The following is a 121,896-nucleotide window of genomic DNA, read 5'->3' on the forward strand; positions in this document are numbered from 1 at the left end:
TTTTTATCTTTGAGCCTTCAGCAAATTAATTTTATTTGGCCCTTCATTCACCTTTTTAGGCCTTCAGCCATTTTGTGGAGGACTTATTGTAACGTAATAATAATATTTAAATACTCTTAAATAATATTTAAATGTTTGTAAGATGAAGTAGTTTTCAATCCTAATAGCAAAATTAATAATATTGAAAATATTAAAAACATTACTAAAAGATTTTTAAATTGAAAACTTATTGGTACACTTTCCTGGTGACACCTCCAAGGCTTCTACAATTTGCAAGCACATGGATGCTGCAGTGAAGACAAAGGCAAGGAATTCTACACTATGCAATTCACATCCCCCGTCTTATTTATAGGTACGGTATCCCCCGTACATTTTTATTTTATAGTCGTATTACTCCGTAGAGGAACCAGCTGCATTTTCCGTTGGAACTTTATTAAGCATTTTCCGTTGGAACTTTACCAAGCTGCAGACGGGGATCTGAATTGCATAGTGTAGAATTCCTTCCCTTTGTCTTCACTGCAACATCCATGTGCTTGCAAATTGTAGAAGCCGTGGAGGTGTCACCAGGAAAGTGTACCAATAAGTTTTCAATTTAAAAATATTTTAGTAATGTTTTTAATATTTTCAATAATATTAATTTTGCTATTAGGATTGAAAACTACTTCATCTTTCAATTGCCAGATGACGCTAGTCACCTAATACCTTCACTTCGGTTGCAATGGGTGGGAAAAACTCTCGGTGCTGGTCATTTAGGATATGGAGAACAGTGCCTACGTTCTCTCTGATGAGACTCCAATAAGAGCCGAAAATCGCGATTCAAAGGACTGGACTGCGCTCCGTATTCTAATTGAAAAGTAAGATTGTTTTGCCTTCGCATTGCAACTGAATAAAAATGGTATACATTTTTAATCATTTTGGACCTTTCTATCTGGGTTCCAGTAACGTGAAACAAACACTACTTACTTTAAAAGTACTCGTGAACCCGCGAATAAGGGTTAATCGTGCACGAATCCCTGGTTAGTCAAAACGTGGGTGAACTCAAACACCTGTTTAACCAAAATGGTCCACGTGTGTAAAAAACGCAAGCAGTGGAAAATTAAAGAAGGAGTCTTGGTAAGAGTGTTATAAACTTATTTATAATATTGTCTCATATAAACTCTTATAATATTGCATTTAAACCAGTAAACATAACCCTAAAACATACAGTCCGCAAAATTCTGAAATCATAAATAATTTCAGATATGTACCGAGTGTCCCAATAAGAATGGCTCTCGGCCATATTTTAGGAACCGTTTATAGTACAGCTTTGAGAAAAAAATATTTATAACAAAAGTTGCCTCGGGAAAAGCCTTGAAATTATTTTCATAATTCTAGGTCCACCGCTAGAGGTCGTACCTAATTGAATATCAAAAAGTATAAAATCAAAATTTTACAAAATTTACCTAATGAAAGGGCACTGGAAATCCAAGCATCGTATTCTTCATAAAATTCTGCGCATATTTGATTTCACAAGGTTTTGATATATTTGATTTCACCTTTGCAAATAAGCGATGGGGGTGAATGGGAACCTTCTTATGAAAAAATGGCTGTAAGTCTGGTTCTGCTAAATCGAATTTTGCATACTTGGTCTTGTTTAAAACAGCTCTTCTTCGTCAATGTAATAGTCTTATTTTCAAAATAGCCTAAAAAGTAATATGCTAGCTAGTATGCGTTATTTAATTATTTTTGGAAATCTAGTTTTCTTTGAAGAATATTAAATACAAGTATGCATTTTGAATCCTGTATTTCAAAATAAAATTATACGAAATTCGCAACAGAATACCGAAAACCGCATGTCGATATCTTCTTTCTATCTAGAGATATCTTAAGAAACGTGTAAATTTTAAACAACTGTTAATGTCACCGGTAAACGAAGTTAAGGAAAAGTAGTGTGCTATGGAAAAAACAAAGAAACATTTTTCAGATGTAAACGTATATAAGTAATTAAAACAACAATAAGACAAACAACACTATAAAATATAACAAAGAAATAAAAGCAACTAATTACTTAGTGACGACCTAAATGTTCAAATTGTTGCCCATCATTTTCGATGCAAGCATTTACTCTTTCAAAAGTAGATTGAACAGTAGTCTCAATTTCTGCTTTCGCGATGCTTTGAATGGCATTTCGTATTCTCTAGATTCTAGATTATGTTTTCTCGAGTAGTGGGCCTAGCGTCAAATACAAGGTCTTTAATCCGTCCCCATAAATAAAAGTCTAAAACAGTTAAATCTGTTGCTATTCAATCTAGTCTTAAATGCTTGCATCGAAAATAATGGGCAACAATTTGAACATTTAAGTAGTCACTAAGTATTAAGTAAGTAGTTGCTTTTATTTCTTTGTTATATTTTATAGTGTTGTTTGTCTTACTGTTGTTTTAATTAATTGTATACGTTTACATCTGGAAAATGTTTATTTGTTTTTTCCATAGCACACTGCTTTTCCTTAACCTTGTTTACCAGTGACAGTAACATTTCTTTAATATATACACATGTCTTAAGATATCTCGAGATAGAAAAAAGGTATCGACATGCGGTTTACGACATTATATTGCTAATTTGGTCTAATTTTGTAATACAGGATTAAAAATGCATACTTGTATTTAATATTTTCCAAAGAAAACTAGATTTCTAAAAATAATTAAATAACACCTCCTAGCTTGCATATTACTTATTAGGCTATTTCGAAAATAAGATACTTAAATTGACGAAAAAGAGCTGTTTTCAACAAGACCAAGTATGCAAAATCCGATTTAGCAGAACCGGACTTACAGCCATTTTTTTATAAGAATGTTCCCACTCACCCCCACCTCTTATTTGCAAAGGTAGACTTAAACTTGTGAAATCAAATAATATGCGCAGAATTTTATGAAGAATGCGATAATCGGATTTCTAGTGCCCTTTAATTAGACAAAATTAGTAGAACTTTGATTTTTAATTTTTGATATTCAATTAGGCCCTCTAGCGGTGGACCTGCAATTATGAAAATAATTTCCAGGCTTTTCCTGAGGCAACTTTTGTTAAAAATATTTTTTTCTCAAAGCTGTACTATAAACGGTTCCTGAGATATGGCCGAGGGCCATTCTTATTGGGACACCTAGTACATGCTTATTCGTACAACCGATAAACACAACATCTACGATTGCAACTTGAAAGAAAGTGCGGATCGTCCAAATAAGACATTAGTAATAGTCTGGAAAATATAAAATATATAAAAGAAACTCCATCAATTTAAAGTTCTGCATCTTATAGTAACTTCTCTAATACAAAAGTTTTGAACTTCAATACATTTTAAAAACGATAAAACTCTTACAAAACGATTGATATAATTTGAATACAATGCATGAGGATGACCCAATTCCCTACATTATTGATGATTTTCTTGCTTCGATATCGCCATTCAAATTAATTTTCCAGGAAATTTGATAACTAGATAGGTTTAAAAGCTTTTCAATGTCACAAGACCCTTCGGTAATTAAATTTGGATATTAGGAAATCTCACCTACTTCCTCGCACATATTGAAGCATAAAACCGCGGGATATTAAGTTTGGATGTTACGATATTTAGGTTTGCGTACTTAAATACAGACGCATTTGGAATTAATCCGATGGAATAATTGTTATTATACTTCCTAATAATAGTACAGTGAATGAACGGGAACAAAAATTATCAAAACAAAGACTGGAGGCTAAGTTAGACTTCTATCAGCCTAGCTAGAGAACAAGCTGGATTTAGATCCGGATATAGCACTAACGACCACTTACTGGTAATAAAAACCCTGATAGAGAAGTCTGCAGAATACAGCACACCAGTGGCACTGATATTCGTGGATTACGAGAAAGCATTTGATATCATAAGCCAGCAGAAAATGTTGAAAGCATTGACAGAATGCCAAATAGACCATCGCTACACTAACATGATCAAATATATCTACCAAAAGGCAACGGCTAGCGTAAGACTATCTGAACAACAAACAAATAAATTCTGTATACAGCGAGGAGTACGGCAAAGAGAAACCATCTCACCAAAGCTATTCACAACCCTTTTAGAATACACTTTTAAGTAGGCAAATCTGAACGAATGTGGTATCAACATAAATGGAGAGAAGCTCAGTTATTTGAGATTCGCAGATGACATCGTCCTTATAGCCGATCTTATGGATGATGCAATAATAATGTTGAACAAATTATATCACGCTTCCTTGGATGTCTTACTAAAGATAAACATCAACAAGACGCAAATAATGACTAATCTGGTGCTAAATCCTAATATTGTTGTTGATGGAATGGATATTGAGCAGACTGCATCTTATAAGTACTTGGGACATGAAAGTCGGTTGGGAAAAGATAGCCAGAAGTGATAGCTCCCACGTCGCATAGGATTAACCTGGTCAGCGTTTGGTAAACTGAACTATGTATTTAAATCGGACTTACCCATATGCCTGAAAAGGAAAATCTTTGACCAGTGTGTTGCCAGTAATCACTTATGGAGCGGAAACATTAACACTCACAAAAAAGGTAGTGAACAAGATTCGCGTAACTCAGAGGGCTATGAAGTGCCACATGTTGGGTGTCTCCCTCAGAGACCGAATCCCAAACGAAGGAATACGTCGTAGAACAAAAACAACAGACACTGTCGAAAAAATCGAGTCGCTAAAGTGGAATTGTGCACAACACGTCGGCAGAGTGTCAGACAACTGATGGACAAAACATATTGTCGAGTGGAGGCCACGAAAAGAAGCACTACGGAGCAGATGATGCCCTCCAACCAGGTGGACCGACTATCTGAAGCATGTTATCGGTTACTGGATGCAAGCCGCACAAAACAGAGACAGATGAAAATAACTGAGGGAGACCTATGTCCAGCAGTGGATGCGTACGGATTGATGATAATAAATGAACGTGAAAGGCGGCGAATCCGTGTATATTTCCGTGTCACTACCGAATTGCATGAGAATTTGGATTCAGGTTTCTCTTACCCTCCCCTTCACTTTTGGACTTATGCCGTTATTTATAGAAACTGTATAATATCTCGAGAAATACATTTCCAAATAAGAAACCAAAAAATTCGCGTTTAAGATTTTTCAAGAACCTATCGAATAACATCAAACACGACTCTCCACTCCACCCCCTGGAGGTGGGGTGGGGCAACTTTAAAATCTTAAATAGGAGCCCCCATTTTTTATTGGAGATTTGGATTCCTTACGTAAAAATAGGTAATTTTTATTTCGAGACATTTTTTCGAATTATGGATAGATGGCGCTATATTCAGAAAAACACTATTTACTAGCGCCATCTATCAACAATTCTAAAAAAATTTCGAATAAATGTTACTTAGTTTTTCATGAGGAATCCAAATCTGCAATAAAACATGGGGATCCCTTTTTGATTTTATAGTTATTCCCCACCCACCTCCAGGGGGTGGAGGGTCGTGTTTAATGTTATTCGATAGGTTCTTGAAAAATATTAAACGCGTATTTTTTGGTTTTTTATTTGGAAATGTATTTCTCGAGATATTAGACCGTTTCTATAATTTACATATGGTACCACGATAAATGGTTTTTTCCGATTATAGCGCCATCTATCCACAAAAATTGGAAAAAATGTCTCGAATAAAAGTTGCTTATTTTTACGTAGGCAATTCAAATGGGGGTTTCCATTTAAGATTTTAAAGTCCCCCCCCCCCCCCAAATCCAGGGGATGGAGTAGAGGGTCGTGTTTAGTGTCATTCGATAGATTTTTAAAACATATTGACGACGTATTTTTCAGTTTTTCGATCCAATCTTGATTTCGCGCATTATTCGATCGTCCCGCGAATTATTCGATCTTCTTAGGGGACGAGTTCCACCCTGGACACCAGGTACATCGTAGACCATCGCAGTCATGAAATTCGTGTTTAGCGACTTTCAAAACCCCCCGAGTATAAAAATTCACTCTAAGAAAAAAACTCTTTAAGATGCACTTTGAAAATGCATTTTCTCATGCACAAAAATTTTTGCCGAAGATCAATTTGTCATTTATTATGACACCAGCCACATTCCAACTGATTGGCTTTGTTCAACCGTTATAATGATCCCTAAATCACAAAGAGCGACAAGGTGCAAGGGCCACAGACTGATTAGTTTTCTGAGTCATTTGCTTAAAGTACTTTTTTGCAAACTCCACACAAGAATGTTCAGAAAGCTAAAAGATCTAAGCGGCGAAACACAATAATTTGGTTTCAAGAACGGACTCGGGACACGCGAAGCAGGATACTGCTTAAATACGCTTGTACAAAACTGAGACCAACGAAAGGATATATCTATCACATTCCTCGATTATGAAAAAGCCTTTGGTACCATAAAACACGATGCAATGATAAAAATATTGCACAATGCTAATATTGATGAGAAAGATATAAGAGTTATCCAGCTCTATTGGAATCAAAAAGTACGAATGTGGCTGAACATATCAACGAACACAGAGGAATTTTAAATTTCAAGAGGGGTGCGACAGGGGTGTATTTTATTTCCTGTGCACAGATAACGTACATTATGTGCATTTGATGCTAAATAAAATAAATACCGCAGGAAAAACATATAGCTTAAAAATAAATGCTGGAAAAACTAAATGCATGGCAATAAGAAAGGGCGCACTTTTAAGATTACCTACAACTGCAAGCAGATAATGCTCCAATGGAGCAAGTGAAAGTATTCAAATATACAGGGTGTCCCGAAAAGATAGGTCATAATTTATACCACAGATTCTGGGGTCAAAAATAGGTTGATTGAATCTCATTTACATTATATACAATAGTGCACACAAAAAAAGTTACAGCCCTTTGAAGTTACAAAATGAAAATAGATTTTTTTTCATATATCGAAAACTCTTAGAGATTTTTTATTGAAAATGGACATGAGGCATTCTTATGGCAGCAACATCTTAAAAAAAATTAAAGTGAAATTTGTGCTCCCCATAAAAATTTTATGGGGGTTTTGTTCCCTTAAACCCCCCAAACTTTTGTGTACGTTCCAATTAAATTATTATTGTGGCACCATTAGTTAAACGCAATGTTTTTAAAACTTTTTTGCCTCTCAGTACTTTTTCGATAAGCCAGTGTTTATCGAGATATTTTGAATATTTGTCGAATCCACCACATATTTTTATATGGTTAAGTACGTTTATAGACCTGTTAATAATCTGAAAATTTATTTATAATTTACATTTTTAGGTATATTTAAGAAAGCGTTATTTAAGAAAGGTGATAGGGCAGACCCCAGTAACTATAGAGGGATAAATTTACTGAGCACTATACTGAAACTCACAACAAAAATACTTATGGAGAAAATAATGGCGTGCATAAATATATCGGATGAACAACAAGGATTTAGAAGTGGAAGATCATGTAACGATGCAGTTTTTGTGATAAGGCAAATAGCGGAGAAATCATTAGAATATAACAAACCAGCCTTTTTCTGTTTCATAGACCTAGAGAAAGCGTTTGATAGAATCCAATTAAAAGATGTGATACACCTTCTATATGAGAAAAATTTACCACTGGATATCATAAAACTGATAGAAAACATATATGTAAGAAATAAAATAGAGATGAAAGTCAATGGAATAATAACAGAACCCATAGAAACAAACACAGGAATCCGGCAAGGAGATTCACTAAGCCCTCTACTGTTTAACATAATATTGGATGCAATAATAAAACAAGTAAAGAAAAAAAGAGGGTACAAAATGGGCAATAGAGAGATAAAAATACTCTGTTACGCTGATGACACCGTGTTAGTAGCAGAGTGCGAAGACGACCTACAAAGATTATTGCACGAGTTCAACATTAACGCAAAAGAAATGAATATGAAAATATCAGTCCAAAAAACAAAAAGCTTAGTAATTGCCAAAGAACCAATAAGATGCAAATTGGAGTTAGACAATCAAATTATACAACAAGTAATGACTTTCAAATATCTGGGAATTAATCTATCAGCCGACAACAATATCGAAGAAGAGGTAAAAGACCAAATAATTAAAGCCAGTAGAACGGCCGGATGCCTAAACGACACAATTTGGAAAAACAAACACCTAAGATTGGAAACAAAGGCCCGAATATATAAGTCAGTTATTAGGCCAGTTATGACTTACACGGCCGAAACAAGACCAGATACAAGCAAAACACGAAGACACCTGGAAACCAACGAAATGAAGATCTTAAGAAGGATTGCTGGAAAAGGACTACAGGATAGGGTAAGAAGTGAGGAAATCAGACGCATATGTGGAGTAGACAATATAAATACCTGGGTAAAGAACAGAAAAGAAGAGTGGAATGAGCACATAAGCAGGATGTCTGAATCAAGGATAGTAAGAATAGCCAGGGACAAGTCACTGTTAGGCAGGAGAAGTATAGGACGCCCAAGGAAAAGATGGAATGACAACTTAGGGGCAGAATGAAAGGCACCGTTGAAGAAAAACAGGCAGTACTGCCTATATAAAAGAAGAAGAAGGTATATTTTGAAAAAGAAACCACATCTCGATAAAAGGTGACTTATCAAAAAAAGACTAAGAGGCAAAAAAGTTTTAAAAATACTGTGTTTAACTAATGGTATCACAATAATGGTTTAATTGGAACGTACACAAACATTTGGGGGGTTTAAAGGAACAAAACCCCATACAATTTTTATGTAAATATATTAAAAAAGAAGCCGCATCTCGATAAAAACTGGCTTACCGAAAAAATACTAAGAGGCAAAAAAATTTTAAAAACGTTGTGTTTAACTAATGGTACCACAATAACAAATTAATTGGAACGTACACAAAAGTTTGGGGGGGTTTAAGGGAACAAAACCCCCATAAAATTTCTATGGGGTGGACAAATTTACCTATAATTTTGTTTTAAGATGTTCCTGCAATGAGAATGATACGTATCCATTTTTAATAAAAAAATCTCTAATAGTTTTCGATATATTGAAAAAAATCCATTTTCATTTTGTAACTTCAAAGGGTTGTAAGTTTATTTATGAGCACATTTGTACTAAGGTAAGTTAGGTTCAATCGAACTATTTTTGACCCCAAAATGTGTGGTATAATTTATGACCAATCTTTTCGGGACACCCTGTATACAGAATACAGAACAAGCAAGACAATCTTTTATTAAATTTAAACCGCTACTTTGTAACCGCAATATTTCCTTCAATTTCCGTTACAGAGTGGTTAAGTGATATGTATGATCCATATTGTTATACGGAGACATAAACGTTGAAAATTTGAAAACGTTGAAAGTTTGCTTCGTTTTTATAGATCGGGGCAGTTAGCACTAAAAACACCCGAATAAATCAATTTTTAAATACAGCACCTATAGACTTACAACGTTTTGCATTGTGTTCAGAATGATGTCAGGAAAAAAGTATACTATAAAAAATTGGTGGAAATGCATAGTTGCATTTTAAAGTGCATAAAATGCATACAAAAGTGCATAAACATGTCAAAATAAACATATTAAGCGGCAGATTTTGTTACTCAGGGGTTTATGGGTTCACTGAACACGACTATAATATCAGAACCGACCTCCGGATCACCTGGTACCCAGGGTCAATGCTAAGGCACGTCATCTGGAGGTTCGAGGATCGTCAGCACTAAATTGATGCAAACAGACTACTTGGAGGTTTTTGGAGTGGCTGAACACACTTACGCCATCAGAACCGACTCCTGGAGCACCTGGTGCTCAGTGTCACTGCTAAGGCACGTCATCTTCTGGAGTTTCGAGGGTTTTGGCATAAAATTGATGCAAATAGATGACTCAGACAGTTTTTGCGGTTGCTAAAAACGAATACGCCATCAGAACAGACACTCGGAGCACCTGGTGTCTAGAGTTACGTCATCTTCTGGAGTTTCGAGGGATTTCATCACTAAATTGATACAAACAGATTGCACGAGGGGTTTTTAGGGTTACTGAACATAAATACCCTATCACCCATGTGCCTCAAGCGAACGATTTGTAACTAATGTGTTTTGCCTGTATGTACAAACTTATGGACCATAGATTTTAACACTGATGCAAAAATCCTCGAATAAAATCAGAATTGCTGAACGTGAGCCTTCGAGACCACATAACAAACCAATAAATCAGGCAAAGATCAAAGAGTTCAAGACGTCATCTAACGAGCTACGACGCTAAGTGGAACTGGGCAGAGCTAGAACACAAGATGGACGGTTAACACGACAAATCATGAAATGGAGGCCCAGAAACTATAAAATAAGCCGATGACGACCACCGACTAGATGAACCGACGACACAAAAGAGTAGCGGCAAACTGGCTATAAGCGACCCAGTGTAGAGAACAGTAGCGGCCGGTCAGGGTCGGCAGGGTCGGCAGTGCCGACCCACACATTTATGGACAAATTGTAGATTTTCTAAATATTTAATTTAATCTGAGTTGATGATATTTGTTTCTGTAAAATAAAAAAAGATCTGTGAGATAATACAGACTAAATTTTATTCATTGTTTTTAAAAGAATTCGATCAATCCGATATGTTAAAAGTGATCCCTACGCGTAAGAAACTTTTCAAATTAATAATCCCAGCCATGCATCCAATTGCGATTGTGTGAATTCTTTTTTAGGAACGGCGAGCCGTCCCTAGATTTACGATTTACTTGTAAGAAGCGCTGTGGAATATTAGCCGATAGGCAACCAATTATACATTTCACCACAATTTCACCCGTATTTGAATGGCAGAGTCCGGCAGATTCCGGCAGAAATCAATCTGCCGATCGGTGATGGGCAGACACCAGCAAGGCATGTACCAAGATACGTACCCTGCTAATAGTGCGCTCGGGATGAAATTAATTATAAAATAACGTAGCTTTTGGAATTTTAAATCTCGGTTAGTTTTTACTGTAGCAGATTTTCGTAAACAGCTTTTGGAAGTTTTCAATTTTATTAATAAAGGCAAGTGATGATATCTCGATCCGTGAAGCAATCAGTTTGAAAACTTTACTAAATGATTATTCTTTTAATATTTTTTTACATATTTCTAAGAAAGTGTTTACCCAAACTGATGTGAAATTCAATGTTGTTCAAAATCAGTCAACTGACATTATTTATTCCAAAAATAGAATAACAAAGCTGGTAAAAAATCTCAGAGGTAGTAATTTTCAATATATACGCAGTGACGTTTTGGATTCGCTTGATATTTCCGAACACCCCCACAAAAGACAAAATTATGACACAGATCTCGAAAAACAAGTATATTTTGAAATTTTTGATACTACATATTATTACTTGTGCAATTAGATAGATACTTATTTTTTCAAATTTTGAAGATTTGCAAAAATTTAAAAGTTACGCCAAAGAATTTTCAAGATATCTATTAGACAAGTGTATTAAAACTATCCATAATTCTTTAATCAAATAAACTAAGGAAATTAATTAAAAGTTTTATATGCTGATCCAAATATTTTCGGAAGATGGGATAAGTTACAAAATATGTATAATTTTATATACTGCAATTCATTGCAACAAACTGTTCCCGAAATTAATAAATTATTATCATGAATTCTCTCATTGCTATCAACTTTTGCCTTAAATGGACGGGATTTCTCTTGTCTCAAAAGTGTCAAAACGTATTGTCGAAACACCATGAAACAAAAGAGAATGTCAAGCTTTTCTCAAATGTCAATAGAAATAAAAAAATATGAAAAAAAATTTTTTTTAAGAAACGCTTTTCTTTAGTTTCGAGTGACTAAAATTAAAAATATGAAAGAATCAAGTAAAAAGCAAAAAATTAAAAAAATCTAACCTAACACATTCGTCAAAGAAAAGCGTGGCGCGTCTTCATCGAATAAACAGTTTTCGCCCCACGCTTTTCTTTAACGAATGTGTTAGATTTTTTTTAAATTTTTTTTATTTTTTGCTTTTTACTTGATTCTTTTATATTTTTGATTTTAGTCACTCGTAACTAAAGAAAAGCGTTTCTTAAAAAAATATGTTTTTTTTCATATTTTTTTATTTTTTACTTTTTAGTCTTAAACTTTTCAAACATTAAAATATATCGTCATGTTTATTAAAATATGTGTAGATAAAACATATTATGATGTACTAACATACAAAGTAGTCAGAATCGGCAAAAAATTTGAAACTTCATTGTTTATTTATGAAGCATAACGTAAACAATCAACGTAAAAAGTGAAATTATGTATAGTTCATATCATAAGCTATAATTTTGTAAAAGTTTCTTCATTTGAATTGGAGAAAAGGCAGTCAAATTAACGTCTAAAGATTTGACGCAAACTATTGAACTAAATAAAAGCGTTTAAAAAACTATTAAAATCTCTCCAACACATTAATAAATTTTACGATGATGTTATTACCCATTTTGCTTCGTGCAAACAACATAGACTAAAGTTAATTTATAAACATGTTTAGGTTCTAAATCTATGTGAAAAACAAAAATAAAATAAAACAAAAAACAAAAACCAAAAATCTTCTATGATGATTGAAGCCTTTTAATTAGATGGTATACCTATCTGAGGAGACAGAAACCTTGCCGACCCTGTCCCTAAAGCCACGAGCCGCCACTGGTAGAGAACACTGGAAAGAACTGAGGGAGCCATATGTCCAGCAGTGGATGCGATTGGCTGATTGATGATGATAATACTATATCGCAAAATTAGTTAATAAATTACAGACCTACTTACTAAAATAAAAAGAAAAAACCGTCAACATTTCATATTATTAGCAAAATTTGTTTCGTTTATAATACAGCGACTCATAAATATTAGCTCTACCTAAATAATCATCAGATATAGTCGGTTCGCTAAACTCATAAACAACTGGCTGGTAATTTTCGTAGGTAATTTTTTGTTTTTGGCCAATTTTGCAAAATTGGCAAAATTACTAACTATTTAGTAATTATTAACTATTTAGTAATTATTTTTTTCTACGAGCGTGCAAAAATGTCTACTTTCGCGCACGCATTTTAGTTTAGAAAGTTTCACTTTTCCGCACGCGTGTTACTTTTCCGCACGCGTGTTACTTTTCCGCACGCGGTTTTTACTTTTCCGCACGCGTGTTAATTTAGATATGTTAATATGGCCTTAAAGTAATTATAATACATGCAATAAACTAATATTTAGATATTATTTACTAATTTATTTAAACTATATCTTATTGTGTTCCTGTTTTAATGAAATTAACGCGACAATTCGATGAAATAAAATTATTTTGACATAATATTCGAAAGTCAAATCGGTAGACAATAACAGTCGTTTTGAATCATCGTAATGGAAACCAAGATCGTCGTCATGCTAACTAATTATATTGAAAGTTTGGTTTTTACAACCTTGTCAAAGAATTAATTTGTGTATGTATTTTTATATTAATTAAATTAATTGATTAAGATTTGGTAATTTTTTAAAGACTCTTAGAAAAAATATTGTTCCTAACTCTTGCAGAAAGTCTCTTTTCCGCACTCGACTGCATTTATAAAATACTGAAATTAAAACCCAAGTATAGCCTCAGGTTTTCTTAATATTTTATTTTTTGATTCATTCGTTTGTTAGATAATAAAAAAGTTAGGTACTTTAACAACTAGACATGTTCTTCATCAATCCACGATGTTTTTAAATAAGTGCGACAAACTTTAAGGGGTAATTCTGAATGAAAAAATAATGACAGTTGGCTTTATAAACGTATGTCCGCAAATGTTTCGTTTCTGAGATACGGAATGTTGATTTTTTTTTACAAACTGACGATTTATTTTATTGCTTTAAAACCAGTTGAGTTATGCCAATGAAATTTGCCAATTAAGATTTAATATTTACCATTAGCGCGCATATATGTAATATGACCGATCATATTACCCGTATGCACGCTAGTAAAGAATATGAAATTCTTAATTTTATGTCAAAAAATCCGCAATAACTATCTCTTAAAACTTACCAAATTTTATTTGTATATCGCAACTGGTTTTAAAGCAATAAATAAATCAAAAATGAATAACCATTTTCAATTTCGTGGCAAAACGAAAATACAGCCGCATCGTATTCTAGTCTAATCAGAGAGTGCAGCAAGCACCTCTACTGGTTTCGAAACTTATTAGTCTCTCATCAGGAGGCACATATGCTGCTTTCTCTGATCCAACCAAAACAAACCCCGTTGTACAGTCACGGATTGCAACGAACGAAATGGCATAGATGCCCTAGCGGCAACTGCTAGCAAAAGACTAAGTTTTCAATCTAATGGCATGTAAAACAACATAATGTTACTCTACATCCCACCAGACTGAAAACAATGGTAACCTTCTCTGGTTACACCTCCGAGGCTTCTACAATTTGCAAGCCATAACGGATGCTGAGACTAAGGAAGATGAAGGAATTTTACAATTTATAATTCACCTCCCATCTGCTTAGCGCGGTAAAGTTCCAACGAGAATGGTTCTCTTCGTACTCCAATCAGAGTAAACATGTAAATCAAACATGAATAACCATTTTCAATTTCGTTGTAAAACGAAAATACACACGCATCGTATTCTAGTCCAATCAGAGAGTGCAGCAATCACCTCTACCGGTTTCGAAACTTATTAGTCTCTCATCAGGAGGCACATATGCTGCTCTCTCTGATCCAACCGAAACAAACCCTGGCGTGCAGTCACGGATTGCAACGAACGAAACGGCATAGATGCCCTAGCGGCAACTGCTAGCAAAAGACTAAGTTTTCAATCTAATGGCATGTAAAACAACATAACGTTACTCTACATAATGTTGAATTATAAATTGTAAAATTCCCTCATCTTCCTTAGTCTCAGCATCCGTTATGGCTTGCAAATTGTAGAAGCCTCGGAGGTGTAACCAGAGAAGGTTCCCATTGTTTTCAGTCTGGTGAGATGTAGAGTAGCATTATGTTGTTTTACATGCCATTAGATTGAAAACTTAGTCCAATAAATAAATCGTCAGTTTGTAGGAAAATATACAATATCCCGTATCTCGGAAACGAAACTTTTGCGAACATACTTTTATAAAGCCAACTGTCATTATTTTTTCATGCAGAATTACCCCTTAAAGTTTGTCGCACTTATTTAGAAACACCGTGTATTGATGAAGAACATGTCTAGTTGTTAAAGTACCTTACCAACATACACGAATGAATCAAAAAACAAAATATTTAGAAAACCTGAGGCTATAGTTGGGTTTTAATTTCAGTATTTTATAAATGCTAGAATATTCCACAGGGTGATGCGAACTTTGAGAAAAAAACACAGTTTGATTGGTACACCCGGTATACAATGAAAATTTACCTGTTTAGCAACAATATTATTACAGTGATATTGTTAAAGAATCAGGCTATAACATGTTTAAAAAATTACTTAAATCGGTCAACAGGTTTAGGAAATATGAGACATCAAAAATGACCAAATTTTTAAGTGGACCAATTTCTATGCACGTAAGTTTATATAAGAAATGCATTTACCTGGTTAAAATTAAAGTATCCAAGAAAAAAACACTACTAAACGTACACAAAAATTCTTAAACTTTCATAAATTACATTTGGCATCAATTTTTGACATGTAATATTCAAACTTGTTCGATAGTGTACCACCTACTTGATCAGGCATGAGTTTTTTAGCGAAATTAGTAATCCCATTACGCGACTGCGCATCATCGAACAGATTGTTCAGACAAGGAAATTTTAAATATTTTGATTTTGAATGGATGGAAATCATTATTAAATAATAAATATACTATATTATAGTAAAATAAGTTAGTAAGTCACAGAGCTACTTACATACTTATTAAAATAAAATAAAAAACGGTCAACATTTCATATTATTAGAAAGATTTGCTTCGTTTATATAATAAAGCGTCTCATAAAAAATATTAGCTCTATCTAAGTATAAAAGCTATGATGATTATAAATAATCATCAGATACTACATCAATATAAGCTTGAAAATATTGAAAATAGTAATTTTCTAATTAATCTACCTTATCATGTTTGATACAAAATATCAGAATACTCTTTAAATTCTTGTATTAATGTTTAAAGTATTTGACTACCGGGAACGGGAAAAGATATAGAAATACATAAAACAATATAACAAAATGCTTTTACCTCATTTAAATTAAAATATCCAAGAAAAAACTATACTAAACGTCCATAAAACTTCCTACACTTTCACAAAAGTCACATTTAGCATAAATTTTTGACACGTAATTCAAACATAGTGCACTTGATAAAAGTACCTACTACTGAGTTTTTTTGGAGAAATTAGTAATACCTCTGAGCGACTGCGCATCGTCTAACAGGTTGCTTTGAGGTTTTTTTTGACATGGAAGGCGATTTTAAATATTTTTATTTTGAATAGATAGAAATAATCATCAATATAATATGGTTGGAAATATTTAATATGGTTGAAATGTTATAAATATTTTCTTTGTATGTTTTATTATTCATATATTGACATATTTATTAAGTACATAGGTATAAACACACCTGTAACTCGATATAATTTACAAAAAAATATGTATTGTAGGATTATTACGGAAGGTTCGTGATATTTGAACTCGAAGGGACACAAAAACTAATCCATATAGTTGTTTTTAAAAATTTGATGTGATTTAATAATGATCTGTAGGGGAAAGCGGGGATCTTTCGGCACATTTGATTTTGGCGATCAAAATCTAAAATACCTATATCTACCTAATGATGATTGGTTCCACTTTTCAGTGTTCTTTTTCTTCTTTCTCTTTATGAGCAAATCTGCTTGTTCATTCGCGGATTAATATCTCAATGGAAGGTTGTCACTCAATCTTTTGATTGATTGATTTATTGATTGATTGATTGATACCGCGCGCGGTAGTCCCATACTTCTACCGATTTTTTGATTTATCTTCTCGCTATTTTTGTTCACCCATTTTGCTTATGTGGTTATTCCATTCTTTTATTTAGTGTCCATTCATTTTATACACTGCAAATAACTTTTTCCTCTAATGTCTTCACTCCTCTTTCGATCTCTCTGTGTATTTCCTGTAATTCTTCTCAGTACTCTCATCTCGGCCGTTTCTATTGCAGTAGTATTTGTGTTGTGGCTGTATCGGGTCTTCTTTCTGATGCATATATATTATTGGTCCTATACTGGCTTTGTAAATTCTTGACTTCATCTCAATGTTAATATGTCGGTTTCGCCATAAATATAGTGTTGTTAAGACAGTCTATATTTGCTTTTTGTACTTGTTTTCTTACTTTTTGTTCAGGTCTCCGTAGCGTAGCTGGACAGTGTCATTTTAACGTATTTTATTTCCATTACTTGTTCAATACTGATGGGAATCAATTTTTATTTTGCATCTGATTGGTTTTTAGCTGATTGCTATTATTTTAGTATTCTGAGATGAGATTGTCATATTGAATTCTTTTACTTCTTCTTCTTCCTTCTTGTATGTAGGCTTTAAAGCCTGTTTCTTCTTCAATATTGGCCTCCTAAATTATTTAAGTTATCGCACCATCTTTTTCTTGGTCTGCCAATACTTCTTCGTCCATTTGGTGGCTTATCTCATGCTATTCGTACTATCCTATCCTCTGCCATTCTACTATAATGTGTTCGTTCCACTCCTGTTTCCGTTTTGTCACCCATCCATTTATGTCTTCTGCATTGCATGATCTTCTTATGTTTTCGCTTCTCTCCCTATCCAACAGACTTTTCCCTGATATTCGTCGGAGTATTGTCATCTCTGTTGTTTCTAGTAGTCGTCTCGTTTTAGATGTGTCAGGTCTTGTCTCCGCCGTGTGTCAATATAGGTCTAATTGCTGCTTTATAGATTCTTGCTTTTGTGTCTTGTCTTAGGTGTTTGTTCTTCCAGATTGTGTCATTAAGGGATCCCGCCGCTTTACTTGTTTTTATGCTTTGTTGTCGTACTTCCCCAACATCTCCGTAACTGGTTATATCTATTCCCAGATATCTATACCTTGCTTCCTGCTTTATTATTTTCCCATCAATTTCGATTTTACATCGTAGTGGGTATTTAGATGTTGTTATATATTTGGTTTTTTTCTGCTGATATCATATTGTATTTCTTGGCTGTTGTATTGAAGATGTGTGTTAATCTTTGGAGATCGTCTTCTGTCTCGGCGATTATTGCGGCGTCGTCAGCATAACATAATATTTGGATTTCTTTGTTCCCCATTCTGTAACCATGACCTTTACTTACTGCTTCTATTATTTCCTTCATTATTATATTAAAGAGCAGTCGGCTTAATGAGTCACCTTGTGTGACTCCGCTTTGTACTGGTATAAACTGCGTTTGTTTTCCATTTATCTTTGCCTGCATTCGATTATGAAAATAGATGTTTTCGATGGTTTGTATAATATTGATTGGTATGTTTCTTCTACACAGCAAATGTAAGACGTCTTCGACTTGGATGCGATCGAAAGCCTTTGTAACGTCTATAAAACATAGATATGCTGGTTTATTGTACTCAATGGCCTTTTCTGTAATTTGTCTCAGTACAAATACGGCGTCTACGCAGGATCTTCCGGATCTGAATCCTTGTTGTTCATCTGATAAAGTTGTTAGTTTACTGATTTTGTTGGTTAGGACGTTTGTGGTTAGCTTAAGTGCGGTGTTCAGTAGATTTATACCTCTATAATTGTTGGGGTCTTCTTTGTCTCTTTTCTTGAACATTGGTATCATTATGCTGTTTCTCCATCTGTCTGGTATCTTGCAGTGCAATATTAGGTTTTGTATAAGTTTTGTCATCTCTAGGGTTATACTTTCTCCTCCGTATTTTAGAAGCTCGTTGGTTATCCCATCTGGTGCTGGTGACTTTCTGTTTTTGAGTGAATTTATGGCTGTATAGCTCTACTTCCTGAAAACTGATTTCTATTTCGTGTCTTAATTCAGGTAGGTTATTGTTTTGATTATTATTTTCCTTTCCTTTAAACAGTTCCGTCAAGTATCTTTCCCATTCTTTTGCTGGTGTGTTATTGTATTCCTTCAATTCTGCCATTTCTTTCCGTTGGTTTCTTATGAATCTCCGTAGTTCCGTAGAAGTCGCTTTCCATCCTTTTTTTAAACTGTTCCCAGTGTTCATTTTTTGTTCTTCTTACCAATTGCTTTGTTTCATTTCGTATTCTTCTATAGAATTCTTTTACTATTATGTTAAATCTGTGAACTAATCTTTTCAAACCATCTTCATCTTGGGCTCTCAATATTGTGCCGTGTACGTAACAGTATTTTTACTTCTTTGTTTCCCATTCTGTATCATCTTCCTTTTGATGATTTCATCCATGGTTAAATTGAAAGGAATAGCGCTCAATGAGTGGACAGGGAGGCCTTATTCCGCTGCCTATGTCTATAAGTTTTGTAAATTGCCCATCTATTCTGACTTCCACTTCTTTACAGTATTTCAGTAATTCATTTGGTATTCCGTTTTTACCTGCAACTTTTTTATTCTTCAGCCTTTCAAGTGTTTTTCGGACTTCCTATGTTTACCTATTAGACCAAGAAGCAGCGCTGAAAAATCTCTTTGAATTTACTAAAGCTAGATTTTTCACAGTTGATTACTGTGAGTGTGTAGAGAAACATACTGCGGTCGGTCAAGTGAAACGTAGAACAGGAGTTACTGAGAGGGTATCAAAGTTGCTTTCCTACGAAGGTAATTATTTCCATTTACTAAGGCTGAAAATCAGTACAAGTAGAAGAGTAGACACTTCAGCACACTTTGACCTTTGAACCCTAGCGATACAGCATCGCGCGTGACTGCAGCAGACCGCGTGACTCCGGCGTGGGTGACGTCAGTGGGGTAACTTGTCGGGACTTGTCGGATGACGTCAGGGGGGTGACTTGACGGGACTTGTCGGGTGACGTTATTGGGCCACAACTCCGATTAATTATTTTAATTATTTTTAATTAGTCCTTATAATAGTCAAGTATGTTAATAACCAATAATATTAAACAAAAAATATTTCCTTAAGGGGGAATTGAACCAAGTACTAACACGACAGTAACTAGATACACATTCCGCTAACCCACGCAAACGCTTGCTAGACACTGGTAATATAAGGTATAAAAAAAAAGCAAATAGATAGGTAAAAATTGTAAAGAAAATTACTACATACTTAAATGTATTATAAAATTAATATATTCCTAAATTTTAGAAGAAACATTCGTAAATAGGTACATTTATACAAAACACAAAAGCATGTAGGTACCTACACATAGGTATTACTGTATATGCAGAAGGAGAAGCTGCTATAACAGGACAAAGGGATATTAATCTTCTAAGCAGCTCAATGTACATGCAAGATATCGCTTGAAAACCTATTGCGAATAGATGAAAAATCAAACACATCATACCGCAGGTCATCCTCACATTATGACCAAACCACCGAACGTGTCTAAGTATAGGTACCTACACGGCTCTCGTCTCTCACACAGATACACACAGATGACCTACAATATTCCTATGTAATTATGGGTATTAACCAGCGAATTCTTACAGTATGACCAAACCAACAAACATCCACTATAATATTAAAAGGCAATATACAATATTCTTTTTGTGATTTAATTAATGAGCATGAAACAGTCTTACAGTATGGCCAGACAATAAAAACGTATCTTATTCGATAAAAATATCAGCTGAACGATTACTGCTCAACATGGATCTTATATGAACGTTCACTACTATACATAGGTCTCCACTTAACGTGGTAAGCATGCGCTAATATTTTAAATTGGTGTTCATGGTTAGGAGAGGAAAGAAAAAACAAAACTTTCTGATCTAAATAATATATTTTTAATAAAGAAATAAAGACTTAACATTATTTTTAATATAAATACAAAGTTCTAAACACAAAATACAGCTCGTTCTTTATTTTACTCGGCGTTGTTCTGATTTTGTCTAGTTTTAGTTTAATCCTATAATGTAGACTTATTATGTGTAAATCGTTTATTTCTTTCTCCAACCAGTAGTTGGATACATATAAATCACTTGAATTTTCTAACGACAAAATGTATCTTATTTTATTTCTAAATTTAATTTCTCTTATTCCTCTTATAATATGCTCCGTTCCAGTGCCGGATTTATATTGTTTACGAGTGTAGGCCACTTTATTTGCGCCGCCCCATGTACCTTACTAAAATAATAATTTTCCATATGTAGTAAGAAACGAACTAAGGTTGATCAAAATAATGAATTAGTCATTAGGAAGGGCTTAAGGAAACAATAATTACAATTTTTTACGGGACTTTTTAATAGCAAAATCATTTATAATATCATCATAGTTTATAGTGTTCATTATCTCTGCTTCTATGTAGAGAAGAGCCAAAGAATTCATTTTTTCTTGAGACAATGAAGACCTTTGATAATTTTTTACTCGTTTTAAACAGGAAAAACTTCTTTCCCCAGAGCAATTCGTAGCCGGAGTCGAAAGTGCGATGCGGAGAACTATATCTAAGTTAGGGTAAACATTATACAGCGAGTGATTCCTCAAAAACGTTGAGAGACTGAGCAATGAGTTTGATCTAGGCTTCACTGCACATTCTGCAACATTACTAGAGGAAATGTAACTGTGAAAATGCACACATTCTTGAACCAAATCTTCCTCTAAATCATTGGTATAATATTTCACCAGCGACTGGGCTTTTTCGGTAACTATTTGTGTTGAAAATTCAGTAATTTTTGTTAAAAATAAAAACTTTTCTTTAAAGTTTAAGTAAGCATTATGCCTTCTCTCTATTTCAGCCCTCAGTCTATCAAGGATGACCAAAAAGGTGTCCACTCTGAAAAAATCTCTGGAGCCGTAGGGTGTTTCAGGTTCTTCATTCGATGTTTCATCCGTCATTTTTTTTTTCTTTTAGGTTGCCTCTTTATTTCACCTTGATATTGCTTAAGAGCGCTCATCTCAATTGCTTTTTCTTCAAAATAGTCAAAGTTGTCTCGTTCTGCTATTGTAAACTCTACTAGAGATCCATAGAGATCAGATACCGTCAAAACATCTACAGATGAGCTCTGAATCTGAATACTCACTTTATTTAATCTCTCCAAAATAGCATTCCAAAATACGACCATGAAAGCAGTTTCAAGTTTTTCTAATTTAATGCGAATTCCTTTTGCCTCATTTCGCGGGACGGGTTTTTCTGTAGTGTCATTTTCAATAATTTTTAAAACTGTTACTACTTCATCTCAAGAATCTCTTAGACTTTTACAGGCATCTGCTCTAGCCGACCAACGAGTTAGATTCACTCTCTTGAGCCTCTTTCCTCTTCCTATCTCATTTATCAGTTTTTTCCAACGTTCGGTTGACTTCACGAAGAAAGTATATACCTCCTCCAGCAACATGAAAAAGCGGCAGGCTTCTGGACAAGACTCAGCGGCCGAGGTTCCCACCAAATTCAGTGAATGAGCTGCACAAGGAACAAACATGGCAAATGGTGCTTGCAAAACACTGCCGCTTTGAACTGTGCGGGCGGTTTGTCGAATGTCGAGCGCGGGTAGGAAATGGAGGTGGTTCGGCTCATGTTTGGCTGCATTGAGTCACTGCTCCCGCCGCGTCGTCGCCCCGCTGCTGTTATCCATCAGTCAGATACAGTCACACAATAATAGTATAGTAGATATTATTAGTATATTATTATGTAGATAAAAACGGTAAAAATACCTAGGATTGATAATTTTCGATATGTGAGTTTCTATGAGAATTTAACGTATTAGTATAAAAAACCATGAGACAACCTGTGAACTTGTTTGACCTTTATTCTCTATAATTAAGTGAGCTTCCTGTAAAATCTGCCGCCCCTAAGACGCTGCCGCCCATAGGCCGCGGCCTATATGGCCTATTGACAAATCCAGGACTGCTCCGTTCCCTCCTCCAGTTCCTCCAACCGTCGACACTGTGCAATTTTTATTTTGGCGTCAATCTCTTCCATTGTAACCTTTTTGAGATTGTTTATATCGTCCTGGTTATAACTGTCTTCTACAGCAAAATTCTGCCAAACCGGTGTATAAAATTTTAGATTTTCGATCTTTGCAAATGAATTTCCATTAAATGTACATAGTCCGTTTGTATTAAATTCAGCGAAATTATCTTCCGACGGTAAGTAAACGATGTCCAAGTTTTTACAAGGTAAACTAAGATAACCATATTCTTTAAGCTGTTGCCTGTTTTCGAATGCCTTTACAAAGACGGATTTTGCGTATCCTTTTAAAAAGTATACATTTTTATGTCCATCGTTTTCTAATAATACTTCAACATGGGGATATTTGCCCCTATTGTTTACCGTAAAAGCAGAAACTTTATAAAATCCGGATGTTTCCATATTCTTCCAATTTTTAAAATAATTACAAAATTTCTCTTGGGCCGCAATTATTTTCTCTTCTTTTTGGAGTAAAGATTTGTATTCGTCCTTAATTGCAATAGTTTTTTCGGTAAATTCAACTTTCCTCTTTTTAATTTCTATTTCTTCCAGCTCCAATTTCCGTTTGCTGGCACTTATTACGAGAACCGTCGAAAGAGGAGTAATTTCTTTAAAAGGGTATGGAAACAGTTTACTATTCTTGTTCGTTCGTGTTCGTAGAACCTGCGGTATAACATTATTTGTCTTTACCAACCCCAAATCGAAAATATTAATTTCTTTTGGAATTGCGGAAAATAGTGTCTTAGATCGAGTAAACAAAGTTTCTCCAGCCTTAATATAACATTTGTGCGTAACAGTCACATTATTTTCGTATTCACATTCGTTTATCTCCAAATAGTTTACAGGTAAACAATTAAAACTGAATGCAGATAACACATAATTGATTAATTTTTTACGACCATCCTCGTTCTCTGGTAGTTCAATTTGTATTCCAGATAATTTTCTCGTGCATCGATTTCCCCAGTAAACATACTGCAGAAGATTATTAAACACAAGACAACAGCTATTTTGTAAGCAATCTGTTAACTTAGTCCACATTTTAGATAGCGGAACCGAGTATAACGGTGCATTTTGTAAAAATTGTTTATTCATTTCCAAGATGTCTAGGCAATCTTCTATTGGATCAAAATGGTTACAAAGTCTGTGGTTATATATTGTTGCCTCCAATCTGGTAATTCCATGCTCTTTTGCCAAGGAAGATGCAAATGTTTGCTTAAGTCGTTCATCTGGACAATTTATAAAATCTATAACATGTGTTCCAAGTTGTTGGTTGACACCAGGACTGGTAATTTGACAAACAAATTTGTTGTATATTTTAATTCTACAATTGGAGTTCAACCATGTTAAGCAGTCGATTCCAACTGTATTATCGTTATCCACAATTACATTAGAATTTGCGTCGTATTCGCCTTGGTAGCAAAAGTTAAAAGTATTTGTCAAATAATCGCACATCTCGGTCTTGTTAAAAATTCCAGCAAAATCTTGCGTAATGTCCAAATCCAAAAGATAGAAATTATCTGCTTGGAGTTGGTTTAGTAACATCGGTAATTTTTCCAGCAAAATTTGCACTTTAACATCTGCCAATTCAATTTTGTATGGTATTGCAACAGGATTTCCATATTTTTCTTTAATTTTCTCCATTTCCTCTTGTCCAATTTGTTGTTCTATTTTTTTGCTCCTTTTATCACAGGCATCCAAGATATGGCAGCTTTGCTTTGACTCCGTGTCTAGCAGAGACGAAGTCGGAAAATTTTCCACGTAAATAACTGTTAAACGATCCGCACATTTCCTTCTTCAAAAAAACTTTGTTACCTTTCTGCAATATTTGCTGCTCACAGTCACCTCGGTCACATATTTTAATAACCATAATATTATCGCAAAATGGTTCTGTAATAGGCAGGAGTTCTTTATGCTTAAAGCGTGTCTCATTTTCCGTGTACTTTATACTGCCCACATCAGTAATGAGATTGTTATTTTCCAGGTTTTCGAAAAGAAGCCACAACCCGAAACGTTCATTTGTAGGTTTTACTCTATTTCCCAAGAGCTGCGTAACACTATACACTTTGGAGAGAGACATGTTAACAGTTTCAACTACTTGCGAGTTATGAGAATTGATTGTTCTGACTGCACTTTTATATATTTCGATAGTAGTTCGAGTATGCCCGAACTTTCCCGATTTTCAATATTAGCGCATGCGTAGCTGTGTGCAGTAGAGCGTAGCAGAGCACAGCAGCGGTTAGCAGAGGCTAAAAACTATATCCCAATATTAGCGCATGCGTAGCTGTGTGTAGTAGAGCGTAGCAGAGGTTAGCAGAGTGTAGCAGAGGATAGCACGTCGGACGTCACGTCAATGTCGTCCTACGTCGAATGTCACATTCGTGCTAACGTCTGCTACGCTCTGCTAACCTCTGCTACGCTCTACTACACACAGCTACGCATGCGCTAATATTGGGATATAGTTTTTAGCCTCTGCTAACCGCTGCTGTGCTCTGCTACGCTCTACTGCACACAGCTACGCATGCGCTAATATTGAAAATCGGGAAAGTTCGGGCATACTCGAACTACTATCGAAATATATAAAAGTGCAGTCAGAACAATCAATTCTCATAACTCGCAAGTAGTTGAAACTGTTAACATGTCTCTCTCCAAAGTGTATAGTGTTACGCAGCTCTTGGGAAATAGAGTAAAACCTACAAATGAACGTTTCGGGTTGTGGCTTCTTTTCGAAAACCTGGAAAATAACAATCTCATTACTGATGTGGGCAGTATAAAGTACACGGAAAATGAGACACGCTTTAAGCATAAAGAACTCCTGCCTATTACAGAACCATTTTGCGATAATATTATGGTTATTAAAATATGTGACCGAGGTGACTGTGAGCAGCAAATATTGCAGAAAGGTAACAAAGTTTTTTTGAAGAAGGAAATGTGCGGATCGTTTAACAGTTATTTACGTGGAAAATTTTCCGACTTCGTCTCTGCTAGACACGGAGTCAAAGCAAAGCTGCCATTTCTCTTGGATGCCTGTGATAAAAGGAGCAAAAAAATAGAACAACAAATTGGACAAGAGGAAATGGAGAAAATTAAAGAAAAATATGGAAATCCTGTTGCAATACCATACAAAATTGAATTGGCAGATGTTAAAGTGCAAATTTTGCTGGAAAAATTACCGATGTTACTAAACCAACTCCAAGCAGATAATTTCTATCTTTTGGATTTGGACATTACGCAAGATTTTGCTGGAATTTTTAACAAGACCGAGATGTGCGATTATTTGACAAATACTTTTAACTTTTGCTACCAAGGCGAATACGACGAAAATTCTAATGTAATTGTGGATAACGATAATACAGTTGGAATCGACTGCTTAACATGGTTGAACTCCAATTGTAGAATTAAAATATACAACAAATTTGTTTGTCAAATTACCAGTCCTGGTGTCAACCAACAACTTGGAACACATGTTATAGATTTTATAAATTGTCCAGATGAACGACTTAAGCAAACATTTGCATCTTCCTTGGCAAAAGAGCATGGAATTACCAGATTGGAGGCAACAATATATAACCACAGACTTTGTAACCATTTTGATCCAATAGAAGATTGCCTAGACATCTTGGAAATGAATAAACAATTTTTACAAAATGCACCGTTATACTCGGTTCCGCTATCTAAAATGTGGACTAAGTTAACAGATTGCTTACAAAATAGCTGTTGTCTTGTGTTTAATAATCTTCTGCAGTATGTTTACTGGGGAAATCGATGCACGAGAAAATTATCTGGAATACAAATTGAACTACCAGAGAACGAGGATGGTCGTAAAAAATTAATCAATTATGTGTTATCTGCATTCAGTTTTAATTGTTTACCTGTAAACTATTTGGAGATAAACGAATGTGAATACGAAAATAATGTGACTGTTACGCACAAATGTTATATTAAGGCTGGAGAAACTTTGTTTACTCGATCTAAGACACTATTTTCCGCAATTCCAAAAGAAATTAATATTTTCGATTTGGGGTTGGTAAAGACAAATAATGTTATACCGCAGGTTCTACGAACACGAACGAACAAGAATAGTAAACTGTTTCCATACCCTTTTAAAGAAATTACTCCTCTTTCGACGGTTCTCGTAATAAGTGCCAGCAAACGGAAATTGGAGCTGGAAGAAATAGAAATTAAAAAGAGGAAAGTTGAATTTACCGAAAAAACTATTGCAATTAAGGACGAATACAAATCTTTACTCCAAAAAGAAGAGAAAATAATTGCGGCCCAAGAGAAATTTTGTAATTATTTTAAAAATTGGAAGAATATGGAAACATCCGGATTTTATAAAGTTTCTGCTTTTACGGTAAACAATAGGGGCAAATATCCCCATGTTGAAGTATTATTAGAAAACGATGGACATAAAAATGTATACTTTTTAAAAGGATACGCAAAATCCGTCTTTGTAAAGGCATTCGAAAACAGGCAACAGCTTAAAGAATATGGTTATCTTAGTTTACCTTGTAAAAACTTGGACATCGTTTACTTACCGTCGGAAGATAATTTCGCTGAATTTAATACAAACGGACTATGTACATTTAATGGAAATTCATTTGCAAAGATCGAAAATCTAAAATTTTATACACCGGTTTGGCAGAATTTTGCTGTAGAAGACAGTTATAACCAGGACGATATAAACAATCTCAAAAAGGTTACAATGGAAGAGATTGACGCCAAAATAAAAATTGCACAGTGTCGACGGTTGGAGGAACTGGAGGAGGGAACGGAGCATATTATAAGAGGAATAAGAGAAATTAAATTTAAAAATAAAATAAGATACATTTTGTCGTTAGAAAATTCAAGTGATTTATATGTATCCAACTACTGGTTGGAGAAAGAAATAAACGATTTACACATAAGTCTACATTATAGGATTAAACTAAAACTAGACAAAATCAGAACAACGCCGAGTAAAAATAAAGAACGAGCTGTATTTTGTGTTTAGAACTTTGTATTTATATTAAAAATAATGTTAAGTCTTTATTTCTTTATTAAAAATATATTATTTAGATCAGAAAGTTTTGTTTTTTCTTTCCTCTCCTAACCATGAACACCAATTTAAAATATTAGCGCATGCTTACCTACGTTAGCTTGTGACCTTGGAATGGTAGTTGAAACACGGTAGTCGAAAGTATAGTAACCCCCATTTTTTACCTATATGAGGATGACCTGCGGTATGATGTGTTTGATTTTTCATCTATTCGCAATAGGTTTTCAAGCGATATCTTGCATGTACATTGAGCTGCTTAGAAGATTAATATCCCTTTGTCCTGTTATAGCAGCTTCTCCTTCTGCATATACAGTAATACTTATGTGTAGGTACCTACATGCTTTTGTGTTTTGTATAAATGTACCTATTTACGAATGTTTCTTCTAAAATTTAGGAATATATTAATTTTATAATACATTTAAGTATGTAGTAATTTTCTTTACAATTTTTACCTATCTATTTGCTTTTTTTTATACCTTATATTACCCAGTGTCTAGCAAGCGTTTGCGTGGGTTAGCGGAATGTGTATCTAGTTACTGTCGTGTTAGTATTTGGTTCAATTCCCCCTTAAGGAAATACTTTTTGTTTAATATTATTGGTTATTAATTATTAACATACTTGACTATTATAAGGACTTAAAAAATGATTAAAAATAATTAAAATAATTAATCGGAGTTGTGGCCCAATAACGTCACCCGACAAGTCCCGTCAAGTCACCCCCCTGACGTCATCCGACAAGTCCCGACAAGTTACCCCACTGACGTCACCCACGCCGGAGTCACGCGGTCTGCTGCAGTCACGCGCGATGCTGTATCGCTAGGGTTCAAAGGTCAAAGTGTGCTGAAGTGTCTACTCTTCTACTAGTACACACATTCTAAATTAAATATAAATAAAAATTATTATAGTCGGTCAGCTGTATGACGGGACAGAGCCGGTCGGTCTGCTCCTATAGTCTATGGAGGAAATAAAGCATTTTGGCTCGCAATTTTTTCGTCCATGGACTTATATAAAATTTTCAAAGAAGGTAGGAAATAGTCCAAGGATCATTTTATATATCATGCCGCTATCATACGCTAAAACCTTGGGGGTGGTTGCCACCCCATCTCGGGTGTAGGAATTTTTTTATTACATTTTAACCGTGTAATTCGATGGAAAAGTGATTCTAAGAAAAAAATGTTTTTTACATTTTCTTCTTAAAACTAATATTTTTCGAGTTATTTGCTCTTGAAAATAACAGTTTTTCGACGAAAAAATCGACTTTTTTAGTGGGTTTTTTGAGAATACCTCGAAAAATATGCATGTAATCAAAAAAACTGTAGATATCGAAATTGTATCTTTTAGTAACACAAACCAAATTCTTTTCCTATAATATCTTTAAGACCAATACAAACCAAGATACGGCATGTTAAAGGTTAGCTTTTTTCGTCAAATGCACAATTTGAAATATTCAAAGCCAAATAATGGGAAAAATTTGAATTTTTCGAGGAAAACTTAAATAATTTTTTTTCAAGCATACAATTAGACCTTTCAAAAAAAATAATAAAAAGTTTTTAGCATGAAAATTAAGTGACTTACAAAAAAATGTCGGTACCTGCTTTTCTCTATGAAAAAATCAGTGAAAACAACCCCCTAACTACCTTCCTAATTCAAAATTGTTCTTCACCTTTCTGTAGTTCCTTTTATATTTATATTATCAAGACATTCAAGGAGTTTGACTTATTTAAAATGCCTAATTTTGGAAAAATTGGAGTTTAAAGAAAAATTGATTTTTTGCAATTTGGTATTTTTCACCTTTTACTTCAAAATATCTCCGAAAATACTGAAGATATGAAAAAAATTATATAGTACTAAATTGTATCTTTTTAAGTGACTAAAATTACCCTGTGCATAGATTTTCATTACAGTGAATAGTTAGCCAGATATAGCTGTTTAAAACCTCTATTTACCAGCAAACACCCCCTTATTCGAGCCGTTTAAACCCGCCCCAATTAAAATCTAAGGCATCTTACGGAATTTAATTTACACAGTCTTATAGCTCTTTAAAAATCCTACAAAATCATTTTTGAGGGGTCTCATTACTGAGAGGGTATCAAAGTTGCTTTCCTACGAAGGTAATTAAATCCATTTACTAAGGCTGAAAATCAGTACACAGTGAGATAAAATATTTTTCCAAAATTAGGCATTTTAAATAGGTCAAACTCCTTGAGTGTATTGATAATATAAATATAAAAGGAACTACAGAAAGGTAAAGACCAATTTTGAATTAGGATGGTAGTTAGGGGGTTGTTTTCACTGATTCGCTTAATTTTCATGCTAGAAACATTTTATTATTTTTTTTGAAAGGTCTAATTGTATACTTGAAAAAAGATTATTTAAGTTTTCCTCGAAAAATGCAAATTTTTCCCATTATTTGGCTTTGAATATTTCAAATTGTGCATTTGACGAAAAAAGCTAACCTTTAACATGCCGTATCTCGGTTTGTATTGGTCTTAAAGATATTGTTGGAAAAGAATTTGGTTTGTGTTACTAAAAGATACAATTTTGATATCTACAGTTTTTTTGATTAAATGCATATTTTTCGAGGTATTCTCAAAAAACCCTCTAAAAAAATCGATTTTTTCGTCGAAAAGCTGTTATTTTCAAGCGCGAATAACTCGAAAAATATTAGTTTTAAGAAGAAAATGTAAAAAACAGTGGTTCGATCTTAGATGATTTGTGTGGAGGGATATATAAAAGTATATAGTACTATTGGCTTTACAAAATTAATAAGCTTGCAGCGTGGAGTGAGTTGAATGGTTAATTTTCCATTATAAGAAGAGGATCCTCCTTGCTTGTTTTCATAATTTTTTGGAAATGCTCTAAATACTGTACGAACATTTTTCTGTGATGCATCCTTTATCCGAACAAACGTAGGGCTCCCTTTTTGAAGTTGCGCATTCATTATTTTCTTCACAAAAACAAATATGGGGTACATAAAGTATTCTCCATCTTTTTGGTGGTCTCCCCAATGGACGCTTGCCAGCTGGTTTTCCTTCTAGCGCATTTTTTAAGTAGTATGTGCTCCTCCATTCTTTTTACATGACTGAATCATTCTCTTCGTCTTTGCCTACTCCATCTTACTACATCTTACACACCACATTGTACATTGTACATGCACGCTACATTTAAGTACGAGATAAAAAAAACAAACGGTAATAAACACTTATTTATTAATTATTCTATATTACATAAACATTATAAAGAAAACCGATAAAATATAGATACAAAATAATTAAATATAATTCACTAATCTCTCTACATATTAAGCATAATTCCTTCTTCTCAGTACGAAATCTGCACTCCGAAACGCTCTATACTAGTCGCAATATCGAACAAATCGAATTATGATAAAAACCATCAAAAATAAAAACGCTATAAATGCTAGTACAAGTTCATTCTGGGGTGCAAATGATGCAACAAAAATTTGAATGTAGAGGATGCCATATTCCGTTGCGTATTAAAAAATTGGCTCCGCGTGCTTATACGCATAAAACGCCAGCTATATACAGGTATACAGTAATATATGAAACCGCAAAGGACACTCGAAGGTCAGGTAGCAAATCAAGGAGAGGGGACTTCAATTGAACGCGTTGGTGCAAAGAGTAAACATCCACTTAAAATGCATGTAAGCACGAAATCCGTGGTTTTGCGACATTGCCAGATAAAATTGTCGAATAGTTGTTTGTTTAGACTACATTTAATATTTTTTAAATAAACATGCATAATACAATTGCCGTGAAAAATAGAACACTATGTGTAAAATCTCGTGAATTTAAATACACTATTTATTGAATTACAGTGACTACCACCAAAATATACAAGGATTTCTTGTTGTATAACATGTTAACAATTATTAAATGGATACATGTTTACATGCGTCAGTTTATCCAGAGTACAAAAACCGCCAAAGAAGGTCGTGATATTCAGAATATACAAATATCTAGATTTCACAGACCCAACAAACGACACACGAAAAATCGTCCAAAATTAAATTAGATGGATCTGACCAAGGTACATTACGAAAAGAGATATACCAACAATTTTCACCTTACTGGGCAACAGGTTCCCACTGTTAAAAAGATTCGTCTGAAATTTGTAGAATTATTGAACTCTAAAGGTAGCAGAGAAAGTATGAGACATGAATTTCACCAACTTGGGGTTCGTTGGAGAAAGACAATCAATAGAAAAATATTTATTGGGAAACACGACATTACGACATTTAAGATTGCAGTAGCTCAAAACATTAGAAAAGCATGGAAAAAAATAAATTAATTGTTTTCAATGATGAGACTTATTTGTTAGTCATACTTCAAAGAAAAATGGAGTAAAACTAGTAATAATGGACTAAGAAAAACAGATGCACGAAATTTAGCTTTCTGCATTAATAGACGTTTGTTGGTTGAGGTTGTAACGACGTGCTGTCCAATCGGCGTTCGACAGCTAGTCAACAGAGAACCGAACGCGTTTCCATACCAGCGCAGCCCCACTACGTGCTACCTCTCCGATGAAGCCAAGGAGTGATGGTTACCAAGAGTGTACTTAAGATAATTGAGGATCATGAAATCAGTTCCACACGGTGTACTGAACAGGGAAAGAACTCAAACGGCAGTTATGCAATGGAGTGAGTTGGAACTCTGCCGTGGCAAAGATTCTTTGGACTGAAAAGATGCTTTGCCGGAACCGTGACCGTAGTGAGCGGTAAATGATGGGCAACTCTGCGTCGATATTTGATTGTGGTTACACTGGACTGAAGTGTAATGGACTACGAGTCTGAGTGTGTAATTATGTAGGTAGATAGATTGATTCCGTGTAGCGTGATTGCTATTGTATATACTGTGTTATGTATTGTATTATTCTAATATTGTTATTATGTTTTTGATGACTGTAATAAATACAATTTTATTTTTCTTTTGCAGACGTCCGGTTAGGGAGCTTTATCCGCAACTGGTAGAAGATAGAATTATATTTTATTTTGTTATTTTTAATACTGAACTATATAAATATCCTCAATACTTTTATTTTAACCTGTTTTACTGAGTCTGTTGTCCTAAAAGAACTACCTGTCACAAAGTCATTAATAAACAATTAAGACTCCTTATTTGTATTTAACTGAAATAATTTACAAAAGGAATTTAACCAATATACACTGTAACTTATCACGTCTAATATTTCGATTCATAATAAAAATTTAAAAGCGTTATAGAATTGTTATCAATTTTACTGTGAAACAGGTAACAAATAAAAATCGGAAAACCTTTAAACTTCGATTAATCTGACAACGTCGCGTAACGAAAGTTTTCGATCTGACCTTGGCGGTTTCAGATAGTTCTGTCGACGTGTAATAACCAATAAAATAGAAAAAAAAGCGTTGTTTGTTTCCTGAGCATACGGAAACAAACTGATTTTCTTTAATATGTAAAAGCACCGACAAGCTAGACCCCAAAATAATGCATAATATAATAGAATATCTAGAAATCCAAAAGACCACCGTCTGGCACCCTTTACAAACGCATGCGCTATACAAAAATAGATCTTAATAATACTTTATACAAGAGGAAATATGTTATCGAGGATCAGAGTACAAATTTCAAGATTTTCTATCATCTTATCTTCCGTCTGCCTTTGGATCACCTTCTATGCTAGCTGAGGATGTTTCTGATTTCTCTGTGCATATGACATAGGAAGTCGACATAGCTGGCTGAACCGTCTGTGCCGCGGTCCTCTACTAAGAAATGCTTGAAGACTGGTTCCAGTTTTTCTCTTTGTCTAACCAGGGTTAACTACAAAATAATTGTTGATTACTAATCATGATTTACAAATACTTAAATCTTATGTAAATTAAAGCAGGTATACTCTAATAAAGCATCCTTTGATCAATTTTGTACCTATGTAACTTAGCATTAAGCATTAAGAGGCTACAGTAGCGATCAACAGGCAGCAACAAACGTGTTCCAAGATTGCGACTGTAATTTTGAATATTTTGTCGAGATATTTGGCACACATATTCGTAATATAATAAAGAATGGCGGTACTGAGCCCAATTTGAGAAATATGTTAGTATGTGGAAGTTACTCTATAACTAAATAAAATATTGCAAAAAGGAGCCTGTACCGCCATTAAGAAGAAAAAAAACTTTCTTCCAATAAACTTTTTTATCCCATGCCTAGATTTTGTGTAATCTTGGAACTATTAATTTTTTTATTTCTAACAAGAAATCGAACATATTATAACTAAATAACTAATTAGGCAACATAGAGAAATTATCACTGTCATTTTGACAAACCTGCGTCAGATTTTCTCTAATCTGTTCTGTCATCTTTATTCTTTATCGATATCTGTTCAGTGCAGTAGTGTGTTAATTTAAGAATTCGTTTTTGTTGTTTCATAGGAAAGTAGTGTTTATTGATAGTTAATTTATTATATATTTGTTGTTGTTGTATAAGTTGTTGGCCTCTTTGAAAGAATATATTGTTGTTAATTGTGAGTTTTAGTTATATGTAGGTAGGTAAGTATATTTTACGTAAAAATATTTCGAATTCTAATGCGAGTATATAAAGTTTTATGAGGATTTTTTTATTCTAAAAATATTATCAATAGTTTAACAAAATGGAAAAATTAAATCAAACGAAAAATAAAGTGAAACCTTCCAAGAAAAAGTCCATTAAAAACCGTGCCAAAATTATTGTTTCGCTTCACAACAAAAAATGATTATTTATTATTGTTTTATTATTAGATATTTCATGCAAATACCTTTCTAAATACCTATCTTAACATAAAATTTTCAGCCATTTTGGTTTATTTTTATAAATATCTATTTATTAATAATAAAATCGTTTTCTATTACTTCCATTTAGCGCGACTATGATATTGTCAAAATATTAATCTTAGATAATGTCAAAGATTACCACTGTTGCCAAAGTTTATGATACTATCTCCCGAAGTTATATTTTGTTGCTACCTGTTGATCGCTACTGTTTACTCTTAAGCTATAGCATTAAAAAATCTAATGTTACACTCGAGGAAGTACCGACATAAGTTAAAACTCTATAAGATAAGTCTGGAAAACCTTATTTATACTGAGAAAATTATTTCATTTCACTTAATCTCAAACTTCATTTAAAATATTCACTTAAATGTTTGAGACGATATGGCTTGCAGAGAGATATACAGAACGATAGGCAAAAAAATAGACACAGGTAGACGGAGAGGGAGGGATCGAGTCAGAATACAGCACGCATATCTACCGGTTTCGAGGCTTCTTATCCCCTCATCAGAAAATACATATGCTCTTCTCTCTGAATGAACCAAGATAATACTAATTGTTAATGTAAGCTCCCGAACTCTGAACTAATGTAATATTCAAGATATAAAGAAAAAGAAGAATTAAGTTGTAAGGTTATGTTCAACATGGTAATAATTGAAAGTCAGGTTACACCTACACGTGTTTAATTAATATTTTCAGTTTTCTCAGGCTAATTGTTTAAAAAACTTTTTACTAATCGACAGGAGAGTTATTTTATTTATCAGGTTATGGTTGCCCAGACACGGTATTGTGAAATTTAAAACTAGCCGGCGGGTAAAAAGTTTAGTTGTTTCGCGTTCAAGTCGTGAGTGGCCCCGTGTTTATTTTTCGCTGCGTTCAAGTCGTACAATTACAAAATAAACATTTAGTGAGCAGAAATGGCCTCAGCTGTGAAAATTGATTCTGGGAATATTACCAAGTTTGATGGCTCAAATTTTCAACTATGGAAATTTGGTGTAACCATTTTGTTTAAAGCAGAGAAGCTGCTTTCCATTGTGAATGGGACAGTTAAAGAACCATCAGACCAAACTAGCAGCGAGTGGAAAGAATGGGATGACAAGAATTCAAAGGCACAGGTAATTTTATTATCTACTATAGGTCAAGATCAAATACAACATTTGATAAATTGTGAAAATGCTTCTGAAATGTGGTCAAGACTATCACAATACATGAACAAAAGACAGAAATATCTAGAGAGTTACTGTATTAGGTCTTTGTTTTAGCATTTGTTGTCAAATCTTGAATAAGTGGGAGTGTTAATGTAAGCTCCCAAACTATTAATAATTTCAGTTTTCTCAGGATAATTGTTTAATAAACTTTTTACTAATCGACAGGAGAGTTATTTTATTTTTTTTTGTGTGAATTTGATGGCCTTGGCAGAGCCAATTAGCCAGACATTTTGTTATTTTAAAAACAAACAAATTTGATTTTTCAATCAGAGGAATTTTTTCTGTATTTCTAACTCTAAATACATAACAAACTAACATTATTATCTACAATTATTATCTAAATAATACTCTGTTTTGGTTGTTCATTTTTTTTTGTAAATTTTTATTTTTTTTTGTATTTTTTGTTGTATTTTTTTTTGTATTGTTAATTTGTTTTTTTTTATTATTTTTTTTATTGTTATTTTTTATAAATTGTTTTTTTTTTACTACGCTAAGACGTAAACCCGATTCAACCTCGCGGAGGTTTACATCTTCTTAGTTTTTTTTTCTTTTTTTTTTGCTTTTTTTGCTTTTTCTGTTTTTTTTGCTTTTCTTTTTCTCTTTTTTTGTTCTTTTCTTTTTTCAACTATAATATACAATAATTACTTAAATCTACAGTTATTTTATTTATCACTAATAAAAAAATACTTACCCTCATACACCTATGTTTCTGTATCCTGATTTCGTCTATTATTGTCCTAACTGCTACCGACAATGGGTTATCTAATTCCGGCAAACTACTCCTATCGATATCAACTTGTATTGCTGAAGGCGCACCAAAGAGTTGCTGAATAAAGTTGGGATTCACGCCGAGACCAAACCATAAGAACATATGGATTCCGTTTTCTAAAAATAATTGAGAAAATTAATAGGTATTTTAAAATCAATAATAGACTAGTATATACTTCGTTTAGTTTTCAATAAGATATACTATAATTGAATCATATGCAATGTTGCTGATTTTAGCGCTTCTTCACTGTGGTATATCTAATTAAAAAGTAAACGCTCTGTATAATATAACATGTCTAATCTTTCGTAACAAAATTAAAACTACTATTACTAGAATGATTAAATCATGGTTACATTGAAAGAGGGAGGTTCGAAATTCATCTAGTACGTGTTCCTCCAAGATTCTGATAATAAATAGAAATAGTGTTTATTATTGAGTTTAGTTTTTTGAAGGAGGTTTTTTAGCAACTGTCGGGAGTTTATAAATTTAATAAAAATTGGAATAAATCCTTTGTACAAGGTATAAAATTTTATTAAAATCCCTAAAGGGCTACATCAGAACAAAACGTTTTCGATTTTATTACAAAATCATCATCAGTGTAAGACCTAAAAGTAAGTATAACCTATTTTATTAATGTAAAATTGATATTTAAATTATGATTAAGGTTAAAAACAAGCGGTTGTACTCACAGTCTGGATGCTAGCTGAGCCACCAAAGAAATATCGGGGTAATAACCCTTTAAACATAAAATTTATGCTTTATTCGCGGTGTGCAAGTACTTGGAAGGGAAACGAGAAACGACCGTACGCGAGTCGCGGAGAAATATTGCAACTATCTTAAATAATTCATATTGTCAATTGAAATTGTCAAATTGACGTATATTTCATACCTTCTGTCATTGAAGCAGAAAAATTATATATTGCTCCACAATATTGATATGATATGCAATTATTATATAAAGGTAAATTTAATTAATTGTATTTTGCTTGCAGTACTGCATTTTAATAACTAATTTTATTTACTACATACAATTGTTTACGTTTGCATAACATAACCTGCATCTTATTTTTTGTTCTTATTATTTTTTTGGACTATGGCCTTGACAATTATCCAGCAACCAGGACTAATATAATTGGCCAATATAATTAAAAGTGCGAATAAAAGTACAGACCGTAGAAATAGAGGTCGCTTTGCCGAACTTGCACGGTCCCAATAGATGCATATTTACATAAAATGCCTTGTGATGGGCAAAAGGCAACAGGAATTATGCCCTAAGGTAAGGTATTTAACTTCCCAACATGTGGGATACAAAAAAATTGAGTTGTTTACATTTCGATGACTTTACGGCAACTGAATGAAAGTTGAGTGATGTTTCTGAAAGGTGTCAAAAATCAAACCGAACAATGTGACAATGTGACGTAGTAGTTACTATAGGTTTGTTCCAACTCGATACAAAACCGTTTTTGTACGGTTACGAGTATGCGCAGTAACGAAAAATGTGTTACTGCGCATAATTATTCGTTAATGCGCATGCGCATAACGATTCAAGAAAGGTTTTGTATCGAGTTGGAACAAACCTCATGTGTTACCTCAGCCAACTGATTGTGATAAGATATATTACTGTTGGAAATTTTAAAAAAAATATCTTATCACTATCACAATCAGTTGGCTGAGGTAACACATGGTAACTACTACGTCACATTGTCACATTGTTCGGTTTGATTTTTGACACCTTTCAGAAACATCACTCAACTTTCATTCAGTTGCCATAAAGTCATCGAAATGTAAACAACTCAATTTTTTTGTATCCCACATTTTGGGAAGTTAAATACCTTACCATAGGGCATAATACCTGTTCCCATTTGCCCATCACAAGGTATTTTATGTAAATATGCATCTATAAAGCATAAATTTTATATTTGAAGGGTTATTACCCCGATATTTCTTTGGTGGCTCAGCTAGCATCCAGACTGTGAGTATAACCGCTTGTTTTTAACCTTAGTCATAATTTAAATATCAATTTTACATTAATAAAATAGGTTATACTTACTTTTAGGTCTTACACTGATAATGATTTTGTAATAAAATCGAAAACGTTTTGTTCTGATGTAGCCCTTTAGGGATTTTAATAAAATTGTATACCTTTTACAAAGGATTTATTCCAATTTTTGTGATTGATGGTATACAGCCAACTACAGGAAAAATTTTCTTTCCTTGTGGATTTTATAAATTTAATAGTCAAGTCAAATTCTCCCTTCTGTTGAATTTCTTGTTCTTTTTCATTTCTTAATATCCGGGAGTATAATCTTCCAATCGTGTTGATGACTACTATTCCCCTATAGTTTTTTACCCATCTGGTACTTTTTCACCATTTAGACATCTTTCGAAAAGTTTTTTAAGCATATCCCATAGTTTGGGTGGTCCATATTTTATTAATTCAGGATTAATTCCTACAGCTCCGGGTGCTTTCCGGGATTTCATAGTTTTAATAGCTTCTTCAATTTTGCTTTTATCTAGTTATATTTCGTGTTCTCTCTGTTTATCATTCTTTTTTTTTCTTGTATTCTTGTTATGTATTGTGGTCGTTTTTCTACTAATAATTCCTTAAAATGTTGTTCCCACTCGGTATCAGATATACTCTTAATTGTGTGCCCGCCTTTATGTGATGTTCTGACATTCTTTATCATCTTCCATGCTTCTGAACTCCTAGTTCCTCCTAATTGTTGATCTATGTATTCACATTTTTTGATCCAGGTTGCGTTTTTTCTTTTAATCACTTCTCTATTTAGGTCCCTGTATTGTTATTGAATCTCAATGTTGTCCTGATTTTGTAGACGTGAAGTTGTTTTTTCTTCTCTATTTTCTTCTCGATATCTTTGTCCCATCATTCTGGTTTCTTTCCGTTTTCTAAGTTTCCTAGTGCTTCTTGTGTTGCTTGTTTTATGCATGATTTTATGTGATTATAATAATCTGTTCGAGGCTGTTACGGTACAGATATTGTGTACTTTCATGTTGTAAGCTGTTAATATTATATTTTTCAAGTGCATTATCATAATACACTAATATAACAGTGGACTACTTACCTAATATATACACTCCCTGTTCATTCATTTTATCATAACTACACCTCATAGGATTCGGAACTGTGATAGGATCCTGGTTGGGATCGATATCGTGTAGTGGAATTAACCTAGGATAGAAATAGTACACCGAGAAGTTAAGGTCCATGCTCAAGACCACCTGCATGACGAACGATTTGTCGTCGATGGTCATATCCGAACCTCCTGAGATAGCGTCGTTCTTGAGAAGACAATTGGTGTAGATCGGTAGCAGCTTCATGCATTCGGGAAGAATTAGTTGACCCGCGCTACTTGGACTTGCGCAGTGCTTCCTGTATATTGCTAAGATCTGAGCGGCTCTGTGGACAAGTCCCTCCTGAAAAATAGATACATTCTTAATTTCATGGTACAGTAAAACCTGTGTCAACGGTCACCTGTCAATAGCGGCCATCTGTACTAACAAAAAGTTTCAAAATTTGCCAAATCGATTGATATGCAGATTCCCTTATTTACGACCTGGTATTTACGGCATACCAATTCATTTTAATGCCTACTCGGAAGAGATCTTGAAAAAAGCTCTTGAGGGTGAAACAACTGGAATAAAGATAAATGAAGTTCCCATTAACAACATTAGATATGCGGATGACACTGTCATCTTAGCCGACAATATTGGGGATCTTCAGAGGCTGGTGACCAGAATAGCGGAGTTTCGATAAGATACGGTCTAACAATGAACATCAAGAAGACAAAATTTATCAGAATATCGAAAACTCAAAGAAATAACTGAATACAGAATTGAATAACCTTTCAAATGAGCAATTACATAACCCATATTCTCATTTAAAAAAATCATCGATTAGGTCATCATGCCCAGGTGGATGACGACACTAGTATATATGTATATTTGTATATGCCAAAAAATCATAATTTAAAAATTAAAAATGGAACTGTTTCATACTGTATAACGGCTAATAGTTCTTTCATTTTTGTTGGTCGTATTGACAGCTTTTATTGTGCTTTAAAATTTTAACGAAATAAAAGAAAACGAGAACAAAAAATAAGAAAATTACAAACCTTTACAACGCTGGGGCTGCCGTCCAATAATTTATACGTAGCCTGTTTACTCATGTAATTGATTAAAGTATCTAAATCACAACTTCTAAAGAGATCGGCCATTTGTGAGCAAGTCTTCAGTGAAAGATTCATAATTCGCAACCGTCGCTGTCCTGAGCACGATGTGTATAACAGCGCCGTTTGAATGAATACCCCCGTGTCTTCATTCAGTTTGTCGTCGTGTTTTATTTCGACTGCTATGGCTTTATCGCAATCTGGAAAATAATAATACAAAATAGTATTTTTATTTGCCTAATCTTCTGATATCTTATTGACCCTAATTAACGTATAGTACCTATTACAATTACACATTATTTGGTAGTGAAAAAGACCGAGAAGGAGAGAGATAGAAGTAATACTTTTAAAATGAAAGTTCTTCTGAAATTGTACACCTTCTTGAAATTTGCATAAATCAAGACTACTTTGAATTTAATAATCAAATATACTCAAACAACAATGCTAATCATTGGCATGATCCCCTAAGCCCATTGCTACCAGATATTTTTATGGACCACATGTCACCACATGTACCGGGTGTCCCAATAAGAATGGCTCTCGGCCATATCTCAGGAACCGTTTATAGTACAGCTTTGAGAAAAAAATATTTATAACAAGTTGTCTCGGGAAAAGCCTGGAAATTATTTTTATAATTGTAGGTCCACCGCTAGAGGGCGTAATTGAATATCAAAAATTAAAAAATCAAAATTTTACAAAATTTACCTAATGAAAGGGCAATGGAAATCCAATCATCGTATTCTTCATAAAATTCTGCGCATATTTGATTTCACAAGTTTAAGTCTGCCTTTGCAAATAAGAGGTGGGGGTGAGTGGGAACCTTCTTATGAAAAAATGGCTGTAAGTCCGGTTCTGCTAAATCGAATTTTGCATACTTGGTCTTGTTGAAAATAGCTCTTTTTCGTCAATGTAAGTGTCTTATTTTCGAACTAGAATAATAAGTAATATGCAAGCTAGGAGGCGTTATTTAATTATTTTCAGAAATCTAGTTTTCTTTGGAAAATATTAAATACAAGTATGCATTTTTAATCCTATATTACAAAATTAGACCAAATTAGCAACATAATACCGAAAACCGCATGTCGATACCTTTTTTCTATCTCGAGATATCTTAAGAAATGTGTAAATTTTAAACATAACTGTTACTGTCACCAGTAAACGAGGTTAAGGAAAAGTAGTGTGCTATGGAAAAAACAAATAATCATTTTCCAGATGTTCCAAAGACAAACAACACTATAAAATATAACAAAGAAATAAAAGCAACTACTTACTTAGTGACGACCTAAATGTTCAAACTGTTGCCCATCATTTTCGATGCAAGCATTTACTCTTTCAAGAGTAGATTGAACAGCAGTCTCAATTTCTGCTTTCGCAATGCTTTGAATGGCGTTTCGTATTCTCTAGATCATGTTTTCTCGCGTAGTGGGCCTAGCGGCAAAAACAAGGTCTTTAATCCGTCCCCATAAATTAAAGTATAAAACAGTTAAATCTGTTGCTATTCAATCTACTCTTGAAAAAGTAAATGCTTGCATCGAAAATGATGGGCAACAATTTGAACATTTAGGCAGTCACTATAAGACTAAGTAAGTAGTTGCTTTTATTTCTTTGTTATATTTGATAGTGTTGTTTGTCTTATTGTTGTTTTAATTAATTATATACGTTTACATCTGGAAAATGTTTATTTGTTTTTTCCATAGCACACTACTTTTCCTTAACCTCGTTTACCGGTGACAGTAACAGTTATGTTTAAAATTTACACATTTCTTAAAATATTTCGAGATAGAACAAAGGTATCGACATGCGGTTTTCGGTATTATGTTGCTAATTTGGTCTAATTTTGTAATACAGGATTAAAAATGCATACTTGCATTTAATATTTTCCAAAGAAAACTAGTCTGAAAATAATTAAATAACGCCTCCTAGCTTGCATATTACTTATTATTCTATTTCGAAAATAAGACATTTACATTGACGAAAAAGAGCTATTTTCAACAAGACCAAGTATGCAAAATTCGATTTAGCAGAACCGGACTTACAGCCATTTTTTCATAAGAAGGTTCCCACTCACCCCTACCTCTTATTTGCAAAGGCAGACTTAAACTTGTGAAATCAAATATGCGCAGAATTTTATGAAGAATACGATGATTGGATTTCCAGTGCCCTTTCATTAGGTAAATTTTGTAAAATTTTGATTTTGATATTCAATTACGCCCTCTAGCGGTAGACCTACAATTGTGAAAATAATTTCCAGGCTTTTCCCGAGGCAACTTTTGTTATAAATATTTTTTTCTCAAAGCTGTACTATAAACGATTCCTGAGATATGACCGAGAGCAATTCTTATTGGGACACCCGGTACAATAATTAATTTACTATATTATTGTATAACCAACTATAGATGTTTGTATTATATCTGATTGTCAATAAAAGGGAGATAATAAAAATATATATATTTTTATGGACCAACTAGAAACAATGATTTAAAAACACCCCATATTCAAACAGTTTTTATATTAGTGGAGATACGTAGATGGTAGCTCGTTTTTAAAATTGGAGGAGTAATTCAAATATTTACCGCGCAGTAATACTTATACATAATTTATAAGTTTGACACTATTGGCATTTATGAAATTTTTACACTATTGACATTTAAAATTTATAGGTTAAGGTTATCGGCGATTTTTTGAGTTTTCTTCGTTATTCCTTTAATCTTTAGATTTTTAGTCTGTATTTATTTAAAAAAAAACTGCTATTTTTATATCTCTTTAGCGACGTATTAGTGATATTAGTCTTACAAGTTGTCCGATACTGATTAATGAATTACCGTCAGACGCCTACATGGTCAGCCAAAAAAGACGATTAATCTGGTGATTGTTCTAGTGACATTACTGGGTGTGAACATGTCTTTTGAGTTTACTCCTCTTAGTTTAAAAACAGGGTATAATATGAAGCGCTCAGAGCAACAATGGCCTAAGCCACAAATTGAACATTTTTAGATTAATATATCAATAAAAGCAACAATATTAAATCTACATAACCTACCTCTATATTTGGCTAAATGGCACTATATAATTTGTAGCGCCATTCCATAAGCATAATGAAAATGCAAATGCAAAGATTGCATTTATCTCAAAACTTCGTTTTTGGGGTTAGGCCACTGTTTCTCTGAGCGCCTCATATGCTTTACAGGAACTAACAGGCAACTTGGCCAATTTTTATCATACATTCATTCACTCCATAGTAATATTAAATGTACAACAGAAACAAAACAAAATCGGTCCATATATTTTCTAGGTTTAAAAATTACCAGACTGCAAAACAAACATGAGTTTTCAGTATTTCATAAACCTACACATACTGACACAACTATACACAATTCATCATGCCATCCTACACAACATACATTAGCAACCTACCACCGCATGTTACAAAGATTGACAGAAATTCCCATGTCAAAAAATAACTCGAGATAAAATGGAACATCATTAAACAAATAGCAGTAAACAATGGGTACAACGAACAAATAATTAACAAAATTTTAAACCAAAAACTGCATTAAAAAGCCCTAAAATAGTATCGTAGAACTAACAAACTTAATTAATGTTGCATTCAGATTAAAGCACCAACAATATGGAAAATTGCTGAAGTCTTTATGAGCCCTAAACCAGGAAAACCAGTACATGGGGTCATACAGACCAATATCTTCAGAAACTTAAAGAAAGTAAGAAACTTCTCCTCAAGATAATTAGAGTAATTATTGAAGGAAAAAATCTGGTTCCAAAACATCAATTCACTCATCAATCGACCAGGTGCACAGAATGACAAATATCGAAAGATCGCTAGAAGGAAAAAAAGTCCGTTCGACTGTGTTCCTTCATGCTGCACAGGCTTTTGATAAAGTCTGGCATGAAGATTTAATACATAAATTAAAAGGTTTTTTGCCTAAACAGTACTCACAACTTTCACAGTCCTACATAAATGTACGGCATTTTAGAATTAAGGGACAACGCTGTTCTTCAGAAAAAGAAATAAGAGCAGGTGTTCCACAAGGCAGTGTGTTAAGTCCGGTCCTATGCCTACTATACAGGTGTGATATACTATATACCTCTACTGGAAGACAGCACAGTTGCCACCTTTGCTGATGATACAGCTATCCAAGCAGTAGGGACGATTAGTGAAGATGCGACCAACAAGGTCCAAACAGCAGTTAACCAAATCCATAAATGGACACAAAAATGGAGAATCACGCCGAGTGAAGCTATATCTGTTCATATTAATTTTATGTTGATAATTTTTGTTAATAAAAAAATAATGTGTGTGTACTTTGTACGCACGTAAGAAGTTATACTTCTATTATATGATTTCAACGAAATAAATATACTTAAAAGTTTATTTGTATTTTATTTAATTAATAAACTAATTTTGATATTACCACTTTCAAAATTTTTTTATTAAAACAACACCAAAAATTAAAAAAAAAAAGGATGACAATCGTTCGTGTCAGGATTTGAATACCAAATACTCTACCAATAACCCATCAGGATTTTGTTATTACGGCTTCTGGGACGTAATTACAAACGACGGTGACAAATAGATCAAGTGAAGTATTATATAAAAATATATTATAAATATAAATATAATATAAATATAATATATTATAATATAAAAATGTTTAAAATATTTATTATCTTACTCCCAAGGAAGACAAATCCAAAAACACAAAAATATAATAAATATATTTACTAAAAACACTAATATATTATTTTCAAACCTTAGTTGCGCTGATACATACATAAATTGGATGATTTAGCAACTAACAACATACTGTCGGTGTGCGCATGCGCCAGGGAATGTAAAAATTCACCCTCGTGCCTAAAGAAGTATAACTTCAAAAAGCATTTGATTTGAAAATAAACAAATTTTTTATGGCAAATGTCTTGTTGGTCTACTATCCAATATATAAATAGTATGGAGCACATTTTTATTAATCCACTTACCTACTGCCGCTAGTTCGATATCCGTAGTATTTGACATGTAGAAATGACCATAAAAGTCAGTGGGCCTCACTCCTGTTGACGTTCTAACCCTCATTACAGCATCAAACGCTATTGGTCGACTAATATTTAAGATAACGTCTGTTATGAAACGTTCTCCATCAATATCAGCCTAAAATTTTCAATTAAAATTATAGGTAATTCCCATTGAATAAAGCTAACAACTTGTCTTGAAATGGAAAATGGTATAGACATAGAGTAATGAAGAACTTACCTGGAAATAAGTATACTTAAACACTTCTCCTCCCGTCAATCTAGACACTTGACCAATAGTCGCTATATCGATGTAAGCGTTATTGAAGATATACATATCAACGGAGCAACCGTTGCTGACGCATTCCTGGCCCAATTGGTTGTATGCTTGTGTTTGTGGTGTCAAGACAGTTTTTTCTTTATCGGTTCCTAAGACTTTTCTATCGTCGCGGTTCTTCAATTTACCTGGAGCCTCTGCTATTGGTAAAGTGGAGTGGAATACTAGAAGTTTGCCTGTACTTTCGGAAGCCTAAAATATACACAGACAAGATTAGTCAAAATTTACACATGTGAGTTTCTATTGTCCAGCATGTTATTTAAATATCTAGAGGTCGCTTTGCAGAGGATTATTTTGAGGAGCTTATAAATTAGGCCATATTTCCAGACCATGTCATATGGAGCCGATAGGTCGATGAATGCCATAGATGTCTTTAACATTTTCTCTGGTAACGTTCTTCTCTGTGAGTAGTTACAGAGAGCACTTGGTCAGTGGTGCTTCTATTCTTTGTGTCTTGAATCCATCTTGTTCAATTAGTATTTCTTGAAGTAGCTTTGGGTAACTTATGTTGAAGATATAGGCTATTGATTATGTACTATAGAAAGGAACTACAACGTTAACGGGGTTTTATTATTTCATATAGTCAATGAATCTCTATATATGAAAAAACCGCGGAGTGCTACCATTTAAAGGGGTGCGTTTTTGAGAAATGGGTGAATTAGTCCCTGGGCACAGGTTACATTAGGGTGCGTTCTATGCACTTTTGGTAAAAACACGTCTGCATAAAAATTGTTCCTGGTTAAATTTCCTATCTAAATATAACTTTTTAAAGTCAAAGATACTTTTTTTTTACAAAAATATATTCAAAAGAAAAAGCACAAAGAAACCCAAAAAAAAGAAATTTTGTTTTTTGTCCCATAACTTTTGTCCACGGGGATATAGGTATAGACATTGCTTCACAGAAAAAAAACTTACATATTTTGTCTTTAAAATGGTGTTTAGTAGAGGTCATTAGGATTTACAGTTTTCGAAATATGATTTTTCAAAGTTAGCCACTCACAGCAATTTTGGGCAATTTTCCTTGTTATTTCTCAAATATTGTTCTGTAACTTTTTTCTACGTAACTTAAGGCATATGCAATGGTACATGTAAGAGGAATATAAATCAATTAACTCTAAAATGTTCTACTGTATAATGTTGTACGACTTATTTTAAAGAGGTTATCTTTTTCAAGACTTTATACTTTTAACGAGTTTTTATATTTTTTACGATTATTTTCTTTAATTTTCCATTATAACTGTTTTTTCTACTTTTAGGTATATATTATATAATAAAAAAGAAAGATTTTTCTGTTTACTTTAAAATGGTGTATTATAAAAAATTCTAGGATTATTTTTGAATAAGATATGCTTTTTCAAAATGTAATAAGTACTTGCAACGATTTTTGATTGTAGGATTATTTTTTAAATTCCTCATTATAACTTTTTTATATGATTGTGTGCTATGATTGAATCTTATTTTTATAGGTAATACTTTGGATCCACTTGACTCGGCTGGGCAAACTTCAAAATATGGATTAATTCCAATATTTACTGTGAAAGCTCTTGCACCACAAGCTTTGTTTGAAAAAATAGCATGTAAATGTACCAAAGGATGTACAAAAAACTGCGGTTGTAGGAAGATAGGAACTAGTTGTTCAATATTCTGCAAAGGGTGCATGTGCATGGGTACTAATTGTGGGAACTCTAAGATAACTGAGGTATCAGAGGAAGATATTGAAGCTAATGCTAACGAAGAGATGGACTTTGATTTTAAAAAAATTTTAAATGTTAACGTTTAAATAATTTTAACTAAAGTAATGTTTTCTAAGACTAATGTTTATGTAATTTTTGTAAAAGAAATAATTTTAAATAATACAGGTAAAAAATATCAAAGAATCACTCGGTTACCATTACATATTTAAATATAGATGATACACCATTTTAAAGAACAGAAAGTAAGCCCTCTTTGTTGAGCAATATATTATAGTATATTCATGTACAAGAAAAAAAAGTTATAATGAGGAATTTCAAAAATAATCGTGAAAAATGTAAAAAATAATATTTTTTTATATTAGGTATTATATAATATATAATATATAATATATAATATATAATATATAATATATAATATATAATATATAATATAATATTATATTATATATACTATATAATATAATATTATAATATATTATATCATAATATTATTTTATTTTTATATTATATTATAAAAAATCGTTAAAAGTATAAAACCTTGAAAAACCATAATCCATTCAAAAAAAGTCGTACAACGTTATACAGTAGACCATTGTAAAGATAATTGATTTATATTCCTATTACGTGTACCATTGCATATACCTAAAGTTACGTAGAAAAAAGTTACAGAACAATATTTACGGAATAACAAGGAAAATTGCCCAAAATTGCTGTAAGTGGCGAACTTTTGAAAAATCATATTTCGAAAACTATAAATCCTAATTACCTCTACTACACAATATTTTAAAGAAGAAATATGTAGGTTTTTTTTCTGTAAAGCAATGTCTATACCTATATCCTCGTGGACAAAAGTTATGGGACAAAAAACAAAATTTCTTTCTTTTGGATTTCTTTGTGCTTTTCCTTTTGAACATATTTTTGTAAAAAAAAGTATCATTGACTTTAAAAAGTGATATTTAGATAGGAAATTTAGCCAGGAACAATTTTTATGTTGATATGTTTGTATCAAAAGTGCATAGAACTCACCCTAATGTAACTTGTGCCCACGGACTAATTCACCCATTTCTCTAAAACGCACCCCTTTAAATGGTAGCACTCCGCGGTTTTTTCATGTATAGATGTCCGTTGACATATGAAATAATAAAACCCCGTTAACGTTGCAGTTCCTTTTAGCTATCTTATTTTGAATATAATCAATAGCCTAATATGTCTTTCGAAGAAATTATAAGCTGAGCAAAGTAATGAAATGGGACAGTAACTTTCTGGCTTGTCTTCTGGTTTAAGGGCGAATATGATTTTTATTTCTGTATAATATGAAGATGCAAGATGAGACAAAGAAATTAGATGCTGGAGACCATATACAAAGCGATCAAGAAGTAGACCGCAGATAATACGGAAGGATGATGTTAAGCAAAGTGCAGAAGACAGAAATAAATAGAATCAAATGGGAGAATTAGGTCTTAAAACATTTTCGGTAATTCATAAAGCTAACGGGAAGGTTCATAACATACAAACATATACAATTAACTAGGTTAATTCAACAATACTGTCAGATATATTTACCTTTAGGGCTTCTAATCCAGCTTGAATTGCGGGAAGCAAAACGACTTCGGTTTCCTTAGTATCTGCAAACATTGCGGGAATCTGTTGCATGAGTAGATCTATTACGGGTCCCGATTCTTCTGGAGTACATAAGAAACCATCCAACAAAGGCATGAACATTTCTTGGACATCTCCTACCACCAACATTTGTGGAGCTGTCAAACTTCCCTATAACAGAAAAAACTTCGTAAAAATCCAATAAATCGAAGGAAATATCAAAACAAGAAATCGAAATACTGCACTAGCGATTTCTGCGCCTAGTAAAGAGGAACTTATATCATTTTCCAACGGGGTTTTTAAGTCATTTGTAGATTGGTCCAAAGCAAGTGGATTAATAGTAAACGTTGATAAAACTCAATTTTTATATTTTCATTCCCAAAATGTTCTTATAGGGGAGTGCAATTAGAACGAAAAGATACAATGTTTCGGAAAAAATCAAACAAGGTTATATTTTTCTAAAACTTTTTTTGTTAGTTTATAAATATGTTAAAGTAAAAAGTTCTACTCACAAATTTCGCCGCTAATTGTTTATTAATTGTTTAAACAATAAAAATTGTTTTGTATAAATAATGTTAAGATTATGGGTGAATTCAACATTTTATTTTGATAAAAAATGTTTTTGTTTTAGTTTCGATTATGCTGAACCCGAATCTGACATTACAATTTGCAAATTCAAAATGGCGGATTCAAAATGGCGGATTTTTTTCCTAAAAATCCTTAAAAAGTAGTTGTAAAATCCGAATTTTTTTTATAAAACGTGTTTGTTTACATATATGTGGATATTTTTAAGAGGTTGCTAACCTGAATCAAATTTTGATAATTTAAATTATAAAATGGCAGATCCAAAATGGCGGATAACTTAAAAAATATTTGTAAAATCAAAATGTATTTATTTCTACATATATTTATTTTTGAGAGCTTTGATAAACCTAACTTAAATGTTAACATTATAAACTATAAAATGGCGGATCCAAAATGCGGATTTTCTAAAAAGAACATAAAAAGAACATTTTTCTAAAACATTTATTGTCTTTATTTTTAACAGGTTGTTGAATCTGAATTAAAGATTAAAAATTTAAATTACAAAATGGCGGATCCAAAATGGCGGATATTTAAATGAAAAACCAGTAGAATCCAATCAAACAAATATGGAATTTCATTCTTAAAAAAAATATAAACAAATAATTTTCACAATAATATTAAAAATTAAAATGTATTAGAAAGAATATTTAAAAAAAAACAAATTTTCGATTAGAAGGATATAATTACATATTGGAACATAGTTTTTAATTCCAAACAACTTTCCTTTATAAAAATTTTCGATATTGTGAAATATAAAGGTACTTTGCTCTTAAGTGAAATTCATCTTTTTTGACATACCTCGTACAAAATTAACAAAATTTGATATTTAATGGTTGCATCTAATGTTATATACGATGCAGAGTATTTTATAAAAAAAAACTTTTTTTTGTAAAACTGATATTAAAAAAGTTATCAATAGGTCCCAAGTTACGCAGGCATACTGTATAAGAGCTAAAAAAAAAATTTTTTTGTTGAACATTTATTATTGTTGAAGCTTATTATTAAATGTATTTTAGGTAAATTTTACAGAAAAAAGTTTTGATCACTCTGTATATACATTTTTTCAGCTGGTAATTTTCGGTTTTTGTATTACATTTTTGTTATTTTTTTTTTTTAGTTTTCTCAAAATTAAATTGTTTATTTCATCTTTAAACTAAAATAGTTCAGTGTTTTTTAAAGACTACATCCCAAGCTTTAAAAAAATAGCAAAAAATTGTATTAGATTTATTCAAACTTAAGTAATACAGTCTTAAAATGGTGGGAATTCCGTAAAACTACGAAGTTTTCAAAAATTACATTTTTTGAGACATCGTATTATTTGAATTAAATTTTTGAGATTTTTTTTGAATGAAACATCGTTTAGTAAGATGATTAAGAGGTAAGTTGTGCAAATTTGAGAGTTTTATAAGTAAAATTGTATTAGTTACACATTTTTAAATCATTTTTAAACAAAATTCATGCAAGGCTCAGTTTCCGCCCACACCGTACTTATGTCCATACATTTTATTTCTTTTCATTACAACCATCAGATAGCTTATTTCATCTTCTTTCATGTCCAATTTGTAAAATTTCATTTGATCCATTAGTTAAAGAATTACATTAAAAAAACTCAACCGTGCACTTCTTCCAACGCTAGTTTACAGTGCGTCAATGTGTGTGAGAAGGGTGACTTTAGCGTTATAAATAAAAAATTACAGAAGTTAGAGATTTCAATTTAGAAAAATCTTTATATAAGGTTTTTTGTAAAATTTCCTGAATTTTTCAATGGTCAAGTCAGTTTTTTTCTAAAAATTATATTTTCGGAGTTATTTAAAAAACATCTAACATCGCTGTTCATTTGTTTAATAAAAAATGAAGCACCCACTTCTCGAGTAGAACTTTTTGATATGTTGTTTATTAAACATTTCTTAATGAAATTACAGAAAGTTTTATCTTGTTTGATTTTTTCCGAAGTGAAAATCTAAATGCACTCCCCTATAGCAATGTATACTCATTATCATTTAAATTTGACAATATATTTATTTCGTCAGTTTCAACTACAAAAGTTTTAGGTTTAAATATAGATTGCCGTTTGAGATGGACTGAACAAGTCAATGCAATAAATACAAAATTAAATAAATCCTTTTATGCTATTTCTAGAATAAAAGACACTATGCCGATATCAGCACTGATCAATATCTATTACGGCCTTGTTTAGTCACATGAGTTACAACATACTACTGTGGGGAAATTCTATTGACAGCTGTAAAATTTTTGTAACTCAGAAAAAAATTATTCGAAAAATATTCGGGCTAAAATTTCGGCAAACTTGTAAACCAACGTTTATAAAATACAAAATCTTGTCATTCTATAGTCTGTACATTTACCACACTCTTCTGTTTGTCAAAGAAAATTTCAATCAATTTGAAACTAATGCTCATCAACATGATTACCATACAAGAAATTCTAATAAGCTCTGAATACCTCAGTATAAAACATCAAGATTAGAAAATAGTTTTAAATTTATGGGAATGAGATTGTACAATAAACTTCCTGGTGAAGTGCAGGAGATTGCTTCTTTTAACAGTTACAAAAATAAAATCAAAAACTTATTATTAGCCAAATGCTACTATTCAGTCAGAGAATTTCTTGAAGATACTGTATAAACCACTATCTTATTTTTATGTATAAATTGTTTTGTACATGTCTAAATGTGTTATATTATATGTGTTAGGTGTTAGGTACCTTTATAAAAATTGTTGCTGAACAATGTTTAGCCTGTAACTACTGTTCTACAATGTAGAATCATCTCTGTGACTTGTCCTATACATTTTTGTAAGAATGTCTTTAAAGGATAAATAAATATTTATATTTCTATTCTATTTCATATTTACTACATATGCCGAGCCGAGTATTACACCATCGAGAAGCGGCGGTGTCGGCAATATAAAGCGATTGTTTTTGTTTTTCGATGTAAATCGAAATTTTTTTCGCAATAAAAAATAACCCGATGGAATTTTGGAAAAAATACACATCTACTTTCCCTGAGCTTTATTATTTCGCTATAAAATACTTGTCAATACCTGCCACATCAGTACCTTCCGAAAGAGTATTTTCAAAGCTTGGGCAGTTAACAAATTTATTAAGAAGAAATCGTTTATCGCCCAAAAATTTGGATTAAATTTTATTTTTAAACATAAATAAATTAATAAATAAATTTTTCAACTTAAATATATTTAGTAAATTTTTTATTAATAGTACCGGTTTTAATGCCAGTATCCCGATATTTCAAATTTCAAATATCAAATACCGGTATTCAGATTTTAGTTCGGTATTGTATGTAAGACCTACTTGTTTTTAATTGGTCCAATCTCAGGCAAGTTTACTCCACTGTTTGAAATTAACTATTTATAGGGGAAATAAGCCACAGTTAAATTGAAAAAAAATAATTTTATTAACGTTTCGACGCCCAAATCGGGTGTGGTTGTCAAAATACAAAATACTACTAAATGAAACAAAAATGTTGTTGCTAAATAAAATATTCTTCTAATAATTTATTTAATCTGACTCATATTTTTTCCTGGTTTTCTCTCGTGATTTACTATGGAATCTCTAACGCGAGAATTTTACTGTCATCGTTGCATTTGGTTGTCTTTTTAAAGACAGATCACATGCTATGATTTTTTTGTGGAAGGATATTCTTGAGTTGGGGTTGATTTCATGTAATCGAATGAACTAAATAATAAAAATGCCACAAGGAAATAGCTTCAGAACAACTGTTTGAAATGTTGACACTATTAACATTTATTAAATTTTGACACTATTGGCATTTCATAGGTTAATTAAGTTATATCGGTGATTGTTTGTGTTATCTGCGTTATTCCTTTAATTTTTATATTTTTAGTCTGCTTTTATATAAAAAAACAGTTGTTTTTAGAAATCTTTAGCGACGTATTAGTATAATATCATTACACTAAGATCGACATGATCAACCAAAAAAGAAGATGTATCTGGTGATTTTTCTAGTGACATTATTGGATGTGAATCAGTCTTTTGAGTTTACTCATCCTGATTTAAAAACAGGGTATAAAAGTTAAATAATTTTAATAACTAAATAAACAAGAAATTCAAATAAACTAATCGACACATCACATGCGCTAATGTCACTGAAGATGATAAACGTCAAAATTCATAGTAAACAAAGTATCAAAGACCAATTGTATTGTTTATCCTTGTTTAACTTATTGTGGTTTCTATGGACAAGCGGCTTAATTTTGCGATACTAGTTTCAGTGAGTAAAAAAGAGACCTCGTATAAAAAGTAATTCGTGAATAATTTTATGCATGGGCAAAGATAGAGTGGAAGAACTATATAAAACTTTAAAAACTCTAACATGAAGTAAAACACTTCTACGTAATTGGTATATTTATTAAAATTTAAAAAATCCCAATGGATTGAGTAAAATAAAAATCCCAATTTAGAACGTTTTCAGACCTATCGGTCCATCATCAGTGAATGTGCATACTTGCTAAATAGCCCCAGAACCAAACAATGGTTGAATTTTTAATTCGATTTACATTATTTAAAAATAATATTTAACAGGCTAAACGCCGATGTTACAGGATATAACCTAAGGGAACATGGTGAAACCCTACCAAAAACTCAATCGAGTTATATCCTGTAACATCGGCGTTTAGCCTGTTTAATATTATTTTTAAATAATGTAAATCGAATTAAAAATTCAACCATTGTTTGGTTCTGGGGCTATTTAGCAAGTATGCATATTCACTGATGATGGACCGATAGGTCTGAAAACGTTCTGAATTGGACATATTTTACTCAATCCATTGGAATTTTTTAAATTTTAATAAATATACCAATTACGTAGAAGTGTTTTACTTCATGTTAGAGTTTTTAACTATATGGTATACAGCCAACCTAGGGAACTTCCCTTTTAGTTTATATAAAACTTTCTAACCTTGATATTATAAAAATGCACCGAACTATTATACGTAATAAATCCAACTTTCATGTTGCTCTTTTCGTGGCCTTGGTCCACCGGAAGATTTTGAATGATCTCTTTCATCTGATTGCACAACAAGGAAACCATTCCGGATTTAATGTTGTTATATGAAACGTCGATAACGAAAATGACGGCTGGCGGTTTGGGCAGAACGTTGTTTCGGCAGTAATCGGGGGTAGCGACGAATTCGTAGGTACCAAGGATCAATTCTGGTCGTTCAAAGCGGTCCATTCTTAGGCCGGTCTGATCTAGATGCTGGAAATATTCTGTTGGAACTGAAACACAGAAAAAATCGATTATTTTTAAAACCCACGTTTATTATAATAACTACAGCAATTATGACATAATCCGTCACCGTTTGCTTTACATATCCTATAAACTATCAATAATAAATTATCATCATCATTATCACCATCACCGTGTGCATGCTCATCTACATCTGAATACACTGACGAGTTTATTCCAGAACAAATCACTTCAGCAATATCAGAAATCAAGGCGGGAAAGGCACCCTCTGCCGATAAAATCTATCCTCAATGTTTACTTCATTATGGCAAATAGACTAGGAATGGCTAACTGCTTTCTATACAGATATTTTAAAATCAGTAGAAATTTCCACTCACTTAAAAAGGCCTCCATTGCTTAGGAATTAAGCAAATAGGAAATACAAATGATCAGCCTCAAAACTATTTATTTAAATAATTTTTTTTTTTGTTAAAACAAAGAGATATCAGAATTAAAGTTTGATTTATTAAGTAAGAAATTGTTGCAACAAAGTTAAATTTAGTATTTTTTAACTCATATGTACACGGGTTATTTGGTAAATGAATAATATATTACAATTATATGATATTGAATGTTTTTAATTTCCTTGTTCCATCCTGGAAGAAGTAAGCCACTAGAAATACTAGAAGCCACAAATGTATCAAAAACAAAATTAGCCCAGAGAATAACATTTATTGGAATATTTAAATCGAATTTAGTTTTGTTTTACATAGGCAGTGATTAAAGTAATTGAATAATTAATTAAATTAAGAATTTGCTAATCAATCTAAATAAAGAGATAAATTAGAGCATAACAATATGTATATTATAAACAATAGCCTTACCATCAGTAGTTGCGTTACAAAACAGACACTGGAACCTCCTTCCAGAATCGACGAACTGCATGAACGGACACATGTAGGCCTTGCAACGGATGCATCTGACAGGACCGAGGCTTCCGAAATTAACGATTGGTGGAGGGTATTCTTGCTCTACTTGCCTGGCCATTGGACTTATTAAAAGACTGAATGGAAGTGCAGATTGTTTTAACAAATCCTAAAAAAGAACACAATTTTAAGTTTTATTACTGTTACATTAACACCTATAAGAAAACGTACCTGTGAAATTGGAACATTATATATGGTAGATCTCATGAATCGTGGACTGCAATTTCCTTGATCTTGAACAATAAAATTGGTAGTTACCATAGGCGGTACAAGTCCTTTTTGATTAGTAACAAAAACGCTGTCCCTGTCTTGCTGATCATCTCGGATAACTTGAATCTGAAAAAGAGAAATGCATAATGTTACTGTAATTAAAGAGAACCTATTACAATATATACTTTTGTTAAGTATACAGTAACCGCCACCCTACTAGACACATAGAAACATTGAGCTATTACAGTCCTGGACTTGTTACAATGTTTATTTTTGAAGTGAAAACTTCTTTAGGGACGTTGTGCGATTTTTGGATAGGGGAAAAAGCATTGAATTCGCGACCGTCATCGCAACCGTCATAGCGACCGTCATTGCGACCGTCATCGCTTATGCTATATATTATTTGTATGTATATATAAATTTTATAGAAGTATTTAAATTTAAAATAAATGTAAAACCTATTTTAGGATGGGGAAAAAGGATTTATTTGGCGACCGTCATCTCTTCGACGAAATAAATTTTGTACGTATCTATATTATGTGTATCTATACATAAATTGCATAGAAGTATTTAAATTTAAAATACATGTAAAACCTATTTTTGAATGGGGAAAAAGGATTTATTTCGCGACCGTCATCTCTTCGGCGAAATAAATTTTTGAAGTGAAAACTTCTTTAGGGACGTTGTGCACTTTTTGGATGGGGAAAAATTATTGAATTACCGACCGTCATCACTTCGACGAAATAAATTTTTGAAGTGAGAACTTCTTTAGGGACGTTGTGGACTTTTTGGAAGGGAAAAAGTAATAAATTAGCGACTTTCATCGCTTCGACGAAATAAACATTTGAAGTGAAAACTTCTTTAGGGACGTTGTGCTCTTTTTGGATGGATAAAAGTATTAAATTAGCGACCGTCATCGCTTTGATGAAATAAATTTTTGAAATGAAAACTTCTTGAGGGACGTTGTGCACTTTTTGGATGGGGAAAAATTATTAAATTAGCGACCGTCATCGCTTCGACGAAATAAATTTTTGAAGTGAAAACTTCTTTAGGGACGTTGTGCACTTTTTGGCTGGGAAAAAGTAATAAATTAGCAACCGTCATCGCTTCGACGAAATAGATATTTGAAGTGAAACTTCTTTAGGGACGTTGTGCACTTTTCGATGGAAAAAAGTATTAAATTAGCGACCGTCATCGCTTCGATGAAATAAATTTTTGAAGTGAAAACTTCTTGAGAGACGTTGTGAACTTTTTGGATGGGGAAAAATTATTAAATTAGCGACCGTCATCGCTTCGACGAAATAAATATTTGAAGTGAGAACTTCTTTAGGGACGTTGTGCACTTCTTGGATGGGGAAAAAGTATTGAATTTGCGGACGTAATCACTTCGCTGAAATAAATTTTGTACATATATGTATATGTATACATAAAGAGCATAGGGCATACGCATCGCGTATATGATATAGATATAGCACTTCTTTTTGGATGGGGAAAAAACATTAAGCTCGTAATTTATATACTATAAGAAGTTTTCACTTCTGTCGGCACTCCCACGAGTGCCTTCAATTTTTTATGTCTAGTGACTTTAGAACGTCAGAAAATGTATAGAAACTGAATATTAACATAGAAAGTTGACAATTAATAGTTCAGGTGTATTTGACGCTTATAGTTGTCATTTTGTTGAAGTTATAAAAGTTTTAGAGTATTGTAATATTCGTGGTGTTTGAATAAAGTTATTTTAAAGCAGAGTAACAATACTATTAATTAATGCATTTTTTGTATGGAAAAACAATTATTTTGAATAGTTTGACAAAAGTCCATGTTTCCACTCCGTATATGGAATAAATAAATGTTTTTACAAATTGGTATCCGATATCCAACGATAAGGTGTTTATGAGGAATTTTTTCATTCTTGGAAAAGCGGACCTAGCATACTCTATACGAGCACGTATTTCGACCTCGTGGTCAAGATCGTTTGTTATACAGCAATCAAGATACTGGAATCTTTGTACGGGTTCTATCTGTTTGTTATTGATACGAATATTAATCTCAGCATTTGGTGCACATGTATCAGCCATTACTTTTGTTTTATTCATTCATTCCCTGTTTTTCTATTCCACCTAGCAGTTATTTCTCGTAGTGTATTTCTTCTTCCCGACTTACATACTCTAATGAAATGCCGTACACTTCTTTGAGAAACAGCTCTTTATTGTTGACAAGGTACTACCTACTCGTATGTCAAATCCTTTTTTAAAGGCTGATAAAACTTAAGAAACGTGAGAAAAAGCAAAAAATGTTCAAATATTTAGTTGCCAGCAGTTTTAGATTAAGAAACAAACAATTAAATAGTAATTAACATAAAATATATAATTAAACCGTAAAAATAATTCCATACATCATAAAAATTTCATATTTAGAATTAAGAAGATTTAAATAAAACAATTTCAGTAAATTGGCATTTTATATTCGCAAAATAACTGCTTGTTCGAACATAATATAGTTGTTAAAACTCGTAAATTAATAAAATATGTATTTTAAAGTCACTAGATTCAGTATGAAAGGAAAGAAATTAAAAGGAGATTCGGACTCACTACATTGGTTAAAAACCATATCAAAAGAAAAAAAAACACAGCTATATAATAGCATCATTCAATATAAAAGCGTGGTACTGTATGGATGTGAAAACTTGCAACTGAATAAGCGAACAGAAGTTGCTCGCACTGAAAATGGACTTCTGGCGAAGATCGTCCTGCGTTTCTAGAATCTCACACATAACGAATGAACCAGTACGAGATACTATGAATAGGAAAACAAACATAATAGAAGAAATCCAAGAAAAACAACTTTGTTGGTATGGCCATGTACAAAGAATGGAGGAACATACACTGCGATGCAAAAAAATCGATCCACTAAAAATTTGGTCATTTTTGATGATTCGAATTTCCTAAACCTGTTGTCCGATTTAAGTGATTTTTTACCACGTTATAGCCTTATTCATTGACAATATCGCTGTAATAATATTGTTGCTAGACAGTCAAACTGTCATTGTATACCGGGTGTACGAATCAAACTGTGTTTTTTTTTCCAAAGTTCGCATCACCCTGTGGATTATTCTAGCATTTATAGGTCTGGATCCCGCGTATGAAAAAAAAGTTGATTAATAGCAAGCTGAAAATTTGTTAATAGCTTAAGGGTGTCTAGTCGAATAAACTTTGATATATGGGAACACTGAAACAGGGGTAGTTTTAATTGTGGAACAGGTTAAAAATTTGGAACGGTCACAGCACGAAAACGGCACATTTATTTTGTCCGACAGAACAGACTTAAACTCTCCGAACAGAGATTAAACTCTCATGAAAAAATCAGACTGCTATTTATTACCTGTCATAATTCCTGTCATTTGACATATTCTACATGTTCCACTCATTAAAACGCCCATTTGGTGATAAATAGCAGTCTGATTTTTGCATGAGAGTTTAGTCTCTGTTCGAAGAGTTTAAGTCTGTTCTGTCGGACAAAATAAATGTGCCGTTTTCGTGCTGTGACCGTTCCAAATTTTTAACCTGTTCCACAATTAAAACTACCCCTGTTCCAGTGTTCACACATATCAAAGTTTATTCGACTAGACACCCTTAAGCTATTAACAAATTTTCAGCTTGCTATTAATCAACTTTTTTTTCATATGCGGGATCCAGACCTATTATAAAATACTGAAATTAAAACCCAACTATAGCCTCAGGTTTTCTTAACATTTTGTCTTTCGATTCATTCGCTTGTATTGGATAATAAAAAAGTTAGGTACTTTAACAACTGGCCATGTTCGTCATCAGTACAGGATGTTTCTAAATAAGTGCGACAAACTTTAAAGGTTAATTTTACATGAAAAAATAATGACAATTTGCTTTATAATCATATGTCCGCAAACGCTTTGTTTCCGAGATACGGGATGTTCAATTTTTTTTACAAACTGACGATTTATTTATTGCTTTAAAACCAGTTGAGATATGCAAATCAAATTTGGTGGATTTTAAGACGTAGTTATTGCACATTTTTTGACATACAATTAAGAATTTAATATTCACCATTGGCGCGCAAACGGGTATTATGACCGACATTATTACCCGTACGCATGCCAATGGTAAATATACAATTGTTAATTGTATGTTAAAAAATGTGCAATAACTACGTCTTAAAACCCACCAAATTTCATTTGCATATCTTAACTGGTTTTAAAGCTATAAATAAATCGTCAGTTTGTAAAGAAAAATTGAACATCCCGTATCTCGGAAAGAAGCGTTTGCGGAAATATGATTATAAAGCAAATTGTCATTATTTTCTCATGTAAAATTACCCCTTATAGCCCAATAAATGACCGTTTTGGAGTGTAATTTCCAGGGGCAACTCCGAATTGCATGAAAATTTGGATTTAGGTTCTACTTACCCTCCACTTCAAAGTTGAAATTGTGCCGTTGGTTGCTTTTACTTGGGGGGTGACATTTACCCCTTCTCGGGGGTGAAAAAACATACGTTCAAGATAAGATCGGAAATGGATAAATTGACTGATTTTAAGCAACTTTTGTTCTATAAAGTTTTTTACGTAAGTCAATACTTTTCGAGTTATTCGCGATTTAAAATGTTGATTTTTCGACAAAAAAACTATGTTTTCAGACCATTTTTCCCAAATAACTCAAAAAGTAAATATTTTATCGAAAAAAATATTTTTAGCAAAAGTGTAGCCTATAAAAAAACGAAAAAAAAATGGTGTACCAGTAAAGTCTACAAATTGAGTAGAAGCAAAGTTGTAGCTCATGAAAAATACGTTCTTATTCGTCTAATTCCAAATCGAATAATTCAAGCGAAATCACCTAAGAAAGAAGCGTTTTTCGGGAAAACCTTATTAACATTTTTAAAGTATCGAAAAAAAGCTTATTATTTGTTTTTTACAAAAGTTTACAGCATCAAAAATAAACGAGTTACACTGAAAAAAAAAAAGTTGGCCCCTTTTTTTGGTAAAAAAAATCGTGAAAACCTCCCTCTATTTAGCACCCTAAATGAAATTGATTGGTTTGAAGTGCTTATGTTTGAAAACATTTGGTTTTATAGTAAAAAAAAATTTCCAAAAATTTTTGAAAAATTTCATTTTTTAAAATAACTTAAAAGTATTAGTGATAAGAAAAATCTTAAAGTGTAAAAAAATGTAGGTTTTGCTATTATAAATATGCTAGTTTCATTTTGTTTCTCCGTAAGACAAAAATTGGTTAAGATATGGCTGTTCAAAATTTGCATACACTCGTGATTAGTGTCCCATTCAAGCTTTCTCAATTATAACCCTTTCAAAATCAAACACTTTAAACCGGTGAGACTGACAGATCATATAAAAATAGATAGGTAAGTAAATTGTTTGTAAAGCGGTAGCGATTAATTTTATTTGGGAAGCTAAACACGGCGAGATTTTCATGATTTTTTACAAAAAAAAAGAGGGCCAACTTTATTTTGAGCGTATAACTCGCTTATTTTTAATGCTAAAACTTTTGTTAACAATTAAAACAAAGCTTTTTATAAACACTTTAAAAAAGGTTAAATGGGTTTTTCCCGAAAAGTGCTTAATTTTTCGGTGATTTCACCTTGAAATATTCGATTTGGAATTAGACGAATAAGAACGTATTTTTCATGAGCTATAACTTTGTTTTTATTTGATTGATAGACTTTACTGATACACCATTTTTTTGGGTTTTTATAAGCTACACTTTTGCTAAGGATATTTTTTTCGATAAAATATTTACTTTTTGAGTTATTTGCGAAAAACCGTCTGAAAACGTAGTTTTTTTGTCGAAAAATCAACGTTTTCAATGGCAAATAACTCGAAAAGTATTGACTTACGTAAAAAACTCTATAGAACAAAAGTTGCTTAAAATCAGTCAATTTATCCATTTCCGATCTTATCTTGAACGTATGTTTTTCACTCCCGAGAAGGGGTGAGTGTCACCCCCCAAGTAAAAGCAACCAACGGCACAAATTCAACTTTGAAGTGGAGGGTAAATAGAACCTAAATCCAAATTTTCATGCAATTCGGAGTTGCCCCTGAAAATTACACGGTATCGCCGAATTTCCCGTTCATTTACTGGGCTATTAAAGTTTGTCGCACTTATTTAGAAAACATCATGTACTGATGACGAACATGGCCAGTTGTTAAAGTACCTAACTTTTTTATTATCCAACATAAGCGAATGAATCGAAAGACAAAATGTTAAGAAAACCTGAGGCTATAGTTGGGTTTTAATTTCAGTATTTTATAAATGATATAATAATCCACAGGGTGATGCGAACTTTGAGAAAAAAGCACAGTTTGATTCGTACACCCGGTATACAATGAAAGTTTTTTGACTGTAGCAATAATATTATTACAGCGATATTGTCAATGAATAAGGCTATAACGTGGTAAAAAATCGCTTAAATCGGACAACAGGTTTAGGAAATTCGAAACATCAAAAATGACCAAATTTTTAGTGGATCGATTTTTTGCACCGCAGTGTAGACTCCCAAAGCTGATACTGGAATGGCAACTCCCGGAAAGAAGGAAAAGGGGCAGGCCGAAAACTACCTGGATAAGTGGAATCCAGAAAGCAATGTCTGAGATCTACGACCAGGAGATTGGACAGACGCGGCTGGAAAATAGGAACCGGAAGGCGCAGAACGCTATAAACCGGTGTTACTTACTGGATTCGGCACATGATCAGGATCAATCTTGTGTTGCGCAGGCGCAGCTTGTTGGTAGTTCCCTTGCGGATACCCACCACCAGGTCCTGGGTATTGCCCTTGACCAGGCATGTGTCCTTGTCCTTGCATCGGTGCTTGCCCCGGCATCGGTGGATAACCAGGTCCAGGAGGAACTCTGCCCTGTTGATTATTCATATATCCCGGTTGGTTCATTGCTGGAGGCATATGCGGACCGCTGTCTCCGTTCATCGGTCTCATGGGACCGCCTGGTGGTACTGGATAAGCCGGCTTTGGACCTAGAAGAAAGTATGAAATAATCATCCATCGTTAAAAAAAGGTGGAAGGAATTGTCTTATTTGCAAGTTGTTTATTACTTCTAAGTGTTTAAAACCGACATACCAGATAAATTCATTTGCTGCAACTGACTAGTTATTTGGCCAGGTCCATATGGTGATTGTCCTTGATGAGGTGGTTGTCCTTGATGAGGTGGCATTTGGTGTGCTGGTCCTGAAGAAGGTCCGTATGGACCTGGAGCACTGATTAAAGGACCTTGTCCCGGCATAGGCGGCTGTCCAGGTAGGGGAGGTTGCATTGGCCTTTGTTGTTGAGGAAATTGTCCCACTTTTGGAGGACCCATCTGATTATTAAATTGATTTGGTGGATTTCCATACATGTTTGGAGGTCCATTTTGTGACATTGGACCTTGTGTGTCGAACTGTGATGTGGGTTGTCCTTGATGTCCTGGCAATGGAGGATATCCAGGAGGGCCACCAGGTTGACCTACAGATTGAGGTGGGCGCCAGGGGAGATTCGGTTGACCTGGATGGGGTGGGGGGTTAGTCAAAGAAGTCTGTCCAAGGTGGCTTGGTGGACCAGCTGCCGATGGTGGCTGTCCTAATTGTTGATTAGGTCCCATTTGAGGTGGAACTCCTCCAGACAAGGGAGATTGATTTGGTGGAGCACCTAAATGGCCTGTTTGAGGAGAACCACTTGTTGGAGGCCCACTAGATAACGTTGGAGGCACATTTGATAATGTTGGAGGTCCAGTTGACATCAATGGTGAAGCATTTGAAACTGATGGTGGTGCTGTTGACAATGGTGGTTGTCCAAATTGAGAGGGAGGGCCACTTGGCAGAGGAGGTTGTCCCATACTATTTGACTGATTAGATGAAGGTCTGGGAGGCATGTTTTGATTTGATGTTTGGGAAGGTGCAAACTGGTTCTGATTTGGAGGCATGAAATTAGAGGGTGGTCTGTTTGGTTGACTTGTCGGAGGAACTGAAAATATGATATTTATGATTATTATAAGAAAGAGTTTACTGTATAACAATGTATTTTAGTTAAAAATGAATATTAGATAATCTGTGATTGAATGTACCGGGTGTCCCAATAAGAATGGCTCTCGGCCATATCTCAGGAACCGTTTATAGTACAGCTTTGAGAAAAAAATATTTATAACAAAAGTTGCCTCAGGAAAAGCATGGAAATGATTTTCATGATTGTAGGTCCACCGCTAGAGGGCGTAATTGAATATCAAAAATTTAAAAATCAAAATTTTACAAAATTTCCCTAATGAAAGGGCACTGGAAATCCAATCATCGTATTCTTCATAAAATTCTGTGCATATTTGATTTCACAAGTTTAAGCCTATCTTTGCAAATAAGAGGTGGGGGTGAGTGGGAACCTTGTTATGAAAAAATGGCTGAAGTCCGGTTCTGCTAAATCGAATTTTGCATACTTTTTCTTGTTGAAAACAGCTCTTTTTCGTCAATGTAAGTGTCTTATTTTCGAAATAGCGTAATAAGTAATATGCAAGTTAGGAGGCGTTATTTAATTATTTTCAGAAATCTAGTTTTCTTTGGAAAATATTAAATACCAGTATGCATTTTTCATCATGTATTACAAAATTAGACCAAATTAGCAACATAATACCGAAAACCGCATGTCGATACCTTTTTTCTATCTCGTGATATCTTAAGAAATGTGTAAATTTTAAACATGACTGTTACTGTCATCGGTAAACGAGGTTAAGGAAAAGTAGTGTGCTATGGAAAAAACAAATAAAAATTTTCCAGATGTAAACGTATATAATTAATTAAACCAATAATAAGACAAACAACACTATAAAATATAACAAAGAAATAAAAGCAACTACTTACTTAGTCTTAGTGACTGCCTAAATGTTCAAATTGTTGCTTATCATTTTCGATGTAAGCATTTACTCTTTCAAGAGTAGATTGAATAGCAACAGATTTAACTGTTTTAGACTTTTATGGGGACGGATTAAAGACCTTGTTTTCGCCGCTAGGCCCACTACGCGAGAAAACATGATCTAGAATCTAGAGAATACGAAACCCCATTCAAAGCATTGCGAAAGCAGAAATTGAGACTGCTGTTCAATCTACTCTTGAAAGAGTAAATGCTTGCATCGAAAATGATGGGCAACAATTTGAATATTTAGGTCGTCACTAAATAATTGCTTTTATTTCTTTGTTATATTCTATAGTGTTGTTTGTCTTATTGTTGTTTTAATTAATTATATACGTTTACATCTGAAAAATGTTTCTTTGTTTTTTCCATAGCACACTACTTTTCCTTAACTTCGTTTACCGGTGACATTAACAGTTGTTTAAAATTTACACGTTTCTTAAGATATCTCGAGATAGAAAAAAGGTATCGACATGCGGTTTTCGGTATTGTGTCGCTAATTTGGTCTAATTTTGTAATACAGGATTAAAAATGCATACTTGTATTTAATATTCTTCAAAGAAAACTAGATTTCCGAAATTAATTAAATAACGCCTACTAGCTGGTACATTACTTATTAGGCTATTTCGAAAATAAGACTCTTACATTGACTAAAAAGAGCTGTTTTCAACAAGACCAAGTATGCAAAATTCGATTTAGCAGAACCGGACTTACAGCCATTTTTTCATAACAAGGTTCCCACTCATCCCCACCTCTTATTTGCAAAGGTAGACATAAACTTGTGAAATCAAATATGCGCAGAATTTTATGAAGAATACGGTGATTGGATTTCCAGTGCCCTTTCATAAGGTAAATTTTGTAAAATTTTTATTTTTTAATTTTTTATATTCAATTACGCCCTCTAGCGGTGGACCTACAATTATGAAAATAATTTTCAGGCTTTTCCCGAGGCAACTTTTGTTATAAATATTTTTTCTCAAAGCTGTACTATAAACGGTTCCTGAGATATGGCCGAGAGCCATTCTTATTGGGACACCCGGTACATTTTTCCACTAAAACTATTAAAAAAAAGGAAACAAGTTATGAAGGTTTCTTCAAATTGAGTTTTAATTGAGGTTTTGGTTCAAATTTCTTTCAAAACCATACTTGTTTTGTTGTGGATTGGATTAGATAAATATAATGGTAGTAAGTAAATACACCAATCACAAAAAGTATCACATAATTTTTGAAACAGAAAAAAAGCTTAAAAATTAATTTTAATTTTTAGCAGTGTTATAATACTCGTCTATTGTCTTCTTTAGGTGTCTACAAATCCATAACATTTCAAGTTAAAGCGTGTTTTTACAAATAAGCGAGCGGTAAACAAAACGTTGTTAAAGAGAATATTTATTTTGGACTTCGAGAATTTGATCTGTGCACTGTCTGCTTGAGTTTTCAATGAGGAGGTGCCTAGAGCCAGAATGCCTGCTACTACTCCACTGTTAACAAGTGCACATATAGCACGTTTAAGTTTTGCACCAGAACATGTCGATTGGGATATTAACGACTGGGCTAATATTCTTTTTATTGATGAGTCAAGATTTGCACTTTGTGGATCCGACAGACAATTTACACCGTTGGATCCACAAAGTGCAAATCTTGACTCATCAATAAAAAGAATATTAGCCTTAGCCCAGTCGTTAATATCCCAATCGATATGTTCTGGTGCAAAACTTAAACGTGCTATATGTGCACTTGTTAACAGTGGAGTAGTAGCAGGCATTCTGGCTCTAGGCACCTCCTCATTGACAACTCAAGCAGACAGTGCACAGATCAAATTCTCGAAGTCCAAAATAAATATTCTCTTTTAACGTTTTGTTTACCGCTTTTTTTGCAAAAACACGCTTCAACTTGAAATGTTATGGGTTTGTAGACACCTAAAGGAGAGAATATACGAGTATTATAACATTCTGCTAAAAATTAAAAATTCTTTTTATTAAACTTTTTTTCTGTTTCGAAAATTATACGATATAGGCTATTGATTATGTTCAAAATAAGAGAGCTAAAAGGAACTACAACGTTGACGGGATTTTATTGTCTCATATAGTCAATGGACCTCTAAATTTGAAAAAACCGCGGAGTGCTACCATTTAAATGGATGCGTTTTTGAGAAATGGGTGAATTAGTCCCTAGGCACAGGGTGAATTAGGGTGCGTGCTATGCACTTTTAGTACAAAGACGTCTACAGGAAAACTGTTCCATTTTCAATTTACTATCGAAATATTACATTTTAAAGTCAAAAATATTTTTATTTACAAAAATATATTCAAAAGAAAAGCAAAAAAACAACACGAAAGAAAGCAATTTTGTTTTTTGCCCCGTAACTTTTTTCCACGGGGACATAGGTATAGACAAAATAACTTACATTTTTTCTCTTTAAAATGGCGTTTAGGAGAAGTCTCTAGGATTTATATTTTCCGGAATAGGATTTTTCAAAATTCGCCGCTCACAACATTTTTGGGTCATTTTCCCCATTATTTCGCAAACATTGTTCTGTAACTTTTTTTTGCGCATTTCTAGGAATATGCAATGGTACATTTATTAGAAAGAGAAGTCAATTGCCTTTAAAATGGTCTATTGTATACGGTTGCTTGAGTATTTTGAAGCAAGTTCTGCTTTTTCAAGGTTTTATACTTTTAATGATTTTTGATATTTTTTATGATTATTTTTTAAATTTCTCATTATGACTTTTTTTCTTGTACATTTAGGGATATACATTGTATAACAGAAAACAGCATATTTTCTTTTGCTTTAAAATGGTGTATTCCAAAAAAATCTAGGACTATTTTTAAACAAGATATCCGTAGGATATACAAGAGTATCCGTAATTTGAAAGAATTATAAAATTTTTTATTTTTTTTTTTTTCAATTTGAAGAATATAATTGCATATTATAATATAATTTTTAATTCCAAATATACACTCGCATTCATAAAAAGCGGGTCACTCGATGAGTTATTCAAGTTAGATTTCTCGAATTTTCTAAACCTGTTATCCGATTTGAGTGATTTTTTTAGTATGTTATAGCCTTATTCTTTAACAATATCTCCATAATAATATTGTTGCTAGACAGGTAAATTATCATTGTATACCGGGTGTAACAATCATACTGTGTTTATTCCTCAAAGTTCGAAACACCCCGTGGAATGTTTTAGCATAGATAAAATATTGAAATTAAAACTCGATTCTAGCCTTAGGCTTTCTTAACATTTTCTTTTTTGATTTATTTGTTTATGTTGGATAATAAAAAAGTTAGGCACCTTAACAACTAACCATGTTTTTCATCAATATAGGGTGTTTCTAAATAAGTGCGACAAACTTTAAGGGGCAATTCTGCATGAAAAATAATGACCGTTTGCTTTATAAACGTATGACCGCAAATTTTTCGGTTTCGAGATACGGGATGTTGAAATTTTTCTTACAAACTGACGATTTATTTATTGCTCTAAAACCGGTTGAGATATGCAAATGAAATTTGGTAGATGTTAAGAGGTAGTTATAGCGCATTTTTTGACATACAATTAAGAATTTTGTATTCACCATTAGCGTGAATACGGGATGTATCTAAAATATTTATACCCGTATGCACGCCAATGGTGAATATATAATTATTAGTTGTATGTCAAAAAATCCACAATAACTGCCTCTTAAAACCTACCAAATTTCATTTGCATATCTCTATTGGTTTTAGAGTAATAAATAAATCGTCAGTTTGTAAGAAAAATTTTAACATCCCGTATCTCGGAAACGAAGCATTTGCGGACATATGTTTATAAAGCAAACTATCATTATTTTTTCATACAGAATTACCCCTTAAAGTTTGTCGCACTTATTTAGAAACACCCTGTATTGGTGAAGAACATGGCTAGTTATTAACGTGCTTACCTTTTTTTATTATCCAACATAAACAAATAAATCAAAAAAGAAAATGTTAAGAGAGCCTAAGGCTACAATTTAGTTTTAATTTCAATATTTTATCTATGCTAAAACATTCCACATGGTGTTCCGAACTTTTAGGAATAAACACAGTATGATTGTTACACCCGGTATACAATGACAATTTACCGGTCTAGCAACAATATTATTATAGCGATATTGCTAAAGATTAAGGCTATAACATACTAAAAAAATCACTCAAATCGGACAACAGATTTAGAAAATTCGAGAGATCTAACTTGAATAACTCATCGAGTGACCCGCTTTTTACGATCGCAAGTGTATTTTTCTTAATACCACTTTTCGATATTGTGAAATATGAAGGTACTTTACACCTGAGCAAATTCATATTTTTTAACATACCTCATACACTATTAATAAAATTTTATATCTGATGATTGCATTTTTGTTTTCAGACTAGGCAGATCATTTTATAAAGAATAATTTTTTTTTTATAAAATCAATACTAAAAAAAGAATGTGTGTGTACTTTGTACACACGTAAGAAGTTATACTTCTATTATAATATAATTTCAACGAAATAAATATACTTAACAGCTACAATACAAAAAATTAACAATAATTACCAAAAATTAACCAAAACTTAACAATGCCAAATATTAAAAAAAAAAAAGAAAAAAGTATGAATCGTCTGGGATCTGAACCCGCAATCTCGCGATTTCTCGATCTCTGGTCCAATGCTCTACCAACCAGGCCATCAACGCGCATGTTACTGACGTTTCCGATATACATAATTACACATCACGGTGACAAGTGAAATATAAAAATAGATGTTTTATTATTTTACGCCCAAGGAAGACAAATCCAAAGACACAAAATTTTAATAAATAATACATTTACTAAAAAACACTAATATATTATTTTAATGGTTTATTTGCGGTGATACATAATTTGAAAGATTAGCAACTAAACGTCATACTGTCTGTGTGCGCATGCGCGCAGATTTATGAAAAATTTTATTCTCAATCGCGCCTAAAGAAGTATAACATCAAAAAGTTTGCCATATGGTTCCAACTATTGCATGTGCATATATGTCACTTTGAAAAAGCATATCTTGTTTAAAAATAGTCCTAGAATTTTTTACAGTACACCATTTTAAAGTAAAGAAAATTAGCTTTCCTTTTTATTATACAATGTATATATCCATACCCAAATATACAATAAAAAAAGTTATAATGAGAAATTTAAAAATAATCGTAAAATATATCAAAAATCATTAAAAGTATAAAATTTTGAAAAACCATATCTTGCTTAAATGTAGCCATAGGGCCTTCTACGATAGAACATTTTAAAGGTAATTGACTTCTCTTTCTACTAAATGTATCATTGTGTATACCTAGAACTGCGTAGAAAAAAGTTAGAGAACAACGTTTGCGAAATAACAAGGAAAATATCCCAAAATCGCTGTGAGTGGCGAAATTTGAAAAATCATATTTTGGAAATTGTAAATCACAGGAACTTCTACCAAACGCCATTTTAAAGAGGAAGCATGGAAGTTAATTTTCTGTGAAGCAATGCCTATACTTATATCCCCGTGGAAAAAAGTTGTGGGGCTAAAAACAAAATTGCTATCTTTCATGTTTATTTCTTGCTTTTATTTTGGATATATTTTTGTAAAGAAACATGTTTTTGACTTTAAAATGTGATATTTCGATAGTAAATTTAACCTGGAACAATTTTCCTATAGACGTGTTTGCACTAAATGTGCATAGAACTCACCCTAATTCGCCCTGTGCCTAGGGACTAATTCACCCCTTTCTCAAAGACGCACTCCTTTAGATGGTAGCAGTACGCGGTTGTTCCAAATATAGAGATCCATTGACTATATGAAACAATAAAACCCTGTTAACGTTGTAGTTCCTTTTTAAAATACATAATCAATGGCCTAATACTTTCTGTGATTATTGTATAATGCTAGTAAGTAAATATTTACATTTTACGTAAAATAGAAAAAACAGCTAATGTAACAGTGATAAACACTTTTTAATACCTGACTGTCCATTCTGGAATTGTGGAGGTCCGTTCTGAAACTGAGGAGGCCCATTTTGTAGATTACTTGGAGGAATACTATCATTTTTTGTTGGTGAAGGTCCAAATGAGTTACTCATGTCATGTCCCACTGATGGTGGCAACTGACTGGATGGAATTGGTGGTCTGGGTTGTTGGCCGCTTAACTAGAAAAAAAAGTATTATCAAGTTTCTAACTGTAACCATGGTCACAAGATAAAATAAGGCAAGAACAAGAACTACCGAAGTATGTGAACCTAAACATTTCAGAAAAGAATTGAAAGCCTCAAGAAAATGTATAGGTACATACATCAAAAGATTTAAGATTTTAAAGCAACCTCCCACCCCACCTCCGTGGGTGGTCGTGTTTTATGTTATTCGATAGATTTTTGAAAAATATTGAACAAGTATTTTTCAGTTTTTCGATCTGTGGTTCATTTCGGAAAATATTCGCTTTTTGTGAAACTTTGTGACTCACCCATATTCTTACGTCCCGCTCAAATCGTCAGATTTAAAGACAGACGACAGATATAGACAGATATACACGACATTTAAAAAAAACGAGTTGTGATTAAAAATTGATGTCAAAAAATGTCACATTAAATATCGTCCCCTCAAAGCAACAGTAGGATATGTAAAATAATGTAGTTTCGAGAAAAACTCATTTGAAAATTTTACGAAACATCAATAATTAATAACTTTTTTATAATTGAATGGATTTACATGGAATTTTGTTTGAGTACCTAACTTTACATGCGTCACATAACAATTTATATTAATTAATAAAAAAGTGAAAAATTGGAAAAAAAAGTTAGTTGTCCTACTGTTGCCCTCAAAGATAATCTGTTTTTTAACGATATTCGCAAATTTCTGTTATATAAACGTATATTGCACTAATGTTTAAAATATAAAGTTTTGTTTAAAATTTTACACATTTCAATACAAAAAACAAAACAATATTGTTGTTCAAACACGTTATTAGGTATGTACATAAATTATAACATGAACATACTTGTTTTCCAAAAATTTAAAAATTTGACAAGATAATAAACAAAATAAAATGAAAAAATCATCAGAATCAGTTTTGGTAATATCGGATACTAAAAGTTGTGAAAGTAAAAACTTATTGCATTTTCTTAAATCCGCCCGAAATTTCTAAAGGGGAATTTATCATGAATTTAACTTACCTTTTTCCTGTGCTTGATAAATTTCAGATAACAACTCAGAATCAGTGTTATTTTTGTTCGCTAAATACACTAATACTGACTTCTACGAGTAGATACCCATAATTTGTACAATTTAAATTGGCTGAATTATTCATTTTTACTTTTTAACATACACCTTTTAACATCAATGTAATAGAACTATTGTTTAAGATTACTGAAGATAAAATTGTGACCGCAAGCTGGATAATATATAAACAAAGACATAATCGCAACTCAGCAATAACTACATGGCAACAGTATGATATGTGTGTGTTAACTTAGTGTCGCATTAATATTGATGACCAAAATGAGTAAACGACAAAATATAATGGTATGATATGTACGTTGTCTTAGTGTTGCATTATAGAATTTGGGCTAAAAGGAATTAAGCTACAGAAGGATATGTAATATTATAAAAAAAAGTATTTCACTTTTTATTTATCTTAGTGTTACACTCAACAGAAGGGTTTATTTCGAATCATTTGACATGGATATCACCAGTCATTTTTTTACATACTCTACTGTTGCTTTGAAGCGACGATATACAGATGCATATTAAATGTTACACGATGTCCATGGTCGTCGTCCACATGTTTACAAAAAATATTTAAAAACTCACTGCTTCCATAAACTATAAGCACTAAAATAAATTCATATATTGTCACAACACTTGCTTACACATTTGAAGCACTGTCCGTCAACGTGTTAACTTACCTTATCTTAATCTGACAATTTCGAGTTTTTCTAAGGATAGTTTTGTTCGGGCCCCCCTTAACGAACTCTCCCGTATTAAGAGTCCATATATGGTGTGGGTACATTTACAGGGTACAAAGTTTCTCCCCATGTGATTTTCTGGCGCGCTCGAGTAACTGCAAAAATCCGCCCTTGGGATCCCCTACCAATATATTGATCTGCTTATTGATTGATTTGTCAAATGATATAAATTATCATTATGTTGATTATACAGCAGTTAGTATTGAATAAAACCGGGATGAAACAACTATAACAATTAATCCTAGATTAGATAAAATAGATGCTTGGCTGGAGCAGCTGAATCACCTCTAATTGCTGATAAGACCATAGAGTTATATATTAGCATAGAGAGAGTGTCATTCAGAGCGAAGTGACGACACCATCTTTTTTATTTGGATTAGTGCTGTTTCACTCTTACGCATAGTAAAGCTGCTACAGTTGTCCTCCCCTTCCGTGCCTATACTCACACTGAATGTCATCACAGATTCTCGATACAATGTGTTAGAAAGAGATGCCGCAAACCAGTCCATGAGATCTTGTCATCAGGAAGCGCGGAAAGTAGGCTCACTCTATGTTAATATATACCTCTATGGATAAGACCATAATTTTGGAAACTATAAAAATAATGAATGTGAAATATGTAGAATAAAAATAAAAAAGTAAGCAGGGTAGACGGATATAAATATCTTGGACTAATATTTGACTCAAACTTAAAATTACGATAAGCACATATTAGATCTTTGTATTCTATGAATAGTCTATTGTTTGTTTTTTAACCAAGAGGAGTGATTGCTCCAACCGCAGGCAAGTTTACTCCACTGTTATTAAATTTTGACACTAATGACATTTATGAAATTTTGGCACTTCTGTCATTTTATAGGTTAATTAAGTATATCGGCGATTTTTTGTTTTCTGCATTATTCCTTTAATTTTTAGATTTTTAGTCTACTTTTATATAAAAACAGTTATTTTTAGAACTCTTTAGCGATGTGTTAGTATAATATAATATGTATGGATTATCATCGAAAGGAGATATATGATCAACGAAAAAAGAAGATGAATTTGGTGACTTTTCTAGTAACTTTCTTGGGTGTGAATATGTCTTTTTAGTTTACTTCTCTTGGTTAAAAAATCAACTATAGTATAATTCAAACAGAATTATACTAGGCTTTCTTTGTTATTGTACTATTAGGCCAGGAACCGAAGCTTTTCACCTCGCAATTTTTACAGAATGGATCGATTTGCTTGAAAATTTGAGAATAAGTAGTGGATAGGCCAAGGATCAAAATCCATATGATTCCGAAAGGCGCTTTTACCATGGGGGTGGTTGCCACCCCATCTCGGGGGGTGGAAATTTTTTATTATATTTTGACCACAAAAGTTGATAAAAACATACATTTTAAGCAAAAAATGTTCTATACGTTTTTTTTATAAAATTAATAGTTTTCGATTTATTCGCTATCGAAAGTGGTAGTTTTGTATAGAAAAATCAATGTTTTTCGATATACTCATTTACGATTCACTCAATTTTTGTCGTAGAAAGAATTTCTTCAAACCAAATTCTTGGGAATTAAATAACCTACAATTTTATATTGAAACATTTTTCCGTATCTCTGATGCTAATCTTTCTATTCTGAAGAAAATGGCATTTTTTACCCAATTACAAAAAATCGTTATTCGCTTTTGACTCCAGTTTTTTTAAAAACTAATCATTCTAAGCTAGTCAAATTTGTAGAATTTATTAATAATGCATAAATAAATAATAATGAATAAGGCCAATGACTAAAAACACCGCGAACTTACATTATTATGCTTCCAATTCGATTTCTCCTTTTTTTTAAATATATTGATTTTTTACCCGTAACTTTTTTATTTCTTATCTCAGAAAGTTTGGTAAAAAATAATTTTGTAGGTTTTTGCAAGATCTATAAGCCTATTAATATTAAATTTTTTAAAATCCTCAGTCGCAAAAAGAGGTGACTTTGAAAGGGTTGGTAAAGGTGGTTTTTGCATGTTATTACAAGTTTTAATTGTCAATAGCTCACTTAATTTTTGAAGTAAAAAAAATGTTGGCAAACCAGGTTCTTGGGAATTAAATGACCTATAATTTCATATTTAAACATTTTTTCGTATCTCTGATGCTAATCTTGCTATCCTGAAGAAAAGGCCATTTTTTCCAAACTACAAAAGTTCGTTATTCGCTTTTACCTCTTTTTAAAAAAAATAATCATTCTAACCCGGTCAAACTTCTAGAACCTATTAATAATACATAAATAAAAAAAACAAATAAGGTCAATGACTAATTTTAATTAGGGTGGTGATTAGGGGGTTGCTTGCGATCACTTTTTCGCTGAAAAAAAAAAGGGACTGACATTCTTTTCATTATAAGTCACTTAATTTTTAAGCTAGAGACTATTTTTTCTTTCTGGAGATAGATATTTTTTAAGTACTTTGAATTAGTTTGAACAAGTTGTCCTCGAAAAATGCATAGTTTTCCCGTCTTTTGACTTTGAAACTACAATATTTAGCATTTGACGAAGAAGAGCCAATATATAATAAAGTATAGCTCGATTACTGTTGGTCTTAAAGAAAATTTATAAAAACGGTTTTGTTATTTTTTCAATAGGTACGGTACATTCCATGTCAAATCACTCAGGCAAAAAATTTTGGGTCTCCGATTTGTCTGAAAATTGGTATATAGCTTCTGCGGGACGTAAAAATAAAATATTTAAGGTCAAAAAATCTTCTTTTTTTCTCAAAATGTTATTTTATGCGATTTTACAGTGATTTGGTGTTTATTTAAACAAATTTGCATTTTCTGTCGTAAAGTATCAATGAAAAACATAATATTTTATTAGAAAGGACTCAAAAATGTCATTATATGGCATTATAACAAGTTATTTTGAATCAAAACAAGTTTTTGATCAAATTTTATAGTGTAAAAAACGTTAAAATACCGTTTTTTACATTTTCCTCCATTCCCAAAATACATCATCATCGATTTGGCTAAAAATTTGCCCACAGATAGCCAAAAGATAGGACTTTAAGTGGTTAGAAGGATTTGAATTATATTACAATACCAAAAAAGTTACATGCAGTAATATCAGACTCAAAAGTATATATTAGTCCAGTCGGGATAGCATTTGACCTTGAATGCCGAGCTGCCCAAAATTTTATTTTTCTGATCATTAGGGGAGTCAATAGTAGCCTAAATTTAAAATCACGAATGAATTCCTCCGTTGCGTTAGCCGCCATCTTGATTTTAAAGGAGAACCGGTTTTGCTCAATATCTCCACCATTTTTAACTTTTCGACAAAAATGGTAGGAACTGAAATTGTTCCAAATAAATCGTATTTACAATTATTACAATTTCTTTTTAACAATTTTTGTCGTGAGGTCGATATTTTCGAGTTAATTGTACTTACAGTAGACGCCTATATTTTTGACTATAATATTGCATGTAACCTTTTTGGTATTGTAATATAATTCAAATCCTTCTTACCACTTAAAGTCCTATGTTTTGTCTATCTGTGGGCAAATTTTCAGCCAAATCTATTATGATGTATTTTGGGAATGGAGAAAAATGTAAAAAACGGTATTTTAACGTTTTCTACACTATAAAATTTGATCAAAAGCTTGTTTTGAATCAAAGTAACTTGTTAAAATGCCATATAATGACATTTTTGAGTCCCTTCTATTAAAATATTATGTTTTCCATTGATACTTTACGATAGAGAATGCAAATTTGTATAAATAAACACCAAATCACTGTAAAATCGCATAAAATAACATTTTGAGAAAAAAAGAAGAAGATTTTTTGACCTTAAATATCTTATTTTTACGTCCCGCAGAAGCTATATACCAATTTTCAGACAAATCGGAGGTTCCAAATTTTTTTTGCTGCAAAATTGAGTGATTTGAAATGGAATGACCCGTACATTTTTGTTAAGTAAAGTTGTTTTGATAAAACGAAAACTTTTGGAGTTATTAGCAGAAAACTTATTAAAAACATTGATTTTTTCGATATAAAACTAACATTAACTATTATTATTCCCATTAAAAGTAGTTGATTATAAAACTAACACTTTCGATAGCGAATAAATCTAAAACTATCAATTTTATCAAAAAAATGTATATAACGTTTTTTGCTTAGAATGAATGTTTTTGCCAACTTTTGCGATTAAATTATAATAAAAAATTTCCACCTCCGAGATGGGATGGTAACCACCCCCTTGGTAAAAGCGCCTTTCGGCATGATGTAGATTTTGATCCTTGGACTATCCACTACTTGTTCTCAAATTTTCAAGCAATTCGATCCATTCTGTAAAAATTGAGAGATTTTGTCCTATTTTAAGCTTCATTACTTGGACTATATGTTTTTTTCATAATTTAACTAAGAATGGTATAATTGATTTGTTTATTGTTAAAAGGGGGTAAGCACCATTTTCTACTTTTCGAGTTATAGTAAAAAACCTTTCTCTCTTTCTATATCCGCGTCATTTGGTTTTAAATGCAATTTTGCAGTATAAACTATATCCATGCAATGCATCAGTATTTGCCTTCTTTCAACACCAAATGACGCAGATACAGAAAATGAGAAGGTATATATTCATCAAAAATAAAACCAACGGACATGGTGCTCTCCCTGGCTCTATGTTTCTAGGTGAGGAAAGTGAGAATGACAAACAAAAAATAACAGAGTTGTTTGCGAAACATTTTGGTACTGTATACAGCACTTTTAATGGTAAATCTCTGGATAACCTGGAGAGTAATGAAATTTTCTCACAACAGCTGGAGGTGGAAATTAGTAACCTCGAAGTCACTTTTGACAATTTACTGAATGTGTTGTTGTCATTAGATGTCAATAAAGGCCCTGATTTGATACCGAATTTGTTCCTAAGAGAAAGTGCAGTGTCCTTGTGTGAACCATTAGTATATGTTCTTAATAAATCTCTCCAGACGGGAATTTTCCCGAACAGATGGAAACATTCCTTTGTGTGTCCTATTTTCAAGGCAGGAGATCATAGTGATATCAAAAATTATCGGCCAGTTTGTATTCAGTCAGCCTTATCTAAAGTATTTGAAAAAATGGTTTTGCCAAGTTTGGATAATTGTTTTAGGAACATTATTACGGACAACCAACATGGATTTGTAGGCGGACGTTCTACTCTCACTAACCTCTTTTTGTATATCGATAGTATAGGTACAGCAATGGATGAGGGTTACGAGGTGCACTCTATATACACCGATTTCAGTAAGGCCTTTGACCTACTAGATCATAATGTCTTAATTACAAAGCTGAGAAACTTTGGTATCACTGGTTCTTTATTAGCTTGGTTTACTTCGTATTTGCAAGGAAGAACATTGCAAGTAAGATCAGCAGGATGTGTTTCTAATGGATTTGAAGCCGTGTCAGGGGTTCCGCAGGGTTCCCATTTGGGTCCTAAGCTTTTTCTGTGGTTGGTAAATGATATTGGTAGGAACTTTAAATCTGAATATCTGATATTTGCAGACGACTTGAAGATATTTAAATGCATTAGGTCAGAATCTGATTGTGAGGGTTTGCAGAGAGACTTGGATTCTTTAGTACATTGGTGCCAGGAAAATAATCTTAGATTGAATGCTTCGAAATGCTCATATATTATTTTTTCACGTAATAAGACCACCAGTGATTTTAAATACAAGATAGGAGATGTGGATTTATCTAGGGTTCAGGTAATTAAGGATTTAGGTGTGTTGCTGGATAGTAAGCTAAGTTTCGTGGACCATTATGATGCCATTATTGCGCGTGCTAATCGGACATTAGGGTTAGTCATCAGAATGTCATATGATTTTAATAATTTGTTTGTAATTGTGAGATTGTTTTTGAGTTATGTTCGTTCATTACTAGAGTATTGTTCAGTGATTTGGAGTCCAAGTTATGAGAATCACAAATATCGAATTGAATCGATTCAAAATAAATTCGTTAGATATCTGCGGTATAGATTAGGTACTACAGGAATGCAATTGAATTCCAGTCAGGTCATGCAGATGTTTCATTTGCACCGTCTAGAGGATCGCAGGCGATACTTTGACCTTAATTTCGTATTTAAGGTGTTAAATGGTATTATTGTTGCACCTAGAATTCTGGGTCGAATAGATTTTTATGTTCCAGCTAGGAATTTGAGAAGATGTCCCTTGCTATCCGCTAGATCGTGCAATACACGTCATGCAGAAAATATGCCTTTAAATAGAATTGTTTCTAGTGTAAATGAGTTTCCAAATATAGACTTTATGGGAGTCACACTAAATGCTTTTAAAAGGACTATTTCACGTGAATTATTTTAATTTGATTTTAATTTTTTGATGTCGTTAGTTTAATTGTAAGTAATGTAAGTTAACTTGTGTTCAATGTTTAATTTTGACTTTTAATTTTAATTGTAAAATGGAGTTTTCCGTCAATAAATATTAATTTAATTTAATTTAATATTTACTATAACTAGAAAAGTAGAAAATGGCAGTTACCCCCTTTTAACAATAAATGATTCAATTGCATGATTATCAGCTCATACAAATAATTATTTAAATGTGATAATTTTGAAAAATTTTCTTAGATTACTGATACTGAATATAATTTTTATTTATTACAAACATGATAACTCTTCCATAATAGTATATTATGCAACGAGCATTTAATGATGGTCATTATGAAGCGAGAATGAGGGATACGAAACGAGCCGTATGCGGCGAGTTTCGTATAGAGTACGAGCTTCATAATGATAATTAAATGCAAGTTGTATATAGTTTCGTATAGAGTACGAGCTTCATAATGATAATTAAATGCAAGTTGTATACACTATTTTTTCTATGATCATTCACAACAAAAAATATATTCAAATTTATTAATTTTGTAACGCAAACAAATTAAGTAGTTTGTCAGTTTGACAGTTGGTTTACATATTGAGAACTGCCAAAGCGTATGTATTTGACTCGCCATTGGTCACTGCGCGTGTATCACCTTTATCGCGAATGCCATATCGCGATTCTATTGGTTAAAAATCTGTATCTTAATGAAAATCTGTATCATAATGAAGTTCATTATGATACAGGTAGTGACATCATAATAATAATTGATATATTATTATAGTATGAGAATAGAAAAAGGTATTTTACTCTTGAGCGAAATTCATATTTTTTGACATCCCTCGTATGAGATTGATAAAATTTGATATATGATGATTGCATCTTAGGTTTTAGACCATGCAGAACTTTTTATTGTTATTTTTATTTTATTAAGAATATTCTTTTTTCGTAAAATCAATAAAGCAAAGACAAAACAAAATTAATTTGAAATATGATTTAAAATTTACTTACATTTGGTGGAAATTGACCTTGCAGACTATTCGTAGGATGTCCCATGGAATTCAGTGGACCTGTTGGAGCTGCATGATGATCACTTTGAGGAGGAAGTTGACCAGGTTTTGGAGGACCAACAGGAGCACTTTGAAATGTTGTATTTGGGGATACTCTGCTAGTGGGAGGAAAACCCTGTGGTGGACCTCCAAACTGTTGTGGAGGCAGATATTGTGGGTTCATTTTAAATTACCCTAAAAAAAAGTTATCTTAAAGTACCTACTAACAAAAGTTTTAGTTAAAAAAATCATGATATCAGGCAATAATTAGATCTTCTAATACTAAATGTGTTACAAGAAATTTGAAACACAACTTTTATTTGTGAATCAGTTGGTTTTATTTTGAAACTGTTGTGTAAATATAATTATGAGAACTTCTTAAAGACTACACTATATGTATTCACATAAAAAACAACCCCTGTGGTACCATTTTATAAGTCGATCCTGCTGCTGACAGACATTAGCAATTGTCCAATAAATACACACACCGGCAAAATTAGCCGAACACCTTAAAAATGGGACATGTTTGATGTCTCGAATTTCCTAAACCTGTTGTCCGATTTGAGTGATTCTTTTAGTATGTTATAGCCTTAGTATTTAAGAATATCGCTGTAATAATATTGTTCCTAGACAGGTAAATATCATTTTATACCGGGTGTACCAATCATACTGTGTTTTTTTCTTAAAGTTTGGATCACCCTGTGGAATATTCTAGCATATGTAAAATATTAAAATTAAAACTCGATTGTAGACTTAGGCTTTCAAACATTTTCCTTTTTGATTCATTTACTTATGTGAGATAATAAAAAAGTTATGTGCGTTAACAACTATCCATGTTTTTCATCAATAAATCCTCATAGTAGGGGAGGAAAGTATGCTAAATTTGCAGTCACTCGAGCGTTATGGGGACCTATTGGATTGTGAAGGGTATGTGCTAAAACCAGAAATATGTTAAGTTAAGTTTTCCATAAAGTGGGGGACTTTTCATTTTTAATTTAATTTTCCATTTGAAATAATCGTTTTTTTTTTTCGATTATATCCATAATTCGAAAAAATGTGTCGAATTAAAGTTGCTTATTTTTACGTAAGTAAAGAATCCAAATCTGCAATAAAAATTGGGGGCTCCTATTTAAGATTTTAAATTAAATCCCCCACCCCACCTCCGTGGGGGCTCGTGTTTGGAGCCATTCGATAGATTTTTCAAATATATTGAATACATGTATTTTGGAGTTTTTCGATCTGATGTTTATTTCGCGAACTATCGCAGGGTTCGTATTTAAAATTTTTAATTTACCCCTCACCTCTTTCCGTGGGGGTTCGTTTTTGGTATCATTCGATAGACTTTTGAAAAATATTGAACACGTATATTTTTTAGTTTTTCGATCTGACTTTCATTTCGCAAAATATTCGCTTTTTTTGTGAGACTTTGTGACTCGCCCATTTTCTTAGGCCCGGTTCAAATCGTCAGATTTTTTAAATATACACTATTTTGCATGTAGTTAACTTATCTTAATCTGCCGATTTCGAATTTTTTAAGGATAGATTTTTTCGGATCCCTCTTAACGAACTCCCCTGTATTAAGAACCAATATTATGGTAGAGGTACATTTACAGGGTACAAGGTTTTTCACTATTTGCTTATGTTGGATAATAAAAAAGTTATGTGCGTTAACAACTAGTCATGTTTTCCATCAATAACTCCTCATATTCTGCTTAGTTTAATAAACAATCCTAAACTAGGCTATGAGAAAGTTTCACAAAAATGCGAATATTTCGCGAAATAAACGTCAGATCGAAAAACTAAAAAATACGTGTTTAATATTTTTCAAAAATCTATCAAATAATACTAAACACGTAACCCCACGGAGAGGGGTGGGGGGTAAATTAAAAATTTTAAATACGAACTCTGCGATATTTCGCGAAATGAACATCATATCGTAAAACTGCAACATACACGTATTCAATATTTTTCAAAAATCTATCGAATGGCACCACAAACACGGCCCCCACAAAGGTGGGGTGGGGGGTTACTTTAAAATCTTAAATAGGAACCCCCAATTTTTATTGCAGATTTGGATACTTGACGTAAAAATAAGCAACTTTTATTCACAACATTTTTTCCAATTATGAATAGAAATTGTTGGAAATGGAACATTAAATTAAAAAATGGAGAGTCCCACACTTTATGGAAAACCTCACTTAACTTTTTTTGGTTTTAGCACCCACTCTTCACAATCCAATAGGTCCCCATAACGCTCGAGTAACTGCAAATTTAGCATACTTTCTCCTCCCCTACTATGAGGATTTATTGATGAAAAACATGGCTAGTTGTTAAAGCATATAACTTTTTTATTTTCCAACATAGGCAAATGAATCAAAAAAGAAAATGTTAAGGAAGCCTAAGGCTTTAATATTTGAGTTAATATTTAATAATTGAGTTTTAATTTAAATATTTTATAAATGCTAGAATATTCCACAGGATGTTCCGAACTTTAAGAAAAAAACACAATATGATTGTTACACCCGGTATAAAATGACATTTACCTGTCTAGCCACAATGTTATTACAACCATATTCTTAAGTAATAAGGCAATAACATACTAAAAGAATCACTCAAATCGGACAACAGGTTTAGGAAATTCGAGACATCAAACATGTCCCATTCTTAAGGTGTTCGGCTAATTTTGCCGGTGTGTGTATGTCTATATATAAAAATTTGTGATACATTTTGTCTGTTCTCTTGTACAGAATGGCAGCATGGACATTAAATTCCAGCTCCATTATACTTGAAGTTTTTAAAATGTGGTGCTTATGCCCAATGCTTAGCATATCATGGAAGAACAGTCAGAAGTGAGGAAGTACAGTCAGAAAAAGTAAGGAAACTGCATACTCAGGTCACATACATATTACAAGAACAATACACTTTTCAGCAACTAACACTAGTAGGAAAGATAGAGGGGAAGAGAGGTCTAGGACATAAAAAGGTGTATGGCTGCGTAATATTTGCCAATGGACAGGAATCCAGTCATGAATTGCTTCGCAATGCTACTAAAAATACGAGGTCTGGCTATTAAATAACGAGACTGCGCGCGCAGAAGGCGTCCTAGAGGGGAATGTAACGGTCACGTTACAAAATTAGCTCTTTAATTATTATTATAATTATTTTCCCTCGGTCTCCATTTAAATTCTCTAATTTCTCGTATAGGACTACTGAGGTGACGTCATACCTCGGTGATGGAACGTACTCCACCTATCGATATTATTTCGTGTTCTGAGAGAATTTGACGTTCACCTTGGCGGAGAAACGTCTCTCGTTCGTCACTTGGTTTGTGGCTGCTAATTAAGTGGGTTGGTTTGGTACTTGGTACTGGTACCATAAAATGGCGGATGAGTTCCATACACCCTATTTTATAACATCGATCCAGTTTTTAAGTAAAAAGTTACCAGCAAGGGTTGTCTGGAGTTAGGGAGACATGTGTGTGACAACTCCTGTTGGAGCCTAATAGGAATCATTCGGTGAGATTTATTTTTTTTGTAATAATTTTTTAATTAGCCATTGTCATGTGTTTTTTGTTGTGGAATATTTAAAATATTAGTCCCATTGTTAAACTTTCTTAGTCAATCTATTAAGGGAAGGGTGTAGATGATTTCGATCTTTATATTATCTTTATATCGATCTTTATATTAATGGAGTTTTTGGGTTTACATAACCAAACATTTTTGAAGTCCTCAAATTAATATTGGAAATAATTACCATTTCTCTGTAGGTTTTAAATTTATTGAACATCCAATATTTTATAAATTCAATATATTTTTACGGATATTTCCTCAAATAAATCATTTCAGTGTCATTTATTCATGTCTTCACACTTAAAATAGTTCAAGGTTATCTGAGATTGGTTTTTTGTTCCATTTTTAATGACCGGTTTTTCTATACTATTGCTTCTAAAAAGTATTTCTTCTTCCCTTTACTTTTTGCTCATGTTTAAAATGGGAAATAAAACTGGGAATGTTTTTAGCCATTTGGAAGAAACCCTAACATGAAACCGTAGCCCTTTGACCACCCAGGGAAACCACTGCAGCCACGGCCAAGTCACCATTGGGAATATGTCTAATTGGGAGCAAGCTATGGGAGCGTTCCAGCTCAATTTTCGTCTTGGCACCTGGGCCTACAGGAGTCATGGGGTCGCACCATCCTGGTGCATCATTTTCTAGGATGCAACCGCAACCTCGTTTGGGAACATTTAGTGAGGTGTTTTAGTAACTATTGGTTTTTTTATATTTCAGACTATCTGTTAAATACACTATGTTTTTTTTCCAGATTTAGGTTACCTCTGGTTTTTTTTTTGACATATTTGTATATTAGATTATTTGGTTCCCAAACTTTGTATCTATGGTAACTTCTTGTGCACAGGAATAAGCCTAGAGAAAATTAGGTTTTTAATACTTTACTATTGCTTTGATATTGGTTTATGTAATTCGGGTAAATTTATTTTTTAATATTACTAGCTTGTTTCCCAAATATTTTACTGTTATTCGCTTTATTCCATTTTGTTCGGTTAATTTAGGTCATCGTCGGTATTTATCTCAACTTCATTTCTACTTTAGTCAATTGTATATTTAACTTTATTTATTCATTATTGTATTTTCCCTTAGTGAGGCTTGGGCCTATTTATTTGTAGTATTTTCATCTTTGTCAGTTTCATTTAGTTGTACGTAGCAGGCGTACTATAACCATTTGGTAGAAGACTTATGTAATTTTGTACCCTATATATATGTAAGAGGTATTTAAGTTTATAACAGATAACATTATTGTTGTTATCTTTAAAATATATATAGCTTCTTGTATAACTTATGTCATTTTAGAGTTACATGATATATGCTTGTCTAACTCAGAGATTGTTAAAAATCTAGTAGTTATTTTAATAAATATTTATTTATTTTGTATATCATGAATTTTATTATTCCTTTATGTTTGTTATTACAGGTTTGATATATTTAATATTTGACAGCAGTATAAGATACCTGGGAGAATGATCGAAAATCATTTTCATGGCGCCCATGATTTGTTAGATTTATTTATCTTGTTCGTCTTTAGCAATTATCCATCTTCATTCAGTTTCAGTACATTATTCTTATTTAATTATTTCATCTTTTAGTCATCATTACTATCTATATAGAGCTACTGTTCTTCGACAGGCATGCAAACGAGCCGTATCCATCCTTGAGTGTCAAGTGGTTTTCTTGCATCTCTTGCTAGCCAACTCTATTCAGTTTGCCTCTGTCTCTTCCCACTTCTACTTCTATCCCTTCTAATTCCCCTTTCTTCAGTACTACTGCACTTTAGTAGTATTTTTTTTTTATTTTTCCTATTGCGGCTTCTCAACGTAGAAGCCACTTCACCCTTTCTCTTTACAGCCCATCTCTCTACATCTATGTCCCATTAGTTATTTATTTACTTTTTCCTTCATCTGTTGGAGTTTATCACTCTCTGTGCATTCACTCCAACAGAAAATCCTCTTCTTTTTTTTTCCTTACTTCTGTTGGAGTACCTATATCTTTCTTTTTACTTTCACTCCAACAGAAGTTTTCTTATTTTTGTTACAGGAAGAGTGGGAAACGAATGCAGCATTGGATAGCTGGAAGTGTCTACTCTTCCAGTACGAAAACACGTTTTTGTCGCTGTAGTATTTTTTCTGTAGAGGTTAGAAAAGAACGTGTTTTTTTCTCGTGCCGATAACAATGTGTGACGAAAAACATGAGCAACGGATTAATGTGAAGTTTCTCGTTAAATTAAAAAAAACTCCGACTGAGTGCTATAATTTGTTGAAAGAGGCCTATGGTGAGAATTCTCTATTTCGTGCGCGTGTTTTCGAATGGTATAAACGGTTTTCTGAAGGCCGAGAGAGCGCCGAAGATGACCAACGTCCAGGTCGACCTGTCTCTGTTTCAACTCCGCAAACAGTGACCAAAATAAATGAAATTGTGCGCGGAGATCGTCGTATGAGCATTCGGATGATTGCTGAGACTGTAAACGCCGATAAAGAAACAGAAAAATTTTACATGACGAATTGAATATGAAGTAAGTCTGTGCGAAGTTGGTCCCAAAAAATTTGACCCCTGACCAAAAGCTCGTCCGTCAACAGATCTGCTCAGATTTTCTTGGGAGGTTACATGAAGAGCCTGAATTAATGGAAAACATTATCACTTGCGATGAAACCTGGATATTCAAATACGATGTTGAAACTAAGCGACAATCCATGCACTGGAAAACTCCTGCATCGCCAAGAATGAAAAAAGCAAGGATGTCGAAATCAAAATTTAAAGCCATGCTAATCGTTTTTTTTTTCGACATTAACGGCATCGTGATGACTGAATGGGTTCCAGAGGGTCAAACTGTAAACCAAACTTACTATTTGAAAGTTTTGGCAACGCTGCGAGAGCGAGTTTGTAAGAAACGGCCGGAGTTGTAGAAAAACAAGTCGTGGATCTTGCACCAGGACAACGCACCTGCCCATAACGCGCTGTCTGTGAAGCGTTATTTAGCCGCTAGAGGCATTCCAGTGTTTGAACACCCGCCGTACTCGCCTGATGTAGCACCTTGTGACTTTTTCCTGTTTCCGAAGATCAAGTCTGCCTTAAAAGGAATCCGGTTTGAGTCGATGGAAGAGGTGAAGCGAAAAACGGCGGAGCTCCTAAAAGCTCTAACAAAAGAAGACTTCCAGCATTGCTTAGACCAATGGAAAAAACGAATGGAACAGTGTGTGGCGAGGGAAGAGGAATATATTGAAGAAGAGCATTCGATTGTAGAATAATTTTTAAAATAAAACTCTTTTCATAAGCAGTCTCGTTATTTAATAGCCAGACCTCGTAGAATAATTAAATCCTGACTATCTAACATCTCAACTGACAAGACATGTATGGTGGATGCCTACGCAGAAATGTATGGCACCTTAAAAAAAAGAACTTGTGATAGAATGAATTTTTTTAAACAAATTAGTTTTAGGGAAATTATAAGGGAGATAGGTCAAAGGTTTATGATATCCTTGATCATAAAATGTTATTGTCAAAGATTTTGAAGAAGAAACATTTAAAGACACATCCCGTTTCAATCTGCTGTCAGGCTATTCTGCGAGTTCCTTCACTTCAGATGGTGGATTCTTAACCTTACTATGATCAATTTTTTTAGTGTGTTTTTTGTGAACACTGAATGTGCTGTTCTATATGTTTTCTTAAAAGGAATTTTTTAAATTAAAAAATAAAATTCCTATTATTTATAGCGTTATTTTAAATCTTTGGTCATCGCTCTGAAGATGGCTTTGCAAGCCGAAAGCACTCAGCTGGGAAATTAAATAATTTTACACACTTCAAAAATACTTTTATTTCCCATTCATTCATTTGTCATATATATAGGGTGAGGCAGATAACTGGCCTATTAGAAATATCTCGAGAACTAAAGGCAACAGAATCATGAAAATTGGAATAAAGGGGTTTTGAAGGATGATCTATTAAATGAAAATATTTTCATCTCTTTGCAACTTCCGGTTATACCGGAAGTTCCTTATAACTTCGTTTTTTTAAATGGGACACCCTGTATATTTTTACATTTTTGGATTCTCTTCGATGTCTTCTTTCTTAAAATATAAGGTTTTGTAATATTATACAGGGTATTTGAAAAGATAATTACGTTTTTTTATTAATTTCGTAGCAACATTCACACCCTGTAGAATTGTAGTAGTTTGACATCTAAAACTCTGCTTACGTTCAAATGATTTTTAATATACTCTACTATTGTTAAGAATCATTAGTATAGCTAAATTTTTAATTTTAGTATACAGGGTTGGTCGAAACTCGGAATGAGTATTTTCTGAGTTTTCTTAAATGGAACACCCTGTATTTTTGTATTGTAGTGAAATGATATTTTATAGTACTTTTTTATTTCTTAAGCATTCCCTATACCTAACTGCTTTAATTTGTGAGTTATTGGTGATTCAAGCTAAACATTAATTGCAACAAAAAATACGTAAAATTTTATTAGGTTGGCCGTGAAAATACTCAATCCCAAATAATTTTTCAGAAATAAATACATATTAATCCAGACTGGTCCTTAAAATTACCAATAATGGTTTAGCTATCGAAATACCTACTTAGTTAAGATTGTTGGTGCGATTAACAATTAAGCACAAATTAAAGCAGTTAGGTATAGGGAATGCTTAAGAAATAAAAAAGTACCATAAAAAAATTTAGCTATACTAATGATACTTAACAATAGTAGAGTATATTAAAAATCATTTGAACGTAAGTAGAGTTTTAGATGTCAAGCTACTACAATTCTACAGGGTGTGAATGTTGCTACGAAATTAATAAAAAAACGTAATTATCTTTTAAAATACCCTGTATAATATTACAAAACCTTATATTTTAAGAAAGAAGACATCGAAGAGAATCCAAAAATGTAAAAATATACAGGGTGTCCCATTTAAAAAAACGAAGTTATAAGCAACTTCCGGTATAACCGGAAGTTGCAAAGAGATGAAAATATTTTCATTTAATAGATCATCCTTCAAAACCCCCTTATTCCAATTTTCATGATTCTGTTGCCTTTAGTTCTCGAGATATTTCTAATAGGCCAGTTATCTGCCTCACCCTGTATATTATGACACTATAAATGTGTACAAAAAACATCTAAGTATTTTTAATTTAATATTTAGTTTTTGGTATTTTTGCCAAATAAATGCCTTTACATATTATTTAAAGGTTAGAATATTCTCTATTTTTGGTAATTTTTTTAAAAATGGGGAGATCTTATGAATAAATAAATCAAGAAGAAGAAAACGAAACAGTATTAACTTACAGGTCACACAGTTTGAGTTAGTAGTGGTGTCCTACGTTGGAATTACCAGATTGATGATATTTATAAGAAATTAAATAAGGTAGGTTTATTATAGTACAGTGGAACCTTGATTATCCGTGTCTCTATTAACCCTCACCTCTGTTAACTGTCAGGGTCCATACATAAGTTATATTGTATACATAAGTAAATATTTAGTGATCAATTCATTTTGTTTAAGCATTGCGATAAGCCAAACGAAATTCATTGAAATGTACACGTTCAGTTATGCCACCACCGCATTTTTTTATGTAAATAATGTTTGTTCTTATTCAGGGCTCTGGATTAAATTTCAATTTAAATAGGTAATGATAAATGATACCATGCTTTTAGAGTTCTATCTTTAGAATCGCAAGCCGAAAATAAAAAGGCACAACACAATAATTATCAGTCAATATCTGTGTGTCACCATAATTCAGTGTGTCACCATAACACTATGAATTGTTATTTTTTTTAATGTTCTGTTAACTGTTAACCATGTTTTCGATTATCCATCACACCCTTGGTCCGGTGCCCTGACGGATCATCGAGGTTCCACTGTATACCATTACTTGGTAAAAGATTAATATGCTAATTTAACAACACTAAAACTTTACTATACAAATTTTAAATCTATTAAATTTAAATAGTGTTCTTTGGTGTTTGTAAAGACAGATTGCATATTTTTAATTAAAAAAGATTAGTCAGGATTATACTTGGACTGAAATAATTACATAGTTATGTGGAAATTAGAAAATATTGCAACACATTTTCTACAGTAGCTGTCTATATGGCAGACAAAAAGATTGCTCTGCATGCCAGCTAGGTCTATTTAATTGGGTTTTTTAATGTGACTGTGGTGTTGTCTCAGTCTATGTGAAGGTTTAATGCATCCCATCTGCCAATGTGTCTGTTAACCCTTGGAACACAAAGTAACGTTTTTTTAATAGATATTTTGTATTATCAGTGAATTTTTTTATTATTTCTATTGTTATTAGCTATTCTCATTGGGAAATAAGCAACAATTTAACTTGAAAAATTAATTGTATTAACGTTTCGACTTCCACATCGGATGTTGTTGTCAAAATACAAAATATTAATATTTTGTATTTTGACAACGACGTCTGATGTGGAAGTCGGAACTATAATAAAATTATTTTTTTAAGTTAAATTGTGGCATATTTCCCAGTTAGAATAGTTAATTACAAAAATGCCACAAAGAAATAGCTTCAGAACAACATTTCTATTGTTTATGTATGGCCCTGATAACAACTAATAAGTTGTATATAAGTTTAGTTTGACACAGGACTTTCACTTGTATTGATAAATTGTTGAGTTTTGAAACTAGAGCAAGTTTTTTTTATGACATGGGAATTTTTCGATAAAATAATTTTTTTTTCTTCTTCTTCTTTTTATATAGACATTACTCTGTCTGTTTTTCAATGTGCCTCCAGTAAGTTGTCATTCCATCTTTTTTGTGGTCTTCCCACTGATCGTCTTCCTATTGGGGAACCGTCTCTCGCAGTCCTTACTACTCTATTTGTTGTCATTCGGCTTATGTGGTTGTTCCATTCTACCCTTCTGCTTTTCACCCAGTTATTAATGTTGTCCACCTTCCATCTCCTTCGTATATCTGCACTTCTAGCTCTATCCCACAGCGTCTTACCATCGATTTTTCGCAATGTTTTTATCTCTGCTGTTTCTAGCATTCTTTTTGTCCTTTCTGTATCAGGTCGTGTTTCTGCCTCGTATGTCATTATTGGTCTGATGACTGTTTTGTAAATTCTGCCTTTCACTTCTTTTCCGATGTTTTTATCTCTCCATATTGTTTCATTCAGGCAACCTGCGGCTCTGTTTGCTTAATTCACCTGATCTTCCACTTCTGTTTCGAGCTTTCCGTAGCTGCATAGTGTGATGCCCAGATATTTAAACTCCATGACTTGTTCTATTATTTGACCCTCCAGCTCTAATTTACACCGTATTAGATCTGCTGTTATAACCATACATTTAGTCTTTTTTGGGGAAATTAACATGTTAAATTTTCTAGCGGTTATATAAAATTCGTGCAGCATATGTTGTAAATCATCTTCACTTTGAGAGATTAGTATTGCGTCTTCTGCGTAGCAGATTATTTTGTTGTTTTTCTCCCATTTGGTATCCTTTTTTTGTTCTTACTTTTTTTATTATTTCGTCCATGATCAGGTTGAACAACAGAGGACTCAGGGAATCTCCCTGTCTTATCCCATTGCCAGCTTCAATTGGGTCAGTTAGTTCTTCATCTACTTTCACTTTTATTGTGTTGTTCTGGTAGAAATTTTCGACCGTTTTAATTATTCCTAGAGGTACCTCTCTTGCATACAATAAATGGATAGCATCCTTTAATTTGACCCTGTCAAATGCCTTCTTAAGGTCCACGAAACATTTTGTCAAATGTTTGTCAAAAATCAAATTTTTTTGTACCACAATATTATTTGTTTGTGTAGAACTTGATTTTGAATAAACTAACCCCTAGGAATATTTTAAGTTGTTTCATTTTCAATATTTGTTAAAAATTAGGAATAAAACAGGTGGGGTATGACACACCCCAGTATGTGTTTGGTGTACAAGAAATATATATTGGGTGTACAGAAGGTTAAATCGCGCTGGCATAAAGAGCCATTTTTTCTCTGTATCACATAGACTGAGATGGCGGGGAACATTTTAAAGGAAGAATAAATATTGAATATTGAAAAAAAGGAATAGAGAAATTTCTTAGTTATACCTGTATACCTATATGTAGAAATACGTTTATCAGAGAAAGTATGAAACAATTTCTACATCATTTTATCTGTAAAAATCCAAAAATGTATTAAAAATCACAGCACACACAATACGATACACTAAAAGGAGTGTAAATCATATATACATTAAACAAAAGATTGACTATTCAGTAAATAGGAGATATTTTTAAACTGGTATAATGCTGGTATACACAGTAATCTCAGTTTGGTTATCCAAGATAATAAGCATGTAAATATCATCTGATATTCATTAATTAAGTTAAGTGCATAAGAATATAATTAAGGTCAATCCATATGTTTATGAAATTATATAAAAACTACCCACTCAAAATAGGTACTCCTATGTTAGTAGAAATATAGTGTGAAGATGCAATTGGATTAATTACTTTAGATATATATAACTTGTGACAAAGCTAAGAGCGTATATATTACACTTTCTCTTTCAAATAATAAATTGATTACAAACATACAAAACCATCAAATAACTACTATCCTTCAACAACATTTTACTCTTTGAACTTTACAACAACTTAAATATTATGTCAGGTATATTAACCTTCTAGAAAGATGAATAATAATACAAAATTGTGTCCAAACTACTGAATTTTTTACAGGTTCAAATCAAATAAATCAATTAAAAATAAGCCCAAAAAATGCAGTAATAGAGTACAGTATGGTTTACTTACAGAAATATTTTTTCTGATCAGATGTAGATAGTAAAGCAGTCACTAAGTATGTTATTTTAAATTAAATTAAGCTTATATTATGGAATGTTTAATAGAGCAATTCAGGTTTTTTTAATAAATGGGAACAAATAAGAAAAAGTGTCTTGGGGAAGGGTGACATGATTATCTTAATTCAGCCAAATCGATACACACAAATTTTGTCAAACTTATCCTTATAATAGTTAAGACCTTCTATTATGATTTTAACTCACTTACAATTCAAATTTAACTAAAAATCTTCTTAAAAAGGTAAATAAATAAAGGACATCACTTTTACACTTCACTCTGCCACGTAAGTCTGAAGTGCGCATGATTTGGTTACTTCCACATCAAATCTCACCAAACTGTCAAGATTTCCCCCATGTCAAAGCTGGTTCAGGGTTGCCAATGTAGACCACGTGTCGAACTGTCAGATTTGTTACACGTCAGTTGTATTGACCAATCGTAGGGCTTTAAAAATTGAGAACCAATAAAATCAATTCGATTTATTGACAATTGACAAGAACATAACATAACCTCCATAAACTAATAATAAACATAAACATATCAAAAGATTTTATCTAAATTTTGTGATGGAAAAATTAAAGAATACAATTTTAGAAGTACAAACGTTTTAGCTTGAATTTATTAAAAATAATATCTTATCTATATTGCGTCCTAGAAAATATGATAAAAAATGTTGTAGCTTTTATTACTTTATTAATAATTGCTATTGCTGTTTATTTTCCATCAAGACATGCTAGACATTATAGCTATATTCCTCTAGATGACATTAAGGATGAACTAGATTTAGAGTGGCCCCAATATGTTAATTATGATTTAAAGAACTGTTCCTATGAAAATATTCTCAGAGATAATAATGAAGTTGACATATCTACTATAACTGAAGAAAAACAGTTTGAAAAACCACTTTCAGGTAAATATGGCATGTATTTGTTGACAAGAATTGAAGATAGGTTCAGTTATTGGAAAGAATACCACATATCTTATGTTTTTATTGGCTGCGATTAAATGCAAGATGGACGGTTTCATCTATTTTCCTACCATAGTCCTCATTTGGTCTTCCAACCATGTTGGAGATATTCTTGGTCCTCGGGCTTCTACTTTTCTTTTTACTACCAATAAGTAGTTCCATGGTTGAGGTTCTTCTGGAGATGTGGCTGAAGTACCTAACTGAGATATGCTCAGTTTACTTCGTTCTAATAACCTGTCTTTTATATTAAGTTCTTCCAGAATTGACAGGTTCGTTCTCTATTCTGTCCAGGATCGTGTAGAATAAAGTAAGGACATTGACCAACCTGAGTTTAGTATTCCTCGTATCTTTCAGTCTTTCCATATTTTAATTAATTTAGCTGTTGTGATTTGGGTCATTGTCATTTCTGAGAAGCAGTCAGCATTGTTGGTTATTAGTAGGGAGCCCAAGTATACAAATCTGTCTACTATTTCAAAATTTGCCACTTAGTTTATGTGCAATAGATTATTGTTTGCCCTATCTACAATTGAAGGGCTTGGTGCAATAAAAGTTCAAAGACCATTTTTTGTCCAAATTAAGTTTATAGCCTATTGATTATGTTCAAAATAAGAGAGCTAAAAGGAACTACAACGTTAACGGGATTTTATTGTCTCATTTGGTCAATAGACCTCTAAATTTGAAAAAATCGCGGAGTGCTACCATTTAAATGGGTGCGTTTTTGAGAAACCAGTGAATTAGTCCCTAGGCACAGGGTGAATTAGGATGAGTTATATGAACTTTTGGTACAAACACATCTACAGGAAAAAATTGTTCCAGGTTAAATTTACTATCGAAATATCACATTCTAAAGTCAAAAATATTTTTTTTACAAAAATGTATTCAAAAGAAAAGCAAGAAAAACCATGAAAGAAAGCAATTTTGTTTTTTGTCCCATAACTTTTTTCCACAGGGATGTAGGTATAGGCATTGCTTCAGCGAAAAATAACTTCCATCCTTCCTCTTTAAATTGAATTTTGGTAAAAGTCTCTAGGATTTATAGTTTCCGAAACAGGATATTTCAAAGTTCATCGCTCACAGCATTTTTGGGCCATTTTCCCCATTACTTTGCAAATATTGTTCTGTAACTTTTTTCTACCCATTTGTAGGTATATGCAATGGTACATTTAGTAGAAAGAGAAGTTAATTAAATTTAAAATGGTATTGTATAAGGTTATACAGCTCTTTCTTTTTAAACAACTTATGCTTTTTCAAGGTTTTATACTTTTAACGATTTTTGATATTTTTAATGACTTTAAATTTCTCATTATGACTTGTTTTCTTGTACATTTAGGTATATACATTGTGGAATAAAAAAAGCTTATTTTCTTTACTTTAAAATGGTCTATTGCAAAAAATTCTAGGACTATTTTTAAACAAGATACCCGTAGAATATCCAAGGGTATCCGTAATTTGAGAAAAATTTTTAATTTTTTTTTTCAATTAGAGGAATATAATTGCGTATTAAAACATAATTTTTAATTCTAAATAACTTTTCCTAATAACACTTTTCGATATTGTGAAATGTAAAGGTACTTTATTCTTGAGCAACATTCATATTTTGTAACATACCTCGTACACTATTGATAAAATTTTATATCTGATGATTGCATCTTAGGTTTTAGACTATGCAGAGAATTTTATAAAAAAAAATTTTTTCATAAATTTGGTAATAATTAAAAAGTTTGGTAATAATTAAAAACTTTTCATTATGGTTCCAACTTCCCATATAGCACACAACGTCCGATGTACATCCATATAACGTACATTTAAAGTCCAAATGTCCATGGACCAAAACTGGACGTACTATGTACGTACATTACGGGATGTCCATTGGACATTTGATTTCAACGTACATTGGACGTCCATTCGTGGTCCATGGATATTTTACACAAAACGCGACTATTATATTAAGTCCCAAAACAAACTAAATGAGAATCTTCTTGACAACGTTGTCGCTCTTCGCGCTATCGGTCGTGAAAGGTAGTATTAGGCAGATACTTTTAGGGGATTATCGCTGTTAATTGTTGTGGAATACTGAAGGATGGTTTATTTATGATAATTCACAGAATGGCAAACGCGCTTGTAATATACAACAACGGTACTGACTCTAAAAATAGTTTGGAACAGAAACAGAACAGAGATAAACATCTTTTAATGTGCATGCTTCCTAGGGCGTCATTATCTGAATCTCGTCTTTATGAAAATACATCCTGTGTGTGATATATTTGTGTTTTCTGTTTATCGTGCAAGTGCAGTCGTGCATTAATGAAGTTCCTAGTTCCTATAATAAAGTATATATTATAATGAAGTTATAGTAAAGAGAAATAAAAAAGGTCTTTTGTGTAATATTTTTAAGTATAAGTTTAGTATTATAAGGAACTATTTCCTTTAAAGGCTTTTTGCTATGTATTCACAAAATTATGGATACTAGATTGCTTTCTGAAAAGTGCCCTACAAATGTCCATAAGACGTACATTGAATGTACATAAGGTGTACACTGAAAGCTCCAATACAACGTACAATGTACGTTTGTAGCAGACGTTCTATGGACGTCCAATTTTGTGAACTCTGGACATTCGTTGGACGTCCATTGGATGTCTATAAAACGTACTTGTGCTATCTGGGTTAGTGGGACCTGTTGCATGTGTATATGTCTCATTTTGAAAAAGCATATCTTGTTTAAAAATTATCCTGGAATTTTTTGCAATACACCATGTTAAAGTAAAGAAAATAGGCTTTCTTATTTATTGTACAATGTATATACCTAAATATACAATAAAAAGTTATAATGAGAAATTTAAAAATAATCGTAAAATATATCAAAAATCATTGAAAGTATAAAACTTTGAACAACCATATCTTACTTAAAAATAGTCATACAGCCTTCTACAATAGACCCTTTTAAAGGTAATTGACTTTTCTTCCTATTAAATGTAACATTGCATATTCTAAAGCTACTTAGAAAAAAGTTACAGAACAATGAGAAGTAACAAGGAAAATGGGCCAAAATCGCTGTGAGTGGCGATCTTTGAAAAATCAAATTTTGGAAACTATAAATCATAGATATTTCTACCAAACAACATTTTAAAGACGAAGGATGGAAGTGTTTTTTCTGTGAAGCCTATACTTGTATCCCCGTGGGGAAAAATTAGGGGGTAAAAAACAAAATTGCTATCTTTCATGTTTTTTTCTTGTTTTTCTTTTGAATACTTTGACTTTAAAATGTGATGTTTCGATAGTAAATTTAACCTGGAACAATTTTCCTGTAGACCTATTGGTACCAAAAGTTCATAGAACTCACCCTAATTCGCCCTGTGCCTAGGAACTAAGAACTAATTCACACCTTTCTAAAAAACGTACCCACTTAAATGGTAGCACTTCGCAGGTTTTTGATATTTAGGGGTCCATTGACTATATGAAACAATAAAACCCCGTTAACGTTGTAGTTCCTTTCTAAAATACATAATCCATAGCCTATTATGACATTTCTTACCTTCAAAACAATGTGGACGGTTATTGCACCAAAAATGGTAATAGCATAGTCCTTAGGATCGATATATTGCACATCTTCCTCAAAACTATGCAATATGCACTTGGACGGTTATTGCACCAAGACCTTCAATTGTGTCATCTGCATATAGCTCAGGTTACTGATTTTTTTGCCTCGTATGTGCAAATTCTAAATCCTTTCTTTGTTTTAAACACAATTTAATACAGTGATGAGCACCCTAATATCCAACAAAATAACGCAAAATATGGAAAACATAATACATTGTGCAGTAAAAAAGAGATGAAACTAGGCGAGGTGGAAATTATCGATATAAAACTTATAAATTAACATTACATTACATAATTTTCCACCTTTAGACGTATCGGAGGAGTATGACAACTGTCATTGTGACAGGAAAATTTTATAAAATACTCCTGTCACAGACGTCTAAAGGTGGGAAACTGTGGAATGTAATGTTAGTTTATATATTTATATCGATAATTTCCACCTCTACTAGTTTCATCTCTTTTTAATGCCTAATGTATTATGTTTTCCATCTTTTGTGTTATTTTGTCAGTTATTAGCACACTCATCACTGTATACCTATTCCATGTACTTTAACTTTCATTGAGTGCCCTTCCATCTGTTAGTTTGAGTCTTTTTTCATAAGTTTTTCCTTCCTCTTTCAAAAGTAGTAAAACGGTAAATAAATTATAGTACATTCACTCACCGTAAAATATTACAAAACCTCTGAATTTTAGAAAACTCCTTGGATTAACATGAAATTTGGCATACACACAGCTAACATGTCAAAGAAAAAAAAGTGATATTGTGCCGATGTGTGCTTTTGCCCTAGTGTGTTATTTGCAAAAAAACCGTCTAAAAACGTGGTTGAAAAATGAACATATTATTCACTCGCAAATAACTCAAAAAAAGTGTTGACTTACTGAAAAAACGCAGGGCTTAAAATTTCGCAGGGACTAAAGCAGGGAGATGGGCTGGCCCCAACATTGTTTAACCTGGCACTGGAGTATGCGGTTAGGCAAATGCAAACTAGACGATGAAACCTACTCACCAACCGAATGGTTCAACTGGCCGCTTATGCCGATGCTATTAATATTATGAGTAGAACATCAACAGGTGCATGGGAAACATACACAGAGTTAAAAACACAAATAAGAATGCTAGGTCTGGAAATTAACACAGAAAAAACAAAAATAATGACTCAGACGAGAAGAAATATAGTCCCACAAAACATTATACATGAAGATGACATTGAAACGGTTGGGAAGTTTACATACCTGGGAGTAGAAATATATGCCGACGGATCAATATTTCGGTCTATGGCAGTGAAGCCTGGGTCCTGAAAGAAACATCCAAAAACAAACTCGACACATTCGAAAGGAAAGTACTGAGGAGAATACTAGGACCTGTGAGGGATAACGGAATCTTCAGAAGTCGATACAACAACGAACTTTATCAACTTTATAAGGAAGCACCCCTGTCAGACTTCATTAGAATACAAAGATTGCAATGGGCCGGACATGTGATAAGAATGGGAGAGGATAGGCTACCAAAAAGCACTGAATGCTAGAATGCAGGGAAAGAGACCGGTTGGAAAGCCAAGAAGGCGCTGGGAAGACACAGTAAACAGCGACGCACAAGCCCTTTTAGGAGTCCGTGTATGGAGAAGAGTAGCCACAGACAAGCAAGGGTGGAGGCAAAAAATAAAGGAGGCCAAGGCTCAATTTGGCCTGTAGTACCGTAGAAGAAGCTGAAGAAGTGAAAAAACGCTATAGAATAAAAGTTGCTTAGAATTAGTCAGTTTATATTTATGTGTATTGTATATATATATTGTTTCACCACCGAGAAGGGGTGGTACTCACCCTTAGGGCAAAAGCACACATCTTCACAATATCACTTTTCTTTGGCACATTAGCTATGTGTATGTCAAATTTCATGTCAACCCAAGCCGTTCTTTAAAATCCAGTGCAAAAACCATGAGGAAACGGACTATTAGAAACATTAGAAAAATAATTTGTAATACAATGGAAATTGACTATTCTTATATTATTGTCATTTTTAGGTGGAGAGTATACACCCAGTGACTGCACACCTCTCGAGAAATCAGCAATTATAGTACCATATCGTGACAGACCATATCAATTAAACATATTTGTGAACTATATGCACTGGTACCTGCAGCAACAACAATTGCATTATAGGATATTTATAGTAAATCAAAACGACTCACTGCCCTTCAATAGAGCGAAAATGTTAAATTATGGTGCCAAATTAGCCATTAAGATGAAATATCACTGTTTAATTTTGCACGATGTAGACCTGATTCCTATTAATTCTAGAAATATTTATGCTTGTTCTAAGATGCCTAGACATATGTCTAGCAGTTTGGATAGCTTCAGGTAAGAACATTAAGATAGAGAGATTGTTGACTCCGAGAAATGTGTCAACAATATGGTTAATTTAATTACTTTCTTTCTGAAAAAGTCTGGTGTATACCCCTTGTAACATATCACAAATCATCTTCCTTTTTTCATACTGGTCTGTATATATTTCTCTCTCAACAAACATATTTCTATATTAATTACGTTTCTGTACCATATTTCTTTGTAAATGTATCTTAAACTCAAAAAAGTTCAAATGTCTTTTAAGTCATAATTCAAAGACCCTTTCATATCTATTCTAAGAAAAGATTATCTGTGGTACCTACCTGTCACATCCTCTGTTCAAAATATACAATTTGAATTGACACCTGCATAAATTATACCTTTTTTTGTTTACTTAATACCCGAAGCACTAATTTATGCGTAAGTAATTTAGATCAAATTTTATTTATATATTTCTATTATATTATATATTTCTTATATCCTTATAAAACAATTTAAGCCACACACTTGTATTTTTTGTCACTTTATTTTTACTAAAAGGTGTTGTACTAATAGTCGATCATAAAAAAGATTCGATTGCTTTTAAATTTACAAACTAAAAAACCGTAGGAACGATCATTAATTTCCCCGCTTGCTTAAAGTCCCTATAAAGTTGTCCCCAGGGGATGTAGACAACAATATATTCCCGGGATGTCCAGCGAGTCCAAAGAACTAATGAGAATATATGAAACCCTCTATGCAGCTGACCCTTTTACCCAAGAAACCGACTGTGGAGCAACCCTAATCCAACAGCAGTAAGGAACAATACATTGCTCCACAACCGTACGATTGTACAACTGTATAACACTCAATGACCACCATCTAGGTAGGGTCGTACATTCTTTACTGCATAACAGACATTTTTTCGTCACGCTGGATGACAAGTAAGTAGGTGGAGAGTTCAAAAGAACGGCCTCCTATGGGGAAGTGTTTTAGCACCAATACTTTTCTATACTGGGTTGGGCTAAAGAATGGAACCAAGCAAATATCTTTGAAACGAAAAGAACAATCTTTTTGAAACTTTGCATGCAAGTACAGTGACGCAAAACGCATCTGTTGCTATACTTTTTGTTTCTAGTTCACTTCCGGTTTCACCGGAAATACCCTTAACTTATTTATTTTAAATGGGACACCCTGTATATTTTTGCAGATTTTGAAAGAACTTATTATTTTTAATTCATACATACCAAATTTAGAAGAAAAAAATAGTTAAAAAGTGTCTGTAGATAATCTTTTGTATTAAAAATAAACGAGTACTATTGTCCATACTATAGACTAAAACTATTGTTGTATTTATTTGAATTTAGCATAGTAGGTAACTGTTACTGAACTAATTGACAGAAATAAGTTTTATTCAAAATAGTTCATTTAAGTGAAAGAGATCGCATTGAAATATTATATTGGTCATGGTGATCGTGTTAGAACTTATGACGAGGTGTGTAATATTTTTAATGAATTGAACGAAGTTATTAAACAAATATTGCAATTGATTTAGAGGAATCACCTCAAACTATCATTTTCAACATTTTAAATGATTTTTTTTAATTTTTATTATCGTTGGTCTAACGTAAATAAATTAACCGATTTTTTAACTGTAAAGAGATTTATTTCTTGTTTTAATAGTTTTTTCTTCCAAACTTGGTATTTATGAATTACAAATAAAAAGTTCTTTCAAAATCTGCAAAAATATACAGGGTGTCCCATTTAAAGTAAATAAGTTAAGGGTATTTCCGGTGAAACCGGAAGTGAACTAGTAACAAAAAGTATAGCAACAGATGCGTTTTGCGTCACTGTACTTGCATGCAAAGTTTCAAAAATATTGGTCTTTTCGTTTCAAAGATATTTGCTTGGTTCCATTCTTTAGCCCAACTCTGTATAAACACAAGCGGCCAACCCACTCCGACTGAAACCAAGCACCTCCTCTATGCTGACCATCTCGCAATATGTGCTCAAGGAAAAGGTTTGAAAAAATAGAAGAGAAACTCGAAACTGACTTAAAAATAATGACTGCATACTTCCTGCAGAATTCCCTGAGACCTAGTCTTTCTAAAGCCCAATTCTGCACCTTCTACGAAAACTCCAAATGGCGTAAAATGGTAATACATTAGAACATACAGACCAACCTAAATATCTTGGAGTAACTCTGGACCGGTCCCTCAAAACTATAGACAACACTGCATAGAAACGGGAGGGAAAGTAACTAGGTACTATGAACAGCATAGTAAGTATAATATGTATTGTTAAATAATCTTTATGGGGAGAATTTAGAGAGTTAATTTTGTGTCAAAGACTACGAGATCGTAAATTTTCATCGCCCTGTATATGACCAAAATTTGTAAATAAAATAATTTAGCCGTAAGCATTGTTTCGTGGAAGAGTCAAAGTCTAGTGGTAAAGTTTCTACGAACGGATTAATACATTTCAGAACAATGAACTAGAAAACGGTAGTTTTAGAAAGTTAATGTGCCGCTTTGGAATGGACAATAGACCATACTTCTAAATGGTTTCGTAGAAAGAAACGATTGTAAACAATTTTGTTTAGTTTAGAATAAAGGGTTTTTCTAAAATGTAAGTAAAATTTAATTTTAATATCCCCTGGAAATTGACAAGATATAAGATTTGTATACAATACTATTTGTTCTTAAGAAAAAAAGTAGGGATATGATGTATGGAGAATGCTTGTGATTGGCGAGGAGACCGATGGAGGGAGAATAGAGTGGTTGATTTTCGGATTAATGAGGGAAAAAGAATTCACTGTGTAATCGATATCGGAAGTAACCAGTCCAGTTCGAAAGTAGTATTTTTGTGTAAAGTGGTTAATTGGTGGCCGTGGAAGCAGATTCGTGTTGAGACGAAATCGTGATCAAGTCGAAAAGTACAAACACCTTGTGCCCGAATAGATTCCAGTTTATGTCTGGAACGAGTAGCCGGTTTAAGATCAACGTGCACGAGATATCGAGCTGAGAGAAGAAATCTTGGAATTATAAAGATTGATATTGTTTGTATCGAGTCAGAAATTTAATTGAGGAGAGAATTCGAGCGAGGACTGTTTTTGTTTGTGAAACAGTTTGTAGGAGAAGGACAGTCGCAGCATCCGAGGAGCACGTTGTGGGAGAACCGATGACAACACAATCCATGAGAAGAAGTAAAGAAGATAGAAAAGGTTAGTCAGATTATTTGTGAAAAGAGAGAGTTGTTTTATATTACATAACATATTGTTTTTGTCAACTTAACAGTTTTACAACATAATTTATTCATTCATAAATTCATAGAAGATATAAGTAATCTATTTAAAAAGTGAAAATTAAATTTTGTTTTTTTTTTATAATAATAAGAACAGTCTACCGAATCATTCAAATGAATTTTGTTTCAAATAAAGGGAGATAGTAGAATTAAAGTTTTTTTATTAGATAAGAAATTTTTACAGCAGAATAAAATTTAGCTTACATTTTGAATCTTATATTTATGGTATAATATGTAAATAAATAATAGTTATAAAATTTATATGATTTTGAGTATATTTATTTTCCCTGTTTTGTCCTTGATAAAGTAAGCAACGAGAAATACTAGAAGCCACAAACTAAAGGTAATACATTAAAATCAATTAGCCCTGAGAATATTTATTTATTGGAAAGTTTTATTAAATTTTGGTTTTGTTTTCATGAGTAGCTATTAAAATAATTAATTATTAATCGAATTAATAAAATGTTGATCAATCTCATGACCGAGAGACAATACAGAGCATAATAGTATATGTATCCGCTAATATCATCTATTCTTCTTAACGTGCCCCATCAAGCCCCTTGACGTTGGCGATTAACATGGCGAAACTGTCTCTGTCTCGAGCTATTCTAAATAGGTGTTCTGCTTTCTTTATTCCTGTCCACTCCCGGATATTCTTCAACCAAGAGGCCTGCTTTCTACCAATTCCTCTGCGTCCTTCGATTTTACCAATCATAATAAGTTGAAGAATATTATACCGGTCTCCCCTTACTACGTGTCCAAAATAGGCCATCTTTGTATATTTGATGTTATCAAGCAGCTCGCGGGTAGCATTAGCTCTCTTAAGGACTGCCACATTTGTCAGCATAGCCGTCCATGGTATTTTCAGAATACGTCTGTGCAGCCACATTTCAGAGGCCTCCAAACGGTTAATGGTGGATATTTTTAATGTCCATGCTTCGACACCATACAAGAGGACTGACCAAATGTAGCATTTAATCATGCACTTTCGAAGTTGAAGTTGCAAGGTATCATTACAGAAGAATGACCTCATTTTTGAAAATGTCGTGCGAGCTATCTCGATTCTACATTTTATCTCTTTATCTGGATCTAGTTGTTCAGTAATATCGCAACCAAGATATTTAAAACTGGGTACTCTTTGAATTATATGACCATCAACATATAACCGTGAATCTTGATGGGCCAAACGGCTAAATACCATGTATTTTGTTTTTGAACAGTTTATATTTAGGCCAAACTCTCTTCCCACTGTGTCAATGGCATTTAAAAGGTGTTGTAATCCATTCATATCATCACTTAAAATAACTGTATCGTCTGCATATCTGATTGTATTTATCAGAATTCCATTAACTTTCACACCCCATTCCAAATTATGCAGCGCTTCCTTAAATATTATATCTGAATATAAATTGAATAACAGTGGGGACAGTATACAACCCTGTCTGACACCTCTTTGTATTTTGCATATTTCTGTTGATTTTCAATTTATGCAAGCTGTCGCTTCCAATATCATCTATATGTTTGTTAAAGGGAAATAATCAATCAAATGTGGTATCTATAATGAAAAACATTTCAGGTATAATTTACCATATCTAACTTTATTTGGGGGAGCTGTTTCCATAACATCTGACCAGTATTTGAAAGTTAATGGGATGTCAAATGAATTTTTTGGATGGGGAGGCGAAGACGATGATTTTTACAGGTAATAAACCCTTTTTTATTTATCTTACCATGCTAGGCAACTTACAGGGCGGTCAATAAACATTACGATGTTGTACCAGTGTTGGATATACAAGGATGGAAGTAAGAGTGGTGAATATTTTGGATAGGGAGTAAATCGGTAAATAATTCCTGAATGTATAAAATGGAAACTAGGAAGTCTGTACAAATGGCAACTTATTCGGAAGGTTCATATGCTTAACAGCTTATAGCATACGCTACAATTCTCCAGTATGTATGCAGGCTGTCCAAATGAGGAATAAAAGAAGTACAAATGAGAGTGTTTTTTGAGATGACTGAACAGCCAACACCCGCCAACTTTTGGAAGCATCGGTATATAATACTTGGTCAAAGGGTGGTGTTTTTACCCTCGGAATATCAAATTCTGACTGTGTTTTTTATATTATCGGTTTGTGTAATGTGTATCGTAGCTGTGGTTGTTTAACGTAGATTATTGTATTTGTGTATTTTGTGTTGCATATGTATTGTGTATAAATTGTAACTGATGTGCCTCCGACTTCCTATTACTCCGCTATTGTTGGTTTGTTCTTGTTATTGGGTGCGTTCGGACGACCACAGCGGCTAACTTTCAGCAGAAATCGGCCGAGTGGTTGTATCCAGCCGTGATAGGGAAAGCTTAGTAAATCTCTCAGCGGCTGACTTCCAGCGGTGACGTCTGACAGCTACTGCTAGCTCTGCTGTTCAGCCGCTGTGGTCGTCCGAACGCACCCATTGACTTGTTCTTTTATTATTGGCAACCAAATCCTGATTCATTCCGCCGATAGGTTTGCTAAACATTTTTCTTCATTAGTAGGATGAGATCTGCTTCTTTGACTTTTCTTTTTCATGTTTCATGTCTGTTTATTTCATGACTATTGATGCATCTTTCCATTGTACCCTGTGCTCGTTGTCTCAGGCATGCTCGCTCCTGACACAGTGTATTGATCCCTAGATCTCAGTGTATTAGTTGTTTTGAATGTTATTATGATGTACGTTTTTCCTGTCCTTTTCAATTTTTCTGATAAGCCCTTATGGTATTGTTATGCTCTTTGAAATTATTCATGTGAGTGTTTCTGGATTGCTTTTTCGATGTTTAAGTTGCAGTTGGAGTGCTAATTTAAATATCTGTTGGTGTCAGTGGCGGCTCGTCAGGGTCGGCAGTGCCGACCCACACATTTATGGACACATTATAGATTTTTTAAATATTTAATTTAATCGGAGTTGATGATATTCGTTTCTGTGAAATAAAAAATATATCTGTGAGATAATACAGACTAAATTTTATTCATTGTTTTTAAAAGACTTCGATCCCGATACGTTAGTTAAGTGATTCCTGTGCGCTGTGCGTAAGAGACTTTTCAAATTAATGATCCTATAGCCATGCACCCGCACCCGATTGCGATTGTGTGAATTCTTATTATAAAGCCCGGCACGGCATGCCGTCCCCAGATCGAGGATTTGCTATATAATAAGAAGCTATGGAATATTAGCCGATAGGCAACCAATTATACATTCTCCGTACTTATTTGAATGGCAAGTACGGCAGTGGGTACCTCTGCCGAGGCCGAGCGGTGATTTGCGAATGGCAGAAAGGCACGTACGTAGCCACGTATTGCCTTGCTGGCGCGCCCGGGATAATTATGAAATAGGTAAGTAGTTTTACGTCGTTTAATTATTAATATTATTATTGATATTGTAATTCTTTTAAGTTGTTAGGAATTGCCATTTAGGGGACAGGATGTATCGAAGCATTCGTTAAATCAAGTTAATTATAGAGAACAAATAAAATTGTTTAACAAATACGATCTGGAATTTTCTAATTTATTTTCTGACTCGAAGAATATACCGGCGTACCTAAAACATCACAGAATGAAAGAATCAATTAGTAGTTACATTTTGATCCTTTTCGGTAGAAGTAGACGAAACTACTGATAGAGGTAACATGTCATTCACAAGTATCAATAATTGTTCTTCGATACGCGTTACGTCTAAATTTATGAGAGGTTGTTAGGTTTTCAGACGTGAGTAGAAACCATAAGACGGAATATATTTTTGGTGTTTTAATTTAAAGGATAGATTAAATTTTTTGATATCAAAAATAAATTGGTAAGGCAAATTTATGACGGAGCTGTCTTGATGTCCAGTGAATTGTATGGTCTCCGGACAAAAGTTAAAACAATTGCACCAGGCAAAACTATTATTTACTCACTGTTATAAGTCATTGACCTCTTTGACTATTCAAAATTTAAAAGTTACGCCAAAGAATTTTCAAAATATATATTAGAACAAGTTCATTAAAAATTATCCATCATTTTTTAATCAAATAAAATAAGAAAATGAATTAACAGTTTTATATTCTGATCCAAATATTTTCGGAAGGTGGGATAAGTTACAGACTATGTATAATTTTATATACTGCAATTCATTAGGTACAACAAACTGTTCCCGAAATTAATAAATTATTGTGCTCAAATGTGGGCAAATTCTGTCTCAAATGAACGGGATTTCTCTTGTCTCAAAAGAGTCAAAACGTATTGTCGAAACACCATGAAACAGGAGAGAATGTCAAACTTGTCTCAAATGTCGATAGAAAAAAACTTTTAAAATCCCTCCAAAACAATAATAAATTTTACAATTACATACATTATAAACCCTTTTTGCTACTTCGAAACAACATAGACTAGAGTTAATTCATAAACAGGTATAGTTTCTAAATTTATAGGAAAAAAACAAAAAACAAACAAAAAAAAATAAAAAAAAAACAAAAACCAAAGATCTCCTATGAAATTGAAGCCTTTGGAGACAAAACCTTGCCGACCCTGTCCCTAAAGCCAAGAGCCGCCACTGGTTGGTGTGGATTCGTTTTCAATAAACTTTGGTTGCATAACCAGTGTATTGTTTTGTGATTAGCACATTCAGAAGAGTTGAAGTGAACTGTTGTTTTCTTTTTCCATGGTGAATGATGTTTTTCTTTTACTTTCACATCTTGTTTTCAAGTGTTTCTTACTCATTGGACTCATTGCATTAGTCAAAAATTTCTCTACGTTATCATACAACCGTACAACAATTTCGTATACCTTTTAGAATATGAAATATGAATGTATTTAACTCATTTTTCTAGGCGTTTGGTCAGTAATAACCTCGAACCTTGTAGATTCTCACCGGAAGTGAGTAAATATACCATGTTGTCGCACAAAAAGGAAAAAGCTAGGTAAGCTAAGTATTCATTTGTAATTACGTACTCATTTTATTTCTTATTTTAGTTTATTTTTGTTTCAAAGTTTGAATTTTTGACAGAACCGTCGAATTCTACTGAAGAGGATAAGAATGCAGACATTATAATTAAAAACACTTAAGGTAGAACATTATTTTAAAATTATCGTCTAGCTTGGTGCTTTATGGGATCGCTGTCGCTGAGTATTGGTCAGGGTTTCCGCTTTATACGTTTAACAAATAACACTGTATATAATTGTCCCCAATAAGTCATACTGCCTGTTGTTGTACAGTTTTAGCTTACAATCGGCGAATCGGCGCTGCCCAGCTAATGGGCGGCAACTTCCGTTTCAATTTTTCTCATCTCGAACGTCTATCAAGAAACTTCATTTCACTAATTTTTATTGTTTAAACAAATTCATGTTAAATATACTTTTTAGTCCATTAGCGCAACAGAAACTACTATTTGCAGTGAGAATTGTGTATTCCTTAATCCGATAATTGACCATGAGGATAACCGTCATTTGGTGTAAGTATGGTGAGTTGCAACACACTTTTGATTATTTGGACTAACTACTAATGGTGATGGCTAATATTACTAACGCTTCTATCAAATAATGCACATTTTAGTTTCAATTGCAGTTGTTACAGCCTTTGTAACATATCGACAATAGTACATTGTTTACCGGGTAGGAAAAGCTTAACATTCCTGGACGACTGTGAAGATTGCTAAGTCGAGGCGCAAGCCGAGACTTAGCAACACAGAGTCAAGGAATGTGGCTTTTCCTACGAGGTAAACATACTATTTTTCCGCAAATCGTTTAAAATTCGACAGATATTGATTGATTTAAAAAAAAACGCGATAATTTTATTCCCAAATAAATGGTGCTTTGAAATTCCTAATAAAATTACTTGGGTTACTATGGAAACGTATTGAGGTTGAATTGTCAAACTAACAACTGTACGGAAATATCATTTTTCTACAACCACTATTCAAAGTGCACTTTTCTGCACGGTTTTATGTTAGCAAACTTGATATTTTCTCACAGTATAAGATATTTGACATTAGTGTGCAGAAAAGTGACGTTTCTGTGCCGCAAAGTGACGTTTCTGTGCCGCAAAGTTCTTTTCTGCACAGTTGACTACTTCATTCTGAGTAACGTTATATTCTGTTTACATCCGTGGACTACCGCATTCTGAGTAACGTTATATTCTGTTTACATCCGTGGTTAAACTTTAGACAAATATATAACCTATATAGTCCTGTCGCCAGGGGGGGTACAACGGCCTCTTTAATTCAGATGGACTTACCCAAGTTTTTTTTATATATTTTGACCCGTAGAATACGAATTTTTTGGGTAACAGTTGATCCGGATGTCGATAAGATTGTTATAGACAAAGAACTTGAGGAATTACATAACAGCGATTTCTCGCAAAACAAAACATCTTTTTGTATTTTTTGGGTCATTTTAAGCAAAAAATATTCCTACAAGTTTTTTCGTAGAATGCATAGTTTTCGAGATAACCGCGGTTGAACTTTAAAAAAATCGAAAAATTGCAATTTTTGAACCCGAATAACTTTTGATTAAAAAATAAAGTAGCAATTCTGCTTACCGCATTTGAAAGTTTAAGTCAAATTATATCGGTTTTGATTATTTGAATTGCTAAGAATTAATTTTTTTATTGTTAAACAAATCTATAAATACATAGTGTTTCCCGTACCTAATACATGCGTTTTAACGCATGCTACGTAGAAATTGCCTCGCTTGCACTTATAGCTACTCTACCTACTCGTTCGATTTTAAATGAGAAATCATTGAAAACATCACTCACATACTAGGTGTTTATAACTTTGTTTAACAATAAAATAATAAATTTGTAGCAATGCAAATAATCAAAACCGATATAATTTGACTTAAACTTTCAAATGCGGTAAGCAGAATTGCTACTTTATTTTTTAATCAAAAGTTATTCGGGTTCAAAAATTACAATTTTTCGATTTTTTGAAAGTTCAACCGCGGTTATCTCGAAAACTATGCATTCTACGAAAAAAATTGTAGGAATATTTTTTGCTTAAAATGACCCAAAAAATACAAAAAGATATTTCGTTTTGCGAGAAATCGCTGTTATGTAATTCCTCAAGTTCTTTGTCTATAACAATCTTATCGACATCCGGATCAACTGTTACCCAAAAAATTCGTATTCTGCGGGTCAAAATATATAAAAAAAACTTGGGTAAGTCCATCTGAATTAAGGAGGCCGTTGTACCCCCCCTGGCGACAGGACTAATAAGACAATTATTATATTTAACTATAGCATAGAAACTAAATTATGGATGTTACAACTGTTTTATTTTACAATTTTATTCTTATTAAACATTTTATAATTATCAAATAACCAATAAGGATTTAGCAACCTGTGCAAGAGACGTCGAATGAAGTAGGTTTTGTGTAAATCCGTGACTGCATAAATATAATGTCAATAATGTGTAATAATTGTTTAAATTTAAACAAATTAAAGCAGTGCATTAATTTTTTAACTGATTTCTGTGCAATTTATTTAGGTATAAGGAATTTAAATTGATTAGTAGGTATTAATTAAATACAGTTTAAAATTTATCACATAGGTACCTATTATAATTAATCGTCGTTTGGAAATTGTGATTTTTATTTTTAGGAAAAACTGTGCTTGTAGAAAAAGTATAGTGTGAAACACGTGCAGAAAGGTAATTTCTCACTCGTTTGAATTGCGGCACTCGCTTGCGCTCGTACCGCAACTTTTCAAACTCGTGAGAAATTAGTACCTTTCTGCACTTGTTGCACAATATACTATTCCTTACAGTAAGGAAATGACATTTCCTTACAGTAAGGAAGTCCTGACTTTTTCTTCAAGAAATTTTGACAGGAATGTCAAAATTTCCTGGCGATTTGCGGAAAAATATATTTCTTTCTTAATACTGTGTATATATTTTTTTCTCGACAAACATATTTCTTTATTAAATACGCCTCTGTAGTATATTTCTTTGCAATGTTTACTTATCGGCAACAGATTCGAGTTGTTAAAAGTTTTAAATGTAAATTTTATTACATCATAATTCAGCAAAGTCACATATACGAAAACATGATATCTGTTGACGCTTACCCGTCGAGCGCCTTTCGATATACAACAAATAATTTGACTCGGCACCTGCATCAATTAGACCCTTATTCATTTACATAATACCCAAAGTGCTAATTTAGATGTAACTAAGTTAAAATTCCTTGGATGTTTGTGAAGAAACAATTCGAACCATACACCTGTATTTTTTATCGTTTTGTTTTTACTAAAAGATTTTAATAGTCGATCATAAAAAGTTTTATTGTATTTGGATGTACAAACTCGAAAGCCATAAAATGCCGTTCATTTTTCCCCTTGCTTATGATCCCTGTAAATAGCCTGTTCTTTGCAGTAACAAGACACTTTTTTTAGTCAGGACAATATCACGCTCTTTCTACGTATACGTACACATTCTACAAGTCGGAAGTCGGACGATTATCTCAACACAAATTGTAAAATAAAAGTGTTTGTAAAATTAACTTTCTTCGAATAAAATAAAAATATTTAAACACTCAATCTACTATTACTTCAGTAGTAAAGTAGTAACAATAATTGAAGACCTAAGTGGAAGAAGGGGGTATGTAACATTTTCTAAAATTTTGAGTTTCTTAGTGAATGAAGGTGGTATGTAACTTCACTATCATATGACACTTATACTGTACCTCTAAAAAGCTTTCTTTCTAAAAACTGTACCTCTAAAAAAATAAAGAGATATTCTAGTGGATGAAGGAGGTATGTAACATGTAAAATACAATTCTTGAATGGAAGAAGGAGGTATGAAACATTTTTCGTCTTTTTCAGGTTTAAATTGTTTATAACTCGAAAACTATTAACTTTGGAGACAAATTACAGAAGACCTTTTTTGTTTCCAATGATCAAAAGGGCCTAAAATAATGTACCCGGGTTGAAAAAATTGATTTTTTAAATTTGTTTAAATTTTCTTTTAAATAAATGTAGCTAAATAACTACGAAATTATGGCATTTAGATATAGGGAATATAATAGGAAAAATAATCAGCATTTCTTAAGGACTTCAAAATGCAAAAATATACAGGGTGTTCCATTTGAAATAAGAAAATTCATGAGATTTACAGAAAAACGGAAGTTCTAACAACAATGTAATTGTCACTATTATATCGGCCGCATTAGAAAACCCTTTGTCACCAAAATCTATAAAAAATCGTGCAAGCCGTTTCTTAGATAATTGGGGCTTTCCATACATAAAACTCACTCTGTATAATATACTCCATTTAATAATACAAGGCAAGGTAGACGGAAGAAGAAAGGCCAGGTCTAAGAAGAAAGGCCAGATCGAAGAAGACCATCATGGCTTGAACACCTGTGAGAATGGTTTAACAGATCCTCTGCATCCCTTTACCGAGCTGCCATTAACAAAATTTCTATAGCCAATTTGATAGCCAACGCTCAATAATCGAGCACGGCACATGAAGAAGAATATTATGTATTTTGTGTTCAATTTCATAAATTTCTGTAAAACTGATTATAGAGTATTATTTCATGCCACATACCCCCTTCATCCATTCAGAAAAAGGATAGTTATACAAACTAAAATTAATGGAAGAAGGTTGTATGTACAGTTTTTATTTATTTTTAGAAAAAGTACTAAAAATAAAAACAAATTATCAACATTATATGTAAAGGAATGCTTATAGCAATATAAATAAAACCAAATAACACGAACAATATTTTCATGACAAAAGTAGAGGAATAACAACTTTAACTGCCCATATCTCAAAAGGTAGGCTTTGTATCATACCTCCTTCTTCCACTTAGGTCTTCAATTATTAAGTTGTAATTTACAATGTATTCTTATTACTAATCTAGATTATATCCATGCTGCTCTTACTCCGTCTAAAGGAAAAATTAACTTATAATCTCTGGAGGACTCTGTTCATGTTATCGAGCCCTAGTCTGACCAAAATTTACCACAAATTTTCTGACGTATATGTTGTTTGATCTTCTATAGAAAGTTGTTCAAAATAGCACCAGTATGGACTGGATATTTCATTCTCCATTGTCTCCTAATTTGTATCTCAATATTTCTGTTTTTAGCGATCTTGTCGTTATATTTAATAGGCAGATTACTATTGTTAGGTATCGCTAGTGTTCAGTAAAGTGTTCTTTGTTTATTGAATATGTTCTGGAGAGATCTGGTGTATTGTGTGCTGCTGGTTGAGGTCCCAGTATAGCTTGTAGTTGTCATTCTCAAGCATACTATCAGGAATAGTTTTTGAGCTATCTCTCGATGGAGTATCTTTTATACTGAATCATGCCGTCACTACTTATGTTTAGTTGCAGCAAATGCCTGGCTAGATTTTAGCTGCTTTCTTGGGCGTGTCGCCCCCAAAATCGCAACACGCCCAACTTCACGCGGTACTTTGATACGAGAATTATAAAAAAAATATGCATTAAAATCCAGATCCCATAATTTTAATGCATTATAAAGTGTAATTTTTTTTGTAATTCCACCTTCAATTTACCGTAAACTTCTCATAGACTATTACCGATAAGGTAGAGTTGTCGCCATTTTGGACCTCGCCCTTCTTGGGCATGACAGCCTTATAGCATTTGTCGGTTTGTATCTGAGGATCTTCTATAATACGTATATTTTAGGTATTTAATATCGAATTCTTCTCATTAACTAACCAGTTTATTTTGCAAAAAAAAACTAACAGCATGTTGAACAAAAGTATTACACTCAAAGATATAAATATTAAATATATATACATTTCTATGTTTCAGTGAGAACCGATTTAAAACCTTAGAAAGAACCAAAGACAACAATAAATTAGACGGCTTAAGCTCTTTATCCAACAACTATGTCATAAAGCTAGAAGAACTATATACATTGCTCATCATTCCATAAAATACAGCTACAGTGAGATTATTTTATCATTTTGCTCAATAGGAATAAGATATTAAGTAGCATTACAGGTTGTTTTTATCATTAGGTATACTATCTGTATTGCCCAAACAACTGTAGAATTTGAGATTTGTGATTTTTATTTAGACTGTTATACCTGTTATTTATTTATGAAATATTTATTATTTTGACTCATAATTGCATACAGTACTTAATATTTTCTGTCTGACATTTGAGTGTATTTGGTGAGAAACAAGAAATCCAATATTCCTGGAATAATAACAGTGTATATCACAGAGTTCTATCAAATAACATAGAGATCAAACAATAGGGAACTTGCATAAAATTTTAAATTCGAAAAAATGTTATAAATCACAACAGAACATAATTTAAAACATGTATCAAAGATAAAAAAGTTTTTTTTGTCTTTCGCTTGGCCCATCCCATAAAGACGATAAAAAATTCAAATTATACCTGCCAGGTTATATGTTTAACGTCATCCGGTTATATGTTTACATTCTGCACGAACAAAGTAAACAAAATTGTATATAATTTTAAATAAGACATTATAAACGTCAGTAGAAAATACAGTTATGTGACGTCACAAGTGTTTTTGATCGTTTGAACTATTCACAGAAAACTTGTACTTTTACAAAATGGTTTTATTTTCCATAGTAAACCTTCTTTCCTTTCCTTCAAAAACTGTATCAAACTCCAATCTCAAAAAACTGGTATATATTATTACAATGACATACGATAAATGTCATTAGAATATAAATTTTTCCCTTATTACGCGACGAGGAGCTGGCCAAATACCCAAGTAGGTGGAGGCCAATAAACTAAAGAAGGAGAAGAAGAATATACCTAAATGTAACCATAATCATAAGTATATAATAAAACTATGTGACGTCACGGGTCGTTTGAACTATTTTATACCGCAGAAGAGTTTAAATTTGAAGTTCTAAGTTATTACGAGTTTTTGAAGCGTGAAATTTTGGAAATCTCATTTTTAAACAAAACTGAACATTATTATGTAATAAAAAAATGTGCAAGTTCCCTATTAATGTGCCAGACAGAAAAAATTGGTACTGTATAAATATCTAGAACTTGTGATAGAGAAGTAAATTAGTGAGAAATCAAGTATAATCTCTTTCATACCGAGACGAAATATTGAAATTTACTGACATATGAAAAAAGTATGAAATGGACTATACATACAGTTTGTCAAAACTAGGAACGACTTTGAAAATTCGACGGGGTGGCCGGAGAGTTTCTTTGCCGTAATGAATTGTTTTTGTTATACTACAGAGAGGAAAATGTAATGGGTAGTTCTTTCAGACAACAGACTTTTATTCTTCCAGTAAAATATAAATGCAAGTTGTTGCATATACTAGAAGTTGTCCGCAAATACTACGGTGTCATCTGCATACCTGATGTTATTTAGCCGGTACCCATTTAGTAGAATAACTTTTTCAGTTTCGTGCAAAGCTTCGATGAATATTCTTTCGGAGTAAAGATTGAAAATTAGGGGGGACAAAATGCAGCCTTGCCTCACTCCACGCATGATTTTCACATATTCGGTGTGTTCACTGTCAACTTTGAGGTTTGCAATCTGATTCCAGTAAAGGTTTCTAATTATATTCAGATCTTGGTTGTTAATTCCGACTTCTTTTAGTATTTACATCATCTTGGCGTGCTGTACTCGATCAAACGCTTTCTCGTAATCAACCAGACACGCGTATACGTCGCAATCCCTCTGCATCTCTGGAATAAGACTTGTTTTGAAAACAAAGTCTCTCTCACTCTCTCGTACCAACAGCATTTATGAACCCGAACTGGTTGGGCAAAGTTTGACTTTCATATAGCTTATATATTCTCATATGGATTACCTTTAGGAACAATTTTAGGACATGACTCATCAGGCTTATCATACGGTATCCTTCGCATTTTTTTGGTTCCTGGTTTTTTGGAAGTGCAATAAACTCAGACTTTAGCCATTCTGTTGGTATTTCTCCAGAGTTGTATATGTTGTTGAATATCTTTGTGATTATTGCTATTGATTCGTTGTCGATCAGTTTGAGTAGTTCTGCTTGTATATTATCGGGACCTGCTGCTTTGCCATCTTTTAGCTGTGTTATTGCAGAATAAACTTCCTGCTGTAATATTCTTGGTCCACCATTTACCTCTTCTTCTAACTCAAAGGTGTTATCTCTTTGGTCTTCAAATAGTTTTTCTAGATATTCTTTCCACGTTCTAATTTTACTCTGTTTGTCTAAGATGATGTTTCCGTCAGAATCAGTTAGATTTCCTTTCTGTCTCCGTCTTAGTCCACCTGTGAGTTCTTTAACTTTCCTATGTACATTGTGACTATCGTACTTTGACTGTAGAATCTCAATTTCTTGGCATCTCTCCACTGCTTCTTTTTCTTTAGAAAGAATAGAAAACATTAGACGAATTAAATATGATTACATCTTTGAATGATCGCAGTAGTTACAACAGCTTCCCGAGGCAACATATTAAAACTAATGTACAAGGTTAAACCAGCAGCAACTGTTTGAAAAGCGTTTGACAGAGTACGCCACGATAGGCTAAGAGACATTCTTGAAAGAAAAGACATAGATAATAAAGATCTGCGAATAATTCTCAACTTATATTGGAATCAGAAAGCTAACATCAAAATAGAAAACGAGATATCAAAAGCAATAGAAATACATAGAGGAGTAAGACAGGGATGTCTGAAAGCAGTAAAAGCATCTGTCAGAAAGCCCTTTTGCAAGCAAATGAAGGAATCGTAATCAATGGAGAGGTTGTAAATAATATTCGATACGCAGACGACACTGTACTAGTTGCAAGAACAGTAGAAGAATTACAACGATTACTTACAAACATAAATATTGCTTGCAACAATTATGGCATAAACATTAATATCAAAAAAACCAAGTATATGGTCTTCAGTAAAATCATGACACAACCAGCACATATTAGTATAAACGGCATTCAAATTGAAAAAGTATCAAGTTATAAATACTTGGGAACTTTAATAAACGAAACTGGAGACCAAAACAATGAAATAAAAAGACGTATCGAAATTGCCAGGGCCACCTTCATAAAGATGAGAAAATTTGGGTCACCTGATGAGAGGTCATAAATACGCATTACTTCAAAATATAATGCAAGGAAAAATAGAAGGAAAACGGAATCCAGGCCGTAGAAGAATGTCGTGGATGCGGAATTTGAGAGAGTGGTTTGGCTGCACCACTAATGAACTTTTTAGGTCAGCTGTAAACAAAGTCAGGGTAGCCTTGATGATTTCCAATCTCCGATAGGAGTGGCACAAGAAGAAGAAGAAGAACTGTGCTACTACGCACCGGAGTTGCCAGTAAAACCTTCCAGATTGAAAGTATGCAGAAGCGAAGTAAGTTCTGCGACTTTTCGCCTCAATCTGTCTGCGCGGAAAAAATGCTTGTCATTACTTTTTGTTATATACACTGGGTTATTACCGTAAAGTGCGTATTTCCGGCCACCCTGATGTGCAGTAAAAGCCCACTTGATGCGCTGTAAAAGTAACGGAAATTATCTTAGTAATAGAAGTAAACTCGAGCTCTAAAGTACGTTTAAAAATCAAGTAGACTAGTCCCGGCGTTCGTCTATTTATTTCTTCCCGAATACTTAAGCAAAATTTCGAAAGTCGTTCCTAGCCTTGACGAATAATACATACAATTAAGTATTACTACACATATTTATTTACTTGTGATTTATATACAGGGTGTCCCAACAACGTTGACTACCGGCATATCTTGGTAACTACAACAGATAGAGTGCTGAGTAAAATCATAACTAAGTCGACCAGAGTATATTTATAGAAAATAAATTCTATAATAAATTTACTTTGATGCACTTAGGAATTTTTTTCCGTTGTAGTACCCAATATATAGCCGAATTTTTTTCCTTTGTAGTACCCAAGATATATCCGATAGAGTTCCTGCCTTGTTGGGACACCCTGTAAACTATGCCATATATTTGTAGACTCTTCCAGATGTTTAGTGTAGCGAACAAGATTGTATTCATTTAAATACTCAGATAATTATGTAGATTAGGTGTACAGGGTGGTCCAACGAATGTTGGGTAGAGTATTTATACCTTAGGGACTCATACAAATATTATTCTATTTTAGCGGCAAGGTTAAGATTTTTAGCACGTATTAGACAGTATCATATAAGCAACAGAGTTGTATATTTATTAGAATGTGATAATGCTTGAACTATGTACCTAAAATACTTCTAGATGAATAGCACTAATTTTTTTGTTATAAGTTTCGTTCCTATATTTATAATTTATCCAACATTAAAAAGGAAACAGCGGATTTTTTATATGGATAATCCCAGAGAACCGTAGTTCTCGCCAGTGGCGCACACCATCTAAATGCGATACTATACAGGGTATTCCCGAAAATAGTGCGTTCCTTAAAGGTATAGTAGAAGGCACAATCTAGAGCAAAAAGTCTTATAAAATTTTTTTCTAAATTAATCCATTTGACCAAAAAACGAAAATACATTTTGATATGCAAATCGAAGTCTGGCAACAACGCGCAACTTAAAAATTTAAAGATTAAAAATGTAGGTTTGCAGGTCGGTTGCATCTGGTAGGTAAAATAATGTAAAATCAACCAAACCGATATCCTATTATTTTGCAGGTAGGTACCTACGATGTTAACAACACCAAAAATCACACCTCAGAGTAAATAAACAAGGGGTTATTAGGTCAAATTTCCACAGTCACAGCAAGTTCTTGTAGGCTACGTTGCCATGTCATTCAAATTTATGAAAATAAAAATTCACTTATATGGAGAACAATGTAATTTTTTCATGGAAACGGTTAACTTTAGAAAAAAATGTATAGGACTTTTTTAAGTTATACTTCTTTAGGCACGAGGGTGAATTTTTATATTCCCGGGCGCATGCGCACACCGACAGTATGGTATTAGCCGCTCAAACGTTATACGGGATCTGATTGGGTGTTAAATATGGAGATAGTGGATTAACAAATGTTGTGTATATTAGTTTTTATTGTTGTTATGGCAGAGAAAAAAGCAAGTTTATCATTGTAGTGACTTTTTAAATAGTTTTTAAAAGCGACAGGTACGTAATAATTGTAAATGTTTCAGTATCCTAATAAAAAATTACATAGGTACCTACCTATTTGGAAAATTTAAAATGAACCTACCTCGAAAATAGTATGTAATGCTTTGATTTACATAATTTGATTACCATCAAAATTTCTACCAATATTCACCTAATATATTGTTATTCCACAAAATATTCCTTTAGTTCCACAAAAATCAAACTAATTTAATTAAATTCATATAAGTAAACAACTGTCAGAAGTTTATGGTGTAAACGTTCAGTTGGTGTATATTCCCACATGACATACGCGAAAGTGGCGCAATGGGAAAGCACTTTAATTTTCGATCGGCGGGATCGACGGGAAGCGGGTTCGATCCCCATGCAAGTTACTATTTTTTAATTTTTTTTATACATTTTATGATTGTAAGTATATTATTATATAATTTTTTTCAGAAAATACGTATTTAGTTAAAATTTTTGGCAACAATTATTGTTCAGAAATCATTTGTGGCATTTTTCAATGTGTTTGTGTGTGTTTTATTCTTTTATTTTTTAATTTTTGGTATTGTTTTAATAAAAATTTTTGGAAAGTAGTAAGTATTAAAATTAGTTTAATATTTAAATTAAATATAAATAAACTGTTTAAAGTATATTGATTTCGTTGAAATCATGTAATAGAAGTATAACGTGCGTACAAAGTACACACATTCTTTTTTTGTTCTAAATTATGTATTATATCCATACCTTAAAGTAACGCACTATTTTCGGGGACACCCTGTATGTAGGTACGCGAAGTTTTCGATTTTGTCAACCTGATTGAATTGAAAAATGGGCCAAATCCCACCTTAAAATTTAGCAAAACACCAGCCTATCGATATGTCAACTACCATCCATTTTGTCCAAGAGTATGGGTTTTACGGCCCTCCCCATTTTGGGTCTGTCTTTCGTTCTCGTCCCCAAAACTCTTAAAAATTTCGAAAATTTTGAGGGCGACCTCTGCCTCTTCTGATGGTATTGATGATTACCTTTCCAAAGCATGTCTAATTTTGAAAATCGGTTGTAGCATTCAAAAGTTACCGTGCTCAAAAGTTTGACTCAATTTCTATTTAAAAATATTTGAAATATTTGTAAAGGGTGATTCATTTAGAGGTACTTTTTTAAAAAAGAAAAATCAATGAAAAGAATTAATTTTATTGGAAAATCTTTATTGTCGTAAAAAAGATCCATTCTTTACAAATACTTCTTAAAGATAATTTCTTTCAAATATTGACCATGACTGCGGTTAAGACGGTCCATTTTGAAGGTCTAATTCTCGATGACGCGTTCGAGCTTTTCGATTGGTATTTGACCAGTGACTCGAGTAATACTGGCCTCCAATGCTTCAATCGTAGCCGGTTTATTCATGTAGACTTTGGACTTGAGGTAGCCCCATAATTTGCCGTAATTTGGGTAGCCGTAATTTGGGAGCTCATAAATTATTAAAAATATTTAGTCGCCAAATAATTAAGTTAATACATTTTAAGTACAATTCTCTCTGAAGCCGGGAAGATGGGATAGTTTTCTTACGAAGGGGTTGTAGCTCAATAATCGAAATGCACGTGATTTAATAGTTTATTCTTAGAATATACAAGCTATTGGGACCGTGCAAGTTCGGCAAAGCGACCTCTATTTCTACGCTCTGTACTTTTATTCGCACTTTTAATTATATTGGCCAATTATATTAGTCCTGGTTGCTGGATAATTGTCAAGACCATAGTCCAAAAAAATAATAAGAAGAAAAAAATAAGATGCAGGTTATGTTTAGCAAACGTAAACAATTGTATGTAGTAAATAAAATCCGTTATTAAAATGCAGTATTGCAAGCAAAATACAATTAATTAAATTTACCTTTATATAATAATTGCATATCATATCAATATTGTGGAGCAATATATAATTTTTCTGAGTCAATGACAGAAGGTATGAAATATACGTCAATTTGACAATTTCAATTGACAATATGAATTATTTAAGATAGTTGCAATATTTCTCCGCGACTCGCGCACGGTCGTTTCTCGTTTCCCTTTCCAAGTACTTGCACACCGCGAATAGGAATTATATCAGCAATACGATATATTTTAAGTTTTCTCAGCATTTTTCTCTTAAGTTAAATCAATTAAAGGGTTGTTTGGGGGGTGAAGGGGATGAGCTAAAAAATCGAAACTATATCATTTCAAGAGCTCATAAATAGCTCGTAATTCTGCCGCAAAAATCGATTCAATATTCCTATTTTTAAGTAGTGGGGGGCTGACTCAGCCCCCCACTAAAATATTAAATTCCTGCTCAGTGGAACGAGCTCAAAATTTTTAATTTGCCGAATATGAGAGCTCATAAATCAGGGCTATTTGTTTTTTAATTTTTGCAAGTGGGGGGGAGAGCTCAACACGGG

General features: G+C 32.9%; 3 protein-coding genes and 1 long non-coding RNA gene across 5 annotated transcripts; 3 read left to right on the top strand and 1 right to left on the bottom strand.

The window, feature by feature from the left end:
* Positions 1-31,157: 31,157 nt before the first annotated feature.
* On the bottom strand, positions 31,158-93,581 carry LOC126892880 (protein transport protein Sec24C). The gene is made up of 15 exons (XM_050662697.1): positions 93,459-93,581; positions 80,832-81,064; positions 71,504-71,687; positions 63,711-64,589; positions 63,312-63,607; positions 56,556-56,720; positions 56,283-56,493; positions 55,129-55,448; positions 49,551-49,757; positions 46,198-46,485; positions 45,927-46,095; positions 40,878-41,131; positions 39,828-40,179; positions 36,667-36,860; positions 31,158-33,784 (listed from the first exon to the last, which is right to left on the bottom strand). The coding sequence occupies exons 2-15, from the start codon at positions 81,051-81,053 to the stop codon at positions 33,644-33,646; spliced, it is 3,882 nt and encodes a 1,293-aa protein (XP_050518654.1). The 5' UTR covers positions 81,054-81,064; positions 93,459-93,581; the 3' UTR covers positions 31,158-33,643.
* On the top strand, positions 84,301-85,815 carry LOC126892887 (uncharacterized). The gene is made up of 2 exons (XR_007701034.1): positions 84,301-84,384; positions 84,888-85,815. It is a non-coding gene; the product is annotated as an uncharacterized LOC126892887 (long non-coding RNA).
* On the top strand, positions 86,611-93,088 carry LOC126891600 (protein GVQW3-like). Its single transcript, XM_050660779.1, has 3 exons — positions 86,611-86,898; positions 87,369-87,631; positions 93,064-93,088. Exons 1-3 carry the CDS (start codon positions 86,611-86,613, stop codon positions 93,086-93,088), a joined length of 576 nt encoding a protein of 191 aa, XP_050516736.1.
* A 255-nt stretch (positions 93,582-93,836) lies between the features above and the next one.
* On the top strand, positions 93,837-117,422 carry LOC126892881 (beta-1,4-galactosyltransferase 2-like). 2 transcript variants are annotated; one of them, XR_007701031.1, is made up of 6 exons: positions 93,837-94,158; positions 99,831-100,167; positions 105,011-105,136; positions 108,275-108,364; positions 108,417-108,904; positions 114,225-117,422. XR_007701031.1 is itself a non-coding variant. In XM_050662704.1 (5 exons), exons 1-5 carry the CDS (start codon positions 93,909-93,911, stop codon positions 114,346-114,348), a joined length of 927 nt encoding a protein of 308 aa, XP_050518661.1. In that variant the 5' UTR covers positions 93,837-93,908; the 3' UTR covers positions 114,349-117,422. The 2 variants fall into 2 exon arrangements, 1 of the variants encoding a protein (XP_050518661.1); XM_050662704.1 differs by lacking the exon at positions 108,417-108,904.
* The last annotated feature ends 4,474 nt before the right edge of the window (positions 117,423-121,896 follow it).

Source organism: Diabrotica virgifera, chromosome 9 (assembly GCF_917563875.1).
Source record: "Diabrotica virgifera virgifera chromosome 9, PGI_DIABVI_V3a".
Lineage (NCBI taxonomy): Eukaryota > Metazoa > Arthropoda > Insecta > Coleoptera > Chrysomelidae > Diabrotica > Diabrotica virgifera.

What these genes read in the sequence shown, in the direction of transcription:
- LOC126891600 (XM_050660779.1), top strand. Translation starts at nt 86,611, where the DNA reads ATGTGTGACGAAAAACATGAGCAACGGATTAATGTGAAGTTTCTCGTT. An exon ending in TTCGGATGATTGCTGAGACT is followed by an intron (nt 86,899 to 87,368) that starts GTAAACGCCGAT and finishes ATCTTGCACCAG; the next exon opens with GACAACGCACCTGCCCATAA. An exon ending in AAAAAACGAATGGAACAGTG is followed by an intron (nt 87,632 to 93,063) that starts TGTGGCGAGGGA and finishes ATATTATGTCAG; the next exon opens with GTATATTAACCTTCTAGAAA.
- LOC126892881 (XM_050662704.1), top strand. Translation starts at nt 93,909, where the DNA reads ATGATAAAAAATGTTGTAGCTTTTATTACTTTATTAATAATTGCTATT. An exon ending in GTTTGAAAAACCACTTTCAG is followed by an intron (nt 94,159 to 99,830) that starts GTAAATATGGCA and finishes TGTCATTTTTAG; the next exon opens with GTGGAGAGTATACACCCAGT. An exon ending in CACAAAAAGGAAAAAGCTAG is followed by an intron (nt 108,365 to 114,224) that starts GTAAGCTAAGTA and finishes TCTATGTTTCAG; the next exon opens with TGAGAACCGATTTAAAACCT.
- LOC126892880 (XM_050662697.1), bottom strand. Translation starts at nt 81,053, where the DNA reads ATGAACCCACAATATCTGCCTCCACAACAGTTTGGAGGTCCACCACAG. An exon ending in AAGGTCAATTTCCACCAAAT is followed by an intron (nt 71,688 to 80,831) that starts GTAAGTAAATTT and finishes TTTTTTTTCTAG; the next exon opens with TTAAGCGGCCAACAACCCAG. An exon ending in CTGATCATGTGCCGAATCCA is followed by an intron (nt 56,721 to 63,311) that starts GTAAGTAACACC and finishes TCTCTTTTTCAG; the next exon opens with ATTCAAGTTATCCGAGATGA.